At 42.4% G+C, this 127,823-nt stretch overlaps 1 protein-coding gene across 1 annotated transcript; it reads left to right on the top strand.

Annotated features, from left to right (window-relative positions):
• The first annotated feature begins 6,300 nt into the window (after positions 1-6,300).
• LOC124021166 (neurexophilin-2-like) lies at positions 6,301-110,900 on the top strand. The gene is made up of 2 exons (XM_046336518.1): positions 6,301-6,765; positions 109,109-110,900. Exons 1-2 carry the CDS (start codon positions 6,712-6,714, stop codon positions 109,982-109,984), a joined length of 930 nt encoding a protein of 309 aa, XP_046192474.1. The 5' UTR covers positions 6,301-6,711; the 3' UTR covers positions 109,985-110,900.
• The last annotated feature ends 16,923 nt before the right edge of the window (positions 110,901-127,823 follow it).

Here is a 127,823-nt window from a genome sequence, read left to right as displayed (position 1 = left end):
CTGTCATTTGGAATATAACTTTGAAGTCAAATCAGGGTTGATAGAAAAATGTTTCTGTCACTCTGTCTGTCACTACTACATTTTGAGTCTAACTTTAGTATTCCAATAGAGCTTCTCCATAGATATTTGAAGACAAATCAGGATTGATAGAAGAATTCTGTTACATAAGACTGCCACTGAAGTGTCTGTCACCGAATTGTCTGTCACTTCATCACATTATCATGGAGAGCGAAGTTGTGAAGACGTATTAGGATGATGTGAGTGATATAGCCTATTTGAGCAAATGCCTAAATTATGTTAAGTGAAGTTCATCTTCTTTTCCCTTCTTGTGCAACAATAGGCCTCTCTACTGACTGGTATCAGTCACATGGTGTACAGTAATCGCCAAGGAGACCTGACACTGCCATCTCACTTTTATTTTTTAAATATTTTTTTTAAATACTGCCAACATTTTAGGTGCTAAAAAGTTCAAAGCTTGTATTGGTTTGTTGTTTTTCTCACGGTATTGGAGGGTATGCGCTATGCAGCTGTACCGTCATCTACCCTATTACAGTTTTTTACGATTGCTTACACACTAAAATGGAACTTTTCCCACAATAAGCAAAACCTTGCACTCAAGGAGCAAAACACAAGGCTAGATTTGCACAACTGTAAGCACATTGTCAGCTTCACACTATTTGCAAAAAATTACACACAGTGATTTGCAAAACACTAAACACACTTGTATACAACACCCTGTCGTTCTCAACTAACATCAAGGCGGTGGCCCGTTCCTGTAGGTTCATGCTCTACAACATCCGCAGAGTACGACCCTGCCTCACACAGGAAGCGGCGCAGGTCCTAATCCAGGCACTTGTCATCTCCCGTCTGGATTATTGCAACTGGCTGTTGGCTGGGCTCCCTGCCTGTGCCATTAAACCCCTACAACTCATCCAGAACGCCGCAGCCCGTCTAGTGTTCAACCTTCCCAAGTTCTCTCACGTCACCCCGCTCCTCCGCTCTCTCCACTGGCTTCCAGTTGAAGCTCGCATCCGCTACAAGACCATGGTGCTTGCCTACGGAGCTGTGAGGGGAACGGCACCTCAGTACCTCCAGGCTCTGATCAGGCCCTACACCCAAATAAGGGCACTGCGTTCATCCACCTCTGGCCTGCTCGCCTCCCTACCACTGAGGAAGTACAGTTCCCGCTCAGCCCAGTCAAAACTGTTCGCTGCTCTGGCTCCCCAATGGTGGAACAAACTCCCTCACGACGCCAGGACAGCGGAGTCAATCACCACCTTCCGGAGACACCTGAAACCCCACCTCTTTAAGGAATACCTAGGATAGGATAAAGTAATCCTTCTCACCCCCCCTTAAAATATTTAGATGCACTATTGTAAAGTGGCTGTTCCACTGGATGTCATAAGGTGAATGCACCAATTTGTAAGTCGCTCTGGATAAGAGCGTCTGCTAAATGACTTAAATGTAATGTAATGTAATGTACATCAGACACAGACGTATATCATGACGTCACTTCCTTGCAATTCCAAAGCACTGACTGTCAAATTACAACACCTATGAGCCAATCTGTTAAACACAGCTATCAGGTGCACAAACACATGATTGCTAAATTGTAGACTACCAATCAGGTGTGTCTACAATAAAAATGCAGCAGGTAGGTTCACCTGCCTTCAACCACAATGGAAGGAGTCAGAAGAAGAGTGAGGGTGAGAGGAGGAGTACACAGAGGAGGAGAAGGAGGTAGAGAAGGAGGTAGAGGAAGAGGCAGAGGCCGAGCCAGAGGTCGAGGAAGACCTGAAGCAGGAGGAGAACGTGCACAAAGAAGAAGAGGACCAAACTTATCAAATGACATTCGCGCAACACTAGTGGACCATGTTGTGAACCACGGATTGACGCTGAGGGAGGCTGGACTGAGAGTTCAGCCTAATCTTAGCAGATATACAGTGGCATCTGTCATAAGGACTTTTCGACAGGAAAACAGGTTAAAGATCTGTGTACAGTTACAGTAATCAGCCTCTTATTGTCTGCACCATATCAGCACTTGTGATACCCCTTCCTGTGACATTGTACAGTAAGTTACATGTATTATTCTCTACATAGGATTGAGGGTCGGGAACGACAAGGAGGAAGGGGGCACATATGTGTGGTCCTTCTGTAGCTCAGTTGGTAGAGCATGGCGCTTGTAACGCCAGGGTAGTGGGTTCGATCCCCGGGACCACCCATACGTAGAATGTATGCACACATGACTGTAAGTCGCTTTGGATAAAAGCGTCTGCTAAATGGCATATATTACATATTCACGGAAGAACAAGTGCGAGAGATAATAAACATGGTTTTGGCCAATAATGCTATCAGGCTCAGAGAACTACAAGCCAACATTATCGGTGACCATGCCATTTTCAATAATGTCCATCAGGTCTCTCAGTCAACACTGGCACGCATCCTGAAGAGACATCAGGTTCAAATGAAACAACTTTATCGAGTGCCTTTTGAGCGGAATTCAGAGAGGGTCAAACGGCTGCGGCATGAGTATGTGGAGGTTTGTATTGTTCACTTTATAGCACTGATGTTGCATACTGCACTATTTTTTTTGTTACATTTACTGTATACTAGACCTGAACTACACAATCTTGTCTTTCACTGTATTTCAGGGAGTTCTGCAGATGGATGCTGAGGAAATCCTGCATGAATTCATATATATTGATGAGGCAGGGTTCAACCTCACAAAAGCAAGAAGGAGAGGCAGAAATATCATTGGCCACAGGGCTATAATCAATGTCCCAGGGCAACGTGGGGTAACGTGGGGGTTACATCACCCTTTGCGCTGCCATTTCACAGCATGGGGTTGTCCTCCGTCATGCCAAAATGGGCCCTTACAACACACCTCACATTCTTGCATTTTTGGACCGATTGCTCCACATCGTCACAGCAGGTAATGAAATGCACCAGATGCAATACATGGTCATGTGGGACAATGTGTCATTCCACCGCTCTGCTTTGGTCCAGAACTGGTTTCAACGCCATCCACAGTTGACAGTACTATACCTTCCACCATACTCTCCGTTTCTAAACCCTATCGAAGAGTTTTTCTCTGCATGGCGGTGGAAGGTTTACGATCTCCAGCCCCAGGCTTAGGTACCCCTCATTCAGGCCATGGAGGACGCCTGTGACCAAGTCCCGCGTTGTCTTGCTAATGACGATATTGCTTGTTATGTTGATGAAATTCTCTGGCCAGATCCAGCTAGGCGAAGAGATAATTTATAGTATGTTTACTGTAGTATTTTCTGTACAATATTGTCAGTTTTTTTTCAGAATTTTTTGTTATTTACTGTAATTGTAACCTGTACTGGATAGTATTTTACGTTTGTCTGCTTGCTGAGCTAACAGTGTTATGTAGTAGCATGAAAACTGGGACATGTTTTGTCGTGATTTTCCATGTTGACTGATTTGGGTATATAAAGAGAAATAAATTATATGTTCCTGTCTGCAGCATTGGTCTTGTGTAGTGTTTATAGTTGCACTTTCTCTATACTTAATTTACAGTACTCTAATCACTGACAATTAGACTTGCTAGAAGTGTTTTAGGTTAGTAGCGCAGTGTGTAACTGGTTCAAAAAGATTGAAGTCATATGAAATGTGTGTTTCGTATGGTAACAAAATATTATTTTTATGAAGTCGTGTAATAGTTTTGACAAAAGTGTTCCATTTGGCAAATGATCTGAAGTGTTGTGCTACTTTGGTGTAGGGTGGTGCTAATTGTGTGTAGTGTTTTGACAAACCGGGCCCTGTTTTCAAAATTGTGCTTAAACAATTGAAAAAAACTAACAAATAGCATGTTTCCTTCACTAGGTGGCAGTAAAGAGCCACATTGTCAGTATGGGGAGATGCACTGGCCTTTCACGCTCCATAGTCAAGCAAGCAACAGATCCAACAAAATACACTTTTGGCCTACAATTTCACAAATGAAATCATTTATATCAGTCTGTCACTCCCCTCTCCATCTAAGAGTTGCTCTCCATGCACCCCTGCTCCTCCCATGCTAGCTCAAACTCTGGCCCCCACTGTCTCTGACATGGCACTCCAATTCCCTTTCCCAGTGCACTGCTTTTGAAAAGTAGTGCACTGTGTATGTGGTGCACTACGTATGGAAACGAGTGCCACGTCGGACGAGTTGAGTTCATCGACACACTTTGGCCAGAGGTAACCTGGCTGGGGGTTGACACATACTGCATCATGCCGTGCCGTGAGGCTGAGCCATGTTCTCCATCACAGTCACTAAGGAACAGTAGGACATAGGCCATAAGTGCTTTACATACACCAAAGACCCTCCGTGTCAATATTGTAAAATTAGAAAGTGGCTTCAGGTCTGTAAGGGCCTGTGTGTGTATTGGTGTGTGTGTGTGTTTGTGTGTGTGTTAACAGACAGACATGGATGTTAAAACTGCAAATAGCTTGACTGTAAATGAAGAGAGATCTGAGGTCACCATGCCCTATACCCATTGAACATTAATATTTCAAAATTGTTTACAGAGAATGGAGTTTTGAATCATCCTCTCAGGGTGATGTGGAGTTCCTTCCTGTATTTACCACAGCTTTTAAAGCAACACTACCGACTGCAAGCCGAGATACTGCTAATTTTGTATAGCCTACTCTACACATTAGTTCATTGCGAACAAAGATGAATAATCAGTCAAATCTGTCCTAAAATTGAACATTTCTTGATATGTTATAGCTTTTTTTGAAGATTGAGGTGCCAAATTGCATTTCAGAAGGTGGCAAATTTAGTTAGACAAAAAACACTTTGTTCTCCCTCTTTTTCATGAGATAACCGTACATGATCAATAACACTAGAAAGAGAAATTGACAAAGACAGAAAGAATGAAAGGGATGGGCTGTTGTGCATAAGACAGACAGCAGGCCAAGGTGATGGCGAACAAGGAACAAGGAAATAAAGGAACAACAAGGAAATAAAGGAATAACAAGGAAATAAAGGAATAACAAGGAAATAAAGGAATAATAAGGAAATAAAGGAATAACAAGGAAATAAAGGAATAACAAGGAAATAAAGGGATAACAAGGAAATAAAGGAATAACAAGGAAATAAAGGAATAACAAGGAAATAAAGGAATAACAAGGAAATAAAGGAATAACAAGGAAATAAAGGAATAACAAGGAAATAAAGGAATAATAAGGAAATAAAGGAATAACAAGGAAATAAAGGAATAACAAGGAAATAAAGGGATAACAAGGAAATAAAGTAATAACAAGGAAATAAAGGAATAACAAGGAAATAAAGGAATAACAAGGAAATAAAGGAATAACAAGGAAATAAAGGAATAACAAGGAAATAGAGGAATAACAAGGAAATAAAGGAATAACAATGAAATAAATTAATAACAAGGAAATGAAGGAATAACAAGGAAATAAAGGAATAACAAGGAAATAAAGGAATAAAGGTTGTAGGGACAAAAGGGAAAGAAAATTCTCTCACCTCACATTTTCTACTCAAACTAATGATCTCATAGTAGCCTAAAGTATACATGTTTATATAAATGTTAACATTAGCCCTACTGGCTTGCTTGCTTTATTATTTCCATGTGTAATTGTAAGTGTGTCATTTGAATAAAAGCTATAGTTTACAGACATGCAGAGTGGCCTGGTGTCAAGCAGGACTAAGGTCTGAGATAATTCGAATATCGTGGTCTGTTGACTGCAAACATCGAGAAAACGAATGTGCACAGCCTAACAATCATCTCGGCCATAACCTCCCATGATGACTAACTGGTGTGAACCAAGATCCTCTTCCAGTATTTGGGGGGTGCAATTCAAACTAAATAAATGTGTAAATTATATAATAAAACGTTTGAAACATTAAAGGAGAACTGCACACTCTAGGAGCTCAGATGCAATAATTGAATAACTTAACAGCCATCGTTTCGACAAACATATATATATATATATATTTTTTTACCCCGAAGAAAATTCAATTATTGCATCTGAGCTCCGAGAGTGTGCGGCTCTCCTTTAATAGTTCAAGTGTTCTTTCACCTCCAGATTTATGCCAACTTTTACCGACGGTTCTGGGAATATATTTGTAAAAAGCACACACCAGTTCAGTTGGCTACACAAGGCTGGTATTTTGTATTTGCATACAGGTGAGGGAGAAGTAAAACGTTAGGCTACCTGTCGAGTCGAGAGAGAAGGAGAGAGGAGAGAGAGAGAGAGAGAGAGAGAGAGAGAGAGAGAGAGAGAGAGAGAGAGAGAGAGAGAGAGAGAGAGAGAGAGAGAGAGAGAGAAAGAGAGAAAGAGAGAAAGAGAGAGGGAGCAAACAAACCAAGGACATTTTCTCTCTAGCTTTGAGTGGAACAGAAGATGCTCTCGTGATCTTCACTCTCGTAGCCTATGCGTTCTCTTCTTGCGAAGGTGACTTTGCCTCTGCGCGCAAAACTTCCCGACTTCCGTCAGCATCCATCCTTCTAAACTATGGATATGCATTACACTAACGAAACAGACCGGAGAAGCTAAGCCTGCAACTAGTTGTTCGTGTCGAAAACACTGTAAAATAGACTGATAAATACCGAAACTGATCATATCGAAACTTTTTGTGATTTTTTTTGTGTGTGCGCTACCTGCCTGCTGTTGCTGCTGTGTGTATGTTAACCCAAGGAGGCTCGTAGTGTCAGGGTGGTCCGCAACGGAAGGTGTGCTGCGATGAAGGTACTCGGTTGGACCATTGTGATCCTCTCCCAGTGGATTTTACGAAAGGTAAGCGAGTCGGATAACGGCTGGTTAGGCTACTGAACCTTAACGTATTGAATTAACAGAAAGTTGTTGCACCGTTCTTCACTAATGTTCTTGTAAAATGTCAAACATGTTGTCTGTAAATGGTGTTTATCAAAAGACTTTCAGAATGTAATGGACCCCATCATCACGAGAACATTTTCAAATACATTCATAGACGAGTAACGTTTTGCCAATAGAGATGTTAGGTCGGGCTCATCTCTAAAATCTACCAAAGAGGATAACCTACTATTTGACATTCCACCTGTGTGACCTGCCAGTCCAGTCCAGCTACTACGTGAGAAGCGATGAGATGTCCAGATACATAAGCGCGCTTTTCAACCCCACTTTTTTTTCAAGTTTTTTTTTTTTTTAGACAGTTGCTTGTATCACATGACGAAGCAGCATATGTTTCCGAGGATAGTGTTTTTAACAATTCGGGAGAATGGTGAGCTTCTCTGGAATGGAAGAGCGAGCGCATTACTTTTCCGCACACACCGTGCCACGCGCGGAGGCTCGCTTGGCCGATTTTCAACCGTAAAGCAGCATGCAGACAAACAGCTCTAGATCCTTACTGGCTCATAGCCCCGCGCTTCGCTGACTCAATTATTCCGTCTGAGCGTTTCCCTTCCCCCCACTTAAGCATCCCGCCATTATCTATTTATCTATTTGCGCTGGCAGCAACTTCCTTCAAATTTCTTCAGAAGTTAAAAATGCCTTGGGCTTGTTTTATCTTCACATCGTTTTACTAAGCAAATAGTTTGTGTGTTTATTATAGTGTGTGTGCGTGTGTGTGTGTGTGTGTGTGTGTGTGTGTGTGTGTGTGTGTGTGTGTGTGTGTGTGTGTGTGTGTGTGTGTGTGTGTGTGTGTGTGTGTGTGTGTGTGTGTGTGTGTGTGTGTGTGTGTGTGTGTGTGTGTGTGTGTGTGTGTGTGTGTGTGCGCGTGTGTGTATGTGTGAGAGGCAGTATAGAATGTACTGCGTGAAAATTCTTGGAACTTGGGAGGAGTAGTTGTTTTTTATTGTGGACTGAACAAACGTGTTGTTTGCCACCTTGAGCCATAAATACCGTTCAACCCCAGGTCATAGGAATGGTCTACATGTGATCAACCATCAAACCCACTCATTCATGTAGAGGGGCAATGTTTTTGAAGAAAGGTACAATGGAAGGTTTGGTTAGAAGTGCTTGTGGATGAGTAGTAAGGGTCACACCTCAAGTCTCTCAAGTTCCCCATGTGATCTGCATCACAGGAAGGGTCATGACTCATGACGTATGCACCAACCTTACTGTAAAACCTTTTAGGAAAACAAACCCCTCTCAACCAGATAAGACATACAGTGCATCACGCAAACAGGCCTGCATTTCTTTTGGTGTGCAGGTATGAAAAGATGCATTTCGGTGACCTTGTGAATATTGAAATGCCACACCTCAAATTCTCTTATTATTCTAACATTATTTGTAATATTGATGTCAGTATATTTTACATTATATTACCCTAATTCTCATGATTGTGTTTGTTTGTCATCACATGAAAACATGTATCAGAGACAAAAAGAACAGACTCACTCAAACGTTAGTAGCCATGGCGACAGCTCAGTAGCTTTTTAGCTATTTTTAAAACGACTTAAAAGCAGCCATGAAGTGTAAAACAAGTCTTTCTTGTTTTACAGTCTTTTTAGTCTGGAATCCAACAGAATAAATTGTTTCAAAGTGACAAACCTTAGTGTTACTAGGGCTGTGAGAAGAGGCTGAGGCGATCATTTTCAGCAGTTTGTGTGTGTGCGTGTGTGCGCCTGCCCGTCTGTCTGTCTGCCTACGTCCCTGTGTGTATCTGTGTGTGTTTGTTCGTGTGTGTGTGGGTATGTGTGTGCTTACAGACAAGTTTACAGTTGACTTTTCAGACATGTTGGGGATGTTAAAAACACCCTGTCATCTGGCAGATTGAGGTTATGCCAACTACGCCAACTATTGTGACAGATGACACTTAGTTCTTTTGAGGAATTTGAAAACAAACGGAAACATTTTACTGGTCATAAATTATACCTGTATTCTGCTCTCACATCAGCGTAAACTCAACTGCCACTGTATTGGTTTCACTTAATGTTGGAGTTAAAACCATAATGTAATAATATGTCTTGAAACACTATTCCAATACATGTCTTCAGGACATTTATAGTATAGAGAGAACATTAAGTAATTGCTAGGTTGAAATCAAGTTATTATTATAAGCCTATGGGCCTGTAGATTAGGGAGAGAGAGAGAGAGAGAGAGAGAGAGAGAGAGAGAGAGAGAGAGAGAGAGAGAGAGAGAGAGAGAGAGAGAGAGAGAGAGAGAGAGAGAGGAGGGAGGACCAGAAAGAAGCAGAATATGTGTGAAAAAGAGATTGTTTAGACTCCAGGCACTACGCAGCGTTGAAGAGGGATGATCACACATTTTCATGGTGGATGTAAAATGGCCCATCGCCGTTAGCTGATATGGAATTATGTTTTAGTCATATTTTTATGAGTAGTATTAAAATCGGATTATTATTATTACATTTTGATGACCATTTTATGGTACATAGCCTATCTAATATTGTATACACTGACAAAAAATATAAATTCAACATGTAAAGTGTGGGTCCTATGTTTCATGAGTTGAAATAAAAGATCCCAGAAATATTCCGGGATATTCAAATTTGTTTACATCACTTTTAGTGAACATTTCTTCTTTGCCAAGAAAATCCAACCACCTGAAAGGTGTGGCTTATCAAGAAGCTGATTAAATAGCATGATAATTACACAGGTGCACCTTGTGCTGGGTACAATAATATAGGCCACTCTAAAATGTGCAGTCACACAACACAATGCCACAGATGTCTTAAGTTTTGAGGGAGCATGCAATTGGCATGCTGACTGCAGGAATGTCCAATAAAGCTTTTGTCAAAGAAGTGAATGTTTATTTACCATAATCCGCTTCCAACATCGTTTTTAGAGAATTTGGCATTACGTCCGAACCGACCTCACAACAGCACGCCACGTGTAACCACGCCAGCCCAGAACCTCCACATCCAGTTTCTTCACCTGTGGGATCATCTGAGACCAGCCACCAGCCACAGACAGCTGATGGAACTGAATCAAATCAAATCCAATCAAATTGTATTTGTCACATGCGCCTAATACAACCTTACAGTGAAATGCTTACTTACAAACTCTTAACCTATAATGCTTTAAGAAGTTTTACGAATAAATAAGTGTTAAGTAAAATATAGATAAGTCAAAAATGTCAAATAAAAGTAATAAATAATTAAACAGCAGCAGTAAAATAACAATAGCGAGGCTATATACAGGGGGTACCGGTACAGAGTCAATGTGTGCGGGTACTGGTTAGTCGAGGTAATTGAGGTAATATGTACATGTAGGTAGAGTTAAAGTGACTATGCATAGAAAATAAACAGAGAGTAGCAGCAGCATAAAAGAGGGGTCTGGATAGCCCTTTGATTAGCTGTTCATGGGTCTTATGGTATGGGGGTAGAAGCTGAGTATTTCTGTCTGTAAAAAAGCCCTTTTGTGGGGAAAAACTCTGATTGGCTGGGCCTGGCTCCCTAGTGGGTGGGCCCATGCCCTCACAGGCCCACTCATGGCAGTGCCGCTGCCTAGTCATGTAAAATCCATAGATTGTGGCCTAATTCATTTATTTCAATTGACAAATTTCATTATATGAACTGTAACTCAGTAAAATTATTGACATTGTTGCATTTTGTGTTTATATTTTTGTTCAGTATTTATATCTATAAATATACAGTGGGGCAAAAACACGATTTAGTCAGCCACCAATTGTGCAAGTTCTCCCACTTAAAAAGATGAGAGAGGCCTGTAATTTTCATCATAGGTACACTTCAACTATGACAGACAAAATTAGAAAAAATTATATTTTTCTTTACGAAGCCCTCCTGTTCTCCACTCATTACCTGTATTAACTGCACCTGTTTGAACTCGTTACCTGTATAAAAGACACCTGTTCACACACTCAACAGACTTCAACCTCTCCACAATGGCCAAGACCAGAGAGGGTGTAAGGACATCAGGGATAAAATTGTAGACCTGCACAAGGCTGGAATGGGCTACAGGACAATATGCAAGCAGCTTGGTGAGAAGGCAACAATTGTTGGCGCAATTATTAGAAAATGGAAGAAGTTCAAGATGATGGTCAATCACCCTCCGTCTGGGGCTCCATGCAAGATCTCACCTCGTGGGGCATCGATGATCATGAGGAAGGTGAGGGATCAGCCCAGAACTACACGGCAGGACCTGGTCGATGACCTGAAGAGAGCTGGGACCACAGTCTCAAAGAAAACCATTAGTAACACACTACGCCGTCATGGATTAAAATCCTGCAGTGCACGCAAGGTCCCCCTGCTCAAGCCAGCGCATGTCCAGGCCCGTCTGAAGTTTGCCAATGACCATCTGGATGATCCAGAGGAGGAATGGGAGAAGGTCATGTTGTCTGATGAGACAAAAATAGAGCTTTTTGGTCTAAACTCCACTCACCGTGTTTGGAGGAGAAGAAGGATGAGTACAACCCCAAGAACACCATCCTAACCGTGAAGCATGGAGGTGGAAACATCATTCTTTGGGAATGCTTTTCTGCAAAGGAGACAGGACGACTGCACCGTATTGAGGGGAGGATGGATGGGGGCATGTATTGTGATATCTTGGCCAACAACCTCCTTCCCTCAGTAAGAGCATTGAAGATGGGTTGTGGCTGGGTCTTGAAGCATGACAACGACCCGAAACACACAGGCAGGGCAACTAAGGAGTGGCTCCGTAAGAAGCATCTCAAGGTCCTGGAGTGGCCTAGCCAGTCTCCAGACCTGAACCCAATAGAAAATCTTTGGAGGGAGCTGAAAGTCTGTATTGCCCCAAAACCTGAAGGATCTGGATAAGGTCTGTATGGAGGAGTGGGCCAAAATCCCTGCTGCAGTGTGTGCAAACTTGGTCAAGAACTACAGGAAACATATGATCTCTGTAATTGCAAACAAAGGTTTCTATACCAAATATCAAGTTATTCTTTTCTGATGTATCAAATACTTATGTCATGCAATAAAATGGAAATTGATTACTTCAAAATCATACAATGTGATTTTCTGGATTTTTTAAAAGATTCCGTCTCTCATAGTTGAAGTGGACCTATGATAAAAATGACAGACCTCTACATGCTTTGTAAGTAGGAAAACTTGCAAAATCGGCTATGTATCAAATACTTGTTCTCCCCACTGTATATACAGTATATATATATATCTCGTCCCCAAGAACACAGTGGCCTCCAGTTTGGAACCACCAAGTTTGGAACCACCAAGACTCTTCCTAAAGCTGGCCGCCCCACCAAACTGAGCAATTGGGAGAGAAGGGCCTTGGTCAGAGAGGTGAACAAGAACCCTGACAGAGCTCAAGAGTTGCTCTGTAGAGACGGGAGAACCTTCCAAAAGTACAACCATCTCTGCAGCACTCAATCAGGCATGGTACAGTGGCTAGACGGAAGCTACTCCTCAGTAAAAGGCATATGACAGCACGCTTGGAGTTTGCCAAAATGCACCAAAAGGACTCTCAGACCATGAGAAACAAGATTATCTGGTCTGATGAAACAAGATTAAACTCTTTAGCCTGAATGCCAAGTGTCACGTCTGGAGGAAACCTGGCACAATCCCTATAGTGAAGCATGGTGGTGGCAGTACAATGCTGTGGGGAAGTTTTTCAATGTCAGGGACTGGGAGACTAGTCAGGATTGAGGGAAAGATGAACAGAGAAAAGTGCTGCTCCAGAGCGCTCAGGACCTCAGCCTGGGGCCAAGTTTTACTTTCCAACAGGACAACGACCCTAAGCACACAGCCAAGACAATGCAGGAGTGGCTTCGGGAAAAGTCTCTGAAGGTCCTTCAGGGGCCCAGCCAGAGCCCGGACTTGAACCCTGTTCGAACATCTCTGGAGAGACCTGAAAATAGCTGTGCAGCGACACTCCCCATTCAACCTGACAGAGCTTGAGATGATCTGCAGAGAAGAATGGGAGAAACACCCCAATTTCAGGTGTGCCAAGCTTGTAGTGTCATACCCAAGAAAACTTGAGGCTGTAATCCCTGCAAAAGGTGCTTCAACAAAGTCCTGAGTAAAGGGTCTGAATATTTATGTAAATGTGATATTTCAGTTGATTTATTTTTATACATTTATACAAAAGTCAAGGGATCTGAATAATTTTCCAAATGCACTGTATATACTGTATTTAAAAAAATATATATATTTTCCTTTTTAATTTTTCCCAAAACCCTACCACCCCTCCACAAATTGGAATACAGTAACGGAAAACAACACGTAGACTTCTACTTCCAGCTTATGCATACTTTATATTTATGGACACAGTATATTTGACAAGATTTCTCCTTTTTTGTTGTTTTTAGTCCCATCTTTCATCTACCCTCAATCCCTCCCATCTATCTGAAGACCATCCAGTTTTCATTTGTATTTGCCATATATTTTTCAGCTGTGCTGTGATGTTTCACAAAAGTTCTGAACCTATATACATTTTACGGACACATTGTATTTTGTAGTCCCACCATTCAACTCCACTCAACCCATCCCATCTATCTCTGAACACCATCTAGTTTTGATTTCTATTTGCCATGTATTCTTCGGCTGTGCTGTGATGTTTCACAAAAGTTCTGAACCTTTCTATTCTCATAGTTTCTACAGATTGTAAATTAAAGATAAACATGTTTGCTATAAGTATAATTATACTATTGATTGATTGACTATTACTTTTCAAATCACCCAGCAGTGCTATTTGCAGAGTTAGCTCCAGGCAAACGTTGCAATTCTTTAGCCATTCCTGGACCTGTAATCAAAAACAAGCTACATATGGACAGGACCAAAGCAAATTATTTAATGATTCTCTCATCACAGCAACATTTTCAGAGCGGGGATGGTTGTATCCCCCCATATATATTACATTCTATTGGTTGCAATACTTTTTTATATTAATTTGAATAGAAGAACTCTAGGTTTTGAATCCGGCTTCGTTTTGTGTATCAGTTCCATGTGCCATGGAATCGGTAGATCGAAAATCTCTTCCCAACTATTTTGCAGTTGCAAAGCGTAGTCTGGCTTTTTTTATGGCGGTTCTGGAGCAGTGGCTTCTTCCTTGCTGAGCGGCCTTTCAGGTTATGTCGAAATAGGAATAGTTTTACTGTGGATATAGATACTTTTGTACCGATTTCCTCCAGCATCGTCACAAGGTCCTTTGCTGTTGTTCTGGGAATGATTTGCACTTTTCACACCAAAGTACGTTCATCTCTAGGAGACAGAATGCATTTCTTCCTGAGCGGTATGATGGCTGCGTGGTCCCATGGCGTTTATACTTGCGTACTATTGTTTGTACAGATGAACGTGGTACCTTCAGGCGTTTGGAAATTGCTCCCAAGGAGGTCTTGGCTGATTTCTTTTGATTTTCCCATGATGTCAAGCAAAGAGGCACTGAGTTTGAAGGTCGGTCTTGAAATACATCCACAGCTACACCCCCAATTGACTGGAATTATGTCAATTAGCCTATCATAAGCTTCTAAAGCCATGACATCATTTTCTGGAATTTCCCAAGCTGTTTAAAGGCACAGTCTACCTAGTGTATGCAAACTTCTGACCCACTGGAATTGTAATACAGTGAATCATAAGTGAAATAATCTGTCTGTAAACAATTGTTAGAAAAATGACTTGTGTCATGCACAAAGTATATATCCTAACCCACATGTCAAAACTATAGTTTGTTAACAAGAAATTTGTGGAGTGGTTGAAAAACGAGTTTTAATGATTCCAACCAAAGTGTATGTAAACTTCCGACTTCAACTGTCCACCAGTCCTATTAATTATATAGTTTACAAAGATTATCCTTCTTTTTTTTCTCCAAACATCATGTGTTTTCTTAATCAATAATATTTGTTGATGTCCGGCTTCATTTTGTCATGTAAAAGTTGTATTTTTGGTGGATTAAACTGAAATGGCAACCAACTTTCTAATAGCGATATTTTGGAGATAATTTTATTTTCAAATAACCGAAAGTGAGAGGTTGTAATCTGAATAAAGATAAAAAGGCCATTCTTGAACATAGTGTGAGACATCCTTACTAATCTGCTAGAGAAACAGTTCGGATTTAAGTCTAACTTTTTTATGACTGAAGCTTTAGTGAGAGGTCTAATGCTTAAATATTGAATAATTTCTGCCCTCTGATTTCATATTCATTATATAAATAGGACTTAAAAACATTTTTGTCTAGCTTACCGTTCCAAATCAAATTTCATATTTTTTGCAAATAGAATTTAAAAAACAAGGTGTAGGCAAGGCAATAACCAAATAGGTAACAAGGGGTGTGGCTAAAGAGTTAATCAGTGTGATTTTTGCGCAAATAGACAGGTGTTTTCCTCTCCATGGTAGCAAGATTTGATCTATTTTTGCTAACTTTCTATTAAAATGTATTGTAGTGATATAATGTCTTTCTTTTGGGATATGAACACCGATTATGTCCACTTCACTGTCAGACTTTTTTATTGGTAAACTACACGGTAATGTAAAAATACATATTTTAAAATTAATATTTCTATGGCCATATTAAATAGATATGCCAATAGTGGACAACCTTGTTTTACTTCTCTTGACAGTTTAATACTTTCTAAGAAGTAGCCATTATTTACTATTTCACTATACATAACTTTAACCCATTGTATAAGAGATTCTCCAGAATTGAAATTCCAGGCATTTATATATAAATTCTAGTCGTACTTTATCAAAAGCCTTTTCAAAGTCAGCTACAGTATGAATCCCGGGCCTGGTTTCCCAGATTTTTCATAGTGTTCTATTGTTTCCAGTAATTGTTTTATATTATCTCCAATGTATCGTCCATAAAAAAACATGTCTGATTAGGATGAAGTCTGAGGTCCTGAGCACTCTAGAGCAGGTTTTCCTCAAGGATCTCTCTGCACTTTGCTCCGTTCATCTTTCCCTCGACCCTGACTAGTCTCCCAGTCCCTGCCACTGAAAAAATATCCCCACGGTATGATGCTGCCTCCACCATGCTTCACTGTAGGGGTGGTGCCAGGTTGCGTCCAGACGTGATGCTTGGCATTCAGGCCAAAGAGTTTCATCAGACCAGAGAATCTTGTTTCTCATGGTCTTTTGTCAAACTCCAAGCAGGCTATCATGTGCCTTTTACTGAGGACTGATTTCTGTCTGGCCACTGTACTATGAAGGCCTGATTGGTGTAGTGCTGCAGAGATGGTTATCAATCTGAAAGGTTTTTCCATCTCCACAGAGGAACTCTGGAGCTCTGGAGCTCTGGAGCTCTGTCAAAGTGACCATCTGGTTCTTGGTCACCTCCCTGACCAAGGCCCTTCTCCCCCGATTGCTCAGTTAGGCCGGGTGACCAGCTCTTGGAAGAGTCTTGGTAGTTCCAAAATTCTTCCATTTAAGAGGAGGCCACTGTGTTCTTGGGGACCTTCAATGCTGCTGAAATGTTTTGGTACCCTGACCCAGATCTGTCCCTCAACACAATCCTGTCTCGGAGCTCTACCTGTCTCGGAGCTCCTTATATGACAGGTGTGTGCCCTTCCAAATCATGTCCAATCAATAGAATTTACTATAGGCGGACTCCAATCAAGATCATCTCAAGGATGATCAATGGAAACAGGATGCATCTGAGCTCAATTTCGAGTCTCATAGCAAAGGATCTGAATACTTATGTAAATAAGGTATTTCATTTTAAAAATATATATATACATTTGCTCACATTTCGAAAAAACTGTTTTCACTTTATCATTATTGGGTATTGTGTGTAGATTGATGAGGGGAAAAAACATTTAGTCCATTTTAGAATAAGACTGTAACGTAGCCTGTTTATTGGGGAGTTTCTCCCATTCTTCTCATACCTTTCAAATGCATTGAAATTTATGTCGGAAAAAGTAAGTAATAAATTATTTTGTTGTGGTTAAAAACAACAATAGACTTTGATACATTATTTGATGGTCCGACCCCATTCTGTCCCCTATCAATACTTTTTATGACATTACATTTACGTTACATTTAAGTCATTTAGCAGACGCTCTTATCCAGAGCGACTTACAAATTGGTGCATTCACCTTATGACATCCAGTGGGACAGTCACTTAACAATAGTGCATCTAAAACTTAGGGGGGGTGGGGTGAGAGGGATTACTTAACCTATCCTAGGTATTCCTTAAAGAGGTGGGGTTTCAGGTGTCTCCGGAAGGTGGTGATTGACTCCGCTGTCCTGGCGTCGTGAGGGAGTTTGTTCCACCATTGGGGGGCCAGGGCAGCGAACAGTTTTGACTGGGCTGAGCGGGAGCTGTACTTCCTCAGTGGTAGGGAGGCGAGCAGGCCAGAGGTGGATGAACGCAGTGCCCTTGTTTGGGTGTAGGGCCTGATCAGAGCCTGGAGGTACTGAGGTGCCGTTCCCCTCACAGCTCCGTAGGCAAGCACCATGGTCTTGTAGCGGATGCGAGCTTCAACTGGAAGCCAGTGGAGAGAACGGAGGAGCGGGGTGACGTGAGAGAACTTGGGAAGGTTGAACACCAGACGGGCTGCGGCGTTCTGGATGAGTTGAAGGGGTTTAATGGCACAGGCAGGGAGCCCAGCCAACAGCGAGTTGCAGTAATCCAGACGGGAGATGACAAGTGCCTGGATTAGGACCTGCGCCGCTTCCTGTGTGAGGCAGGGTCGTACTCTGCGGATGTTGTAGAGCATGAACCTACAGGAACGGGCCACCGCCTTGATGTTAGTTGAGAACGACAGGGTGTTGTCCAGGATCACGCCAAGGTTCTTGGCGCTCTGGGAGGAGGACACAATGGAGTTGTCAACCGTGATGGCGAGATCATGGAACGGGCAGTCCTTCCCCGGGAGGAAGAGCAGCTCCGTCTTGCCGAGGTTCAGCTTGAGGTGGTGATCCGTCATCCACACTGATATGTCTGCCAGACATGCAGAGATGCGATTCGCCACCTGGTCATCAGAAGGGGAAAGGAGAAGATTAATTGTGTGTCGTCTGCATAGCAATGATAAGAGAGACCATGTGAGGTTATGACAGAGCCAAGTGACTTGGTGTATAGCGAGAATAGGAGAGGGCCAAGAACAGAGCCCTGGGGGACACCAGTGGTGAGAGCGCGTGGTGAGGAGACAGATTCTCGCCACGCCACCTGGTAGGAGCGACCTGTCAGGTAGGACGCAATCCAAGCGTGGGCCGCGCCGGAGATGCCCAACTCGGAGAGGGTGGAGAGGAGGATCTGATGGTTCACAGTATCGAAGGCAGCCGATAGATGTAGAAGGATGAGAGCAGAGGAGAGAGAGTTAGCTTTAGCAGTGCGGAGCGCCTCCGTGATACAGAGGAGAGCAGTCTCAGTTGAATGACTAGTCTTGAAACCTGACTGATTTGGATCAAGAAGGTCATTCAGAGAGAGATAGCGGGAGAGCTGGCCAAGGACGGCACGTTCAAGAGTTTTGGAGAGAAAAAAAAGAAGGGATACTGGTCTGTAATTGTTGACATCGGAGGGATCGAGTGTAGGTTTTTTCAGAAGGGGTGCAACTCTCGCTCTCTTGAAGACGGAAGGGACGTAGCCAACGGTCAGGGATGAGTTGATGAGCGAGGTGAGGTAAGGGAGAAGGTCTCCGGAAATGGTCTGGAGAAGAGAGGAGGGGATAGGGTCAAGCGGGCAGGTTGTTGGGCGGCCGGCCGTCACAAGACGCGAGATTTCATCTGGAGAGAGAGGGGAGAAAGAGGTCAGAGCACAGGGTAGGGCAGTGTGAGCAGAACCAGCGGTGTCGTTTGACTTAGCAAACGAGGATCGGATGTCGTCGACCTTCTTTTCAAAATGGTTGACGAAGTCATCTGCAGAGAGGGAGGAGGGGGGAGGGGGCGGAGGATTCAGGAGGGAGGAGAAGGTGGCAAAGAGCTTCCTAGGGTTAGAGGCAGATGCTTGGAATTTAGCGTGGTAGAAAGTGGCTTTAGCAGCAGAGACAGAGGAGGAAAATGTAGAGAGGAGGGAGTGAAAGGATGCCAGGTCCGCAGGGAGGCGAGTTTTCCTCCATTTCCGCTCGGCTGCCCGGAGCCCTGTTCTGTGAGCTCGCAATGAGTCATCGAGCCACGGAGCGGGAGGGGAGGACCGAGCCGGCCTGGAGGATAGGGGACATAGAGAGTCAAGGGATGCAGAGAGGGAGGAGAGGAGGGTTGAGGAGGCAGAATCAGGAGATAGCTGGGAGAAGGTTTGAGCGGAGGGAAGAGATGATAGGATGGAAGAGGAGAGAGTAGCGGGGGAGAGAGAGCGAAGGTTGGGACGGCGCGATACCATCCAAGTAGGGGCAGTGTGGGAGGTGTTGGATGAGAGCGAGAGAATGTATTCAAGACAATTCGCTTGATTGAGCTTTCGCCATGTATATCTCACTAGGTCAGGATATTTAAGCCTCCATACTTGTTCCAATATATCTATGATATTCGTGATTTCCTTAAGTGCACAGGGGGATAGTTTGTAGGGATTTCCTTTACGGTCCATTGAGGTATTTAAAACCATATTGTAGTCTCCCACCATAGTAACAGAGTCTTGTATTTAATTCTTTCTCGCATCTATCTACGTGCTCCCACCTTTTCCCTTCACTTGTGGACTTCAGTGCATTTTAGCAGTTACACCGGCTGGCCCCGTTGGCAATACATTTTTATAACCAAAAGCTCCCCTTGACTTGGAAGAGTTACAGTTTTGGATAGCCATAGCCAGCTAGCTAACATAACATCCCTCTCTGTTTGAGCCGGGTGTTTGAGTAGGCTAAACTAGCTAGCTGCAGTCAATGCTAGTTAAGTAAGTGAATGTGAAATCTATGAAATCTATGAAATCTCTCTCTCATCTCCTTAATTTTGGAAGAAATGTATTTGTTAAAAACTGTTAAACAATTTTTTTTCTCTCTCTTTGAGTCAACTACTCACCACATTTAAATGGCATATATATTATTATTATTATATATTATTATTATTTTATGCACTGCAGTGCTAGCTAGCTGTAGTTTATGCTTTCAGTACTAGATTCATTCTCAGGTCCTTTGATTGGGTGCAAATGTCAGTTCAATGCGTGTATACAACTACAGCTTGCCCACTCCATAGAAAGCTCCTATATCCGCACTGATTGGTGAAGTAATGTAATGTTGATCTAAATGTAAAACAAATAATAATAATTCAGAGGTTTAAAAAGGAACAGAAAGGAACGATATAAACCGTTACTTGTTTTGAGATTAAACGGTTCAGAACTTTATTTTGCTGGTCAGAACAGTGGAACAGAACGAAAAAAAGAATGCTTCTGTTCAGAACCAAACAATTGGAAAGTCATTTTGGTTCCAACCTCTCCTTCTGGAGCATGTGCTCATTCTATTGTCAGTCAGACACCTGAGCCAGCCACTAGAGTAAAACTGTTCCTCTCCCTGCCAGGTCATATGGCTCTCTCTGAGGGGGAGAGAGGGCAGTGTGTGTGTGTGTGTGTGTGTGTGTGTGTGTGTGTGTGTGTGTGTGTGTGTGTGTGTGTGTGTGTGTGTGTGTGTGTGTGTGTGTGTGTGTGTGTGTGTGTGTGTGTGTGTGTGTGTGTGTGTGTGTGTGTGTGTGTGTGTGTGTGTGATTACATTAGTGTGTGTGTGGTGGTGGTGGTGGTTGGTAGGTAGGTATGAGTGTATGACTGGCAGCCCATTTTCAAGACCCAGAATCATCCACAATAGGTCCCCTAATCTGTCAAATTATATTCTATGTTCACTAACCCATAATCTGTTGTGTAATCTGTTGCATGATGAAAAAAGCAATCACATTACTGGTATACCAGACGAGTAAGTATCTATCTATGCCTAGTGTATATTTATCATGGTTACTGTATTCCCTCTGAAACAGCATTAATTCCCATTGGCCAGATCAAACTATAGCCACCAGGATTTTTATTTTATTTTTTTACATTTGGCCTACCTACAATTATTAATTTCCATCCCAATTAAGTTTTTGACATTTGTATCAACATTTAGGCTATGACAAACTCCTGGTTTTATATTACTCATTGCAGACTACCAAAGACCTTTCTTACAACGAGTACAAAATACCTTGGCCATGGTGCTAAATATTTTCTGTGGTTTTCTTTTGGATTGTCTAGAGATACAACCAGGAGGTTATCAATAATTTCAGACATGCCAGAATGTTCTATTCATTGATCTCAAGGCCTCCTTCAGACCTCTGGCTGGTTGGACACACACAGCCTTAGCATTGTGGATTCATTGTAGTGTAGCAAGCAAATACGTGTGTTGTTGTTTGTACATAAAACATTTTTTTTTACTTAAACCAATTTCCATTAAGATCAAGAACACTGCAAACATATTTCTCATTCAGACTGGAAGTATCTATGGAGTATTACAGTAAATGCGATGGACAGCATACCAAAAAATAATCAGCAATAATTAATTTACTGTCCTGCAGAAAAAGTCCTATGGAATTGTATCACAACCAACTTTTACCAGTGCTCTGGTTCGACCTCTCCTCTCTTCTCTTCTCTTCTCTTCTCTTCTCTTCTCTTCTCTTCTCTTCTCTTCTCTTCTCTTCTCTTCTCTTCTCTTCTCTTCTCTTCTCTTCTCTTCTCTTCTCCTTTCCTCAAACTCAACTCTTCTCTCCACCCACTTATTATCTCTCTCCTGTCTTATCCTTCTCTCCTCTCATTTCTTCCTTTTCTCACCTCTCCTCTGTCTTTTCTTCCCCTCACCTCTTCTCTCCCCCTGCCTCCCCTCCGCTTCTACCTTCCTCCCTAACCCTCATATTTCTTCCTTCCCTTCCCCTTCTACCCTGCCCTCTCTCCCCCACCCCTCCTGCCTCCCCCACCTCCCCTCCCTCTCTGCCAGTGCTGTGGTTCCTCCTGGGGAGTCCTGGTCTACTTCTTCTTCACTTCTTAAAAAAAAACTAGCCCCATCTGTTCAGGCTCTCTGCTGGTGGGCCATGGTTGTTAAATTAGATGGCTTCTGATCCATCCATCTATCTGGCCTGATCTGGACACTCCTCACAACTCTCTCCCCTACGTCCACAGGGGGGCACACCTCAGGTCATTAACTATCAGACACTATGGTTGGACTACGGATCGGATGGTGAGGGAAGGAGGGGCTGCCATCATTACTGGTGGTGTTAACGGTTGCTCTCTGTGATCTTATTCGGTATCTCCTCTCCCCACCCTACTGCCTTCCTGCCTCCCAGTAGGGTGGGGAGAGGAGAGGCAGAACGAGAGCACTGGGCTCCAGATCAGACCTCAGCCTGTTTGGATTGGCCAGGTCTGGGTGTATGGTGTCCTACAGTATATGGTCCCAGCCTGCTCTGGAGCTGACCATAGCCAGCTGCTGCCCTACTCCTCCAGGACGCCCTTCTCTCTCTGCCCAGCCGGAGGCTGGGTCTAGTGGGGAGGGGTCTCCTCTGTACTGGGGCCAGCCTGGTAGTGGTGAAGGTGTGGTGGTGGAGGGGTGCTTGCAGGACTAGTCTCCGCCAGAGAGGCCAACAAATGCTGATGCCAAGATGACGTAAGGATGCCTGAAACCTGCCATGTCTAGCTAGTCTACTCTGGCCCCATGTGTGGTGTAGCTAGCACATGCCTGGCATTTCAATTCACTCACAAAGCCCACACAGGCACACAGGCCTGATAACAGTCCAGATCACCGACGACAACGATGAAACAGCTTTTAGGGAGGAGGTCAGAGACCTGGCAGTGTGGTGTCAGGGCAACAACTTCTCCCTCAATTTGGGCAAGGCAAACAAGCTTAGCGTTGACTACAGGACACGGAGGGCCGAACACATCCCCATTGAAATCGACGCGGCTGTAGTGGAGTAGGTGGAGAGCTTCAAGTTCCTCGGTGTCCACGTCGCTAAGGACCTATCATGGTCCAAACACGCCAACACAGTTGTGAAGAAGGCACAACAAAATTCTACAGCTGCACCAATGAGAGCATGTTGACTGGCTGCATCACCGCAGAGTATGGCAACTGCACGGCATCTGAACGCAAGGCCCTACAGGGGCCCAGGTGGTGTCAGAGGAAGGCCCTAGAAATTGTTAAAGACTCAAGCCACCCGGCAAACGGTACTGGAGCGCCTAGTCTGGGACCAAAGGCACCTAAACAGCTTTTACCCCCAAATGATAAGACCGCAGAACATTTAATCAAATGCCTACCCGGACTATTTACATTGAACCCCTTTACTATTTACATTTTTATTTGCACTGAATGTCTTGCACTGGCTCTATGCACACTCACTAGACTCTAGCCACACACTCACACATACTACACTGACACTCCAACACACACGCATGCATGTACACACACACACACACACACACACACACACACACACACACACACACACACACACACACACACACACACACACACACACACACACACACACACACACACACACACACACACACACACACACACACACACACACACACACACACACACACACACACACACACACACACACACACACACACACACACACACACACACAGTCACTCTTCGACACTCTTCACACACACTGCTTGTACTCTGTTTATTATATGTCCTGATTGCCTAGTCACTTTTACCCCTACCTACATGTACATACTGTATTACCTCAATTACCGTGTACCCCTGCACGTTGATTTAACTTCAAATCATCTAATAAAATCAAAGGTCACATACACATGGTTAGCAGATGTAAATGCGAGTGTAGCAAAATGCTTGTGCTATTATAACCTTGCTATTGTTATTTTATTGTGTTACTATTTCCTTCTTTTATATATATATATATTTCTCACTTTTTAAATCTACATTGTTGGGTGAGTAAGCATTTCACGGTAAAGTCTACGCCTGTTGTATACGGTGCGTGTAACCAATCAAATTTGATTTGATTTGACACACACATTCCTTGCTCAATGGATGGGTGACTGAGCATCACAATGGCATTGTGTTTGTGTAATTATTCAGCATACAACTGCTCCCCGAAAAGAAAAAATGTCAGGAGAAAAAATTCAGACCAGATGATAATGTCTAAAAAGGAATCAATTTCAGAATATCCTTGGCAATACACTCATCCCAAGTAAAAATCTGTGAGACAGATACAGCTATATATCACCACGCAACCAGCAGAGCACACTGGAAATGAATAGGCCAAAAGAGAAATATATTACAGACGCTAAGGCATGGAAAGCCATGGAAAATGAGGAAACGCTCGCATATACTGTGCCTCTGTTGTCAGGGTGCGAGGGGGGTAGACAAAGAGTGTATTTATTACACTGCAATTACCATTGAGGTATCACAGGCGTAATGGCAGTGGAGAAAATGAACACTTTGCGGGAACCGATAAAGGGGACATTATAGCAGGGTTTGTCATGCCCTGTGAGCCTCTCTTCCTGGTGGTCCACTATCCATCACAACCACCACACCACATCTGCCTTTAGAATGCACCTGCAGAGAGAGAGGAGGAGAGAGGGAGGGAGGCAGATGGAGGGAGAGGGGAGAGAGAAATAGATAGGACGAAAAAGAAAGAGGGAGAGTGTCCCCACAATACAGAAGAGAAGAGTGAGGACTATAAGAGGCATCCTCATCATCATCATCACTTATGTTAACTCTGTGTGGTGAGTCTGCCTTCGTCGTAGTGGTGTCTCTTTTAAGTGCCTCTTTGCATGTATCTAATAATGCCGAAAGAGGGGAGTTTATTGTCTTTAGCAGATGAAGTGGTCAGCCCTACTTTAGATTGGGAGTGTAGTGTGTAGGATGTTCAGCAGATGAAGGGGTCAGCCCTACTTTAGATTGGGAGTGTAGGGTGTTCAGCAGATAAAGTGGTCATCCCTACTTTAGATTTGGAGTGTAGGGTGTTCAGCAGATGAAGGGGTCAGCCCTACTTAGATTGGGAGTGTAATGTGTAGGGTGTTCAGCAGATGAAGGGGTCAGCCCTACTTTAGATTGGGAGTGTAGTGTGTAGGGTGTTCAGCAGATGAAGGGGTCAGCCCTACTTTAGATTGCTCTGATGCTCCAGTTAGAGAGGTCCCCAGTCGTGGCTGAGATGTGAAATGTGAGCAGTGAATAAATGTGTTCCCCTCTATAGCTCTGAGGAAGGCTATGAAATAGATCACATCATAAGGGACGGATGGACTGGTTGGCACTGATCGTCTTAGCACCACTCTTGTTGGTTTTTATCTTAGTTACTTGTACAGTGCATTCAGAAAATATTCAACCTTCTTGACTTTTTCAACATTTTGTTGTGTTACAAGATGGGATTCAAATTGATTTAATAGAAATTTTTCATCAAAGATTTACTAAAAATACCGCCTAAGGTCAAAGTGGAAGGAAAATAATATATTTTTTATTGTTTTTATGGAAAATACAACACGAATATATCTTAATTAATAGATAAGTGTTCCTATTCAACCCCCTGAGATCATATATGTTAGAATCACCTTTGGCAGCGATTAGAGCTATGAGCCCTTTTGGGTAAGTCTCTAAGAGCTTTGCAATACCTGGATTGTACAATATTTGCCCGTTATTCTTTTTTAAACTCTTCAACCTCTGTCAATTTGGTAGTTGATCAATGCTAGACAGCCATTTTCATGTTTTGCCCTAGATTTTCGAGCTGATTTGAATGAAAAGTGTAACTAGGCCACTCAGGAACATTTAATGTAATCTTGGTAACTAATTCTTGTAGGGCTGGGCGATACGGCCAAAATATAATTTCACGGTATGTAAAAAAAAATTGATGGTATGACGGTATTATATGGTATTTTATGTTTTCGAATAATAAACGTTCAACATTTGCTTTATGAGTAGTGCATGACTCTACAGTGGCAGCACATACATTCTAAGTGACTTCATTTTGATTGGTTTTATACTGTACAATTCAACTTCAACCCAAAATGTTAGCATTTTCTGCAACCGTTTGAGATCATTCTACACTGCCACGTAGATGAATGAAAATGCCAGGGAGGAGTTACTCTGACATGGTAGGAAACAAAGTGTTTTGTAGGGGACCCTATAATCTATAATGAATGTTTTGACTTAGATACTTTATGTAGCTAACATATTCACGCTTTGTGTATTCCTCTTCGATTTAGAAGATACGGTTGCACAAACAACATGATGATTTAGGTCTACACCATCACTGGTATTATCAAGCCGTATAGCTAATTACGTTTGCTCTGACTCAGTACATTCATTAGCTAGCTAGCTAACTAGCGATTAGCATTAGATACGAACACAAGTTAGGCCCAACTTGCTAAGAAAAGACCAACTATACTGTTTGCAGATGTAAGAAACACAAACTAATAGTGTAATTATACAACACATGTGGTTTTATATTAACCCTTGTGTAGTCTTACCATTCTGTATACTCCCCTTGTCCTAAGGGTAAAAAATGACCCTCCTTCACTAAACCCCTAAAATAAAGCAGCTTAATTGTTTTTTTTACCCTAAATCTATTTTGCATGAAGAAACAACCCGTCATTCATCACAAACTTTGTGAATATCTGCATTTAATCAGTGGACGCCACTCTTTTTTATTACAACACACCTGTCATAATTGTTTTCTTTACTAAAGTAGAGGTTTATTGTTATTATTATTACCAAACATACTGCATAGGTGTAAACACATTTGTATAGCCTTAGAAAGTAGCAGAAATTTACATTACATTTACATTTAAGTCATTTAGCAGACGCTCTTATCCAGAGCGACTTACAAAAAAAAAGAAATGTGCAGAAAGTAGTTTTGAATGCATTTTATTAAAGGGAAACAATAACAGTCTTGAACTTTTTTGTCAACAGTGATATATTCATATATACTGTACAATGAGGAATTCAACTACAAAATATTAGTCTTCTCACATTTTGTTAACCATTGCTCCCACCAACAAGGTGTATAAACTACAACAATAAATAAGAATAAAATAAGATAGTAGATACAAAACAAAATGTGAAGAACATAAATCAATCAACTCTAATTAGCACATGTAGGACAGTAAGCAAGTGTGTGTGCATGGACTTTGCAGATGTATTTCTCACGTGCAGCACATAGCATTTGTTTTACAGTCCTTCTTTGCACCAGCTGCAACCTCAGGTGAATCAGAACAAGATCCAGCCCCCTGAACAGCTTTGACAAGTGCTGCAGTGGCTGCTTCTTTTAATGTATGGGGTTACAAGTATCTTTTCCCAGCTGCTCCAGAAACACCCTCCCCTTGTTACACTTATCAGGCATCCAGGTAGGATTGATCTTGTTCCATATCACTAAGGCATTGTATGAGGACACATCAATGATGTTATGGAAGATGACCAGGGGCCAGCGGGCAGCCATCCTCCTGCAGCTGTAAGTTCCAATCACCTTGTCCAGGTTGTCCATGCTTCCTTTGTTGTGGTTGTAGTCCAGGATGATGGCTGGCTTCCTGTCCTCACGATCACGGATCTCAGCCGTTTTTTGCAGTGGGCTCAGGAGGACCACATTCTTGTTCCACTTTGGGAGGTAAGAAACTAGAGTGGGGGTGAGGGTGGGGGTGAAGGCAAACTTTGATAAGAAGGCCTCTCTCCCCCTTGTTGTGAGGAGTGCAGGGGGGAGCTCAGGCTTGTTCTTTCTAACTGTGCCACCCATGATCTTTCTTTCTAACTGTGCCACCCTCTTCAGGAGCTGCTGGCTGAGTTCAATCAGTAGCACACCATCTCAATATCTCATTGCGTGTGTGTGTGTGTCTTTGTGTGTTTTTTGTGATGTGTAAATGATTTTATAACTGCCGGGTCAAAAATGACCCTAAGACAATATTTGTACCCCGGTGGTGTACAGCTGTCATGGAAATATGAACAAAGGCGATGTTTCACTTTTTCCAATGTTGTTGTCAGTCTAGGAAAAGTCATGCAATTTCAAGATGAAAATAACATCATTTGTGGAGGGTATTCTCTGCCATTAAACAAAGTGGCTGGTCATTTTTATCCTTAAGGCAACACAAGGGTTAGTTAAGTAACAAAGTGAAAACAGCAACATTGTCATGAACATTGTTGCATGTGCTGCATTGACCATTCATACTGAAAGCAGGTGTCTCGTGGTTGAGGAACAACTAATGTGATGGGTGTGGGGCTAAGTCTGTGTGGAAAGCAGCATGGAGAGAGAGCGGAGAGAGATGACTCAAGTAGCGAAGTAAGCTATAACAATGGACATGGCGTATCACATTTAACAAACCAAACATTCAAATACCATTATAGAAGGTAAAGTAAAAACCCAAACTGTGCATAAATACCGGTATAACTTAAAATACCACCCAGAACCTAAACTCTAGTGTATATTTGGCCTTGTGTTTTAGGTTATTGTCCTGCTGAAAGGTGAATTTGTCTCCCTGTGTCTGTTGGAAAGCAGACTGAACCAGGTTGTCCTCTAGGATTTTGCCAGTGCTTAGCTATATTCCGTTTCTTTTTATCCTAAAAAACGCCCATCCTTATTGATGAAAAACATACCTATAACATGATGCAGACACCTCCATGCTTGAAAATATGAGGAGTGGTACTCAGTAATGTGTTGGATTTGCCCCAAGCATAACACTTTGTATCCAGGACAAAAGGTTTGTTTCTTTTCCACTTTTTTTCTATATTACTTTAGTGCCTATAATGCAAACAGGATGCATTATTCGGTACCAGCTTCCTTCTTCACTCTGTCATTTAGGTTAGTATTGTGGATTAACTACAATGCTGTTGATCCTTCTTCAGGTTTTTCCTATCACAGCCATTAAACTCTGTAACTGTTAATTAAATCACCATTGGCGAAATCCCAGAGTGGTTTCTTTCCTCTCCAGCAACTGAGTTAAGAAGGACGCCTGCATCTTTATAGTTACAGGGTCTATTGATATACCATCCAAAGAGTGATTAAATTCATCATGCTCGAAGTGATATTCACTTCGATGTTGTTGCCATTTACCAATAGGTGCCAATAGGTGCTGAAGAATGTGTGTACTATGTGTGTGTACCTAGGTGGTCTGAGTTATTAGACAGCCTTGGGTTTTCACAATGTTGTTGGTGATTAATAGTGACACACCTGGGAGAGATATATAGAGGACGATTTTGTGCATGTAATGAAATATTAAAGTGTAATCCCAGAGACACCAAATATCATAACTCATACTGCACACGGGAGTGCTCAGGGTCAGGCCGAACCATGTGTGTGTGTGTGTGTGTGTGTGTGTGTGTGTGTGTGTGTGTGTGTGTGTGTGTGTGTGTGTGTGTGTGTGTGTGTGTGTGTGTGTGTGTGTGTGTGTGTGTGTGTGTGTGTGTGTGTGTGTGTGTGTGTGTGTGTGTGTGTGTGTGTGTGTGTGTGTGTGTGTGCATGCGAGTGCCCGTGTATGGCTGGCTACAGATGTGACCGGGCTATTCGGATTAGTTTCTATCATTTTTTAATATCTTTACCATCGTGCCTTGTAATGCATTAATTCAGACACGCATTGAATGTATTAGAGAGAGAAAAGTCAGTGGTCCACAGCTGAAATGATGACCCTGCTAAGCCAGACGGAAAGTACTGTACCTTTTGAAATACACACAATAAATAGAGAAGAGATTGGAAATCATTTCTAAAATCCGTATTAGACAGACATATACAAGACTCTAGGTTTTTATTAAGATAGATGCAGTATGTAATAATAATAGATATGGTGTATTGCCCGAAATCAGAGGATAAATAGTAGTGCTGGGAATTGCTAGAGACCTCTCGACACAATATTATCACGATACTAAGGTGCCAATATGATATGTATTATGATTTTCACGGTTCTCCTGATTCTATGTCTGTTGCGATTCAATACTGTGATTTGATGTTCCAAATGTATTTCTCACCATATGTCTGCTGCAGAGGGACAAGAGAGAGCATGACAAAATGAGTTTTGATCTGTCATGGCTCACTATGTAAAAAGAAGATGAAGAACAAGCTATGAAGGAAAAATACTGTAATTTTGGTGCAGGTACAGCTGACTAGCACAAAAATAATATTGCAATATTGTCCAAAATACTATCCCGAAATGTAATTGTATTAATGTTTTTGCACATAACTAATAAATTAGTAGAAAATGTTCAAGAAAAGGGAATACTTTTTGTTATTTTAGAATTATAATGTCCAGGAAAATATTTTGTCCATAAAGCCTTTATGTACATTTTCTGTTGGCAAGACTGTATGGCAAGCATATCATTTACCTGAAGAGAGCACAAGCAGTATTTGAACACCAATATATCTGACTCATCTTCTGCACCTGCCTTTCAATCCTGGCCAAACTGTCACATCCTGCTATCCTTCCTTCTTTCCTGTTGCTCTCTCTTTTCTTTCTCTTTCTTTTGCTTCCTTGTTCTCCACCTATTCCTCGTCCTCCACTAATTCTTCATCCTCCACCTATTTCTCGTCCTCCACCAATTCCTCGTCCTCCACCATCTTCCTTGTCTCCCACCTATTCCTTGTCCTCCACCTATTCCTCGTCCTCCACCAATTCCTCGTCCTCCACCATCTTCCTTGTCCCTCACCTATTCTTTGTCCTCTACCTATTCCTTGTTCTCCCCCTATTCCTCGTCCTCCACAATCTTCCTTGTCCCCCACCTATTCTTCGTCCTCCACCTATTCCTCGTCCTCCACCTATTCCTCGTCCTCCACCATCTTCCTTGTCCCCCACCTATTCCTTGTCCTTTACCTATTCCTTGTCCTCCACCTATTCCTCATCCTCCACCTATTACTCGTCCTCCACCATCTTCCTTGTCCACCACCTATTCCTCGTCCTCCACCATCTTCCTTGTCCCCCACCTATTCCTTGTCCTCTACCTATTCCTTGTCCTCCACCTATTCCTCGTCCTCCACCTATTCCTCGTCCTCCACCATCTTCCTTGTCCCCCACCGATTCCTCGTCCTCCACCTATTCCTCGTCCTCCACCATCTTCCTTGTCCCCCACCTATTCCTCATCCTCTACCTATTCCTCATCCTCCACCTATTCCACGTCCTCCACCTGTTATGCTGGTGAATGAGGACCCAAAAGCGACTTAACGAAAACAGAGTCTTTATTCCAGTATGTGACAAAAGTAATAATCCTGGAAAAATCAAGAAGAAAACAAAACAGGAAAAAACTTAAATCCACTCGTAGTAACGAGGACAGACTGGAGACTCGACCATTGACTGCAGGTTGCTTCGGGAAGGCACCGACCGTAGCAGACTAAGACACCTGCTCACACGCAGCATCTGAAGGAGACAAAACACGACAGGGTGAGACAAGGACACAGAACAGCGAAACATCATACAAGGATCCGACAAGGACAGAAGCGGAAAACAAGGGGAGAAATAGGGACTCTAATCAGAGGGCAAAATAGGGGACAGGTGTGAAAAGAGTAAATGAGTGAGTTAGGAGAATGAGGAACAGCTGGGAGCAGGAACGGAACGATAGAGAGAAGAGAGAGAGGGAGGGGGAGAGAGAGGGATAGAAAAAGGGAACGAACCTAATAAGACCAGCAGGGGGAAACGAACAGAAGGGAAAGCACAAGGACAAGACAATATATGACAAAACATGACACCACCATCTTCCTTGTCCCCCACCTACTCCTCTTCCCCCACCTATTCCTCGTCCTCCACCTATTCCTATTCCTCGTCCTCCACCTAATCCTTTTCCTGTTCCTCTTTTTTTCTCTTCCCCTACCTCTCTTTTTCTTTCTCTTCTACTATAACTCCTAGTACTACTGGTCTCTGATTGTAGCCTGGCTAACCTGATTGAAGCTGATTGAAGCTGATGAACATGTAGGCATTGTAGATATGAAATGTGTTAGGCAAATTTTGTATCTATGGTGCTGTAGTGTGTAGCCTACTGGTGCTATTACTGTGTGCACTGGTGTTTAGTCTGTACTGTAGTGTGTAGTGTTTAGTGGTGTGTGTAGTATTTAGTCTGGTACTCTGTGCTGGAGTTGTGTTGGTTATGTGTACAGTATGTGGTGGTTCTCTGGCTCCTGTATTGTTGTGAGCCTCTCAGGGTGTTAGTGGAACAGACAGCAATGGCAGACACACACACGCACACACCCACACACACACACACACACACACACACACACACACACACACACACACACACACACACACACACACACACACACACACACACACACACACACACACACACACACACACACACACACACACACACACACACACACACACACACACACACACACATACACAGATATGAATCACACAGTATATTCACTGTTGAATAATATAAAATCTCAGCTTGGGTTTTAGTTAATTAGTCGTAAGGAGGGGGGATGAAGGGGGGGATTGGATTCTCTCTCCTTTAACTTGTTCCAAGTTTGCCCAAAGGAGGTTATTTGGGATGGGGGTCAGAGCTGTGCAAGGAGAGGGAGAGGAACAAACAGAAATTGTGATTTAGCAGGAGGAGAGGAAAAGACAACAGGACAAGGAAAGGGAAGGAAAGGAGAAGAGACGAGAGAAGAGGAGAGGAGAAGACATTTTTCACCACCAGGACAGATTTAAAGTGCTCTTCTGCTCAAGCTGCACTTGAACTGTCTGAATGAATTAGAATGACTGTGACAGATCTTTTCGGAGTAATGCTTTTTGGGGGGTTGTTAAATGTTCACACTTCAGACATCTCCTTCTGCGTGGGCCTTGCGTAACTTTGCAGGAGTTTAACTTGACATGTTCTGAAAACAATGTTGAGAACACAGAGAGCTAGAATATTTGGACTACTGCCTTGGCTAAAATGTCATCACGTCATAACAGAGCCATCCCAGACAGAGGAGTTGTCTGAAATGGCAACCTATTCCCTACCTAGTGCACTACTTTTTACTAGAACCCTACCGGCTCCTGGTCAAAACTAGTGTACTATATAGGGACTATATAGGGTTCGATTTCAGACATCCCCAGATTGTGTCTAAAGACGTCTGCCGTCTTGTAGTCCAGGGAACTGTGCAGATGGAACATACAGTAGCTCCCCTGTATTCCCAGATCACTTAACCTACCAGATGTCATCCTTCTGTTGGTTAGCTCCTAGATCACATAGATAGATCCAATAGAGACACAGTCAGTCCTCTGTAGTAACAACAACATGACCACTCAGAGGAGAGGAGAGGAGAGGAAGGGAAGAGGGCAAGGGAGGAGAGGATGGGAGGGCAAGAGAGGAGAGGAGTCCACGAAAGGAAGAGAAAAGGCAATACAGTGCAGTTCACCGTAGAAAAGAGTGAACAATGCAACGCTGCATGAACCAAATGATGTACCGTAAGCAGAGTATCTACCCCCCCCCACGGCACCAGCAGGGGAGTGCTGATGTGCTGTTCTTACTCTCAATGATTGGGGAGAAAAGCTCCAGTTATCCACAATATTATAGTAACAGTTAAAGGAGGTAAATGTAGCGATGTTGTGTTGTAGTCCAGCTGTGTATTTAGTGAGGTGGAATTCAACATTCAGACAGCTGACTCACTTCGCTATTCTATATCTGTTCTACACTGAACATTGTTTTGAACGTGGTTTCACCCTCAGCAGGCCCCAGTTGACAATGACTGTAAAGCTCTTTAGAGAATGTAGCAACAGAGAAAAGGGACTGAAATCTTGTCTTTGGTGCGTGAATTGAAACAAGTACCCCTGATAGACAGTGTGGAAGAGGCTATAGGCGTATTTAAACAAACCCCAGTGGAGCCGAGACTAGTCTGGGGGTCAACCAGATATAGAAGGCCAGGTGATTCTAGAAGGCCTGTCTGACAACATCAATCTCTGGAGAGATGGACAGAAGGATTCGAGGGGGCAGAAAGATCGAGAGAGATTAAAAAATAGATTAATGGCCCTGTAAACCAGAATTGCTACCAAAGAAATCCTTGTAGTTGTTGTACCGTCAACCCCCAGGACCTTGAAGCAGTAAGCAACTAGTGTACCACAAACACACACATGTACACGCACGCATACACCTACTGTACCATAAGAAATGCTGTTGCACTGCCTGCCCGGAATTCATTGCATTTCAATCCTTGATTTTAATTTAAGGAAATCATCTATCAAGATTCGGGCCTACAAAATGTGTTCCAATTTATTTCATGACACATTTTGTTTGTTAGTGTCCTGAAAGCATTATTTTATTGACACATTTACTCAGTAAATTAGACTGCTTTGCCTGTTATTGTTAGTGTCTGTGATTGTTAGTGTCCTGAAAGCATTATTTTATTGACACATTTAGTCAGTAAATTAGACTGCTTTGCCTGTTATTGTTAGTGTCTGTGATTGTTAGTGTCCTGAAAGCATTATTTTATTGACACATGTTGTCTGTAAATTAGACTGCTTTGCCTGTTATTGTTAGTGTCTGTGATTGTTAGTGTCTGTGATTGTTAGTGTCCTGAAAGCATTATTTTATTGACACATGTTGTCAGTAAATTAGAATGCTTTGCCTGTTATTGTTAGTGTCTGTGGTTGTTAGTGTCCTGAAAGCATTATTTTATTGACACATGTTGTCAGTAAATTAGAATGCTTTGCCCGTGATTGTTAGTGTCTGTGGTTGTTAGTGTCCTGAAAGCATTATTTTATTGACACATGTTGTCTGTAAATTAGAATGCTTTGCCTGTGATTGTTAGTGTCTGTGATTGTTAGTGTCTGTGATTGTTAGTGTCCTGAAAGCATTATTTTATTGACACATGTTGTCAGTAAATTAGAATGCTTTGCCTGTGATTGTTAGTGTCCTGAAAGCATTATTTTATTGACACATGTTGTCTGTAAATTAGAATGCTTTGCCTGTGATTGTTAGTGTCTGTGATTGTTAGTGTCCTGAAAGCATTATTTTATTGACACATGTTGTCTGTAAATTAGAATGCTTTGCCTGTGATTGTTAGTGTCTGTGATTGTTAGTGTCCTGAAAGCATTGTAAAATGTAGATGTAGCAGATGCCGAAAGAAATAAGCTAAGAGGTACATGCATGGTACAGTACCTTAGGCCTGTATCAGTGCTGTAATACTGTAGTTGTATGTTCATGAATGGTTTAAACTGTAATTCTCTGGGATTACCTACTAACCCTGGTTCAAGCTGGGTGAACACACTACCCCCTGCCCCCTGACATGCATGGGTATTGCACAATCTCCAAGTAAATATATAATTTAAGAAAATACAAGCATCACATACATACAGTGAGCTCCAAAAGTATTGGGACAGTGACACATAAAAAAATTGGGGCTCTGTACTCCAGCACTTTGGCTCTGTACTCCAGCACTACTTTTGACTAGAGCCCATAGGGATGCCATTTGGGATCCAGTCATAGTCTGAATCAGGGAAACACACAGCCTGGAGAGCAGACAGGCAATGAAGCACATTGATAGACTCACTGAGGCAGGCAGGCAGTGAGCCAGTCAGAAGTATAGTATAAGCCTATAGACTGTACCAGGCAGGCTTGCAGGCAGTCAGTCAGGGGTATAGTTTAACAGGCAGATTGCTCAAGAGTGACTTCAAAATTGAATGTCTATCCATGTCATAAGGACATCGGGAAGTCACTTCAAAACCCGACCACTAGGGGCAACATTGAGCACTATTTCAATCAAGTTGGCTTGGGTTTTTCAAGGGCATTATGGACAGGGGTGGTCAATAAGTTCTGGAAAACTGGATCAGAAGGTTGTGTGTTCAATCCCAGCGGTGAAAAAATGTTAATATTTTTTAAAAACCTTATTTCAAACCTTAACCTTGTCAAATTGTATTTGTCCTATGCTTCGTAACAACAGGTGTAGACTAACAGTGCTTATTTACAGGTCCTATTCCAACAATGCAAAGTTAAAGGTAAACATTTATTTAAAAAAAATAGAAATAGTGAAATTGTTTCGCAACTCCTGTCGGTCTGTACAACGCATCACCGGGGGCAAACTACCTGCCCTCCAGGACACCTACAGCACCTGATGTCACAGGAAGGCCAAAAAGATAATCAAGGACAACAACCACCTGAGCCACTGCCTGTTCACCCCGCTATCATCCAGAAGGCGAGATCAGTACAGGTGCATCAAAGCTGGGACCGAGAGACTGAAAAACAGCTTCTATCTCAAGGCCATCAGACCGTTAAACAGCCATCCCTTACATAGAGAGGCTGCCTATGCCACACGGCCATCGCGCATCCATAATATTTATATGTGCATATTCTTATTCCATCCCCTTACATTGTGTGTATAAGGTAGTCATTGTGAATTTGTTAGATTACTTGTTAGATATTATTGCACTGTCAGAACTAGAAGCACAAGCATTTCGCTACACTTGCATTAACATCTGCTAACCAAGTGTATGTGACCAATAACATTTGATTTGATTTGATATGAAGAGAAACGATAGACAAAACGTATTGGTGCTCATGGGCCATTGAAACTTACGCAACAAGTCAGAAATTGCAACTTTAACATTGAGTGGTTTGGAAGAAATCAGTGGCTAATTGCAAAAGTTACAAAGCAATCACTATTTTGCTTCCCCTACCTGCTATTCGGTGGTGAGGGTGTGTGGTTAGAGATTTAAAACATCTGTCTGAAAGGGTCTATTTTCCAAGCTTAAACAAATAAACTTTGGTTGAATACATTGGCCATGCTGTCAATCCCAGCATGACTTCTGCTGCATTCAAAATAACTGGGAACTTGGAACTCGGAAATCTCCCACTTCCAACTTAAGTGAAAGACAACTTTCGGGAACTCGGGCCTCTTTCTAGAACTCAGACTGAAGATCACTGAAGTCGTGATTCAAAGTAGAGGTTAGAACGTCTACTTTGTGCATGACACAAGTAATTTTTCCAACAATTGTTTACAGACAGGTTATTTCACTTATTATTCATTCACAATTCCAGTATGTCAGAAGTTTACATACACTAACTTAACTGTGCCTTTAAACAGTTTGGAAAATTCCAGAAAATTATGTTTTTTTTAACCTTTATTTTACTAGGCAAGTCAGTTAAGAACAAATTCTTATTTTCAATGACGGTCTAGAAACAGTGGGTTAACTGCCTGCTCAGGGGTAGAACGACAGATTTGTACCTTGTCAGCTCAAGGATTCGAACTTGCAACATTTCAGTTACTAGTCCAACGCTCTAACCACTAGGCTACCCTGCCGCCCCATGTCATGGCTTTAGAAGCTTCTGTTAGGCTAATTGACAACATTTGAGTCAATTGGATGTGCACCTTTGGATGTATTTCAAGGCCTACCTTCAAACTCAGTGCCTCTTTGCTTGACATCATGGGAAAATCAAAAGAAATCAGCCAATACCTCAGAAAAAGAACTGTAGAAGTCCACAAGTCTGGTTCATGCTTGGGAGCAATTTCCAAATGCCTGAAGGTACCACATTCATCTGTACAAACAATAGTACGCAAGTATAAACACCATAGGACCACACAGCCGTCATACCGCTCAGGAAGGAGATGCGTTCTGTCTCCTAGAGATGAACGTACTTTGGTGTGAAAAGGGCAAATCACTCCCAGAACAACAGCAAAGGACCTTGTGAAGATGCTGTAGGAAACAGGTACAAAAATATCTATATCCACTGTAAAACGATTCCTATATCGACATAACCTGAAACACCGCTCAGCAAGGAAGAAGCCACTGCTCCAAAACCGCCATAAAAAATACAGACTATGTTTTGCAACTGCACATGGGGACAAAGATCGTACTTTTTGGAGAAATGTCCTCTGGTCTGATGAAACAAAAATAGAAGACTTTGGCCATAATGACCATCGTTATGTTTGGAGGAAGCAGGGGGAGGCTTGCAAGCCGATGAACACCATCCCAACTGTGAAGTACGGGGGTGGCAGCATCATGTTGTGGGGGTGCTTTGTTGCAGGAGGGACTGGTGCGCTTCACAAAATAGATGGCATCACGAGGTAGGGAAATGATGTGGATATATTGAAGCAACATCTCAAGAAATCAGTTAAAGCTTGGTCGCAAATGTTTCTTCCAAATGGACAATGACTTCAAGCATATTTCCAAAGCTGTGGCAAAATGGCTTAAGGACAACAAAGTCAAGGTATTGGAGTGGCCATCACAAAGCCTTGACCTCAATCCTATAGAAAATGTGTGGGCAGACCTGAAAAAGCGTGTGCAAACAAGGAGGCCTACAAACCTGACTCAGTTACACCAGCTCTGTCATGAGGAATGGGCCAAAATACACCCAACTTATTGTGGGAAGCTTGTGAAAGGCAACCCAAAACTTTTGACCCAAGTTAAAAATGTTAAAGGCTATGCAACCAAATACTAATTGAGTGTATGTAATATTCTGATCTACTGGGAATGTGATGAAAGAAATAAAAGCTGAAGTAAATCATTCTCTCTGACATTTCACATTCTTAAAATAAAGTGGTGATCCTAACTGACCTAAAACAGGGAATTTTTACTAGGATTAAATGTCAGGAATTGTGAAAAACTGAGTTTAAATGTACTTAGCTAAGGTGTATGTTATCTTCCGTCTTCAACTGTATGTCTTCCATTCTGCTGCATAAAGGAAGTAATATGCCATGGAGATATTTATACTGTTGCTAAGAAATTAATACTAAGTGTATGTTGTGTAGTAGCCCATGTGTCTCACCCTAAAAATGTGGTCCCTCCCCCCCTCAGAACCTAGCCTACTGTTCTGACTTGGTGGTGCACATGTAGCCTATAACCTGTTTTTTGAGATTTGTCATCATCAAATATTGTAAATGCTTTCATTGTCTGCTAATATATGCAGAGAATACTGTAAGAACGGCCCATTTTCTGAATTCTGTCGCTGTCCATTTCAAAAGTGCCCAGCAAATAGGCATATCACCACGTTCGTTTTAGCTTGCGCTCATTAATGTCTTCATTGAAGTTACTGCTTGCCTCTTATCCACTTGTCATTCCTCTATGCCAAAGTTTGTACATCTCAATTGTTGTATTGCTTATACTGTAGGTTTATCTCAGTATCTTATTCATCATTTTAGGCAATGTTGGAATGATCAATTTCATTGTTTCGCTTACTTTGAGTATTATAATTAGCTCATGTGCTTCTCTCCACGATGAGGGGATACTATATATTGTTGTTGGGTCCGTAACCATGCTTGCCATTATTTTTTCAACATCAAGTTCAATAATAGGCCGATGTATTTCCAGTTGACATTGCAAGGGTTGTTTTGTTTGCACACTGCTCTGTCTGTGCATCAGTATGTTGTCTATAAAAGTATATGTTTTGTGTACACAATACAAATACAATACTGATTTTAATTTCCCTTCCTTTTTAGACCATATAGGCCTAATTAAATAGTTCAAATGGTATGCTAAATGAATCTCTCTCATCTCTCTCTCTCCCTCTTTCTGTGTGTGGTGACTTAAAGAAAGGTTAAGTTAAGTCCTCATCATCCTTCTGAATTTATCTGAGGTAACATCTTTCTGAATTTCTTTTGGTGTCCATTTTGAAAGTTTTGACCAAAGGCCTGCCTCGTTGTAGCTTATTTGCTTGCACTTGCTTATACTTAGAGCTAAGTGTTAATGATATAAGAACAAGCATTATGGATTTACTGAACGTAAACGTAATAATATTTGTGTAAAAGTCAAAACTCATGTCGGCATTCGTTATTGTTGAAGGAGAATGCGGTTCTTAATGAGTTACGCAAGTCCACAAGAAGTCAGTAGAAACCATATTTATTGAAGCAAGTCAGAAATATTCATAAAAAGCCAGTAAATGAGGCTGAATGAACTGTTTCCACTGCCAGATGATGCTCCAGGTATAGCATTTGTAAGAATTCACTCCATGGTGATGAAAAGAAAGCTCTGTTGTTGGGAAAGCTTTATGTATGGCCTAACAGTTTGAAGGCACTGTTTGTCACCGCAAGAGCATTAGTGAGGTCGGGGACTAATGTTGGACGATTAGGCCTGGCTTGCAGTCGGACTTCCAATTAATCCTAAAGGTGTTTGATGGGATTGAGGTCAGGGCTCTGTGTAGGCCAGTCAAGTTCTTCCACACTGAATAAAAAAAAAAAAACATTTCTGTATGGACCTCGCTTTGTGCACGAGGGCATTGTCATGCTGAAACAGGAAAGGGCCTTCCCCAAACTGTTGCCACAAAGTTGGAAGCACAGAATCGTCTAGAACGTCATTGTATGCTGTAACGTTAAGATTTCACTTTAATGGAACTAAGGGGCCAAGCCCGAACCATGAAAAACAGCCCCACCAAACTTTACAGTTGGCACTGTGCCTTGGGGCAGGCACTATGCCTTAGCAGTCTATTGGCATCCGCCAAACCCAGATTTGTCTGTCGGACTGCCAGATGGTTAAGCTTGAATAATCATGACAGAGAACATATTTCCACTGCAATTAATGTGTGGTTTAGTGTTGTGTTTGGTAGTGTCTTTGCTGGCATGCATCTAAAAAAAATGTTGTCTTCGTTTGCCTCACCAAGATTTACATTCTAAAATCGGCACTGATTACTAGCAAGAAGTAATGTGGTGTATTGTTCCATTTAATTTAATATTTTGTGACTTTAGTTTTTTAACCAAAATATCACAGATGAGACAAAAATGTTCAACTGCCCCTTTAAGGTTAACTTGGTAACGGGCCACTTGAGTCCTCATCATGTGTGCCACTCGAGTGTGTGCCAGTGAGAATCTGACTAGTAGAGGCTGACAACATCTCTTTGCTAGCAGTGGAAGCAAACTCAAACATTGAAAAACAACCTGATTGGGTGAACAAAACAATGGAAATATCCAAGAAACACGAGGATAGAGTCTCACTTAGTTAGACCTACTTCTATGCCTGTGTGCATTGCTTCTAAAAACGTATATTTTAGCACTTCACTCACAGTGCATACAGCAGCCCACCAGCCAGGCAGTGTGGCTGCGTGAGGTGGGATAGCTATAACGTTAGGATTCCTATTTTTATGTGCATTACCAGATATGAAACCAAACGGCATAAATACTTAGAAAACAGCTATTGCATGATTTATTTAGCTATAAATCACTACTGTGCCCAGACTTGACTTTTGACTAAGTTTAGGAAATGCTCACATGTTAGAGCCCTGAGTGTGACCACCTGCAAGTGTGGCTGGTGAATTAGACATTCTTACCTGCCAATGCCAAAATCTTCTGGCATTTGGCAAGTGGCAGGTGTTAATTTTAGGCCCTGCTCTCAATGGTGCAGCTGTATACCTTTTTGAGGATCTGAGGGCCCATCCCAAATCTTTTCAGCCTCCCGAGGGGCTAGCATTCTAAATGTAATGTTCGGAGCAATTTTGAATTTTGATGTAATCCCATGACTCTGGATCAGGTTGCATGTTCGATCCCAGTGGAGGGCAGTTTACATTAGTATTATTTGTTTAACCCCAATCCAAAACCTTAACTGTTAACTTTCTAAATGTGATGTTTTGAGCAACTTCGGAATTTGAGGCTTGGAGAACGGAACAATACTGAGCAGGATTTTGTATATACTGTGTTCTAGTCAAGGCCTATCCTATTGAACTATTGCTGTTCATATACTATTCTTCACATACATTCTATCCATATACTGTCTAAAATGTCTATACATCTTATCACATACAGACAGAGCATCCGGAAAGTATTCAAAGCCATTTATTTTTTCCACATTTTGTTACTTTACCCTTTTTCCCCTCATCAATCTACACACAATATACCAAAAATGACAATGTGAAAACAGGTTTATAGAAATGTTTGCAATTGTATATAAAAAAAAACAGAAATACCTTATTTACAGAAGTATTCAGACCCTTTTCTATGACACTTGAAATTGAGCTAAGGCGCATCCTGTTTCCATTGATCATCCTTGAGATGTTTCTGCCAGTTGATTGGAGTCCACTTGTGGTACATTCAATAGATTGGACATGATTTGGAAAGACACACACCTGTCTATATAAGGTCCCACAGTTGACTGTACATGTCAGAGCAAAAAGCAAGCCATGAGGTTCGAATGAACTACAATCAAATCCATTTTTATTAGTCACATGCGCCGAATACAACAGGTCTTACAGTGAAATGCTTACTAAACCAACATAAATCCCCAAAACAACAAAGCAGTTTAAAAACAAATACAGATGAGATCAGGTCTGGACTTTGACTTGGCCATTCTAACACCTGGATATGCACTCACAAACTTCTACAGATGCACAATCTAGAACATCCTGTCGGGCTGTATCACCGCCTGGTACGGCAACTGCTCCACCCACAACCGTAAGGCTCTCCAGAGGGTAGTGAGGTCTGCACAATGCATCACCGGGGGCAAACTACCTGCCCTCCAGGACACCTACACCACCCGATGTCACAGGAAAGCCATAAAGATCATCAAGGACAACAACCACCCGAGCCACTGCCTGTTCACCCCGCTATCATCCAGAAGGCGAGGTCAGTACAGGTGCATCAAAGCTGGGACCGAGAGACTGAAAAACAGCTTCTATCTCAAGGCCATCAGATTGTTAAACAGCCACCACTAACATTGAGTGGATGCTGCCAACACACTGACTCAACTCCAGCCACTTTAATAATGGGAATTGATGGGAAATGATGTAAAATATATCACTAGCCACTTTAAACAATGCTACCTATTATAATGTTTACATACCCTACATTATTCATCTCATATGTATATGTATATACTGTACTCTATATCATCTACTGCATCTTTATGTAATACATGTATCACTAGCCACTTTAACTATGCCACTTTGTTTACATACTCATCTCATATGTATATACTGCACTCAATACCATCTACTGTATCTTCTGCTAACCATGTGTATGTGACAAATAAAATTTGATTTGATTTGATATACCCCACACATACATGGTTATGGGCTTAAAAAAAGAAGACATTGTACCATGTGAGTTTTGCATTCCAATATTACACATCATATACCTATATCATATCACAGAAGACTGAAATATAGCAAAATAGTTTGACATAGAAACATGCAGTTTTTTTTAATAATGATTTTTCAGTGTGAAATTATGAAAAATATGAATAACATTCCACCAATGAGGCCACTAGAGGGCGTTGTTATGTAAATGCACGCGAAAATGAACCAATGGCTGGACTTGGCCCCAAGTCAGAGCAGGTCCGCCGGAACCAGGCCCAGTGAGACACGGGTGCCGGCCCGCGTAGATGGAAACAGAAAAGTCTGAGCCTTTTTGGTAAAACACCAGGGTAAATCCTCAGAGGAAATGCTCAATTAATGTGTGTTTTACCTATAGCTCATGTGTGTGATGTGCTTGTGTGTATGTGTGTGTTGATGGGCTAAGCTCCCTCCCCAGAGAATAAGAGAGAGACAGGGGCGATAATGAGTGCTCATGATCTTAAAAAGCACCATTGAGTGAAGAAGGGAGGTGCGATAGAGGGGTTAAAATAAGAAAATACAAAATCATAAACAGCATCTCAAAATTAAAAACATTCCAAAATGAAATAAAGATGAGTGCCTGTTTTGAGCCGCCCGTCTTAATCTAAAAGTCAAGTAGATTAAATATATATACAGTGAGGAGCTCCACAGAATGCTAAGCCTGGTCTATGCCTTCTCCCTGCAACATGGACTCTGCTCTTGGATTGTTCAATATCACAGAACATAGTATGGGATCAAAGCCATGCTGCTCTCCTGTGCTCCCTCCCTCTCTCTCTGTCCAAGGAGAAGGGAAATCCCTTCTCCTCCACCACCTCACTCCATCTCCCCTCTCTCTCTCGTACTTTTATCTAATTTTCTCTTTTTCTCTCTCCACTTTTTCTTTCTCTTCCTCTCTCTCTCTCTCTCTCACTCATTCTCATTTCTCTCTCATAGGTGGAGAAAGGGGAGCAGATCTCCCATATTTAATACAATTCGGTGTTATTTCCTACTCAAACGTATAATGCTTTTATTATTGCAGATTTGCTTAGTGCCCAAGTATTGATCAAGAGCCAGATCCCCAGCTGGGTTCAAAGTACAGGAAGAGAGAGGAATAGAGGCAGTGGGTGTTTCTGAATATGCACACTACCGTGCTGTGATTTTGCAAATTGAAGCATGCATCAGTCAGATTGAGGCCAAATCAAATGCTTCAATCAAAGTATACGAAATGGAGCATGGACGGCACTTCGCGGATGCATACTCCTTTTTTACACATTTTGAAGCATGTATTGATGCAAGTTTCAACGGAATGTATGCACAGAAAAACGATGCAACATTTCTTGAAATCAATGGCAGTGTAACGGTTTTCTTGTGTCGAAGGAGAGGAGGACCAAAATGCAGCGTGGTTGAAATTCATGTTTGTTTTTAATAAGAAAACTACACATGACTAAACTGTGGTACCGGATAGACCGGACCGTGCAGGCGCACAGGAGCTCTTGAGCACCAAGCCTGCCCAACCTTACCTGGTTGAATGCTCCCGGTCGCCCTGCCAGTGCGGGGAGGTGGAATAGCCCGCACTGGGCTATGCAGGCGAACCAGGGACACCATGCGCAAGGCTGGTGCCATGTAAGCTGGCCCAAGGAGACGCACTGGAGACCAGATGCGTAGAGCCGGCTTCATGGCACTTGGCTCGATTCCCTACTCTAGCCCGGGCGATACGCGGAGCTGGTATGTACCGCACCGGGCTATGCACCCGCACTGGCGACACCGTGCGCTTCACAGCATAACACGGTGCCTGCCCGGTCTCTGTAGCCCCCCAGTAAGCACATGAAGTTGGCGCAGGTCTCCTACCTGGCTTCGCCACACTTTCTGTGTGCTCCCCCAATACATTTTTGGGGCTGACTCTCGGGCTTCCATCCACACCTCCGTGCTGCCTCCTCATACCAGCGCCTCTCCGCCTTCATCATCTCCAGCTCTTCTTTGAGGCGGCGATATTCTCCAGGCTGTGCCCAAGGTCCTTTTCCATCCAACTCATCCTCCCCTATTCAGTACTCCTTGCGCTGCTCCTGCTACCGCTGCCTGTCACCACGCCGCTTGGTCCTGTTGTGGTGGGTGATTCTGTAACGGTTTTCTCGTGTCGAAGGAGAGGAGGACCAAAATGCAGCGTGGTTGAAATTCATGTTTGTTTTTAATAAGAAAAATATACATGAATAAACGACAAAAACAACAAACGTGTAAACCCGAAACAGTCCCGTGTGGCACAAACACTGACACAGGAGACAATCACCCACAAAACCCAACACCAAACAGGCTACCTAAATATGGTTCCCAATCAGAGTCAATGACTAACACCTGCCTCTGATTGAGAACCATATCAGGCCAAACACAGAAACAGACAAACTAGACACACAACATAGAATGCCCACTCAGATCACAGCCTGACCAAACAAAACATAGAAACATAAAAAGCAAACTATGGTCAGGGTGTGACAGGCAGACATTATTTGGGCTGAAGCGATTATGGGCCCCAAATAGTGCTTGCATACTTCGGATTTTGGTGAATGTAGTACGGCATCCGGGAACTTTTAGTATACTAACTATATCCATAGTATGACCAATAAGCATACTACATACTCGATTTACATCACAAATAGTACGGTTAGTGCAGTTAGTATGAGTATTCGAACACAGCTTTTGTTTATTTGCCTCTTATAGTGAATGGCATTCTGGGATTAGGTTTTCGCTTGTCAAACATAAACAAACATGTGTGCCATCAAGAATGTACCTGCTGTTAGCTTAGCTGACATGCATCTCTTTTTTAAACAATATTACATTTCTCCCTTGTGCTCACCAGAAACGTGGTACATTGTAAACAAGTCTAGGTTTTAGGTTGCTTAGTTATGTTTAGTTTTTTTGTCAGCTCAACCTGTTATTTAGACTGGTTTATGGAATAAGTTTGGCTGTGAATGTGTTCCGTTTGATGTTTGGATGACGAAGTTCGCATTTATCTTTTACAATAAATGGTGAAATTTAGAAATAAACATGTGAAGACTTTTATTTCCAATCAGTACCAAACATTGTTTCGATGGTTTTCAGGCAACATGTCATGGGCGTCGTAAGAAGTGGACCAAAGTGCAGTGTTGTGAGCGTACGTTATTTTAAAATGTCGCCGACAAAACAACAAACGAAAGAAAGACACAACCGTGAAGCTTACAGGGCAAAGTGCCACTAACAAAATTAACTACCCACAATGAAAGGAGGGAAAAAGGGCTACCTAAGTATGATTACCAATCAGAGACAACGATAGACAGTTGTCCCTGATTGAGAACCATACCCGGCCAAAACATAGAAATAAAGAAACATAGAAAACAAAACATAGAATGCCCACCCCACATCACACCCTGACCTAACCAAATAGAGCAATAAAACGGCTCTCGAAGGTCAGGGCGTGACACAACAATCCTGTTTAGACGTGTTTGTCGCGTCATACGTTTCTACTGTTCCAATCACATATTTGCGATGGCACGCTGCAGAGACCACTCAACAATGATCACAAATATGTGATCATACGCATCAAAGGGCCAACAATGTGTTAGTGCGCTCAAAAGGGATAACTTGAAATAACATGATGTAGGTTAATTAAATCATCTAAAGAAAAATACAGTGCCTTCAGAAAGTATTCATACCCTAACCCTACCCTAGCTAAAAAAGTAGCAAGTAGTTTCAAAGTTGCTAATTAGCTCAAATTGTATGTGATGAGATTGGACCACGTTATACCCCCTGACCAACCACCCTCCTTTCGTTTTGCCTTATGTACCCTACTGTGTTTTTTTCATTACAAAACCATATGTAACATATCATACTAATTTGAGTGTCCCGGATTTACTTTACTATGTTACGTCTAGTCTTTGAGACCAAACTGGCATTCATTGATATGCTGTATATATAAACACATTAGCTAGCAGCCAACCTGCTGGAACCAATCCCATGCAATCTCGGTAAAAAAATGCATTGTATTGTTGTTTTACGGTAACTTACAGGCAACTGGATGCATGTAAGTTACAGTAAAAACAGCAGGATGAGTTTTACAGTGTAGTTCAAATATATTTCATTTTGTGTAACATAAGTAACATAATCCAAGACGTAGATAGGAACAACAGGTAGATATTTCAAATGTAAAAATGTGGACATACACATCCCACACACACAGTCCTTATACCCACCCCCCCATTTAGAATGTGGACTGGTGCCAGTATTGGTGTAGAGCAGATGGGAGCCTAGTGGGGGATGGAGGGATGGTGGGATTGGAGAGAGGAGGGGAGGAGGGAGTATATCTATCTGTAATTTCTAACAAGCTGTGAGACTGTGAGCCAGGCAGGGCCAGGTCACTGTCACAGGACAGGAGGACACACACTCTTCACTTTGACACACACACACACACACGCACGGACGTACAGATGAACACACAAACACACTCACACAAATATACTTACACAAACACACACACACACTTCACCCCGACACCTCCCTGCCTGCATTCCTACTGTGGCCGCCAGGCATTCCTGCTAATTATATCACTAGTTAATGATCCAAGGCAAACAAAGACTGGAGAGGCTGAGACACACGCTCCCTCTCTCTCTATCTCTCTCTCTCTCTCTCTCTCTCTCTCTCTCTCTCTCTCTCTCTCTCTCTCTCTCTCTCTCTCTCTCTCTCTCTCCCTCTCACTCTCTTTGTTTTGTGTGCGTGTGTATCTCTCTCTGTATCTTTTACACTCTCTGTCTCTGATTGTCTGTCTCTCTCTCTGAATCTCTGACTCTCCCCGTCTTATTCTCAACCTGCATACTTCCGGTACTTAGTGGTACAAAATGATGGAGGAGTGTCTTGTAGAGTATACGGTTGATGTTGGAGACCCCCGTTCTCAGTTATAGGTAAGAGAGAGAGGAAAGAGGGAAAATGTGTATGAGAGAGAGAGACAGAAAGAGAAAAAAAGAGAGGAAGAGCGAGAGTGCAAAAAACATATACAAAGAGGGAGCGGTGATGAATTTGGAGACAACAAAGTCAAAGAAGACAATCCCATCCACTCTGGCATCCCTCACGTGGCGGAGACACCGTTCCCACAATACACCTCTCTAGGGATTGGTGACCTTCAGGAACAGTTGTTAGCTAGCATAGTTACTCTACTGCACGTGCGTCCGTGCGTTGTGTGTGTGTGTGTGTGTGTGACTGTTTTCAGCCACAGGGGACAAGAATAGGAACTGGGTTCTTCTGAGGCCCCGACACATTCACTCACACAGACAGACAGACATCTGTTTCTGTAAAAGAAAATGTTTCAAAATATGCAACCACGCTTCCACCATCTTGAGGGCGATGATAAACACCTGAGAGGTGGTGAAACATTGTTTTTCTCATTATGCTTTTCAATATTCAGTGTTATTTATTTTATTTCCACTGAGAATGACTATTTGCAAGAAAGGTAAATGAAAAACAGTGTGACAACACAATTTGATAAAGAGCTAGAACAAACCTGGCTATAAATGTCTTAAAATACACAGATGGATGGACACCCCAACGGATATCTAACCACTTAACTACAGAAAGTAGTTTGGTGTAGGTGGTGGACATTATGGCAGTGAGGGTTTGTCTCCTTGGATCTTCCCATTACAGATGTGAAACTGGAGACAACTCCTCTGGTCAATAACGCATTGGAATACAATTTCTTTCTCTGGCTTCTCAGATAACCATTTCCCTCTCTACAGCATGTCAAGATACACCCTCCAACTCTCTCTCTCTCTCTCTCTCTCTCTCTCTCTCTCTCTCTCTCTCTCTCTCTCTCTCTCTCTCTCTCTCTCTCTTTCTCTCTCTCTCTGTCTGTCTCTCTCCTTATTTTCTCTCTTCCGAAAATGGGCATGGCTTCAACGTTTTCAGATTTGAAGAATCTGTTGGAAAATGTTGGAAAATATGCAACCGAAGTCTGACGAGAACGGATACAAATTAATTGCTTTAACTAATTATGTTGAGCAATGTTATAAAGTAATGACCTTTCAAATAAGTTACGTTATACATTATGTTGGCTGACAATTTGTTAGCTATTCTATCCTTACTAGCCCACCTATAATTTTAGCCCAAACAACTACCTCTTTCCCTACTGTATTTATTTTATTTATTTATTTATTTATTTATTTTGCTCCTTTGCACCCCATTATTTTTATTTCTACTTTGCACATTCTTCCACTGCAAATCTACCATTCCAACCAAACCATACCATTCTACTTGCTATATTGTATTTACTTTGCCACCATGGCATAGCATATCATTACAGCAGAATGTTAGCTAGCTACCCAACGTCAGTTGGCTACTAACACATCGGACTTGCCATTATAATAACTATATTTTTATTTATTTATCCGTTATTTTACCAGGTAAGTTGACTGAGACCACGTTCTCATATACAGCAACAACCTGGGGAATAGTTACAGGGGAGAGGAGGGGGGTGAATGAGCCAATTGTAAACTGGGGATTATCAGGTGACCATATGATGGTTTAAGGGCAAGATTGGGAATTTAGCCAGGACACCGGGGTTAACACCGGGGTAAACACCACTACTCTTACGACAAGTGCCATGGGATCTTTAATGACCTACTCTTAGCTTAGTTAAGTGGTATAGTCGTTGTGCATTCTCAATGGATATTGTTAATTCTGGTGCGTTCGTAAATTCGCTCTGGCTATCTAATCTGATTCAGAACACTCCCATCTGAGTGTACCAGAGAGCAGAATAACTGATGAATTTTACGGACGCTCAAACACCCGTTGAATATGGATGGTGTCAGTTAAGTACAGCAAAAAAAGGGCATTTAAATAGTTGCCAGCAGCACAGTTAGTCACCAATGCTCTGGATAACAGCTCCGTTAGGGCGAGTAAAAGGGTCAGAGTGAGGTGTTCTCTCATTTGTGTCTGGAAGTAGCTAGCAAGCTAGCCAACGTTAGCTTTGGTGCTTGACTGCTTTTGTGAGGTCAGAATGCTCAGAATAACCCTACTACTCGGCCAGAGCATCCAGTGTGCCCTCTGATTACTCTGAGCGCATTCTGGCCCTCCATATTGAATTGACAAACACACCCAAAGTCGTAAGATGGCCAGCTAGTCATTTGTTATGCTAACAAGCTAGCAAGAGGTTGCATAGCAACAGCGTCAACTTCCGGTAGACAGGTGTAGCGCTAGTACGCTCAACTGAAAGGGTACCATTCATTTACAGTATACTAAAATGAACTAATAGTACATAGTATGTAGTATATACTCATTAAGTATGTAGTATACAGTATGTTAGTATGGGTATTCGAACACAGCTAAAAGTCAAAGTCAAAGATGTCTGCGCCCATTGCCTGAAAAATATTAACTTAGTTTGGCCACTTTTCAGCACATGACTTGACAAGTTGTTACCCGTTTTTGACAAATCACAAAGCATATAAAATGTTATCACCTCACAGATCATCAACCAAATACAAGCCTACTGCGTAGCCTAACTGTAGCATGAAAGCTAAACAGGGATGAAACCATTTTAGGGGGATTTCTGGGGGGTATAATTACATTTGTGAGGGGGTTTCAAGTCCATATGTCATAGAAATGGGAGAAGGTATCATGGGGGGATATGATGCAGGAAATATTACTATGATGGGGGTTTTATCAATAAATGGAGGGGCAAACACAGAATAAGTTAATACGCTAAATAAAAATAAAACCCTGGGAAAGGGGGGTCTAAACTTACAATCTGATGATGCGTTCAAAACAACTTGGAACTGGAAACACGGAAATCTCAGACTTCCAACCTAAATGCGTTCACGACAACTGGGAACTTGGAAAAAACGAGCTCCGACTTGGAAAAAACTTTTTGAACGGTAATCCAACTCGGAATTCCAACTCGGGAACTTGGGCCTCTAATTATAAATTGACAAGTTTAAACATAAACTATAGATAATTAGCAGGCAGCGTGACTTGGTTTGAGGGCAGCGTGGGTTAACTCTCCTGCTGCGTAACAATCACATTTTGGATCAGTGAGTGCATTCTGATATCACTCACATAAAAAAAAACTAGTGCTGGAGGAAGCATTAGAGATATTTGGAACTGCCTATACAGTGCCTTCAAAAAGTATTCATACAGCCGGAATTCAAAATTAATGAAATATTTTCTTTTCTCTCACCTATCTACACACAATAGCCCATAATGACAAATTAAAAACCTATTTTTAGAAACGTTTAGACATTTATTGAAAATTAAATACAGCAATACATTCAGAAGTTTACATACACCTTAGCCAAATACATTTAAACTCAGTTTTTCAAAATTCCTGACATTTAATCCTAGTAAATATTCCCTGTTTTAGGTCAGTTGCGATCACCACTTTATTTAAAGAATGTGAAATGTCAGAATAATAGAGTAGAGTGTTACAACTTCTAACGATGGTGAGTGGAGGAGACAAGCGCAGAGAGCAGGTAATTCAGTACCTGGATATTTTATTCCATAGACTGTGGAACCACGACATGCAAAACACCAGGGCGCATGAAACAACCCGTCCCAAAATACAACGGACTAAAAACTGTCCGGAAAAATACTGACAACACTCATACATAGATAACAGGAAACAAGCCCGCACAAATACCCAGCGGGCCTAGTGCCCTTAAATAGCCTACAAACAAACACTAACTCAAAACAGGTGTCCCCAATTAAACCCAATAAACAGAAACAAACTGAAAGGGAATCGATGGCAGCTAATAGGCCGGCGACGACGACCGCCAAGCGCCGCCCGAACAGGAAGAGGCACCATCTTCGGCGAGATTTGTGACATAGAGAGAATGATTTATTTCAGCTTTTATTTCTTTCATCACGTTCCCAGTCAGAAGTTTACATACACTCAATTAGTATTTGGTAGCATTGCCTTTAAATTGTTTAACTTGGGTCAAAGTAGGCCTAACCGACTTGCCAAAACTATAAGTAGTCAACAAGACATTTGTGGAGTGGTTGAAAAATTTGTTTTAATGACTGCAACCTCAGTACCCAAAGTGTGGCGTAGGGCAGGCGGGGTCCTGATCCCTAAGGAGAAGGATGCAGTGAACATCAGCCAATTCCGCCCAATCTCCTTACTGAATGTCGAGGGAAAAATCTTCTTTAGGGTCATTGCCCAGAGGATGGCTGAGTACCTACAAAGGAATACGTACGTCGATGCATCTGTACAGAAGGCAGGAATATCAGGGTTCTCTGGCTGCTTGGAACATTCCAGCATGATCTGGCATCAGATCCAAATGGCCAAGGTGGAGAAAAGGGACCTCCATGTAGTCTTCCTCGACCTCGCCAATGCATTTGGCTCTGTGCCCCATGAACTCCTGTGGTCTGCCTTCAGATTTTTCCACATACCGGACACCATCACAAACCTGGTGAAGTCGTACTTCCAGGATCTGCAGTTCTGCTTCACCACCTCAGAGTTCACCACCTCATGGCAGTGCCTGAATGTAGGTATAATGGCGGGATGTACCATTTCTCCGTTGGCATTCACAATGGCAATGGAGGTTATCATCAGATCCTCAAAATGGGTTGCTGGTGGACAGCGAGTCGACTCTGGTTTCCGCCTCCCTCCACTCAGAGCCTACATGGACGACATTACAACATTGACCACCACTGTCCCATGCACCAGGAGACTGCTCAGAAAACTTGAGGAGAACATCAGCTGGGCCCGTATGAAGATTAAACCATCCAAGTCACGCAGCATCTCGATTGTGAAGGGAGTACTCTCTGACCTGAAATTCTTCATCGGAGATGACCAAATCCCAACAGTGTCTGAGCAGCCGGTAAAAAGCCTTGGAAGGTGGTATGATGCAAGCCTGAAGGACAAAGACCAGGTGCAACAGCTGCGCAAAGACATCAGTAGTAGCCTACAGTCCATCGACAACACCCAGCTACCTGGAAAGTTAAAGGCCTGGTGTCTGCAGTTTGGACTCCTACCCCGGGTGTTGTGGCCCTTAGCACTGTATGAGGTTCCAATCTCAACAGTGGAGAAGATGGAAAGAGGAGTCACAGGCTACTTAAAGAAGTGGCTTGGAGTTCCACGATGCCTTACCACCATAGGCCTCTATGGAGATGGTGTCCTCAAGCTGCCCCTCACCAGTCTAACAGAGGAATTCAAGTGTGCAAAAACCAGGCTCCAAATGACACTGAATGAATCTCGAGACCCAGTGGTGAGCAACAACGCGCCGACCTTGGCAACTGGGCGCAAATGGAGGCCAGGAAAAGCAGTCCAGGAGGCAACAGCAGCCCTCAGACATGCTGACATTGTGGGTCATGTTCAGCAAGGGAGAGGAGGCCTTGGGCTAACTAGCCGTGCTGCTTGGAGTAAGGCCACTGCACCAGAGCGGCGGAAGATGGTAGTGCAGGAAGTACGCCATCAGGAGGAGGCTGCAAGGTGGGCCAAGGCAGTCTCTCTTGCCAAACAGGGACAGTGGACTCGATGGGACAGTGTGGAGAAGAGGAAGATCAGCTGGAAGGATCTGTGGGCCATGGAAGCGAGGCGGTTGAGCTTTTCCATCAGAGCAACATATGACGTCCTTCCAACACCAGTTAATCTTCACCAATGGTATGGTGAAGATCCGGACTGTGCCCTCTGTTCCATGCCAGCCAACCTCAGGCACATTCTCACAGGCTGTAAAACAAGCCTCGCCCAAGGACGCTACACTTGGCGTCACAACCAAGTCCTTAAAAACCTTGCGTCCGCCCTGGAGGACAAGCGAGCTGCCACCAACTCCCTACCACCCACAGCAGCATCACACTCCTTACGGACAAACTTTGTCCGCGAAGGGGCTAAACCACCGAAGAGCGGCTCTACACCATTAGAGCGAGACCAGCTGCGCTTGGCCCGCGACTGGAAAATGCTAGCTGACATTGGCCGGCAACTTGTGTTTCCTCCGGAGATCGCAACCACCACCCTAAGACCTGACATGGTGCTCTGGTCCCGTTCACTCAATAAGGTCTTCATCATTGAGCTCACAGTACCCTGGGAAAACTCAGTAGATGAGGCTTATGAGCGAAAACATCTGCGCTATGCTGATCTAGCTGCCGAAGCACGGCATCATGGCTGGAACACAGAAGTCCGACCAGTGGAGGTGGGCTGCAGAGGTTTTGTGGCAACATCTACAACCAGACTGCTTAGAGACCTGGGAATTAAGGGCCAGAGCCAGCGTTCGGCAATCAAAGCTGTATCAGAGGCGGCAGAAGGCAGCAGTCAGTGGCTCTGGATGAAGAGGAAAGACCCCAGCTGGGCCCCGAAGTGAGAGGGCCAGGAGGTATGCGGTCAACAATGATTGACTCAGGGAGGAGGACGCCCCTGCCATGCATAGTCCCATGGGATGTTTGCTATCAACAACAAGGCAACTCCTATGACTAATTGGGAATGGGACGCAAGTGTAGGATTGATCACCCTGTCGCTGGCTGCCTTTGAGGAGGGTGTATAGTGTGAAAGGCCGAAACACCCTAGGAACCAAAGGTACACTACTGACGATGCGCTCCCCAAATTTCACCACGCTCACTGTTCATTAACTCTTGGAAGTGCTTGCACAAAGGATAGTAACATCTCATCCTGTGTTCTTGGAATCTGAATATCTGGACTTGTCCAGTGACTGCTGAGAAAGATCAGCTGACAACAGGGGAAAGTCCTTGTGGCGGCACGGAGAGACGGCTGACAGGAGGGAATAGACCCCACTGGGACAGTCATGGGGTAGCTTCCCATTTCTGTAGTTTCCCATGCTTCGCAGTATGTTGGAAACACCCGCTTTAGCTACAGAAAGTCAAAATACGAGAATACCCCTAGAGTCTGCGAGAGCGGGGGCGGAAGATGACTCATCGGCTGACAACATGGTAACGACTGGACTGGAAACGACTACGAGTAATGAGAGCACAGCACAAGAGAACACCACAGCAACTGTCACAAGTTCTGCTGCAACAGTGGGCCATAAACAGATGCAGGTATGTGTCTGTGGTTGGAGGAAAGTTACATCACACCATGGGTTGAGGATCCACCAGGGGAAGAAGGGGTGTTTGGGTAAAGAGAGACAGAGAACTCGCATTGATTACTTTCTGCGAAAGCGATCAAATCAGTCGAATGAAGCACAGCAACTGGACGCAAACCATAGTTTGCAGTGCATCAGTACCACTGTCATGGAGGACGTAAACTCAAGCACCGAAGTAGCAACTGAGGTGGAACCAACAACAGGAGTGGAACTCACCCAGCCTCCCAGACCTGCAGTCGAGAGGAGACTACCAGGGCACAGACCGTATGTGAAGTGGCCTGGCGCCAGTGACAAGAAGTTGTGGGAAACAGTGAATACTGACCTTACCTTGACCCTCGAGAAACTTCGAGGCACAGTGGAGAAGAAGTTGGAGAGGATGGGGGACATCATCTATGAGTACGGGACAGAAAGATTTGGAGTGGAAAAGGCAAAGGCGGGAGAAAGGTTCCAACCCCACCAGTTTCCAGAAGGCAACAAGAAATCAAGCGCCTCGTTCAAGAAAGGCGGCAGCTTAAGAAACAGTGGAAGAAGGCCTCGGAAGTGGAAAAGGAGGGCATAGAGGCACTTCAAGCTGACATCAAAACCCGGTTGGCATCCCTCCGTAGAGCAGAGAACCTACGGAAACGCAGAAGGAAAAAAGAACAAACTAGAACTCGATTCTATAAAGATCCCTTCAAGTTCCTTAAAAGTCTCTTCACAAAAGAAAAAAGTGGAGCTCTAAAAACAACAAAGAAAGACCTAGAGGAGCACCTGAGAATAACAAACGTTGACTCAAAGCGACATGAACATCTGGCCATCCCATCAGATATCCCACCCATTGAACCCCGGAACATCATATTGAGACCAGCCCTCCGACATGGAAAGAGGTGGAAGACACAGTTCGACGGGCAAGAACAGCATCAGGCCCGGGGCCAAATGGAGTCCCGTACAAAGTGTATAAGAACACACCAGACGTCCTGAGGTTCCTCTGGAGGCTTATGAGAACAGCTTGGCAGAAGAAGATAATACCCAAAGTGTGGCGTAGGGCAGGCGGTCCTGATCCCTAAGGAGAAGGATGCAGTGAACATCAGCCAATTCCGCCCAATCTCCTTACTGAATGTCGAGGGAAAAATCTTCTTTAGGGTCATTGCCCAGAGGATGGCTGAGTACCTACAAAGGAATACGTACGTCGATGCATCTGTACAGAAGGCAGGAATATCAGGGTTCTCTGGCTGCTTGGAACATTCCAGCATGATCTGGCATCAGATCCAAATGGCCAAGGTGGAGAAAAGGGACCTCCATGTAGTCTTCCTCGACCTCGCCAATGCATTTGGCTCTGTGCCCCATGAACTCCTGTGGTCTGCCTTCAGATTTTTCCACATACCGGACACCATCACAAACCTGGTGAAGTCGTACTTCCAGGATCTGCAGTTCTGCTTCACCACCTCAGAGTTCACCACCTCATGGCAGTGCCTGAATGTAGGTATAATGGCGGGATGTACCATTTCTCCGTTGGCATTCACAATGGCAATGGAGGTTATCATCAGATCCTCAAAATGGGTTGCTGGTGGACAGCGAGTCGACTCTGGTTTCCGCCTCCCTCCACTCAGAGCCTACATGGACGACATTACAACATTGACCACCACTGTCCCATGCACCAGGAGACTGCTCAGAAAACTTGAGGAGAACATCAGCTGGGCCCGTATGAAGATTAAACCATCCAAGTCACGCAGCATCTCGATTGTGAAGGGAGTACTCTCTGACCTGAAATTCTTCATCGGAGATGACCAAATCCCAACAGTGTCTGAGCAGCCGGTAAAAAGCCTTGGAAGGTGGTATGATGCAAGCCTGAAGGACAAAGACCAGGTGCAACAGCTGCGCAAAGACATCAGTAGTAGCCTACAGTCCATCGACAACACCCAGCTACCTGGAAAGTTAAAGGCCTGGTGTCTGCAGTTTGGACTCCTACCCCGGGTGTTGTGGCCCTTAGCACTGTATGAGGTTCCAATCTCAACAGTGGAGAAGATGGAAAGAGGAGTCACAGGCTACTTAAAGAAGTGGCTTGGAGTTCCACGATGCCTTACCACCATAGGCCTCTATGGAGATGGTGTCCTCAAGCTGCCCCTCACCAGTCTAACAGAGGAATTCAAGTGTGCAAAAACCAGGCTCCAAATGACACTGAATGAATCTCGAGACCCAGTGGTGAGCAACAACGCGCCGACCTTGGCAACTGGGCGCAAATGGAGGCCAGGAAAAGCAGTCCAGGAGGCAACAGCAGCCCTCAGACATGCTGACATTGTGGGTCATGTTCAGCAAGGGAGAGGAGGCCTTGGGCTAACTAGCCGTGCTGCTTGGAGTAAGGCCACTGCACCAGAGCGGCGGAAGATGGTAGTGCAGGAAGTACGCCATCAGGAGGAGGCTGCAAGGTGGGCCAAGGCAGTCTCTCTTGCCAAACAGGGACAGTGGACTCGATGGGACAGTGTGGAGAAGAGGAAGATCAGCTGGAAGGATCTGTGGGCCATGGAAGCGAGGCGGTTGAGCTTTTCCATCAGAGCAACATATGACGTCCTTCCAACACCAGTTAATCTTCACCAATGGTATGGTGAAGATCCGGACTGTGCCCTCTGTTCCATGCCAGCCAACCTCAGGCACATTCTCACAGGCTGTAAAACAAGCCTCGCCCAAGGACGCTACACTTGGCGTCACAACCAAGTCCTTAAAAACCTTGCGTCCGCCCTGGAGGACAAGCGAGCTGCCACCAACTCCCTACCACCCACAGCAGCATCACACTCCTTACGGACAAACTTTGTCCGCGAAGGGGCTAAACCACCGAAGAGCGGCTCTACACCATTAGAGCGAGACCAGCTGCGCTTGGCCCGCGACTGGAAAATGCTAGCTGACATTGGCCGGCAACTTGTGTTTCCTCCGGAGATCGCAACCACCACCCTAAGACCTGACATGGTGCTCTGGTCCCGTTCACTCAATAAGGTCTTCATCATTGAGCTCACAGTACCCTGGGAAAACTCAGTAGATGAGGCTTATGAGCGAAAACATCTGCGCTATGCTGATCTAGCTGCCGAAGCACGGCATCATGGCTGGAACACAGAAGTCCGACCAGTGGAGGTGGGCTGCAGAGGTTTTGTGGCAACATCTACAACCAGACTGCTTAGAGACCTGGGAATTAAGGGCCAGAGCCAGCGTTCGGCAATCAAAGCTGTATCAGAGGCGGCAGAAGGCAGCAGTCAGTGGCTCTGGATGAAGAGGAAAGACCCCAGCTGGGCCCCGAAGTGAGAGGGCCAGGAGGTATGCGGTCAACAATGATTGACTCAGGGAGGAGGACGCCCCTGCCATGCATAGTCCCATGGGATGTTTGCTATCAACAACAAGGCAACTCCTATGACTAATTGGGAATGGGACGCAAGCGTAGGATTGATCACCCTGTCGCTGGCCGCCTTTGAGGAGGGTGTATAGTGTGAAAGGCCGAAACACCCTAGGAACCAAAGGTACACTACTGACGATGCGCTCCCCAAATTTCACCACGCTCACTGTTCATTAACTCTTGGAAGTGCTTGCACAAAGGATAGTAACATCTCATCCTGTGTTCTTGGAATCAGTGTATGTAAACTTCAGACTTCAACTGTATCTTATTTCATACCCTTTAGTTAATACTTTGTGGAAACACCTTTGGCAGCGATTACAGCTGTGAGTCTTTCTGGGTAAGGCTCTCCACACCTGGATTGTGCAACATTTGCCAATCATTTTTTTTATTCTTCAAGCTCTGTTAAATTGGTTGTTGGTCATTGCTAGACTACCGTTTTCAAGTCTTGGTTTAGGTCAATACTATAACACGGCCACTCAGGAATATTCACTTTCTTCTTGGTAATCAACTCCAGTGTAGATTTGGCCTTGTGTTTTAGGTTATTGTCCTGCTGAAAGGTGAATTCATCTCCCAATGTCTGGTGGAAGCAGACTGAACCAGGTTTTCATTTAGGATTTTGCCTGCACTTAGCTCCTTTCAGTTAATTTTTTCCTGAAAAACTCCTCAGTCCTTCATGATTACAAGCATACCCATAACATGATGCAGCCACCACTGTGCTTGAAAATATGGAGAGTGGTAATAAGTAATATGTTGTGTTGGATTTGCCCCAAATATAACATTTTGTATTCAGGACATGAAGTTAATTTCTTTGCCACATTTTTTGCACTATTACAGGGTTCCTTCTTTTCACTAGGTTAGTATTGTGGAGAAACTACAATATTGTTGATCCATCCTCAGTTTTCTCCTATCACAGCTATTAAACTCTGTGTTTTAAAGTCATCCTTTGGCTTCATGGTGAAATCCCTGAGCGGTGTACTTCCTCTCCGGCAGTTAGGAAGGACGACTGTATCTTTGCAGTGACTGGGTGTATTGATACACCATCCAAAGTGTAATTAATAACTTCACCATACTCAAAAGGATATTAAATGTCTGCTCTTTTATTTTTACCAATCTACCCATAGGAGCCCTTCTTTGCGAGGCATTGGAAAACCTCCCTGGTCTTTGTGGTTTAATCTGTGTTGGGTACAGAGATGAAGTAGTCCTTAAAAAAACATGTTTAACATTATTGCACACAGAGTGAGTCTATGCAACTAATTATGTAACTTGTTCAGCAATTTCTTTTCTCCTCGACTTATTTGTACTTGCCAATGGGGTTGAATACTTGTTGACTCAAGACATTTCAGCATTTAAACATTACATCAATTTAGAGTTGTTAAATGGGAGTGAAGAGTGTGTTGACAAGCACCATCATTTGTAATAAAATAAAATATTATGCATACCAACATATTAGCAAAGAATTAAGAGTGATCAATGTGCTTGTGTCAGGCGAAAATTAAATAAAACGTTTTACCATTGCAACATTTGATGTACAGTCACGTTCATTGGTGGTTGTCTGAAGCTTGCACAAATGTCGATGCCTCAATTGCGATTGGTTATTCCCCATCATTGGCAACAATGTCAATGAGTAATGTCAATAAGCACAATTCATCACAATGGTCAGTACATTTACATTTAATATAAGCCTCAGAGAAATCTGAAAACATATTGATGTCACAAATACATACTTTTTATACAGTTCTTTATTAAACATGTAGTAATTTGTTACATTGACTGTGTAAAACCTAGCAGTAGTACTTATTTCACTGAGTGTGAGGTGGATGTATAGCATTTTTCACAAAAAACATGATTATTTGTCTCTGAAATGAACCCATCAAGTGATAGATTTGTCATTGAACAATGCCATGATTGGATAGTGAAAAAAATAACCAATATCTTTCATAATTTCTTTAAACAATAAAAGCTAATTTACCAACAATTCTGAAAATGGATATATAGCATTTTGAAATGAAATGCTTCAAATGTACAAATGTAACATAGAAATCCTTGAATGAGATGGCCAGTATCTAGGTATTCCACAAACTGCAGCATTTTCCATCAATGGGGAAAATCCTTCAAAGTCTTTAAATGATTACGTATTGTTATTATTACGTATATTTTAACAGGGACAATGTACAGTACAACAAAACAGTCTCAGGATCATGACTCAGGATATGACACAGATACAGACACTGGAGATGGATAGTACAGGGCAGGTCGAGGGCAGGCAGAGGTTTGTAATCAGGTCAGAGTCAGGCAGGTACAGGACGGCAGGCAGGCTCAGGGTCAGGGCAGGCAGAATGGTCAGAACCAGGTAAAACTAGGAATCAGAACTAGAGAAACAGGATGGTGGGAAAGAAAGCATATAAGACCTGACAATACAAGACGAACTGGCAACAGACAAACAGAGAACACAGATTTAAATACACAGGGGATAATGGGAAGATGGGCCACAGTTGGAGGGGGGGTGGAGACAAGAAAAAAGACAGGTAAAACAGATCAGGGTGTGACATGACACTCAGTGCGCTTGAGAACAGATGTGTCAGACCAGATTTAGCAAACAGCTATCTGCAGTACCTGGAAAGGTGAACATATAAACAAGTAAGCATCTAACATTAATAAAACTAGGTGAATCTAGGTGAATATATTGTGGCAAACCTCATCAAGGTTAGGAGCGTTTGTCACAAACTAAGTGGTAAACTGTCACCAAATCACCCAAGAATGAGAGTTCTTTCGAACAGGACAGTACCTGTGTGTTTGTTTCTCCGTCCTGGTCCACCCAGGCCTTAGGCGAGGTCAAGGATAGCAGGGTTCGGTACATGAATCGGGTTCTCGGTAGGTCCAGGTCCAAACGCCAACAGGTAAGTCCAAACAATCCAGGTCATACACAGTAAATCCAGCCAATCTCTATAGTCTCTTTCTCTATTGTTCATAGCTCCTTCCAGCCCTCTCTCTTCCTCTTCCTGGTTTCTCTTGACCCTTTATCTGTGAGTCGGCTCCACCTTCTGAGGGTTCCCCTTGCTTCTGGGACTTGTAGTTTTGGCGGTCGGCCATTTTGTGATCTGTAGTTCTGACAGGGGTGGCCATTTTAGTGATCGGGCAGAGCCCGTTTACTAGCTCTGCTCTCACATATCTGCCACTTATCACTCGACCCCCTTCTTTGCCACAATATATATATCATTGTTGGCCTATTGTTCCCAATCAGAGGCAGCTGTTTATCGTTGTCTCTGATTGGGTATCATATTTAGGCAGCCATTTCCCCATTGTGCTTTGTGGGATGTTGTCTAGGTATAGTTGCCTGTGAGCACTACTTTGAGCTTCACGTTTCGTTTTTGGCTTTATTGTTTTTCTTTGAGTTTCTTTTCCTAATAAAGAGGATGGAAACATACCACGCTGCATCTTGGTCCACTCCTTATAACGATCGTTAACACAGAAACGTTTCCACACAGGAGTAAAGACGTTGTACATAATAATCATCAGACACATTGCTATTGGAAATATAAGTTGTAAAAACAGTTTAAAAAAAACTGTTTCAGTTTTTGTGTAAACGCACTGACAATAGCTATACATTCTACATTTTTCGGGAAGTTGGTTGCAGTGGTGAACAGCTTTTACAGAAAATGCTGATTAGGCAAAAGCTGTTCTACACACTGGAATTCTACTGTTGCCATTCACTATGTGACCCTATAGATAGTAGTCACTTGACTAAACATTTAAAAAACAGCTTTACATTTCAACATTTACAAAGTTGAAATCCAAGTGAAACTGGGTGAAACTGCCACGTCCGTTTGTGATATAACAACAATCAAAGAAGTTACTGCAAACAACAAACATTCATTTTGTTCTCTCTGACATTATTGCACAACGACGGAACAGCAGAATCTATACTGCAATTTTTTTTGACCACACTGCTCGACACACCTCACCTCCATTTTGTCCACAAAACAAAAACAATAGCAAAGGTTTTGGGGCGGACAGTGGTGCTGTTTCCCCTACTGTGGATTCCATCTTTAACAAATTGTGTTTCTTGAGAATTAAACAGTGGCGATGATCATTTGGTTGTTGATCAAAACATGTTCAATGCCGTTCAGCAAACTCCAGGCGCTTACATTTGTTGGATGACATGAAAATAGAGCCCTTTGGATTGCATTTCATTCAAAAACATGACTGCCTACAAAAAGACTAACACAACCATTCTTCTCTCTTGAGTGCAAGCAGACAAAAAAGAAAATGTGCCTGTTCTAAAAGTCAGAATAGATCAATACATTTTCTTTGCAATCACTAAATTATGATCAAAATTGGAAGTACAACTATCCAAAGGTCTAGAATTCTGGGCAATTGCTCTCTTTGTATGCATATTTTACCAAACATTTTCATACAGCTCAAATCCAAAATGATTCCTGAGGAAAAAATATGTATGAAATAATAAGCACATTGTGTGCAGGATTTATTCATCAGTATCATCACAATCCAATTCCATGTATTCAATACAAAGGTTGGTTTATGTATAGTTTTGTAGACTTTCAATTGGTGTACAGTCCACAATAGAAATAAGGAAAGGTGAATACAATGGAGGAACACAACTGATATGAATGTACAGGCCTAAATCCACATCTAAGCAAAGCTCTATATTGGAAGGCCACAATGATGGAGATGATGGCTTAGGAGTAACCCAAAGTCATGTATAAGTAACCTAACTTCATTTTCTGCATCTCTGCATGCAAAAAAAAATCATAACAATATGACAGTCCCCGTTGACTAGATGTTTCCATTTGACAAAGTAATACACTGATGGAGTGATTTCGAATTTAGTGCAGTAGTATTGATTATTAACAAAACATTTAACGGTACATTTTGTATTCAATGACATTTGTATTTAACGTTTTACAAAAGGTGGCCTAAGATATCCAAGTCAGGTACTAAGAAAATGTGTTTGGTAAATGTATTTGAGCATTTGATCATTGCTGTTCTGCTTTCGATACGGTTCGAAACAGATCCAACAATTGCTTGTACGCGAATGAGAAAAACTGTAAATATGAATATGAATGACAAAGTAATAACACTGGACATTCTAGGCATGGAAACCCACATGTTTGAATTAATGAAGCGTGCACTTTTTAGCAGAAAATCTTTGAGGCGTCTGTGAAATGGCATATATTTTACAATAGTGACCAGCTGGGATCATATGTCATTGTTCATTTCCTGTATCTTTTATTACAAAGGTCAAGGTGGATAATTCGTCCGGATATCTCTTCTCTTTAAAGACCAGACATGACAGTGAGGAAAACTCCTTAGGGCTGGAAAACATAAATTAGAGGTAGTAGTACCAATATCCAATCTCGTAAATATGAAGAGTTTATTTTCGAAACGCGATAAACGCAATTTTTTCCACGTTTGCATTTATTCATCTGAAATTAAGGCTCATGGGTCCCTTTCTATGTGTATGAATTATTGCAAACTTTTAAAACATTTACTTCAGGTGTGCTTTTTTTTTCTCACTAAATGCAATATCAAAAATGCGCTATGTCCATTGTTTAGATGAATGGAAAATTCCATACGGTTTTTGCATCTGGCGCAAAAGTGAGTAATTTAGCAAATAATTTCCATTATATTTCTCTATTCAGTTGTAAGTTAGTTTTCTTTAAATATTTTTCCCACACTTAGGAACGTAATCAGAACCTTATCTTAATCATTTAGGCGAACCCCTGACTTAGTCAGCCAGATGTGGTGATAGACCAGCTGCCCGTGTTAAAAAATATTACAGTTTACGAATACTACAGTATAGGCTTGGGTGATTTACCGTTTATACTGTAAACCAGGGTATTTCGAAATACCGACGATATGATATATACTTTTTAAATAGTGCCCCTTGTGTGCACATTTAGTAATACTGTATACCCCGTTATGGTACAGAAACAATATGACAGTATGAAAATCTAGATACTACCCAACACACCTACAATACTTACTATAGAATTGTATTTTATAAGAGAATTCATACTTTCTCGTCTTTTGGTCACTAAAGACACGGCTCAGTCGTTTGGTCGATTAGTTCGATTTTCATGGATGTGACCCAGGTGTTCATTCTTTATGTTCCGTATACCTAATACGTAGTATACGTAAGGGATAAACACAGACATTCTGTACATTACCTTGGCAATAATGGACGCTGAGTCCCTTTGCATAGTAATGTACAGAACAAAGATGTTTATCCTGCTTATACCACAGTTGCGAATCTTAGATTTTTTTATAGTATAATTCAGACTTTCTCATCTTTTTGTTGCTAGAGACGAGACCAAGTAATTTGTTCGATTAGTCAGATACAGTACAATTGGAAAGTATTCATCCCTTGACTTTTTCCACATTTTGTTACGTTGCAACATTATTCAAAAATGTATAAGATCTTCTTTTCCCTCATCAATCTACACACAATACCCCAATGATAAAGTGAAAACAGGTTTTTGTAAATGTATTAAACATACAAAACAAGAGTATCTTATTACATAAGTATTCAGAACCTTTGGTATTAGACTTGAAGTTGAGCTCAGGTGCATCCAGCTTCCATTGATCATCCTTGAGATGTTTCAACAACTTGATTGGAGTCCACCTGTGGTAAATTCAATTGAATGGACATGATTTGGAAAGGCACACACCTGTGTATATAAAGTCAGTTGACAGTGCATGTCAGAGCAAAAACCAAGACATGAGGTCGAAGGAATTGTCCCTAGAGCTCCGAAACAGGATTGTGTCAAGGCACAGATATGGGGAAGGGTACCAAAAAATGTATGCAGCATTGAAGGTCCCCTAGAACACAATGGCTTCCATCAGGAATCCCCCTTTCCTTTCCCTTTCATAAATGGAAGAAGTTTGGAACCACCAAGACTCTTCCTAGAGCTGGCCGCCCGGCAAAAATGAGAATTTTGGGAAAACGGCCTTGGTCACGGACGTGATGGTCACTCTGACAGAGCTCCAGAGTTCCTCTGTGGAGAGGGAGAACCTTCCAGAAGTACAACCATCTCTGCAGTACTGCACCAATTAGGCCAGACGGAAGCCACTCCTCAGTAAAAGGCACTTGACAGCCCACTTGGAGTTTGCCAAAAGATGCCTAAAGGACTCTCAGACCATGAGAAACAATATTCTCTGGTCTGATGAAACCTGGCACCATCCCTACGGTGAAGCATGGTGTTGGCAGCATCATGCTGTGTGGATGTTTTTCAGCGGCAGGGACTTGGAGACTGGTCAGGATTGAGGGCAAGATGAAAGGAGCAAAGTACAGAGATCCTTGATTGAAACCTGCTCCAGAGCGCTTAGGACCTGGGCGAAGGTTCACCTTCTAACAGACAAGACAATGCAGGAGTGACTTCAGAACAAGTCTCTGAATGTCCTTGAGTGGCCCAGCCAGTGCCCGGACTTAAACCCAATTGAACATCTCTGGAGAGACCTGAAAATAGCTGTGCAGCGACTCTCCAACCTGACAGAGCTTGAGAGGATCTGCAGAGAAGAATGGGAGAAACTCCCCAAATACAGGTGTGGCAAGCTTGTAGCGTTATACCCAAGAGGCCTCAAGGCTGTAATCACTGTCAAATGTGCTTCAACAAAGTACTGAGTAAAGGGTCTGAATATTTATGTAAATGTGATCTCATTTTATTTATATTTTTATACATTTACAAATATTTCTGAAAACCTGTTTTTGATTTGCCATTATGGGGTATTGTGTGTAGATTGATGAGTGAAAAACACAATTTCATACATTTCAGAATAAGGCTGTAATGACAAAAATATGTGGAAAATGCACTGTATCTTCTATATGTTCCGTTGCCATGCTTGCTGATTGGTGGTACTGCAGAGATGGCTGTCATTTACATTTACATTTAAGTCATTTAGCAGACGCTCTTATCCAGAGCGACTTACAAATTGGTGCATTCACCTTATGACATCCAGTGGAACAGTCACTTTACAATAGTGCATCTAAAACTTAAGGGGGTGGGGGGTGAGAGGGATTACTTATCCTATCCTAGGTATTCCTTAAAGAGGTGGGGTTTCAGGTGTCTCCGGAAGGTGGTGATTGACTCCGCTGTCCTGGCGTCGTGAGGGAGTTTGTTCCACCATTGGGAGGCCAGGGCAGCGAACAGTTTTGACTGGGCAGAGCGGGAGCTGTACTTCCTCAGTGGTAGGGAGGCGAGCAGGCCAGAGGTGGATGAACGCAGTGCCCTTGTTTGGGTGTAGGGCCTGATCAGAGCCTGGAGGTACTGAGGTGCCGTTCCCCTCACAGCTCCGTAGGCAAGCACCATGGTCTTGTAGCGGATGCGAGCTTCAACTGGAAGCCAGTGGAGAGAACGGAGGAGCGGGGTGACGTGAGAGAACTTGGGAAGGTTGAACACCAGACGGGCTGCGGCGTTCTGGATGAGTTGAAGGGGTTTAACGGCACAGGCAGGGAGCCCAGCCAACAGCGAGTTGCAGTAATCCAGACGGGAGATGACAAGTGCCTGGATTAGGACCTGCGCCGCTTCCTGTGTGAGGCAGGGTCGTACTCTGCGGATGTTGTAGAGCATGACAGCATGACCTACAGGAACGGGCCACCGCCTTGATGTTGGTTGAGAACGACAGGGTGTTGTCCAGGATCACGCCAAGGTTCTTGGCGCTCTGGGAGGAGGACACAATGGAGTTGTCAACCGTGATGGCGAGATCATGGAACGGGCAGTCCTTCCCCGGGAGGAAGAACAGCTCCGTCTTGCCGAGGTTCAGCTTGAGGTGGTGATCCGTCATCCACACTGATATGTCTGCCAGACATGCAGAGATGCGATTCACCACCTGGTCATCAGAAGGGGGAAAGGAGAAGATTAATTGTGTGTCGTCTGCATAGCAATGATAAGAGAGACCATGTGAGGTTATGACAGAGCCAAGTGACTTGGTGTATAGCGAGAATAGTAGAGGGCCAAGAACAGAGCCCTGGGGGACACCAGTGGTGAGAGCGCGTGGTGAGGAGACAGATTCTCGCCACGCCACCTGGTAGGAGCGACCTGTCAGGTAGGACGCAATCCAAGCGTGGGCCGCACCGGAGATGCCCAACTCGGAGAGGGTGGAGAGGAGGATCTGATGGTTCACAGTATCGAAGGCAGCCGATAGATCTAGAAGGATGAGAGCAGAGGAGAGAGAGTTAGCTTTAGCGGTGCGGAGCGCCTCCGTGATACAGAGGAGAGCAGTCTCAGTTGAATGACTAGTCTTGAAACCTGACTGATTTGGATCAAGAAGGTCATTCAGAGAGAGATAGCGGGAGAGCTGGCCAAGGACGGCACGTTCAAGAGTTTTGGAGAGAAAAGAAAGAAGGGATACTGGTCTGTGTAGGTTTTTTCAGAAGGGGTGCAACTCTCGCTCTCTTGAAGACGGAAGGGACGTAGCCAGCGGTCAGGGATGAGTTGATGAGCGAGGTGAGGTAAGGGAGAAGGTCTCCGGAAATGGTCTGGAGAAGAGAGGAGGGGATAGGGTCAAGCGGGCAGGTTGTTGGGCGGCCGGCCGTCACAAGACGCGAGATTTCATCTGGAGAGAGAGGGGAGAAAGAGGTCAGAGCACAGGGTAGGGCAGTGTGAGCAGAACCAGCGGTGTCGTTTGACTTAGCAAACGAGGATCGGATGTCGTCGACCTTCTTTTCAAAATGGTTGACGAAGTCATCTGCAGAGAGGGAGGAGGGGGGAGGGGGAGGAGGATTCAGGAGGGAGGAGAAGGTGGCAAAGAGCTTCCTAGGGTTAGAGGCAGATGCTTGGAATTTAGCGTGGTAGAAAGTGGCTTTAGCAGCAGAGACAGAGGAGGAAAATGTAGAGAGGAGGGAGTGAAAGGATGCCAGGTCCGCAGGGAGGCGAGTTTTCCTCCATTTCCGCTCGGCTGCCCGGAGCCCTGTTCTGTGAGCTCGCAATGAGTCATCGAGCCACGGAGCGGGAGGGGAGGACCGAGCCGGCCTGGAGGATAGGGGACATAGAGAGTCAAGGGATGCAGAGAGGGAGGAGAGGAGGGTTGAGGAGGCAGAATCAGGAGATAGGTGGGAGAAGGTTTGAGCGGAGGGAAGAGATGATAGGATGGAAGAGGAGAGAGTAGCGGGGGAGAGAGCGAAGGTTGGGACGGCGCGATACCATCCGAGTAGGGGCAGTGTGGGAGGTGTTGGATGAGAGCGAGAGGGAAAAGGATACAAGGTAGTGGTCGGAGACTTGGAGGGGAGTTGCAGTGAGGTTAGTGGAAGAACAGCATCTAGTAAAGATGAGGTCGAGCGTATTGCCTACCTTGTGAGTAGGGGGGGAAGGTGAGAGGGTGAGATCAAAAGAGGAGAGGAGTGGACAGAAGGAGGCAGAGAGGAAAGAGTCAAAGGTAGACGTGGGGAGGTTAAAGTCGCCCAGAACTGTGAGAGGTGAGCCGTCCTCAGGAAAGGAGCTTATCAAGGCATCAAGCTCATTGATGAACTCTCCGAGGGAACCTGGAGGGCGATAAATGATAAGGATGTTAAGCTTGAAAGGGCTAGTAACTGTGACAGCATGGAATTCAAAGGAGGCGATAGACAGATGGGTAAGGGAAGAAAGAGAGAATGACCACTTGGGAGAGATGAGGATCCCGGTGCCACCACCCCGCTGACCAGAAGCTCTCGGGGTGTGCGAGAACACGTGGGCGGACGAAGAGAGAGCAGTAGGAGTAGCAGTGTTGTCTGTGGTGATCCATGTTTCCGTCAGTGCCAAGAAGTCGAGGGACTGGAGGGAGGCATAGGCTGAGATGAACTCTGCCTTGTTGACCGCAGATTGACAGTTCCAGAGGCTACCGGAGACCTGGAACTCCACGTGGGTCGTGCGAGCTGGGACCACCAGAGTAGGGTGGCCGCGGCCACGCGGTGTGGAGCGTTTGTATGGTCTGTGCAGAGAGGAGAGAACAGGGATAAACAGACACATAGTTGACAGGCTACAGAAGAGGCTACGCTAATGCAAAGGAGATTGGAATGACAAGTGGACTACACGTCTCGAATGTTCGGAAAGTTAAGCTACGTAGCAAGAATCTTATTGACTAAAATGATTAAAATGATACAGTACTGCTGAAGTAGGCCAGCTGGCAGTGGGTGCGTTGTTGACACTACACTAATCAAGTCGTTCCGTTGAGTGTAATAGTTTCTGCAGTGTTGTTATTCGGGGGCTAGCTGGCTAGCTAGCAGTGTTGTTTACGTTACGTTGCGTTAAAAGAACGACAATAGCTGGCTAGCGAACCTAGAAAATCGCTCTAGACTACACAATTATCTTTGATACAAAGACGGCTATGTAGCTAGCTATGTAGCTAGCTACGATCAAACAAATCAAACCGTTGTACTGTAATGAAGTGAAAATGTGATACTACCTGTGAATGCGACCGGGTTGTTGAGTGCGGATGTTCTATTCAGTAGACGTTGGCTAGCGTTGGCTAGCTAGCAGAGTCACCTACGTTAAGGACGACAAATAGCTGGCTAGCTAACCTCGGTAAATTAAGATAATCACTCTAAGACTACACACTCTAAACCTAAACAACACAATTATCTTGGATATGATGATACGAAGACAGCAAAGACAGCTATGTAGCACGCTAACACTACAAGTCGTTCAGTTGAGTGTAATAGTCGTTCAAGTCGTTCAGTTGAGTGTAATAGTTTCTCCAGTGCAGCTAATCAGTGGACGTTAGCTAGCTGGCTAGTGAAGACTACGTTAGGACGGCGAAATACGATAATTACGCAATTACGCAATTATCTTTGATACAAAGACGGCTATGTAGCTAGCTGAGAAGAAATTGCTAAGATTAGACAAATCAAACCGTTGTGCTATAATGAAATATAATGAAAAAGTTATACAACCCGCGGGAGCGAAGTGCAGATGCGACCACTCGCTCCAACCGGAACCGGAAAGCTGTCCTTCTGGAAAGTTCTCCCATCTCCACAGAGGAACTCTGGAGCTCTGTCAGAGTGACCATTTGATTCTTGGTCACCACCCTGACCAAGGCCCTTCTCCCCCGATTGCTCAGATTGGCTGGGCGGCCAGCTATAGGAAGAATCTTGGTGGTTCCAAACTTCTTCCATTTAAGAATGATGTAGGCCACTGTGTTCTTTGGGACCTATAATGCTTATATGCTTTATAGCCAGTCGAATACCACCCTGCATACCACTGCTAGCTTGCTTATGAAGCTAAGCAGAGTTGGTCCTGATCAGTCCCTGTATGGGATACCAGATGCTGCTGGAAGTGGTTTTGGAGGGCACTCTTTCCTCGGGTCTAAAAAATATCCCAATACCCCAGGCAGTGATTGGGGACACTGCCCTGTGTAGGGTGCCGTCTTTTAGATGGGATGTTAAACGGCGTCCTGACTCTCTGCGGTCATTAAAGATCCCATGGCACTAATTGTAAGAGTAGGGATGTTAACCCTGGTGTTCTGGCTAAATTCCCAATCTGTCCATCAAACCATCACGGTCACCTAATAATCCCCAGTTTACAATATGCTCATTCATCCCCCTCCTCTCCCCGGTAACTATTCCCCAGGTTGTTGCTGCAAATGAGAATGTGTTCTCAGTCAACTTACCTGGTAAAATAACGGATAAAAAAACATTTAAAAAATGCTGCCGAAATGTGTGCCTCGACACAATCCTGACTTGGAACGCTACGGACAATTCCTTCAAACTCATGGCTTTGTTTTTGTTCTGACATGCACAGTCAACTGTGGGTCCATATATAGACAGGTGTGTGCCTTTCCAAGTCATGTCCAATCAATTGAATTTAGCACAGGTTTACTCCAATTAAGTTGTAGAAACATTGCAAGGATGATCAATGAAAACAGATTGCACCTGAGCTCAACTTCGAGTCTCAAGCAATTACTCTGAATACTTATGTAAATAAGGTATTTCTGTTTTTCTTTTTTTCTCTCTATTTGCAAAAAAACTGTTTTTGTCATTATTGTGTTATTATATGTAGATTGATTAGGTGGAAAATGATTTCATACATTCTAGAATAAGGCTGTAAGTTAATATAATGAGGGGTCTGAATACTCTCCGAATGCACTGTATCTGTAAGGTCTCTCAGTCGAGCAATGAATTTCAAACACAGATTAAACCACAAAGACCAGGGAGGTTTTCCAATGCCTCGCATAGATGGGCACCTATTGGTAGGTGGATAAAAAAATAAACAGACATTGAATATCCCTTTGAACATGGTGTAGTTGTTAATTACTTAATGGATACACCCAGTCACTACAACGATACAGGCTTCCTTCCTAACTCAGTTGCCGGTGAGGAAGGAAACCATTCAGGGATTTCATCATAAGGCCAATGGTGACTTTAAAACAGATACAGAGTTTAAAGGCTGTGATAGGAGAAAACAGGATGGATTAACCACATTGTAGTTACTCCACAATGCTAACCTAAATCGCAGAGTGAAAAGAAGGAAGCTTGTACAGAATAAAAATATTCCAATTATGCATTCTGTTTGCAATAAGCACTAAAGTAAAACGGCCCAAAAATTGGTAAAGAAATAACCTTTATGTCCTGAATAGAAAGTGTTATGTTTGGGGCAAATCCAACATAACACATCACTGAGTACCACTTTTCAAATGCTTTAAGTTCCTCAGCGTACACATCACAGACAAACTGAAAAGGTCCACCCACACAGACAGTGTGGCGAAGAAGGCGCAACAGTGCCTCTTCACCTTCAGGAGGCTGAATATATTTCTCGTCGCCAAAAACCCTCAGAAAATTTTACAGATTCACAATTGAGAGCATCCTGTCGGACTGTATCACAGCCTGGTATGGCAACTGCACCGCCCACAACCACAGGGCTCTCCAGAGGGTGGTGCGGTCTGCACAACGCATCACCGGGAACATCCAGATAGCGAGGTCAGTACAGGTGCATCAAAGCTGGGACTGAGAGATCGAAAACAGGTTCTTTCTCAAGTCCATCAGACTGTTAAACAGCCATCACCAGCACAGAGAGGCTGCTACCTTCTTCTTCTTTTACCTTATGCTACCTTCATACAGACTTGAAATCATTTGTCACTTTAATAAATGGAACACTAGTCACTTTAATGATGCCACTTTAATAATGTTTACATATCTTGCATTACTAATCTCATATGTATATACTGTATTCTTTACTATCTATTGCATCTTAGTCTATGCCGTGGTCATTGCTCATCCATATATTTATATAGTCTTATTCCATTCCTTCACTTAGATTTGTGTGCATTAGTTATTTGTTATGGAATTGCTAGAAATTACTTGTTAGATATTTCTGCACTGTCGGAACTAGAAGCACAAGCATTTCGCTACACTCGGAATAACATCTGCTAACCATGTGTATGTGACCAATAAAATTTGATTTGATCATGTTATGGTTATGCTTGTCATCGGCAAGGACTAGGGAGTTTTTTAGGATAAAAAGAAAGGAATTAAGCTATGCACAGGCAAAATCCTAGAGGAAAACCTGCTACAGTCTGCTTTCCAACAGGCACTGGGAGACAAATGAACCTTTCAGCAGGACAATAACCTAAAAGACAATGCCAAATATACAGTGGAGTTGCTTACCAAGACAACATTGAATGTTCCTGAGTGGCCTAGTTACAGTTTTGACCTATATCGGCTTGAAAATCTATGGCAAGACTAGAAAATGACTGTCTAGCAATTATCAGCAACCAACTTGACAAAGCTTGAAGAATTTAAAAATATTGTGCAAATATTGTACAATCCAGGTTTGCAAAGTTCTTAGAGACGTACCCAGAAAGACTCACAGCTGTAATTGCTGCCAAATGTGATTCTAACTTGTATTGACTCAGGGGTGTTAATAGTTATGTACATTTGATATCTGTTTTTCATTTGAAATACATTTGCAAACATTTCAAAAAATATGTTTTACTGTCATTATTGGGTATTGTGTGTAGATGGGTGAGAGAAAAAGCATATTTAATCAATTTTGTATTCAGGCTATAACACAACTAAATGTGGAATAAGTCAAGGGATGTGAATACTTTCTGAAGGTACTGTAAATATACTACAGTATTTCATTTGCAAATACCCTGCACATTCAACTCCTGCGTATTGCAATTTGTGCCACCCATAAGTAACAAACCTACATGCCAAGTATAGACCATGTATTATGTTTCCTACAGATTATAGAAAAGAGCAGAAGCGCAGTCTTACCTGTCTACAGGTTATGGAAATGTGTTGTTTTAATACTTCACCAGTAGGAGAAAGCCTCAATTTCTATGTTGACAATAATTCCAACCTAAACACTACAGTATACTACAGTCTGCAAAAACGCTACAGTAAATACTACAGTATATACTAGTTTTATTTTACCATGTTATTTATTCTATAGTTAACTGTAAATACTACAATATACCACAGTAAATACTACAGTGAATACTTTAGTATTCATACCATAGTATATGATCATATTTTTTCATGCACGTGTCACTCTCAGCTGTTCACGTGCTGACTACCTAGGGTCATACTTTGAGCTCTTGCGTGTCATGGAGTTTTTGGTTATGTATCCCTTCGCCAGTTTGGAGCCTGTGGTATCTGATCCTGTTGGTCAAAATAGGAAACTTTCTAAACAACCTCATGAAAAGGAGAGAGCCAAGATCCAGCAATGGGAAACGATAATAGGCTACTTGCTGCAAACATATGGAGGCTGCAAACATCCTAACAGAAAAACCTGTAAAAACCCCATAAGATTGTTCCAAAAGTTGCTTAAATGTCCAAATAGAAAACACACATTGTATACACTGTTCACCCTCTGAATACAACAAGTGAGTTATGTTATATTGGCACAATATTGTTGAAACAAAGGAATCATTTTTAAATGTATTTATTTACTTAACGATACTTTAATACATGCAACTGTTTAAAACCCAATTTGGATACTTTTTCTATCAGAGTTATGTTCTTACTTAGGAGAATGGGGGGAGGGGACCCTTTGCCTGGTCCAGTCAGTGTTCCCCCTCCGCAAAATACAGCTGGAAGATTTTTTCATTAATAATTCTGATAAAACGTGGGCTTAAAAACAATGTTCAGTAATTCATTTAACGTTTAACATTTTAATAACAAGGGCAAATCTGAGGGGGCACGTGCCCTTTGTTCCCCCTATGTCATGACACCTCTGGGTGAGAGTGTGTGTGCGTGCCTGGATGCATGTGTATGGGCGTGTCTGTGTGTTATTATAAAGGTGTGTGTGTATTTACTAAAGCTATTAGACCTACCCATCTAGTCAACAGGCAGACAGAGGGACACACACAGTAATTGAACCAGCGATACTGCTGCCCTGCAGTATCGAAATGTGAATCCCTTTGTAAGAAATGTGAATCGCTTCGCTAGCTAACTTGCTCAGCTATGCTGATCTTGAACTACTGTTAGTACACTGCTCAAAAAATAAAGGGAACACTTAAACAACACAATGTAACTCCAAGTCAATCACACTTCTGTGAAATCAAACTGTCAACTTAGGAAGCAACACTGATTGACAATAAATTTCACATGCTGTTGTGCAAATGGAATAGACAACACGTGGAAATTATAGGCAATTAGCAAGACACCACCAAAAAAGGAGTGGTTCTGCAAGTGATAACCACAGACCACTTCTCAGTTCCTATGCTTCCTGGCTGATGTTCCTGCAAGAGGAAGGCATTGATGCTATGGACTGGCCCGCCCGTTCCCCAGACCTGAATCCAATTGAGCACATCTGGGACATCATGTCTCGCTCCATCCACCAATGCCCCGTTGCACCACAGACTGTCCAGGAGTTGGCGGATGCTTTAGTCCAGGTCTGGGAGGAGATCCCTCAGGAGACCATCCGCCACCTCATCAGGAGCATACTCAGGCGTTGTAGGGAGGTCATACAGGCACGTGGAGGCCACACACACACTACTGAGCCTCATTTTGACTTGTTTTAAGGACATTACATCAACGTTGGATCAGCCTTTAGTGTGGTTTTCCACTTTTATTTTGAGTGTGACTCCAAATCCAGACCTCCATGGGTTGATACATTTGATTTCCATTGATCATTTTTGTGTGGTTTTGTTGTCAGCACATTCAACTATGTAAACAAAAAAAGTATTTAATAAGAATATTTCATTCATTCAGATATAGGATGTGTTATGTTAGTGTTCCCTTTTTTTGAGCAATGTATATGTCTTTATTTTGTCATTTCACTCTAAGTGTGCCAGAGAGCAGAAAAACTGATTAATTTCCGAAATGCGCAACACCCGCTGAATATGACAAGTGTAAGTAAAAGTCGGCAAAAAAAGTTACATTATTGCCAGTTATTATTATTATTATTATTGCCAGTTAGTCATTAACGCTCTAGATAACATGTGAACAGCCTAACCAGCTCTGCTCGGGTGAGTAAAATGGTCAGAGTAAGATGTTCTCTCATTTGTGTCTGGAAATCGGTAGCAAGCTAGCCAACTTTAGCCAGTTAGCTTGGGTGCTTGACTGCCGTTGTGCGGAACGCTTGAATCTACCCTACTCCTCGGGCCAGATCTTCCAGTTTAAATAGTGCGGTGTGCGCTCAGAATGCTCGGAGAGTGAACCGCTCTGAATTTACAAAAACACAAATCTGACAGGGCTCGTCATTTACGAACCACCCAGAGCACACTCTGACACACTGAAGGCAATTTATGAACTCACACTTAGTTGTCAGTCAAATGTATTTAGCATCGATCAAATGGGCAGGCAGGTTCCCATTCAGTTGTCAAAACGTGGGTTGGGACAAGCATGCATTTGCAGGGAAGCTGCAGAAGGATGAGCAGGCTACTATTCCCCATTGTTTATCAGTGCAATTTTGACGGGCAGCTAGCTGAAAAAGTTTGAGAGGGTTTATCTAATGTTCCCTCGTTAGATTTTAGCTCATCTCACTCTGGCTAGCATTAGTTGTTGATCTTGTTGTTGATGTGAATAACTGAGGGGGAGCGAGCCTACCTTTTCATGGTTGTTTGATCAATAGGACTGTATATTTCACAAAAGAGGAATCCCATGTTTACATATTTGCCGAAATCAATTCAGGTGTATTTTATGGCTGTTGGTGAATGTGTTCTAATGATCTAAATTTGCGGTGTTGCAACTACCTGTAAACACACAGTCCAGTTCAAAGTGAATGGTGGCAGGTCTTTGTGGCCAAAAGCTTATTTGCATAAAGGCCTACTGTAGCTCTGATTGGCTATGGCACACCGGTCTGCATAGACTCTGGTTCTGGACGAGACAGATGGGTTTTATTTACGGCAGTGTCTATTAACTGTCCAAATGCACGGTCGCTTTCCCACTCTATATTGCTATAGAATTTTCACAAATGCCTTAATTCCCAAACATTCTATGAATTTATGAAGATGTGAAAATGACCAAATCCAAGTGCTTGCTTGTCAGAAAATGTTTTTTTTAAATGAAAAAAAGGTGTCATATTCTTCCTGTGGGTGTATATAAACAGATAAGAATAAGAATAAGATTTTGTGTTGCTAAAACGCTGTCAGTTCCACTTTAATTCATTAATCCATTCATTCCGATTACCGTATGTTATTACAGTAGGTCTCCTCTGATATGAAATACAACATGTTACTTGCCACTAGGCTACCTATAAGTTACTGTCACATTCACATTTTCTCTGTTCACATCTGTCACATATTGGACTTGTGAGAATGAAACTAAGTGGAATGGTGATGGAAGAGGCGCTCGGTCAGTCTCGGGAGCGGATGGAGGGATCTCCCCCTCTCTATGTCTCTCACTCTTTCCCTGTCTGGCCAGTTCTGCAGGAGTAAAGACACTGACATACATCACATATCTCCCTCTATACGCCTCTATACGCCCTCACTCCCAATCCAAATCTTCTGTGGATTTACCACTCTCATTCCGGGAGAACTATCTAGCTACACTGGATCGATTAGCCAGTTCTGTAGCTACCCCACATCAGACCTGGGTTCAGATACTGTCTCACATCATTTCTTATTTTATCATTTCATATTTGTTTTCATATTTTATCAGAGCTTTATTTAGATCGTCTGGTTACAATGTAACCAATAGTATAGTCCCAAAATGGCCCCAATCTGGCACTCCGGGCAGGCTAAAGCAAATGTACTGTTTGAAAGTTGTTGAATAGTATCAAATAGTATTTGAACCCAGGTCTGCTCCACATCTCCACATCTAGCAGTTTCTCTCCAGGAGAGAGGAGAGCAGTAGAGGAGAAGAGATGTGGTCAGCACTACTGCCTTTATGTCCAGATGGTGTGGATTGTAGAGAGCCCAGTAAGGGGTCCCTATGCTATGTCCTTGGGCAGACACAGTGATTCAGTACATACAGGACATACAGCCAGACATTCAGTGGTAAAGCAAAAGCATCCAAAATGCGTGAGAGGAAGACCTCACTGTACAGAAAGCACTGCACTGTGTATTCAGCTCTGTATTCCAGACCACAGGAAAGCGGAAAGCGTTGGGATAATAACTGAAAGTGGTAGCTACAGTGATTACTGTTATTTGTGAAGGATATTACACTATTTAGATATCTATAGTAACACATTGTTGGCCCCATCGGAAACCGAGCCTTAGCCAAAGGAATTGTGCTCCTCTGCTGTAGTTTAGTAGGTGATAGTGTAATGGCTGTGTGTTCCCATAGATCGGCCAGACCAGCACAGAGGGGAATCAGGGACATATTCATAAGCACCATCCATTGCCTCAGCTCCAACTAACCACCATCAGCCATCTCTCCATTTCTGAGCCAGCGAAATATAATAAGTCCGAGAGAGAGAGAGAGAGAGAAGGGGGAGAGGGAGGAGAGAGGGGAAAGAGAGAGAGGGGGGAAGAGAGAGAGGGAGGGAGAGAGAGAAGGAAAGGGAGCCAGCTAGCGAGAGAGAACGAGAGAGAGAGAAGGTCAGAGAGGAAAAGAGAAACCCGTCTGAAACACAGAGAGAACAGCTCACAGGAGGAAGAAAGACATGAAACGTTTAGTCTTTTCATCATTTTCTAATCAGCCAATTACATCCCGCCTAGCGCTCCTGCCTGCCTTACAAACCACTCCAATTCCTTTGATACCCACTTTGCTCTGTGAGGAATTGGAAGGCGAAGACCAGATCGCACAGCTCTGGCAATGCATTGGGGGAAGGAATGGAGGGAGATGGAGAAAAATGGGAAAGAACAAGAAAAAGAAGGAAGCCTCGACCGACCACCCAACTTACTGGCAATACAGTAGGGAGAATGAAGGGAGGAAGGGCGACAAAAAGAAAAGTGGGTCTTTATTAGTGCGAGTAACTTTGACACTTTGGGCAGACCGCAGAGCACCCAGCGCCAGTCCATCCGTCATCCAGCTTTCCCACTGATGAGCTGGGGAAACAAATCACAGGCAGACCAGGCTTTGCCTGCAGACCAGGCTTTGCCTGCAGCCCAAACGGCACCCTATTCCCTACCCTGGTCAAAATTAGTGCAATATGTAGGGAATAGAGTCCCATTTGGGACACAGCCTTTATTTTGCCGCCTGGGTGACTTGCTTGTCTGCGTTGTCAGAAGCAAGGCCCATGTGTTCCCGGCATCCCAATCCCAATCCCGCTGATGTCTCCCCCCAACCTGCTACGCGCCATCCCCTCCTCTTCCCCTCACCCGCTGGGACTTCTCTCTTCTTCTCTTCCTTCTCTTCCATTTCTCCCCCTCCTTTTCTCTACCCCTTCTCCCTTTCCTCCCATATCTTCTCCCCCCCTCTCATCTCCCCCTCTGCTCCTCCTCCTCTACTTCTTTCCTCTTTCCCCCCACTACCCCTCTCCCTCTCCCCCATTCCCCTATTTTTCTATTCATTATGTAGATAGGTCTCTCCGTTTTACCCCCATCCCTGGTGTTTATTTTATTCTTTATTCATCACTGATATACAGTATATTTCTGCTATTTATCTCTTCTGGAGTGGCAGCGTCATTGCTTATACTGCTTGATAAGTTGAGAACACAGAGAGCATCAATCACTGTCACTTAGCGCCTCAACGCAACGACGCGTCAACGATTCCCGTCTCTCATTCTGCCACCATACGCTCCCTCTCTCCTATCTGCCTCTCTTTCTCTCACTATATCTCTCTTTCTCTGTCTCTCGCTCTCCTCCCTCCTCTCCTCCTTTATCTGCCATGAACTCAACCAATACATAAATCTGCAAAGGGGGCACGGTTTGGCGTCGGCAATCTGAGTCAAATATATGTTTACACATTTACAAATGAGAAATTCAGCAGCGCGACGTCGGTTCTTATTCCGCTTTGCCTTTTTCGCCCCCTGGGAGGCTGCCTAGCTCTCCCCCCTCCGCCTAGCGCCCGGCTTCTAGCCTCCAACTCCGAGAGTTTCTCTGTGCAACTTATTTAGATGAATGATTAAACTTAAAGCACAGCCAGGAGTCTTGCTACTCTTATTTAAAGAAGAATGGGAAAGCTGTCATCTTTTGATGCATTGCCTGCCATCCGGCATGCAAAAGAGATGCCCCCCCCACCTCTCACTATACCTCCCTCTCTCTGCCTCTCTCTACCTCTCTCTCTTTCTCTCGCTCTATGCCTCTCTCTCTCTCTCTCTCTCTCTCTACCTCCCTTGCTCTACCTTTGCTTCTCCTCCTCCCTCTCTTCCCCTATCTCTGCTCTGAAAACAGTGTGATTGATCAGGGTGGAGCGGCATCAGTGACAACATCGTAGTCCACCCGCCCAACCGCCACCCGAGCAGGGCATGCTGATCTGAGAGATAGATAGAAGATTGCTTACTTCTCGCTGATCTATCAGTCACTGAAGTTACTCCAGAAAGAAAGAAAGAAAGAAAGAAAGAAAGAAAGAAAGAAAGAAAGAAAGAAAGAAAGAAAGAAAGAAAGGTTCCAATGGTCTTGGCTCTTCCACATCAAGCATGCATAGTCACACTCACACTGTAGAAGAAAGCATTCTAGCATCATCATCACCTGTCTCTCTGTTAGAGTTATAATTATGTTGGAAGGAATTCTGAAACCTTGAACACACACACACACACACACACACACACACACACACACACACACACACACACACACACACACACACACACACACACACACACACACACACACACACACACACACGCACACGCACACGCACACACACACAGAGAAATGCTGAATTCCCCCCAAACCGTATCTCTAGATGGAAGAGTTACTGTGTTGATTGATGAGGTAATAAAAAAAAATACTAAAAGTTGACTATAGAGTACTTTACTATAGGACGCTGTAGTAAACTGTAGTATACTGCACATTGTAGTATCCCTTGATCATGGGTACAGAATTGTGTAGTATACTGTAGAATACTATTGTAAATACTAAAGTATTATCCACACAAAAAACACTAGTAAATACCAAATTAATGTCAGAAAAAGCACTACCGTACGCTAAAACACAATTTTTCTTAACTATTGTAAATACTACAGTATTTAATTTGCAAATACCATGCCCATTCCCCTCCCCTGTATCCCAATTTGTGCCACCTGTAAGTTAGAAAGCGACATGCCAAGTATAGACCATTTAGTGTGTTCCCTATGGTTATAAAAAAAGCAGGAGCTCTGAACTCTGTTCAGAACCAAGTCCGACCTGCCTACAGGATATGGGAAATTTGCTCTTTTAGTATTTCTCCAGTAGGTTTCCTAAAGTTAATAAAACAAAAACACTTTAACAAATACTACATTAATGTCACCAAAATCACGACAGTAACTACTACAGTATACCATACTACAATCTACAAAAACACTACAGTAAATACCACTGCAGGGGTACTCAAATACTATTTGAGAAGGTCCGGTCACACACATTTCTTAGGTGGTAAAGGTCCGGATGGATAATGTAATTTATCGGTGTAATAACAAACCCCCACCTTACAAACCGTGCGACCCCAAACTTTTCACACCCCTCTTGTTGGACGAGAGAAAATGTTGCATTTTGCACGGGGCAGAGATTTTCCAATTGAGTATGGAGATACTACATCATAATACAGTCCACAAAAACACTACTGTAATTACTACAGTATAGTATACACTACCGTTCAATAGTTTGGGGTCACTTAGAAATGTCCTTGTAGGGGCCTCCCGAGTGGCGCAGCTTCATTAAATAGTACCCGCAAAACACCAGTCTCAACGTCAACAGTGAAGAGGTGACTCCGGAATGCTGGCCTTCTAGGCAGAGAAAAGATTAAGATGGTCAAAAGAACACAGACACTGGACAGAGTTGAGACTTGTGTTTTGTGGGTACTATTTAATGAAGCTGCCAGTTGAGGACATGTGAGGTGTCTGTTTCTCAAACTAGACACTCTAATGTACTTGTCCTCTTGCTCAGTTGTGCACCGGGGCCTCCCACTCCTCTTTCTATTCTGTTAGAGTCAGTCTGCACTGTTCTGTGAAGGTATAAAGCTTGTTTTAGTTTAGTTTATTAATTCAACCATTTTAAAAAACAAGCACACATAAACTTGAAAAAGCCATACATGCACATTAATACAATCATGGAGGATAACACACAATAAAGTTTGGGACTTTTTCCCATTGTGGTCCTCCTGAGACAAGATGGCTAGACAAGATCGAACACAGTATGGCAGTGAAATAATAAAACAAAAACAGAGAAGAAGAACATCTATATCGTCATTCCAGTTACATCATAGGGGTTATTCATATGGGCACAGAAGACTTCAAACATATTTTTACTTTATTTTTAAAGCTGTCCAGAGAGGACGTTGTTTTTATAGGCAGAGGCAACTCAGTCCATTCTGAGGCTCCCGTATACAAAAAAGTACCTTTCCCAGCATTACTCCTGAACCTGTATAAGCACACATCAGCAACACCTGCTCTGGTGCTGTGATTGTGTGCATCCCTATCACAAGGAAAGTAATCACTTAGATATCTGGGCGCAGGACCATACATACTCCTGTAAACCAAACCTAGTCTAATCCGGGACACCCTAGCCTCAACAGGCAGCCAGTTTAGTTCCTGAAAGCAGCTCCTGCCTATGTGAGTACGTGGACCCACCTTCAATACTACCCTGATCAGCTTATTCTGGGCTATCTGGAGCTTCCCCTTCATAAATTTAGATACGCCCCCAAACTAGGATGTGCTAGCATAGTCAAAATTGCATTGAATGTGGGCAGTAGCAAGCACTTTCATGGAGTACTTATTAAGCAGCTTGGAGTTTCTAGCCAAAAACTTAGTCCTGGCATTAACCTTCCCTAGCACCTTATTGGCCATGCTCACACCTCCCAAGCTTCCATCAAGGATACATCCCAAGTAGCTAACAGAGGTTTTAGAAGTCTGCACCTCACCCCCTAACTCCACTCTGATTTCATACAACCTACACAATTTAGGTCTGGATCCAAAAATAATTGCTTCAGTTTTCTCTAAGTGCAGAGATAGCTTATTATCTCCAAGCCATTTGCTAATGTTAGTAAGCTCTGTGCTAAGTATAGTCTCCAACATAGTTTTACTTTTGTGAGACACCAGAAGTGTAGAGTCATCTGCATAAAGAAAAAGACGGCAAGAACAATCATTTTTCAAATCGTTAATATACAATAAAAACAGCAGAGGCCCAAGCACGCTCCCCTGCGGAACGCCACAACTCATTGGTTTTGCCTGAGACAGTGAACCATTAACCTCTACCACTTGCTCCATTCCTAATACATAGGACTTTACCCAGCCTAGAGGGATAGTGCTTAACCCCAGTGTCTCCAGTTTGAAGATTAGGAGAGAGTGGATAACTGTAGGTAAAAAGGTATAAAGAAGAGGAGAGCTCTAGGAAATTGTCTACTAACCCTCCAACCCTCCAGCCCTATTAGAGAGAGAGACCTTTAGTCTACACTGTATATCTATCTCCTGACTCACTGCCAAAACACAACACAGGCCAAGTCAGCCACAAGAAATACAGTACAGGAGTTATAGCTTTGTCTTCTCTCTCTGAGTTAAGTGTGTGTGTCTTGAATCCCGTTGGCTTTGTAAGGAAGAGAAGACTTGCATCCCAAATGACTATGTACTAAATGGCACCCTATTCCCCTATGGGCCCTGGTAAAAAGTAGTGCACTATAGGGAATAGGGTGCCATTTGGGATGCAGCCAATACCATGTATTCATTCATTTTGAAGGAATTGTTATTCTAACAAACCATACTTTTTTACTTTACCGAGCTCAGTTATTGACATCATCTGTCTATCCATAAACTATTTTGAATTTTTTATAGCTCATACTCGTACCCTAGGTCATGATTTATTTTTCTCTCTTGTTGAAGCCTCAGTGCAACACTCATATTGTACTATGCAACACATGCTGCATATTACAGTAAAACCAGTCTCTTAAGAGAATAGTAGCAATGGAATGGAAGGTTTCAATCTTACTGTACAGGCATGCTTTATTGTTCTCATTCATTAATTCATTCATTTACATGATTATATTTATTATTTGTTTCAAATTCATGTTTATACAGTATATAACTGTGTGAACTGTGTGAAGGCAGGCAAGGAAAGCCATAAACAAACATTCCGGCTCGTCTATACAGATGCAAGCAACAATAAAATATGTAAATAGCAGGCTACTGTTTTTCATTTGTTCCTCATTCTAGTGATGAAAAGTACACGGTGTGTTTCAAATCAACCAGCCATTATACCTAATGATCAAGCAGCTGTTTTTAAAATGATTCTATCATGATTTACAGATAAATTATTGTTGACTACGCCTATCAGTCCTCCAGCCAAAATCACAGTCCCAGAACTACCTTAAAATTGCATTTGACATATTACTGCTGTAGAAGCTACAGTAAGATTATTCATTATTGGGTGAAGAGATCCTCATTTCTCTGTTATTATGCTCTCATAATCTCTCTTTGTGTCATATATTGTTTTTATTTGGCCTGTCTTTCTCTTTTCTTTCTTGCAATCTCCCTTGATATTCTCTTGTATGTCTTATTAGACCTCTCACTCTCCCTTTCTACTCTTTCTTCCTTACACTACTCTCTGCCTCTCCCTCTTCTCCCCCTCTCTCTCCCTCTCTTCCATATATTTCTCTCTCCCCCACTCTCTCTCTCTCTCATTCCCCACACTCCTCTCATTCGTTCTCTCTGTCCCCCGTCCCCCCTTACTATGGTTATGTGTTATCTGCCACGGCTCCATTTCCCTGCTGACTGATACTCCCTGACTCAGTCGCTTTCATTTTCATGATAATCCAGCAACACCACTAGACTGCCAAATCGCGTTTACTGCCTTTTCTTTTTTTTTCTTCTATTTTTTCCCAACTGGTTTATCTCTTTTCCTTGGGGCTTTATTTTGCTCTCTGTAATTAAATGTCATTCCCAGCTCTCCCTTTTTCTCCAGCGAATGAAAAAAAAGTGTATTATTTTGTTATGAGATCATTGTCAAAATAGAATGGATGGATACGTCCTTGCCCTGTATCTGTAGTATGCATCCCAAATTCCATCCCATTCCCTTTATTGTGCACTACTTTTGACCAGAGACCCATGGGAGTACGCACAAAAATAGGAGAACACTTTTTGTTCCAGGTAGGACCTTTTTGAGTTTCATGTAGGCTTCTAACTGGAACTAAAGGTGTTCTTCAAAGGGTTCTCTTATGGGGACAGTCAAATAACCCTTTTAGGTTCTAGATAGCACCTATTTTTTTCCCCCCAAGGGTATAGTTTGCCATTTGGGATGCAGCCTCTGTGACTTGGCAGTACACTGAAGCCCCACCACCAGCTATCTATGGAGTGAAAACAATATAATTCTAAATTTCTGAAAGCCTTTTTATTCATTTGAATGAAAACAGTATCTGTCATCCTGTGTGTGACCCATACAGTGCTGTAACTTCAGTTTCATATTCTACTCAATTCAAGTTCATTTCCATGGTAATAAGATTGTTTTATCTCATATCATAAATCCAGTAAGCTAGCAACCTGTACTATTACACTAATCAAGACTGACAGAACTATGCCATTTCAATTTGTGAGAATCATTTGAGATACTTCTTACTACTCTTGTTTATAGCTACGTTTGTAGCTCAAATGTAATGTAGTGTAGTGTAACATACGATTGTATTAAATGCAGCATGTGCAGCTGTTGTTTGTTGGATTCTCTCTTACAAGATCAAACCTTACTTGCCAGATAGATGTCTTGATTTGAATGGTTGGTTGATTTGAAACACACCGTGTACTTTTCATCACAAGAATGAAGAACAAATGAAAAACGGTAGCCTGCTATTTACAAATTCATTGTGAATTTCAGACATAGGGTTTATAAAAAAAGTGTTCTGTTTTGCTTGAAAAGGAAATCGAACAGTAGAGCGAGCAAAAGGCAGAAATGTTGAGGTATAGCTACCAAATGTAAAAGTATGCTCGCTCAAACGAACACGAGAAGAGTAATACGTGGAGTACTCAAAAAGTAAAAAATCCAAACTCCAGCCGGCCCATTGCTCATCTCTAGTGCATGTGGGGTGGTCGGTGTGGTGGTGGTAGATTCTTAGGGAGGGAAAAAATGTTCCAGAAGGGTTCTTTGTGGAGGATACGGGTTCTACCAAGAACCGTCTTCATCTGAAGAACCCTTTTTGGAAGATGAGGGTTCTTTGTAAGGCAAAGGATTCTACCTAGAACCTTAAACATCCTTTTGTGGGGAAAAAAATATTTGAGGATTCTTTGGAAGGCAAGAAGGTTCTACATAGAAGCCTGAATCTGAACACAGTAAATTAGCCAGTGAGAGAGTAAAACTTTTGCAGATTTTTATTGATTGTCTTTGTTTTTTCCATTGATGTATTTATTAATCTTATGCTACCTCATGATAAATATCATACAAAATCAAATCAGTCACATACAAATGGTTAGCAGATGTTAATGTGAGTGTAGTGAAATGCTTGTGCTTCTAGTTCCAACAGTGCAGTAATATCAGTAACAAGTAATATCTATCAATTCCCAACAACTACCTACTACACGCAAATCTAACAAGTAATCTTACAATTTCTCACCAAATACCTAATGCACACAAATCTAAAGGGGTGAATGAAAATATGTATATATAAATATATGGATGAGCGATGGCCGAGCAGCATAGGCAAGGTGCAGTAGATGTTGTTTCCTACCGTCACCACCTGGGGGTGGCCCGCCAGAAAGTCCAGGACCCAATTGCACAGGGAGGGGTGGAGACCCAGGGCCTCCAACTTGATGATGAGCTTGGAGGGTACTATCGTGTTGAATGCTGAGCTGTAGTCAATGAACAGCATTCTTACATAGGTATTATTTTTGTCCAGATGGGATAGTGAAGTGTACAGTGTTATGGAGGTTGTGTCATCTCTGGACCTGTTGGGGTGGTATGAAAACTGAAGAGTGTCTAGGGTGGCCGGTAAGGTGGCGGTGACATGATCCTTGACTTGCCTCTCAAAGCACTTCATGATGACAGGAGTGAGTGCTCCTGGGCGGTAGTCATTCAGTTCAGTTATCTTTGCCTTTTTGGGTACAGGAACAATGGTAGCCATCTTGAAGCATGTGGGGACGATAGACTGGGATATGGAGCGATTAAATATGTCTGTAAACACACTAGCCAGCTGGTCTGTGCTTGCTCTGAGGACACATTTAACATTACATTTAAGTCATTTAGCAGACGCTCTTATCCAGAGCGACTTACAAATTGGTGCATTCACCTTATGACATCCAGTGGAACAGCCACTTTACAATAGTGCATCTAAATATTTTAAGGGGGGTTGAGAAGGATTACTTTATCCTATCCTAGGTATTCCTTAAAGAGGTGGGGTTTCAGGTGTCTCCGGAAGGTGGTGATTGACTCCGCTGTCCTGGCGCCGTGAGGGAGTTTGTTCCACCATTGGGGAGTCAGAGCAGCGAACAGTTTTGACTGGGCTGAGCGGGAACTGTACTTCCTCAGTGGTAGGGAAGCGAGCAGGCCAGAGGTGGATGAACGCAGTGCCCTTATTTGGGTGTAGGGCCTGATCAGAGCCTGGAGGTACTGAGGTGCCGTTCCCCTCACAGCTCCGTAGGCAAGCACCATGGTCTTGTAGCGGATGCGAGCTTCAACTGGAAGCCAGTGGAGAGAGCGGAGGAGCGGGGTGACGTGAGAGAACTTGGGAAGGTTGAACACTAGACGGGCTGCGGCGTTCTGGATGAGTTGTAGGGGTTTAATGGCACAGGCAGGGAGCCCAGCCAACAGCGAGTTGCAGTAATCCAGACGGGAGATGACAAGTGCCTGGATTAGGACCTGCGCCGCTTCCTGTGTGAGGCAGGGTCGTACTCTGCGGATGTTGTAGAGCATGAACCTACAGGAACGGGCCACCGCCTTGATGTTAGTTGAGAACGACAGGGTGTTGTCCAGGATCACGCCAAGGTTCTTAGCGCTCTGGGAGGAGGACACAATGGAGTTGTCAACCGTGATGGCGAGATCATGGAACGGGCAGTCCTTCCCCGGGAGGAAGAGCAGCTCCATCTTGCCGAAGTTCAGCTTGAGGTGGTGATCCGTCATCCACACTGATATGTCTGCCAGACATGCAGAGATGCAATTTGCCACCTGGTCATCAGAAGGGGGAAAGGAGAAGATTAATTGTGTGTCGTCTGCATAGCAATGATAGGAGAGACCATGTGAGGTTATGACAGAGCCAAGTGACTTGGTGTATAGCGAGAATAGGAGAGGGCCTAGAACAGAGCCCTGGGGGACACCAGTGGTGAGAGCGCGTGGTGAGGAGACAGATTCTCGCCACGCCACCTGGTAGGAGCGACCTGTCAGGTAGGACGCAATCCAAGCGTGGGCCGCGCCGGAGATGCCCAACTCGGAGAGGGTGGAGAGGAGGATCTGATGGTTCACAGTATCGAAGGCAGCCGATAGGTCTAGAAGGATGAGAGCAGAGGAGAGAGAGTTAGCTGTAGCGGTGCGGAGCGCCTCCGTGATACAGAGAAGAGCAGTCTCAGTTGAATGACTAGTCTTGAAACCTGACTGATTTGGATCAAGAAGGTCATTCTGAGAGAGATAGCGGGAGAGCTGACCAAGGACGGCACGTTCAAGAGTTTTGGAGAGAAAAGAAAGAAGGGATACTGGTCTGTAGTTGTTGACATCGGAGGGATCGAGACACGGCTAGGGATGCCGTCTGGGCCAGCAGCCTGCGAGGGTTAACATGTTTAAATCTTTTACTCACGTCAACCACTGAGAAGGAGAGGGAGGGCCACAGACTTGTTAGCGAGCCGAGACGGTGGCACTGTATTATCCTCAAAGCGGCAAAGGCGGTGTTTAGTTTGTCTGGAAGCGTGACGTTGGTATCCATGACGTGGCTGTTTTTGTAGTCTTTGATTTCTTGTAGACCCTTCCACATACGTCTCGTGTCTGAGCCGTTGAATTGAGACTCCACCTTGTCCCTGTACCGGCATTACACTTGTTTGATTGCCTTGCGGAGGGAATAACTACAGTGTTTATATTCAGCCACATCTCCAGACCTCTTTCCATGGTTAAATGCGATGGATTGCGCTTTCAGTTTTACGCGAATGCCGCCATCCATCCACGGTTTCTGGTTAGGGTAGGTTTAATGGTCACAGTGGGTACGACGTCTCCAATGCACTTATTTATAAACACACTCACTGAGTCAGCGTATAGGTCAATATTGTCTTCTGAGGCTGATCGGAACATATTCCAGTCTGCGTGATCAAAACAATCTTAGAGCGTGGCTTCCGATTGGTCAGACCAGTGTTGAAATGGTTCTCGTCACTGGTACATCCTGTTTGAGTTTCTGCCTATAAGCCGGGATGAACAAGATGGCGTCGTGGTCGGATTTTCTGAAGGGAGGGCGGGGGGGGGGGCTTTGTATGCATCACAGAAGTTAGAGTAGCAGTGGTCAAGAGTATTAGCCCTACGTGTCATGCAATCAATATGCTGATTGTCACGAACGTCGTCAGGGAAATGACCGGACCAAGGTGCAGCGTGATGAGCGTACATTCTTCTTTAATGTTATAAATGTCGCCAAGAAAACACCAAAATACGACCGTGAAGCGGACTAGGGCTATACAGGCCACTAAACACAGACAACTACCCACAACTAAGGTGGCAAAACAGGCTGCCTAAGTATGATTCCTAATCAGAGACAATGATAGACAGCTACCTCTAATTGGGAACCACACTCGGCCAAACACCCAGAAATACAAAACATAGAATGCCCACCCCACATCACACCCTGACCTAACCAAATAGAGAAATAAAATGGCTCTCTAAGGTCAGGGCGTGACACTGATAAATTTGAGGTAGCATTGTTCTCAAATTTGCTTTGTTAAATTCCCCAGCTACAATAAATTCAGCCTCCGGATATATAGTTTCCAGTTTACATAGAGTTCAGGGAAGTTCCTTGAGGGCCTTCTTGGTGTTCACTTGAGGCGGGATGTCCACAGCTGCAACTATAACTGACGAGAGTTCTCTTGGTAGGTAGAATGGCCGACATTTGATTGTAAGAAATTCTAGGTCGGGTGAACAGAAGGACTTGAGTTCCTGCATGTTGTTATGATTGCGCCACCTTCCTCTTCCCAGAGAGGTGTTTATCTCTGTCGGCGCGATGCATGGAGAAGCCCGGTGGCTGAACCGATTCCGAAAACATATCCTGAGAGAGCCATGTTTCCGTGAAACAGAGAATGTTACAATCTCTGATGTCTCTCTGGAAGGCAAACCTTGCTCGAATTTCGTCTACCTTGTTGTCGAGTGACTGGATATTGGCGAGTAGTATACCCGGGAGCGGTGAGCGATGTGCCCATTTACGAAGCCTGACCAGAAGACCGCTCCGTCTGCCCCTTGTAGTGTTGGTAAGTTGCTCTTATATCCAATAGTTCTTCTTAAGTCTTATTACATAATCCAACGTTAAAATTGTATTTATTGCACCTGTTACAGTTCGTATGGTTTAGATCAGGAGTACTCAATTCTTACCCTACGTGGTCCTGGTGTCCCAGGTATGAATCAGTCCCTGATTAGAGGGGAACATTGAAAAATGCAGTGGAGCTGGCTCTGAGGTCCAGAGATTACTTTTAGGGGTTTAGGTAGTCTCCTTTACCAATGCTCCTAACCCTGGCAGTCATTCTGAATACTGGTTGTGGGTGGATAAAAATTCCAACTGTTGGATATCATAACTCTGGCTGAATCCCAATAGGAATTATACATCACTTTTCAAGCTAGTATAATAGTACTTGCAGGCCTGATGTGACCTGTAACAAAGGAGTTTTCTACCACCTCTGTGTTAGGGTAAAACTAGGCTATCAAAGTAAGGCCTTGTGATATACTGTATATAATTGTCATAAAGAGTTTAATTTTAAAGGCTAATAAGGCTCTAGGAAGAAACTTTCAAAGATAAAGGGATTCTGGGTAGAACCGTTCGTATAGGGTTCTAGGTAAAACCATATACAGGATTTTTATGAAGAACCATACATAGAGGATTGTAAGTACAACCCTCTGCAAAGGGTTCGTCCTAGCACCAAAAAGGGTTCCCCTGTTGGGAAAAAACGAAGAACCCTACACGGTTCTACTTCACACTTTTTTTTAATGAAAGTGTAGTGTGTGTGTGCAGGGGCAGACTTGGACAACATAGTCCTACTCCTTTTTTAACCAGTTATTTTCAACCAGCTCCTGATTTAAGACAAATACAACATGTAAAAGCACCACTTGAGATACAACTCAACACCAGAACTGTGCCCCTGCTGCCTCCCTGTTGTGCAACCTGTCTCTGCGTCTTCACTGCTGTCACTCTCTGTCGGTCTGTCTATGCTTCTCCTTGTGCTCCTCTGTTGACACTGTCTGTCTGACTGTCTGACTGTCTGTCTGTCACTCTGTCTGTCTGTCACTCCTAAGTGTTAATTGCTATAACATATAGAGCCAACAAATTAGGGACTAGTAGTACATCTGTGTCTCTCTGTTTTACTCTAATCTCCACTGCACTCACCCCTGAGCTGTCTCTGCTAGCATCCTTTTACACAGCACTGGTACCAGAAGGCCAAGGGACAACGTTGCCGGTGCTGTGCGCAGCAACATCCTAGGGTAAAACTGTATTTTAAGGGTCCATAATAAACCATTTATAAGGCATTTACAAACCGTTCGCTCACCATTTATTAATAATTACTCCCACATTTGTAAATGTTAGTAAGCTAGTTATTATTATTCACATGAACCTTGCAAAAGTCTTCATACCCCTTCTTGGGTAAGAGCTTTACACTCCTGGATTGTGCAATATTAGTCCATCATTCTTTTTATAATTCTACAAGCTCTGTCAAGATGCTGGGGATCATGGCTAGACAGCAGTTTTCAAGTCTTGCCATAGATTTTCATGCATGGCTAAAACTGTATCTTGACCACTCAGGAACATTCACTGTCTTCTTGGTAAGCAACTCCAATGTATATTTGGCTTTGATTTGCTCTAAACATTTTTCCGGGTGTACGCCAGGTTATGTTTTTGATTTGTTATTGTTACCCAACTTTAAGAAGCGTTTGAAAAGATCCCTGGTCTTTGTAGTTGAATCTGTGTTTGAAATGTAATACTTGACTTAGGGACCTTACAGATGTTGTATGTATGGGGGACAAAGGAAGGGTTAGTGTTGCTACTTGCATTTTGTATTTATATTTTGATGTGTGTATTTTCTGTAATATATGTAATTCAGGGCTCATCTGTAAAAGAGACCTTGATCTCAGTAAGACTCCCTGATAAAATAAAAGTTTAATCAAATTTTAACATTTAAAAAATGCAATGTATTGTGAAAGTGAAAGACAATTTATATATTTTTTAAAGATTAATACACATTTGATAACAAAAATATTATTATAAAATACAGTGCATTCAGAAAGTATTCAGACCCCTCCCCTTTTGACATTTTGTTACATTACAGCCTTATTCTAAAATTGATTAAGTGAAAACATTTCCTCATCAATCGATGCACAAAACCCCATAATGACAAAGCGAAGACAGGCTTTTAGACATTTTTGCAAATGTATAAAAAAAACAGAAATAACTTATTAACATAACTATTCTGATTCTGGGCCTCCTGAGTGGCACAGTGGTCTAAAGGCACTGCATTGCAGTGGAATATCAAGGACAAATAAAAGTCTGCCTCTCTTAGTAGTGGAAGGTAATGGCCCTAGCTTACTAGGGAGAGGGTGGTTGGGGGAAATTAAATTAAATCAAACATGTCACCACAGAGACATTGACACTGCAGCAGGAGCTTTCAAAGCATGAGTGTGTGTTTAAAGAAGAGCTAGGGACATTAAAAGGGGTCCAAGCTACCATTGATGTTGCTACTGATGCTACTCCCAGATTCTATATGCCTTGATCAGTTCCATGTGCCATGAAGCCTAAAGTGGATGTGGAAATTGGCCGACTCTTAACAGAGGATATAATTATACCGGTCAAGTTCTCTGAGTGGGCAGCACCAGTTGTTCCCATACTCTAACCAGATGGTTCAGTCAGATTATTCGGTGACTATAAACTGACTGTAAATAGAGTTTCCTCTCTGGAGCAGTACCCCATACCCAAAGTGTAGGATTTGCTTTCAACGTTAACCGGAGGGCAACAGTTCACAAAACTGGACATGAGTGACGCATATCAGCAAGTGCTAATGATAAAGCTTCACAGAAGTACCTGACCATAAACACCCACAGAGGGATGTTTACCTACAAATGCTGTCTTCTGCACCAGCTATCTTCCAAAGAACCATGGATGGAGTTCTGCAGGGGATAGCGGTTTACCTCAACAACATTCTTGTCACGGGAGTCACGAAGGAGGGACATCTCAGAAACTTGGGTGAAGTGTTGAGGAGGATAGAGGAGGCCGGTCTCCGGCTGAAGAGGAACAAGTGTACATTGTTAGCTGATGAAGTGCAGTACCTGGGTCACAAGGTGGATGCCAAGGGGTTACACACTGTCAAAGCTAAAGTGAGGGCTGTTGTGGAAGCTTCAGCTCCGACAAACGTTACAGAATTGAAAGCCTATCTAGGCTTACTGAAGTATTATAATCGCTTCCTCCCTAACCTCTCTACCCTCTTGGCTCCTCTGCATCAACTGTTAAGGAAGGATGTGGCCTGGAAATTGTCAGAAAGACAGGAAGAATATTTTGCAAAGTCAAAGGTGTTACTGCAATCAGCAGAAGTGCTCGTGCACTACTCAGCAGACAGAGACCTCATCTTATCGTGTGATGCCTCATCGTATGGTGTGGGGGCCGGTGCTATCACACAGGATGGAGAATAGTGCAGAGAAACGTATCAGGTTCATGTCAAGAACGTTGTCGCCAGAGGAGAAAAAGTACTCTCAGCTGGACAAGGAAGGATTGGCTGTCATATTCGGAATACAGAGATTCCACAAGTACTTATACGAGAGAACATTCACTATTGTGACTGACCATAAGCCTCTGATCTCTCTGTTCCATGAACAAAAGCCAGTACCACAAATGGTCTCTCCAAGAGTTCAATATTGGGCTGTGTGGCTCAGGGCCTACGAGTACAGAATAATTTACAAACCAGGTAGATACCATGGGAATACGGATGCTCTGAGTAGGCTGCCTGTTCCAGAAATCATCATTCAGGAAGAAGAAAATGACCAGGTCTTGATGATCAATGAGTTGGATGATGTACCGTTGAGCACCGCACAAATCAGGCAATGAACTTCAAAGGATGTGACATTATCACAAGTGCATGAATTTATCCTGAAATGATGGCCTACAGTGACAGAGCCTCACATGTTGACCCCATGAACATGTCCACATCGTAAGCTACGATTGAGAAGCTGAAACAAAGCTTCAGTGTTATGGGATTGCCTCAAATGTTGGTTAGCGACAATGCTACTTGTTTTACAAGCACTGAATTCACATGTTTCATGAAACAAAATGGAATTCAGCACTTAACGTCGGCCCCTTTTCACCCATCTTCAAATGGATTAGCAGAACGGCAGTTCAGACCTTGAAGGTGGGGATGAGGAAGATGCAAGGGCCCAGCACTGAAACAAGTTGTCAAGATTATTGTTTAGCTACAGGATTACTCCTCAAGCAACAACAGGGTTGTCAACTGCAGAAATGTTGATGTCATGGAGGTTAAGGTCAACCTTGGAACTCATCAGTCCAGACTTGAAAGTGAAAATACACCAACACTGAGACGTTCTATTAGAGAGAGAGACGTTTGATCAGATGTAAATATGAAAATAGAATAGCTCAGAAAGGAATTAAGTTGGGTTATTAGCTTTAAAGTGGGGTATGTAGTAACCTGGTATATTTATGTTTATCAGTAGATGGCAGTATTGACTCAAGATGGTGGTTTGCTTTCTGCTGTCTTCCGTTCCTTAGCCGTTTCCTATGTCTGCCTATATAACCGTGATTTAAGAAAGCTTCAGGTAGCTTAAGCCAGGTGCATTAGAGAATGTTATTCTAAGTTACAATTAAATACTAAACCATACTTACGTGTCATGAGTCATCAATCTAAGAAGCCTCTAAGGATACTACAGGTACCAAAACATTTCTGCAGCATTGAAGGTCCCCAAGAACACAGTGGCCTCCATTATTCTTAAATGGAAGAAGTTTGGAACCACCAACAAGACTCTCACTTAAAACACTCTACCCAAGTACAAACTGGTACATAGGGACAGCGAAAATCCCAACAATAAACAGGAACACCTCTTGACATAACAGCAAACAAGCCCACACAAACACAGGTGGGCTAATAGAACTTAAATAACCCCAACCCAAAAACCCCAACAAGGAACAGGTGAAACCAGACGAAAACAAACGAAAAGTGGAAAAAGGGATCGGTGGCAGCTAGTAGACCGGCGACGACGACGGCCAAGCGCCACTCGAACGGGAAGGGGAGCCACCTTCGTGATATTCGTGACACCTATACCCTTCATTTCTATTGGACACAAAATAATCTGAACACAACCAAAACAAACAGAAAATGCTTCCAACAAATGTGTAGTCAGAAGCTTGATGTAGTCATTGCGGGTAATGAATATGGGACCAAATACTTTATACTACTTTAATACACATAAGTGAATTTGTCCCAATACTTTTGGTCCCCTTAAATTACTATGTATTAAAGGTGCTGTAATGTCTAAACTGTTCACCCGATATGGATGAAAATACCCTCAAATTTAAGCTAACAGTCTTCCCTTTAACCTCATAGTCATGGTATCATTTCAATGCCTCATCATAGTCATGGTATCATTTCAAACCTCATAGTCATGATATCATATCATGCCAAGAAGTGATGGGTTTTCAGTGTACGAAATAAGCGGGATATAGGCTGGACTTTTCAGCATTCAGTGGTGGTGGTTATGTAATGTAATCCGCCCCTAGTCTCTGGTCTAGAACCTGATGTCATGAACTCTGCTGGTTGGCTACTGCGTAGCAACCTAACGGCGCCAAAAGCCTGGGCCTACCCTAGAAAGCTTATGTAAATTACGATCGCAAGAAAGGCCAAACAAAAATATTTTAGATTGCCGTTTTGGCCGTTAAATTGAATTTATTACGAGTTTATTTATCAAGTTCAATCCCCACAGTGAATTATTTTCAATTTAGCTACAAATCAAGATATTTAATTAAATAGTGATCCATTCTGACTACCACATTTATCGTCACACAGGACCACATGCTGACACAGATCAATCACAGGCTAGCAGGAGGCTCGCACCCTCATGGGATATTTTATTTCACCTCATGGAACATGTGACCAACACTTCACATGTTGCGTTTATATTTTTGTTCGGTATTTTTCATAGAATATACTGCCAAAATATTAGCCCAAACTGGCAGCATTAGGCTACATACATGAGCATCAAAGCATCTGATCTGTCATTTCTCAGAGACATAGACACAGCATTGGACCAGCAGAAGCTGAACTTTAAGCAAATAAGTCGGTTAATTTCACACATTTAGCAGCGTTGGCCTCAATCCTTTTTTTGGTCTCTCTACCTTTCTGTGTTTCTGTTCTAACTGAGTGACTGACAAAGAGTCAGAGTGGGTCTCACTCCCTTTGATGAAGCGTGTTTGACTTTGAATGTGAGTTTGCGCCACCTCAGTTCAGCCCACTTATCCCTGAAGCCAGCCACACCAATGTGTCAGAGGAAACACAGTACACCTGGCGACCGTGTCAGCATGCATGCGCCAGGCCCACCACAGGAGTCGCTAGAGCGCGATGGGACAAGGACATCCCTGCCCGGCCAAACCCTCCCCTAAACTGGATGACGCTGGGCCGATTGTGCATGAGTCTCCCGGTCGCGGCCGGTTGCGACAGAGCCTGGACTCAAACCAGGATCTCTAGTGGCACAACTAGTGCCTTAGACCACTGTGCCACTCGGGAGGCCGTGTGTGTGTGTGTGTGTGTGTGTGTGTGTGTGTGTGTGTGTGTGTGTGTGTGTGTGTGTGTGTGTGTGTGTGTGTGTGTGTGTGTGTGTGTGTGTGTGTGTGTGTGTGTGTGTGTGTGTGTGTGTGTGTGTGTGTGTGTGAGAGCGAGAGAGAGAGGATGGGGAGGTCAATTTGACTCTTCTCAGTGACAGCAGATCAATGGTAGATGAGAGGGCAGTGGGAGAGATAGAAATGAATTGATTGTCACAAATAAAACTCCAATTAAGCAAACGAACAGCCTGGTGGGTCAAGTGATCCAAGATGGGCTGCACTCATCCTCCTACTATCAATCCTATGGGGGGGAGATAGAGAGAGAGTCACGTATCCTCATATTCCTCTTCTGGGAGAGAGAGCAAAGTCAGCCATGGGATGGTGGGCAGGCAGGGCAGGCCACATCCCCTTGACACACAGTCACTTACTCACTCAATCTATCTCTCTCTAGGAGGAGGATAGGTTTTAAAGGATAAATGTAAGTATGAGTGAACTGTAGATCAAGGATCAGACCATTGCAGCTGCCAGCTCATTGATCCAAAGCTTCATAATGATGAAAATAGATCTTAATTGTAACAGTCATTGACACATCAGAAGTCAATTTCACCTGACACCCTAACCCTCTGGCATTTGATAAGTGAGTGTGAACCTACTTTCTTCCTGCTGCATCGAACATGCTCTGGCTTTCCAATCACTGCAAGTGCTTCCCAAATGGCACCCTCTTCCATATATAGTGCATTGTTCACGACCAGAGCTCGATAGGCCCTGGTCAAAAGACCCTGGAATAGTAGTGCAAAACACAGAGAGTAGGGTACCATTTGGGACAGAGCCTGCTTCTCTCTGTATGCACTTACAGTTGATCGGCGAGCTCTGCACTCCTCTTACCTAAACAGTGTACTAAGATGCTTTTTGCTCGTAGACCCACCAAATGAAGTTAAAGTGTTATTAATGTTTCAACATCCCCTAGAGAAAGTGTATGTTCTTGCTCTTCTCTCTCATCTCACCTCTTCAGTAATAACATTTTCCTTAGCTTATTCTCTCTCCTGTAATGTCTCGTAATTCAATTCTCTTCCTTGCAAATTTCTTGCCTGTATCATACAAATGTATACAAGATTTTACCAGACAAAAATCACTCCATCTTTATCTGTTCCCCTCCCAAACCATAAGCTTGACAAATAAATGGGGGGGGGGGCTGAGAGAGAATCTTGTGTAAAATTATCTTAGCTGTGAAACGTTGCTGACATATATCATGCTGGCATGCCAAATAACACAGATGCATTACTTCAATTGACCACCTGTCCCTTAGAGGTGAACTGAGTTTGGTGAATGAGATTATTGGGTTGATTCGAAGTGCTTGTACAGTGTGAAGAAACCTATTTATGTCAGAGAAGAGGGAAAGATTGCTTCACTCCGTTTTATGATTATTATCTGAGGCAGTCAGAGGGACGGCTATATTTGTCAGGTTTACAGGTGTAGGCCTACAGTACTTAAGTATTTTTTTAATGGTACTGCGGAATTACTTTGTGTATTTACGGTACCTTAAGAAAGTATTCATACCCCTTGACCTATTCCATATTTTGTTGTGTTACAGCCTGAATTCAAAAGTGATTGAATATATATTGTTTCTCACCCATCTACTCACACAATACCCCATAGTGACATAAGTATTTACACCCCTGAGTCAATACTTTGTAGAAGCACCGTTGGCAGCGATTACAGCTGTGAGTCTTTCTAGTTAAGTCTCGAAGATCTTTCCAAACCTGGACTGTGCAACATTTGCGCATTATTCTTTTCAAAATTGTAATTGGTTGTTGATCATTGCTAGACAACCATTTTCAGGTCTTGCCATAGATTTTCAAGTAGATTTAAGACAAAACTGTTACTCGGCCACTCCGGAACATTCACTGTCTACTTGGTAAGCAACTCCAGTGTAGATCTGGCCTTGTGTTCCTCTAGGGTTTTGACACGGCTTAGCTCCATTCCACTTCTTTTTATCCTGTTATGCAGGTGAATGAGGACCCAAAAGCGACTTAACAGAAACAGAGTTTATTCCAGTCCAAACAGAAAACAACTAATCCTGAATTCTTAACAGGAAATGTCCAAACGGGGAATAACAGAAATCCTCTAGTCTGTAGAGGGGAATAACAGGAGAAGCGGCCACAGACTGCAGGTCGCTTCGGGTAGGCGCAGGCCATAGCTGATAGAGACACCTGCTCACACGCAGCATCTGATGAAGGCAAAAACGCGACAGGACGGAACAAGAACACAGTACAGCAAACAAGGATCCGACAAGGACAGAAGCGGAAACAGAGAGAGAAATAGGGACTTAATAAGACCAGCAGGGGGAAACAAATAGAAGAGGAAGCACAGGGACAAGACATGACAATCTATGACAAAACATGACATATCCTGACAATCTCCCCAGTCCTTAAGGATTAAAAGCATACCCATAACATGATGTTGCCACCACTACGCTTGAATATCTGGAGAGTGGTACTCAGTAATGTGTTGTGTTGGATTTGCCCCAAACATAATGCTTTGTATTCAAGACAAAAAGCTGATTTGTTTGCCATGTTTTTTTGCAGTATTACTTTAGTGCCTTGTTGCAAACAGGATGCAGGTTTTGGAATAGTTCTATTCTGTACAGGATACCTTCTTTTACTCCATAGGCCAATTGTGTTAGTTATGTGGAGTACTTTAACTACAATGGTATTGATCCATCCTCAGTTTTCTCCTATCACAGTCATTAAACTCTGCAACTGTTTTAAAGTCACCATTGGCCTCATGGTGAAATCCCTGAGTGGTTTCCTTCCTCTCCGGCAACTGGCAACTGAGTTAGGAAGGATGCCTGTATCTCTGTAGTGACTTTGTGTATTGTATCAATGTAATCCATTTTAAATTCATGCTGTAACACAACAACATTTGGAAAAGGTCAAGAGGTGTGAATACTTTCCGAAGGCTCTGCATGTAGCTAATGCGGATTTATGCACCTCCACTGGTCTGGATTTTCCAGTCTGTGAAAAGTGTAATATACTGTATATGTGTTTAATTTAGATTTCAACAAATAGCTGTAGGCCTACTGTGTATATACATTTCTGGACATATACATTTTTATTTATTTTATTTATTCCGCATAGTCCTTTCAGCAACAACCAGCATTGATTTTAAAAGGATCGTATAGGTATACCCTCCCTTTCCTGCCGTGTTTGAAGCAACATTGCTGACTCCATACTTTCAACCCTAATCTTTGACCTCACTGTGTGATCTCCTGGCGTGTGGCTAATTTGCTGAAACATTATCTGCTCCCCATGTGAGAGAAGCCATTTCACCCTTTACCAACCTCTACCCAGTGTGTCTTTGATTTAAAATATGAACCATATCGTTAGCTTACCAACCTCGGCGCAGTGTCCTTACTAGGGCTGTGGCGGTCACGAAATTTCATCAGCCGGTGATTGTCAAGCAAATAACTTGTAATTGACCGATAATTAACATAAACACATTTAGCATCTCCTGACTTCCACACATAGCCTTACAATCAACTGATGCAGAGCTTTGGAATGTCTACATTTTAAAATGTCTAATAAATCCATGTAATATAACCTACACCCTCACAATAAATCCATTATTTATTTTAGACAGATCTAAAGAAACATGATATGAAGAAAATGTAGTCTCTTTCAGAAGAACAGAATAGTGTTGTCCTTATGTTAGGTCCTGATCTGGCTCTGTGATATGGCTGTGGGCTACACTCATTTAACAGCCAAGATTTGCTTAGAATTTGGTGGCATTATTTCATATTATTTTATAGTATGAAGAATACAATTGAACAAAGCTGAAAAAATAGAAAGGATATTTTCTCCGCACATGCGGCTATTCTGTGTCGAGAGGTTAACAAAGAAACAGGCACTTCATGCTTCATTTAGAGTTACTAATGTAACTTTAGTTGTGATATCCATGCCTTTTGCGGCCAGTGGCCATTTTGCCCTTGGGCTGAATATAATAATTTGTATTCCATTCTCCCTGTGTGCTGCATGCTCTGAAGCACCTCTCACTCACATGGCTCTCTGATCGAGTCTTTCTCACAGGCTACAAGTGAAGACAGACACATCAGGGACTCAACTGCGCACATCCTTATCCAATTCCGAGGCGCATATTGAAGATATTGGAAGAACTGTCCACATTTACTTTTCGTCAGCCAACAAGATGAGTAGGCTGTCACGCTCGCTATCCTCAAACTCCCTGTCATAAATCAAGGCGCAGCGTGCATGTAGTTCCACATCTTTTAATGAAAGTGAAACCAAAATAACCAAAAAAACAAACAGGTAAACAGCAAAGCACATGATGCAACCGAGGTGCACACAAACAAATAATTACACACAAAACACAGGTGGGAAAAGGCTACCTAAGTATGGTTCTCAATCAGAGACAACGATTGACAGCTGCCTCTGATTGGGAACCATACCAGGCCAAACACATAAAAATAGAAAACATAGAAAAAACACAGAATTGCCCACCCCAACTCACGCCCTGACCAAACCAAAATAGAGACGTAAAAAGGAAACTAAGGTCAGGACGTGACATAGGCCTAACGAACAGCTAAAGCACTAGCCTATGTTAATCTACTATCCCCCCGTAGTACAAAAGTTGACCTCTTCTGTGTGAGAAATAAATATTCCAACAAACATAGTCTGGGACCGATGTGGGATGCGATAGATCCCAAAATAATACAACCACTAGCATCAAATACACTTTTTTTTACTAAATGAGGCTGACGCAACAGATTAGCTTAAAATGTTGATAAACTATTAGGCTATTTTCTTCACATTATAAGCGCAACAATGCACACACGGTAGTAGGCCGTGCAAATGTTCCATTAGCGGGAAAACACCATTATCAAAAGTGACCGCAAATGTGATTATGTATGTAATACTTTTATTATAAAGGTGCATTTTTATGGTGATTTTTCTTCCCAAACTTGAAACTCACACACTGCTTATATATGCCAGTTAGGCTCTACACCCATTGTAAAGTGGATTAATGTGCTTAATTTTAAGAAGTTATTTGGCCACTTTAGTTGAAATACAAACCTTATCAAAACATATAGGCCTATGGGCTAGGCGACATGAGGTGTGGGACTATGATTTGAAAAAGAAAGGTATGCATTGTTTCTTGCCTTATGCTGGGAATTATTCGCAAGTGGTAATATATCATTTAAAAGTGCAAGGCTAAAAATGTCACCCATCAGACTATTCTTGTCTTTAAATATACTAAATAATGTGTGAAATTTGTTTTAATTTAGAATAGGCCATTATCATGCATCTGTATCGAAACAGGGGCAGGGGGAAAATAATACATGTCATTTATGCACTTAAATAGCATTTACATGCCAGCCAGGTAGACTATACTCCTGTTGTAAAGACAACCAATGTGCTTAATACTAGGAAAGTTGAGGTATAAATATAGTAGGCCTAGCTTATAGAAAGCTGATGGGATCCCACTCTTTTTAAAAGGTCTTCACTCTGTTTTCTCACGCAATTGCATAGCCTATAGAAATGTTGCACAACATGAGCTCATGGGCACTCATGAAGTGTTTGATTGGATTTTCGATGACATTTGCATTGATGTCAGAGTGATTAGAGGGACAATAGCGTACTGAGTACCAGGCGGTTAGCAAGTTTTGTAGGCTACTCATGACCACCATCAGCATCAGGGCTTGGAGTAGCCCAATTATTGTGAATAAACGCTCACATGGAATTTGACTTTCTTCATGACTCAGTGACCGCCGGTGTAGTTGTAATATGGTCACCGTAACAGCCCTAGTCCTTACCAACCTCTATCTTGCGTGTGTCTTTGACTCTTGAGGATTGCAGTATCTTATCATTTTTATATACAATTAATATTTTCATTAGCATAAATACAGTCATTCTTGTGTTTTTATTCACTTTTGATGGACAGATGTATCTTAAATCTCTCTGTAAGGATGAATATCTTGGACTCCACATATAAAATAGGAGTATTTAGGACTCCTCCTCACTGACACATTCAAAGGGTGTACTCTGTCTGTTTTATACTTCAACCGTTTTCTGTTTCGGGATCCAGCTTCGGCTGCTGAAATGGGAATGACAAGTCCAGGTTATCACGTGGATATTGTATCTGCTGTGAGGTGTATGCAAGGATGAAAGTAAGGCGGTACGGTCCGGTACGACATCCCAGCAAGATAATTATTTACCATGCCGGTTAAATATGAGCCGATAACAATAACTGAAACAAAATGTTAAGAAGGCTTTAGGCTATTTCATCACATTTTGTCATTACCTCACAGGATTGGGGAGTAACTGATTACATGTAATCCGTTACATGTAAGGGATTACAAAAAAAATGTAACTGTAATCCATTACGTTACCAGCACAAATATTGTGATCAGATTACAGATATTTTTGAAAAACTAGATGATTACTTCATGGATTACTTTTAAATTCAGAAAGGATGTTAGTGATAAAAAAATATTTGACACTTCTCTGTTTTCTCAATGACATTCAAGTCATAATTGGAAAAGGCGCAAGTTTAAGTTCGTTTCACTTGAGCGACTCTAACCACAAGTTAGAGACCGCTATGTGTTTGATGGATCGCGGGAAAAGAACAGGAGAAGGAATTTTGTCTTCCAATGGTGCGACTGCTGTCGGCATCCAAAGATTATCCAACTTGAATAAACACTTGGAGGTAAGGATGACAGCAGTGGTGTAGTCTACGGCGATATGGATATAAATTATTATTATTATTGTCTACATAGCACATTGATGTGAATCACAATGCTACTCTCTCATTTAGATATTTGCGCCTTACGTATTGTGGTTGTTGTGGATGGCTATTCACAAATCTAAATGGGTATTTGAACCCAATAATAGTTGAATTCAAGAAGTTTTGGCTGCCTATCAATCACTGTTTTTGAAACCAGTGGACAGCCAATGAAAATGTGCTCATTGAACAGCTGCATAGTGCGGATCCCAGCCTATGGACTAAAAATAGGGTTTTTATTACTCAAATTCATGCTGACAAAAATACACCCTGAGGCCTAATGGACACATGCTCAAAGACGCACACTTTTGATAGACTTAAAGGGGCAATCTGTAGTGGCTACATCAATTTTTGGACATATAAGTTATATATATTAATGCAAAGATATAATTTAATCCTATTATTATATGTAGTAGAAAGCGATGGGTTAGAATAAGTCTACATAACCAAACCATGAAGTAAAATTTGACATCGATATGGCCAGCTATGTAAACTTTAACATTGATTTATCCTGCAATAGATGTCGTTCAATTGGTAACATACATTTTGTCTTCTTCGAATGCCTCTTAAGGGGGAAGTAATCTAAAAGTAACTGAATGTAATCAGATTAAGTTTGGGTAATCCAAAAGTTACGTTACTGATGACAATTTTGGACAGGTAACTAGTAACTGTAGCGGATTACATTTAGAAAGTAACCTACCCAACCCTGTCACCGCATGTCAGAAGCATAAAAAATGTGTGAATGGACTCCAGAATGTGGTTCGATGAGTTCACTAAGCTTACCCTAAAGTAAATTGAATTAAATTGCCGAAATGATGTAACCTAATTAGCCTATACATGTCTATACATAAATTAATATGAATCATTCAAAATAGTCTACTACACCAAAAATCATGATTCGGCCACAGAGGATCGATCATTAGCTTATTTCTTTTTAAATAACTGTGGATTGTTTTTAATCAAATTGTACGTATCATAAAATAATTCTGAAATATTGTGCTATAAACATATATACAGTGAACATACATCATTGAAGTAATTGGATATTATGATTGGAGTGCAGTGAATCAAAAACTATTCATACCCGACCACATTTTGTTGTGTTACAAAGTGGGATTTTGCTCCCTAGTGGCACAGTGGTTTAAGGCACTGTATCTCAGTGCTAGAGGCATCACTACAGACCCTGGTTTGATCCCGGGCTGTATCACGGGCTGTATCAGTCCCATAGGGCGGCGCATAATTGGCCCAGTGTCGTCCGGTTAAGGGAGGGTTTGGCCGGGGTAGGCCGTCATTGTAAAATGAGAATTTGTCCTGAACTGACTTAATTGTATGTTTTGTCAGTGATCTACTCAGCATACAGTGTAATGTCAAAGTGGAATAAAAATTTATCAACAAAAAAGTATTAATTGAAAATAAAACACAAATATATTTTGATTAGATAAGTATTCAACCCCCTGAGTCAATTCATGTTAGAATCACCTTTGGCAGCCATTAAAGCCGTGAGTCTCTTTAAGAGTGCTGCAAATCTGGATTGTACAATATTTGCCCATTATTCTTCTTTAAATTCTTCAAGCTCTGTCAAGTTTGTTGTTGATCATTGCTAGACAGCCATTTTAAAGTGTTGTTTTAGATTTCCAAACCAATTTAACTACGCCACTCAGGAACAATCAATGTCGTCTTGGTGAGTAACGTTATCGTCCTGCTGAAAGGTAGATTTTTCTCCCCGTGTCTGTTGGAAAGCCTGTGCTTATCTCTACTCCTCTTCTTTTTATCCTAAAAAACTCCCCAGTTCTTGCCGATGACAAGCATACCCATTAGATGATGCAGCCACCACAATGCTTGAAAATATGAAGAGTGGTACTGAGTGATGTGTTGGATATGCCCCAAACATAATGCTTTGTATTTAGGGCAAAAAGTTCATTTCTTTGCTATATTTTTTGCAGTATTACTTAAGTGCCTTATTGCAAACAGGATGCATGTTTTGGAATATTTTTATTCTGTACAGGCTTCCTTCTTTTCACTCCATCATTTAGGTCAGTATTGTTAAGGTGAGACAATGTTGTTGATCCATCCTTAGTTTTTGTCCTATCACAGATAATTGTATGTTTGGGGTATAGAGATGGGGTAATCATTCAAAAATAATGTTAAACACCATTATTGCAGAAAGAGTTAATCCATGCAATTTATTATCTGACTTGTTGAGCAAATTCTTCAGTTTTTTTCAGGTTGACATGTTTTATTAATTTGTAAACATTTCTAAAAACATAATTCCACTTTGACATTATTCGGTATTGTGTGTAGATCAGTGACACAACATCTAAATGTAATACATTTTAAATTCAGGCTGTAACACATTTGTAAAAAGTCCAGGGGTCTGAATACTTTCTGAAGGCACCGTACATCCTATGTAGGCTGGATATTGTAGTGAGGTGTATAATTTAGCTGATCTCTTAAGCTCCAACATTGAGTTCAGGCTCCTTGCTGGTGTGATGATCATGGAGCCATAATAACATAATAACCACTATGTTCATCACACACACACACAAGACCAAGCCTCTGCATAACACCATGCTAACAGAGCTGTGATGATTAGGTCTAATAATGAATTAGTCTGAGAGATTGCCACACATGGCGATACCTGACAGCACTGCTGACATGGCTGTCAGAGAAGGTTAAACTCTGCATGCATGTGTTACATGTACATTCATTACAGAGCATACATGTATAATGTATTATTGTAATTATGCTAAAACCTACATGTCATGTAACAAAATACACTGGAAATACACTACACCTACGTATAGTTGAAGTCGGAGGTTTACGTACACCTTAGCCAAATACATTTAAACTCAGTTTTTCACAATTCCTGGCATTTAATCCTAGTAAAACGACCCTGTCTTAGGTCAGTTAGGATCACCACTTTATTTGAAGGATGTGAAATGTCAGAATAATAGTAGAGACAATGATTTATTTCAGCATTTATTTATTTAATCACATTCCCAGTGCGTCAGAGGTTTACATACACTCAGTTAGTATTTGGTAGCATTGCCTTTAAATTGTTTAACTTGGGTCAAACAGGTTCCACAAGTTTCCCACAATAAGTTCGGTGAATTTTGGCCCATTCCTTCTGACAGGTTTGTAGGCCTCCTTGCTTGCACACACTTCAGTTCTGGCCACAAATGTTCAATAAGATTGAAGTCAGGGCTTTGTGTTTACTTTGTTGTCCTTAAGCCATTTTGCCACAACTTGGGGTCATTGAAGAATGTTTTGGGTCATTGTCCATTTGGAAGACCCATTTGCGACCAAGCTTTAACTTCCTGACTGATGTCTTGAGATGTTGCTTCAATATATCCACATAACTGTCCTACCTCAGGATGCCATCTATTTTGTGAAGTGTACCAGTCCCTCCAGCAGCAAAGCACCCTCAGAACATGATAATGCCACCCCCGTGCTTCATGGTTGGGATGGTGTTCTTTGGCTTGCAAGCTTCCCCCTTTTTCCTCCAAACATAACAATGGTCATTATGGCCAAGCAGTTCTATTTTTGTTTCATCAGACCAGAAGACATTTCTCCAAAAAGTATGATCTTTGTCCACATGTGCAGTTGCAAACCGTAAACCGGCTTTTTTATGGCGGTTTTGGAGCAGTGACTTCTTCCTTGATGAGCAGTCTTTCGGGTTATGACGAAATATGACTCGTTTTACGGTGGATACAGATACTGTTGTACCTGTTTCCTCCAGCATCTTCACAAGGTCCTTTGCTGTTGTTCTGGGATTAATTTGCACTTTTCTCACCAAAGTACGCTCATCTCTAAGAGACAGAACGCGTCTCCTTCCTGAGTGGTATGACGGTTGCCTGGTCCCATGGTGTTTATACTTGTGTAATTGTAACGGCTTTCTTTAGGTGAAGTAGAGGCGGACCAAATTGCAGCGTAATGGTTATTCATGTTCTTTAATTTATAAAGAAACTACACATGAGATAACTAACAAAAACGTGAGAAAACCTAAAACAGTCCCATCTGGTGCAAACACAAAGACAGGAACAATCACCCACAAAAACACAGTGAAACCCAGGCTACCTAAATATGGTTCCCAATCAGAGACAATGACTAACACCTGCCTCTGATTGAGAACCATATCAGGCCAGACATAGAAATAGGCAAACAAGACATCCAACATAGAATGCCCACTCAGATCACACCCTGACCAACCAAAACATAGAAACATACAAAGCAAACTATGGTCAGGGTGTGACAGTAATATTGTTTGTACAGATGAACGTGGTACCTTCAGGCGTTTGGAAATTGCTCCCAAGGATTAACCAGACTTGTGGAGGTCTACAATTTTTTTTCTGCGGTCTTGACTGATTTCTTTTGATTTTCCCATGATGTCAAGCAAAGAGGCACAGAATTTGAAGGTAGGTCTTGAAATACATCCACGGGTACACCTCCAATTGACTGAAATTATGTAAATTAGCCTATCAGAAGCTTCTAAAGCCGTGACATCATTTTCTGGAATTTTCAAAGCTATTTAAAGGCACAGTCAACTTAGTGGAATTGTGATACAGTGAATTATAAGTGAAATAATTTGTCTGTAAACAATTGTTGGAAAAATTACTTGTGTCATGCGCAAAGTTCAGACTTAAACTTTTACTGTGTCTTTCTATGCAAATTATGTTTAAATAGGTTTTTAGACACTTACTGACTTTCTCGGTCATCTCGCAGTCAAGTCCATGTTACCTATCTTTGATTTAGATTCTGTGAGTTCACTGCCCCTCCCCCCTTCCTCAGACACACACACATAGCAACCCACCCAGGGGACTCCAGCGACTGTTAAAAATCCACCAGCAACTCGTTATCAGATCAATAGCCATTCATCAACATCTGTCTTTTAATTAATTCAGCCAGCGCTCAATATACTTCCAGTCATTTCACCCCGATCAATTCACCTTAAAACCAGACTGCTGAGGCCCGCTTGGCCCCATGTTAATGAATGAGCAGGAGAAATGCATACATTCATTGAATGAGTGTCTACGTCCCACATGGTACCCTATATCCCCTATACAGTGCACTACTTTTGACCAGAGCCCTATGGCCAAACCCTATGGGCCCTGGTCAAAAGTAATGCACCATATAGTGCCAGTTAGAACGCAGACATAGATACATTAATGTGTGTATTGAGTACTGTATTAGGAGTCTGAGACAAATGGCAACATGAGGTTATTATTGGGATTAATGATTGATAGCAAATGAGCAGAATTTTGGCACAAACCTGTCTGTTCTACTTCGCTGGTTTGAACAGACAGAATTAGGAGACAAAAATCATTCTTGCATGACTATTTACGCCGACGTCTGACTGTGGGGGGTGTTGCTCTCTTTTTTGAGTTTTGGTTTAGCTTGTTTGATGGTTTGTTTATCTATTAGGATAATTTTTCTACTGTAGCTGGATTGCGATGTGTCTCTGTTGTTGGGGAGCTTGTGTTGGTGTTATAACCTTTAAAAAAAAGCTGTAATTTTAAACGTCAAACCGTCCTCTTCTGGGGTGTGTGGCAGAATGTGTGTATGTGACAGTGCTTCATAGTCTATGTGTTTGGCAGTGACATGATTGATGAGACATGAAGGGAGAACAAGAGAAGATGTCTAGTCAATCACCTCTGTGAATAACCACTTACTAGACTGTGGATTAAAGCTGTGTCGCCTGTCTGAACAAACCCGTCCATTATCTTCACATGTAAAATCTGCTTTACTGTGTAAAACAACATCCACAACAAATTATGTTATTATAAAAATAGATGCTTTGTGTCTGGTTGGAATCGGGGATGAAGAAAAGCCATCCAAGTCATCTAACGACCTGCATAGTGTATGAGATGAATGATAATCAATATTCCTTGACACTAACTCTCTCCCCCCTCTCTCTTTCTCTCTCCCTCTCTCTCTCCTCAGGTGCAGGGACTGGAGAAGCAGGTGGCCAAGGGCTACCCTGGACTAGACCTGGGTCCAGCAGGCTCAGTGATGAAGACCCTACCGTATGGCATGGGAGAGGGAGCCGTCGCCACCGGCGGAGGGGCCACAGGGGGAGTCAAACCCCCATACCAAACCACCTCCCGCATCTTCTCCACCGGCATGGACGGGGTCGGCAACCCGCCCATGAAGCCTCCTCTGAAAACCCCCACCTACAGCTTCTTTAACCCCTACGACTGGGCTCGTAATCAGTCGCTCCTACTCGACCAGACAGGCTACCGCAACAAACGCAAACCCTCACTTAAGACGGCCCAGAAGACCAAGAAGATCTTCGGCTGGGGGGATTTCTACTTCAACGTGAAGACCATGAAGTTCAGCCTCTTGGTCACGGGGAAGATCGTGGACCACATCAACGGCACGTTCACCGTCTACTTCCGCCACAACTCGTCCAGTCTTGGTAACGTCTCTGTCAGTATTGTCCCTCCCACCAAGGTGGTGGAGTTTGAGGTGTTGCAGCACCACCAACCAGGCCTCCACGCTCAGCTCCACCCAGAGCTCACCCAGATCACCCAACAACAGACCCCGCACCAGTCCACCATCGACCCCAAAGAGATAAAGACCTTCAACTGCCGGGTGGAGTACGAGAAGACCAACCGTTCCAAGAAGCCCAAGCCCTGCCTCTATGACCCCTCCCAGACCTGCTTCTCAGAGCACACTCAGTCCCATGCGGCCTGGCTCTGCGCCAAACCATTTAAAGTCATCTGCATCTTCATCTCCTTCTTCAGTATCGATTATAAGCTCGTGCAGAAAGTGTGTCCAGACTACAACTTCCAGAGTGATCATCCTTACCTTGGATAAGAGAGGAGGGATGAGGAGAGGAGAGGGGAGGGGAGAGAATCTTAAGCGCGTTTGAGGGGATCAGTTTGAGAAAGGCTCCAGATGCAGAATCGCTAATATTGATCAGAGAATGTGTAGTTATTTGGGATGCAAGGTGATTTGTAGATCAGTGATCCGGTGAAGTCCGACTCCAATGTATTGTAGTCGATCTCAAACACTCACAATGACAGGACTGATGACCACAGGGATGGTATTTTTCTGCTCTCAACCTCCTGTTGGATTGTGGATATTATAAATGAGAAGTACGGCTAGTCGGCGTCATGGATGAAATACATTATATGGCGGATTTTTCAAAATGACCTAAAAACCCTTGTATTAGTTAACTTTAATTTCTATGTAAATAATGTTTTAAAAAATCTATACAGCTCTGCTCTTTAGACATTGGTTATCAATTTTAAATAATTTCTGTCTGTTCGATTTAAACTTTCAAAACAAGCTAGGAAGTATGGACGTTTGATTATGATGATGTCACATTCTATCTGATGATCTGAATGTGTCATGCTGTCCCTATTATACTATCATGCAGTCCAGAGTCTTGGAACCCGGAACCAAATCGTGCGTGTGCAACAGTCTGCCGCAAGAGACTAGACCTTGTATGGATTTATAGGTTCTAGAAGACTGTTATGTTTTCATTCAAACTTTTCAAATCCTGGATTCAAGAGAATATATAGTCCCGGAGTTATATGTATGAGAAATGATACGCTGGATATGCATACAATATATGAGCAAAGCACATTAAAATGATCTGTTTCAAGTCATTGAATAATGGTCAACGTACTGGGATTTATTTTCACATTATATTATATTTTACGTTCACTGAACACATTTATTAGGCATTGTATGAGTCAAGAGCATTGTACGAGGCATTATCTAAAAAATAAAGGAATCTTAAATTAATCTTCAGTTGGACATCATGATTTGTATTTATTTGCTTGAAAATAATCTTCATTCAGATGTTTGTGTCTTTCTTACTCACCTTCCTTATACCGGTCTTCTTATACTATGTATCACTGTGAGCTCTCTCTCTGTCTTGCTACACTTTCAGGGATAGACCAGGGTTTTTTGCCCTAGCACGACACAGCTGATTCAAATAACCAACTGATAATCAAGCTTTGAAATTTTGAATCAGCTGTGTAATGCTAGGGCAAACAACTAAACGTGCACCCAGGGGTAAGATTGGAATCTGCTGCAGGTTTTCATTAAATAACCCATTGCTAGTGCTTAATTGAATTGTGCTCGATATCCTATTATGTTCTTGATCAATGATGTTCAGGTGGAATGGAAGACCCCGGAGCTCTACTACCCATGTATCTTCTGGATCTGCTCAGGACACACACACACACACACAAATGTACTGTTTCTTCTGGAGCTGTTTAGGACACACAGGACACAGAGATTTATGTAGTTCTACGTCCCAGGAGAGCACCTCTTTATCACGTCTCACTGTTGTGGTTGGGAAGCGTCTCCATGTTATGCTCCATCTCCTTGACACTGACTCTGACACTCTCTCCCAGAAGAGTAATATGAGGATACATGTGTGTATGTCTCTCTAGCTTTCTGTGTCACGATCTCTCGCTCTCTCTCTGTGTGCATGCACGTGTATGTGCATCTGTGTGTGTGTGTGTTTAATCAATAATAAATCTGCCATGTTAGAAGTAACTACACAGGTCATGCAACAATATGTTCTGCAGCGAGGACATTGCTTTGATATTGCATTCTCTTAATCCTACTTGTCCACATTGACAGTGAGCAGCCTGTGTCAAGGCCCTGAGGACTGGGGATGAACCCGACCAGACAGACTGCATCGCCAGCCCCGTAGTCTATATTGCCAATTGTTGTATTTACAGAGCACATGTATTTTTAAGAATCTTTAGAGAAGTAAACATATAGTCTACAATGAATGAAGGAGCCCTGCATGTTGAATGATTATGATATGTAGAAAGTAAGTATAAGTTAAATATTTTACAGCTTCAAAATGTAAAGTAAGTGTCCATCAGTCTGGTTTCAGGCCAAGTCATTTGGCCTGCAGTACTATTTCTGCTGCTTCTTTGGTGCAAAATTACACTGTAAATTGCATGGACAAAAGGCAGCATTGTACTGCCCATTTTTATAGACCTGTTAAAGCATTCAACTCTATTGATCATTCATTATTAATTTGTAGACTATTTGCAATTGGCCTGCATTTGGTTTGAAAACAACCTGAAAGATAGGACACTGGCTGTAACGGCGTTCTTCGTTTGTAGAAAGAGAGTCGGACCGAAATGCAGCGTGGTGGTTACTCATGTCTTTAATGAATGAATCGCGGTACATGAAAAAACTGATACAAATACAAAACAACAAAACGGAACGTGAAACCTAATTACAGCCTATCTGGTGAAACTACACAGAGACAGGAACAATCACCCACGAAATACAAAGTGAAACCCAGGCTACCTAAATACGTTTCCCCATCAGAGACAACAAGAATCACCTGACTCTGATTGAGAACCGCCTCAGGCAGCCAAGCCTATACTAGACACACCCCTAATCAACCACAATCCCAATGCCTACAAAAACCCCAATACGACAATACAATAAACCCATGTCACACCCTGGCCTGAACAAATAATTAAAGAAAACACAAAATATTAAGACCAAGGCGTGACAGAACCCCCCCCCCCAAGGTGCGGACTCCCGGACGCACCTCAAAACCATAGGGAGGGTCCGGGTGGGCGTCTAGAATATGCATATGATTGTCGGATTAGGATAGAAAACACTCTAAAGTTTCCAAAACGGTCAAAATATTGTCTGTGGGTTTAACAGAACTGATATTGCAGGCGAAAACCTGAGGAAAACCCAACCAGGAAGTGTTATTTTTCCTGAAAGATCTCTGTTCCATTGCATGCCTTCACTCCATTTAAAGGGATATCAACCAGATTCCTTTTCCTATGGCTTCGACATGGTGTGAACAGTCTTTAGACATCGTTTCAGGATTTTATTCTGAAAAAATGAGCGAGAAACATCCCATCGCGTCAGTGGATGGCTGGGTGTCAGCAGCGTTTTTCATGCGCCAACAGAGTGGAGCAGACATTTTCTCTCTCTCTCTTATTGAAGAAGCTACTGTCCGGTTGAAATATTATCGATTATATATTGTAAAAACAACCTGAGGATTGATTATAAAAAACGTTTGACATGTTTCTACGAACTTTACGGATACTATTTAGAATTTTTGTCTTCCCCGTCGTGACCACTCGAGGCTGTGGATTTCTGAACATACCTTCAAATGGAGGTATTTTGGATATAAAAATAATCTTTATGGAACAAAAAGGAACATTTATTGTGTAACTGGGAGTCTCGTGAGTGCAAACATTTGCTTTTCTGACTTTCGTGACCAATCTACTTTGCTGCTAGCTGTTTGTAATGTTGTCTGCTGAGAGAGATGTCCTTACATAAACGCTTGGTATGCTTTCGCCGAAAAGCTTTTTTGAAATCTGACACGCCAGGTGGATTAACATTTGTTTATTATTATTTAACCCTCTGTTCCCCATGTTTTGTTTGTGAGTGATTGTTCTTTGTACATTGGTCTGTTTTTATGGGCTCGCTCTGTTACTTTGTATTTTTTGTAATTTTGAGTAAAGTTGATTGCTCATATCTGCTGTCCTGCGCTTGACTCTCTACACCAGCTACACACAGGACCATTACACAAATCCTATTGCTTCTAACTTCAATATGCTTTTTAAATATATAAGACCTACACCACTTTTAACAGCATATCACTCAACACTAGTGAGACTCAAGTTGCCTATCTTAGAATAAAAAACTTAGTGTAAAAACAGGTTTAGTAAGTAATACTGATGAGTAGTAACAAAAAAACAAGTGTTTTTTTCTGGGTGTTCGAGTGCAGGACAGAGGAATAGCAGTTCTTACACTATTGTTCTAAACTCAATCGCCTTCTTCATCCTCATCATTCAGTTAATAGAAATTCAATTTTGAAGTCGCACACAATTATCAGTTTGTATTTGGTTTATGTCGCCCATTCATTTTCAGTCAGAGACACAGTAGCGCCTTGGGACCCAAAAGCATAATAAGTGCTCTAACTCCTCTTGCGCTGGTCTGGAGCAATGAAGTAGTGATGCAGGGTACTGTACTAAACCACAAATTCCCTCTAAATCCCGCAGCATAATCACAAAACTTTTTGTTGAGCAACCACTGTAGTCAGCTGGAATGCATTTCAATTAACAGGTGTGTCTAATTAAAAGTTAATATGTGGAATTTCTTCCCATCTAAATGTGTTTGAGCCCATTAGTTGTGTTGTGACAAGGTAGGGGTGGTATACAGAAGATAGTCCTATTTGGTAAGACCAAGACAATATTATGGCAAGAACAGCTCAAATAAGCAAAGAGAAATGACAGCCATTACTTTAAGACATGAAGGTCAGTCAATCCGGAAAATTTCCAGCTTTGTTAGGTTACAATCGCTAACCGTTAGCTAGCTAGCTAACTAACTATCGCATAGGCTAATGTGACTATGTGTTCTATTTAGAGTCCGATCCCATCAACTGCTGCAGATGCATCAACATCAAGCTCAGCTCCAGGAAGTGGTGCAAGTCACCTTCTAAAACCAACTCAATATTTACATGACGAGCAAATAAATATACTGGAGCTAGGCATGAACATGGTTCGTGGCTTGTTGTCATAGTTGGTGTTTTTACAGGTAGGCTACAACTTCTATTGTAGTTCTTTCTGTATTATGCAGGTTCAGTTGATTATTCTAGTAGGTATTAATAAGGAAGGGAGTGTGTGGGTGACTGACTGGTGTCTGTTGTGGGGGGGGGGGGGGTATTGTGTGTAAAACTTAGTCTGCAAAATGTATTGGCATGAAGGGGGTGGGTGGATATAGCACCTTGTTTGAGTGTGTATTGATGGGGGCAAAGTAGCAAAATGTTGGCTAGTCACTGACTACTGTGTGTCCTACAGACTCATCCTGCTGCTAATGACAACAATGACCTTGACACCAGCATTAGTAGTACACCGCCTGTAGACCCATTGGATGAAAGCTTTCAGCCTGGAATAAAGCACAAGCTCAACATCCTCTGACTTTGAAACAAGCCAGGACAGCCAAAGGTATTTATGAAAGCAAAACACCCTCTTGAGAATAAAATATCACCAATACACTAAACTGTCTAGAGCTCCTCAAACATTTCACACCCTTGCAGTCAGTTTTTGGCATGGGGGAGAGTTACTGTTAGTACTCTTCTAGCCTATTCATTCTAAAGTTGGCAGTGTTTGTCTATTCAACAGCACAACAGTAGGTGCTTATACACAACAGCACACGACTAGACTGTCTACAAATCAAGCCCCCTTCAATCTTTGCTAACAGCCTATCTCAATGCCCCATTATTGACTGAGTGTAGCAAAACATACCAGTCTACTGCACCCTTTTTTGTTTACAGATGAACATGGTATATTGTATGGGTATCCTGTTTGGGATAGGGGGCAGCATTTTCACTTTTGGATGAAATGTGTGCACAGAGTAAACTGCCTCCTAGAAAACACTCTGAAGTTTCTAAAACTGTTTGAATGATATCTGTGAGTATAACAGAACTCATATGGCAGGCGAAAACCTGAGAAAAATCCAACCAGGAAGTGGGAAATCTGAAGTTTGTAGTTTTTCAAAGCTTGGCCTAGTCAATTATGGTCCTTCTGTAGCTCAGTTGGTAGTGCATGGCGCTTGTAACGCCAGGGTAGTGGGTTCGATCCCCGGGACCACCCATACGTAGAATGTATGCACACATGACTGTAAGTCGCTTTGGATAAAAGCGTCTGCTAAATGGCATATATTATTATTATTATTACAGTGTCTATGTCGTCAAATTGCACTTCCTAAGGCTTCCACTAGATGTCAACCGTCTTTAAAAACATGTTTCAGGCTTCTGCTATAAAGGATGGGGGAATGGGAGCTGAATGAGTCAGGCGTCTGGCAGAGTGTCTCAGGCTCGTGACGCGCGTCCCGGCAGAGTTAGCTCTCGTTCCAGGGCTTTTCTACAGACAATGGAATTGTCTGGTTGGAAGTTTTATGTTAAAAACATCCTAAAGATTGATTCCATACATCGTTTGACATGTTTCTACGACCTGTAATGGACTGTTTTGAGGTTTACTGGGCTGAACAAGCTAACAACAAGTGACTATTTGGACATAAATTAAGGACTTCATGGAACTTTATGGAACAAATCAGTCATTTATTGTCGAACTGGGATTCCTGGGAGTGCATTCTGATGAAGATCAAAGGTAAGTGAATATTTATAATGTTATTTCTAACTTCTGTTGACTCCAACATGGCGTATATTTCTTTAGCTGGATTGGGCTCTGAGCGCCGTACTCAGGTGAGGCTTTTTCCGTAAAGTTTTTTAAAAATCTGACACAGCGGTTGCATTAAGGAGAAGTCTATCTTTAATTAAATGAAAAACACTTGTATCTTTTATCAATGTTTATTATAATTATTTCTGGGATTTGATGTGGCTATCTGCAAAATCACCGGATGTTTTGGAATCAAAACATTACTGCACATTTCGTGAACTCAGATTTTTTGAAATAAATATGGACATTATCGAACAAAACATACATGTATTGTGTAACATGATGTCCTATGAGTGTCATCTGATAAAGATCACCAAAGGTTAGTGATTAATTTTATCTATACTTCTGCTTTTTGTGACTCACATCTTTGGCTGGAAATATGGCTGTGTGTTTTTGTGACTTGAGTCTGACCTAACATAATCATATGTTGTGCTTTCGCTGTAAATTGAAATTGGACACGATGGGTAGATTAACCTCTTCAACCTATGGGGGGCGCTATGTCATTATTGGATAAAAAACGTGCCCGTTTTAAGCCCAATATTTTGTCACGAAAAGATGCTCGACTATGCATATAATTGCCAGCTTTGGAAAGAAAACACTCTGACGTTTTCAAAACTGCAAAGATATTATCTGTGAGTGCCCCAGAACTGATTTTACAGGCGAAACCAAGATGAAACTTCAAACAGGAAATTAGCAGGATTTTTGACGTTCTGTTTTACTCTGGTCTCCTTATATGGCTGTGAATATGCTGTGAACGAGCTTATGCGCTCTGCCGTTCGTCCAAGATGTCTGCAGCATTGTGACGTATTTGTAGGCATATCATTGGAAGATTGGCCATAAGAGACTACATTTGCCAGGGGGCCGTCCGGTGTCCTTTGTCTAATTTGGTGCGTAATTCCCAGTGGCAATTATTTTACCATGCGATACAGAAGGAGACTCATACTTCCAGGAACGATACATCATTGAAGAGATATGTGAAAAACACCTTGAGGATAGGTTCTAAACAACGTTTGCCATGTTTCAGTCGATATTATGGAGTTAATTTGGAAAAAGTTTGGCGTTTGGATAACTGAATTTTCGTTTTTTTTGGTAGCCAAACGTGAAGCACCAAACGGACCGATTTCTCCAGCCCAAAAAATATTTCAGGAAAAACTGAACATTTGCTATCTAACTGAGAGTCTCCTCATTGAAAACATCCGAAGTTCTTCAAAGGTAAATGATTTATTGAATGTTTTTGCTGGTTTTTGTGAAAATGTTGTATGCTAATGCTAAATGCTAACGTTAAATGCTAAATGCTAGTTTGCTATGGTAGAGAAGCAAATTTTTTTAAATCTGAGATGACAGTGTTGTTAACAAAAGGCTAAGCATGAGAGCTAGCATATTGATTTAATTTCATTTGCGATTTTCATGAATTAGTTGAATTAGTTCATGAATGAGTTAACGTTGCGTTATGGTAATGGCCTTGAGGCTGTAGTCATGATACCGGATCCGGTTTGGCTCGACGCAAGAAGTTAACAAGAAGTTTCTTTCATTTGCTGTATTGGATTTGTTAATGTGTGAAAGTTACATATTTAAAAAATATATTTTTTGGAATTTCACGAGCTGCCTTTTCAGCGGAATGTTGTCGAGGGGTTCCGCTAGCGGAACGCCTGCGCTAGAAAGGTTATACATCTTCATGATCAGTCGTCATGTCTTTCCAGGAGACTTGAAGTACAAATCAAAGCAGTGGGAAGTGAAGAAAGTGTACGAGAGGCTTGTCCACCTGGCTGTGGAGTGCAGAAAAGGACCAGACAGTTATCTACGGAGCCTGAGTCACAGCTTCCCAAACCCAACATCCCTTCCAACATCGTCATAGCACCAAAGCCTGCTAAAACAGCTTCCATTACGCTGCACAAGAAGAAGGTCACCAGTTGATGAACATTCTGGAATGCAACAATAAGTCAACTACTTGATTGATGAAGGCATGTCATCCAGCAAAGGCAGCAGCGCAGTTATCAACTACATGCACAATTTCTTCATGCACAATACGCGTGGACCTGAATTGTGATAACTGCAGTATCCAAAACAAGAACAAGCTTGTGCTCTGGTATTTTGCCTGGCGGACCATGCAAACTCCACCAGTCTGGACCTTCACTTCCTGATCAGTCCACACCAAGTTTGCCCCCCACTGGTGTCGGCCTCAAAAAAGCAGAGATTCAGAAAGACCAGAGTGAACACCGTCTGACATTATTGGTGTTGTGAAGGACAGCACTAACAGGGGTCAACATCCCACAGCTGGTTGGACTGGAGGATGGTTCGATGCTGGTGGAAAGCTATGGCTGGCAACAACACCTGACTCCGTACTCCAGGCCAGTGCCACAGATCAAGCAGTACCAGTACCACTTCTGGTGAATGTAATTTTCATTGCATGAGGTTATTCTTCTTATCTAAACTTGGGAGGTGACTTGATGTTGTCTTTTTGTCATTTATTATTTTACAGCTTTGATGCTCTGGAGCCTGGTGTAGTCGCCAAGGAGCGTTCGGACTCAGTCGGGACCAGGTTTCAGCTGCTGCGAAACGCTGCCATCCTTCCTCCCATAGTTGGTCTGCTTGTACAAGCACCACCTGGACAGGACACAGCTAGACAAACGTATCATTTGAGAAGACCTCTTTGTCGCAAAGGACATCACATGCCCGGCACCAAAGTCAAGGGAAGTACAGAAACAGGCTCTCCGAATATACAGTTGAAGTTAGAAGTTTACATAGCCAAATACATTTCAACTCAGTTTTTCACAATTACTGACATTTAATTCCAGTAAAAATTCCCTGTCTTAGGTCAGTTAGGATCACCACTTTATTTTAAGAATGAGAAATGTCAGAATAATAGTAGAGATAATTATTTATTTCAGCTTTTATTTCTTTCATCACATTCCCAGTGGGTCAGAAGTTTATATACACTCAATTCATATTTGGTAGCATTGCCTTTAAATTGTTTAACTTGGTTCAAACGTTTCGGGTAGCCTTCCACAAGCTTCCCACAATAAGTTGGGTGAATTTTGACCCATTCCTCCTGACAGAGCTGGTTTAATCTTTAACTTCCTGACTGATGTCTTGAGATGTTGCTTCAATATATCCACATAATGTTCCTCCCTCATGATGCCATCTATTTTGTGAAGTGCACCAGTCCTTCCTGCAGCAAAGCACCCCCACAGCATGATGCTGCCACCCCCGTGCTTCACGGTTGGGATATTGTTCTTCGGCTTGCAAGCGTCCCCCTTTTTCCTCCAAACATTTTATGGCTGAACAGTTCCATTTGTTTCATCAGACCAGAGGACATTTCTCCAAAAAGTACAATATTTGACCCCGTGTGCAGTTGCAAACCTTAGTCTGGCTTTTTCATGGTGGTTTTGGAGCAGTGGCTTCTTCCTTGCTGATTGATATTGGACTCGTTTTACTGTGGATATAGATACTTTTGTACTTTCGTTTCCTCCAGCACCTTCACAAGGTCCTTTGCTGTTGTTCTGGGAATGATTTGCACGTTTCGCACCAAAGTACGTACATCTCTAGGAGACAGAACACGTCATATCACTCAGGAAAGAGACGACTGCCTGGTCCCGTGGTGTTTATACTTGCGTACTTGTCACGTTCGTTGAAATGAGCGCAGCGTGCATAGAGTTCCATGCTTATTAAAATGAAACTCACCAACAAAAACAATAAACAGCAAACGAGACGTAACGACTGGAGTGCTCACAGGCACAACACAAAACCAAGATCCAACAAACTAAGTGTAAAAAAGGCTGCCTAAGTATGATCCCCAATCAAAGACAATGATAGACAGCTGCCTCTGATTGGGAACCATACCCGGCCAACAAAGCAATAGAAAAACTAGAATTCCCACCCAAAACACACCCGACCTAACCAAATAGAGAAATAAAAAGGCACTCTAAAAGGTCAGGGCGTGACAGTACTATTGTTTGTACAGATAAACGTGGTACCTTCAGGCGTTTGGTAATTGCTCCCAAGGATGAACAAGACTTGTGGAGGTCTAAAAAAAAAAATCTGAGGTCTTGGCTGATTTATTTTGATTTTCCCATGATGACAAGCAAAGAGGCACTGAGTTTGAAGGTAGGCCTTGAAATACATCCACAGGTACAGCTCCAATTTACTCAAATGATGTCAATTAGCATATCAGAAGCTTCTAAAGCCATGACATCATTTTCTGGAATTTTCCAAGCTGTTTAAAGGCACAGTCAACTTAGTGTATGTAAACTTCTGACCCACTGGAATTGTGATACAGTCAATTAGAAGTGAGATAATGTGTCTATAAAAAAATTGTTGGAAAAATGACTTGTGTCATGCACAAAGTAGATGTCCTTAACGACTTGCCAAAACTATAGTTTGTTAACAAGAAATTTGTGGAGTGGTTGAAAAATGAGTCTTAATGACTCCAACCTAAGTGTATGTAAACTTCCGACTTCAATTGTATAGTTAAATACAGTAGCGGTGAAATTAACGGTAGGCTCCTTTAAGGGTAGGTAGCATAAACTTAACCACATGTAACAAATGGATTTGCATTAGTATACACATCAAAAGTCCCAATGCAAAGTTACACCTAACTTTTCAATTTGTTCAGTTATTACGTAAAGCTGATCTGAATTCCGAAGTCGATGAAGTCATGTTTTTTCGTGGTGTGATGTAATATGGAGGACTCGCTAAGCTGGCCTATTACCTATATTGTAAACTCCAACAGAAATCAGTTCGAAATGTATAGCTTCAAATTAAACCATATCGTTTGCACTCATGATTACTGCTTTCAATTTAAATGTCAGCCAAATTACAAGCAAATACTCAATGAATTTATTGTTACTAATCAACTTGCAAGGTTGCTAGCCATCGAGCCTGCTAACATTAGCCCCACTAGTCTGCTTACATTAAATAAGCAGTGAATGAGTCAGCCAGTTGCTATCAGCACCTAACTTACAGCTACATTAAAGGGAATGGAAATGGGGATAACTAGTCAGTTGTACAACTGAAATGTGTCTTCCACATTTAACACAACCCCTCTGAATCGGCGCCCGGGGAACAGTGGGTTAACTGGTTTGCTCAATGGCACAAACAGATTTTTAAACTTGATTAAAGTAGTTTAAAGTTTTGGAAATACATAACGCCATCTAACAAAATATCAAAGAACGTTAGCTATATTAATAGCTCAAAAAAGCAAAAAGAAATGACAAGCCATCATTACTTGTAAGACATGAAGGTTAGTTAATCCGGATCATTTCAAGAACTTTTAAAGTTTCTCCAAGTTCAGTCGCAAAAACCATCAAGCATTGATGAAGAAACTGGCTCTCACGAGGACCGCCATAGGAAAGGAAGACCCAGAGTTACCTCTGCTGCAGAGGAGATGTTCATTCGAGTTACCAGCCTCAGACAATGCAGCCCAAATAAATGCTTTGAAGTTCAAGTAACAGACATCTCAATATCAACTGTTCAGAGGAGACTGTGTGAATCAGGCCTTCATGGTAAAATTGCAGCAAAGAAACCACTACTAAAGGGCAACAATAAAAAAAGTGGTAATTTATAAACAATGACAAGTGTTGAAGTCTCCACACGGTTCTTGTTTTGAGGCTTGGGCATCTGGGTGCTGCAGTTCATCTGTCTAATCCCCTGCAAGGAAAGAGAAAGCCATTACTATTATTACAATGGTGTATTAATTTAACATAATATATTCCTGTTTGATATGCATGCATATCATTAAATTGGACATGTCCTCCTTTATAATATGTCAGTGTTTGTTTTGTATCCAAATGCATTTAGCTTAGGATGAAGTAGCCTAGGCCTTCTAATCTAGTTACATTGCATATCAAGCCATCTTGAACATCAGGTTAATTTAATAATATGCACGGGTGATATCGTTGTATGAATATCTCACAATTGCAAGCCTGTTCATTGGAAATACATCACCAGCAGTCCTAATGCAATGCAATATTAGTGTCACCAGAAACACCACCATTCTGGCTCGATCATTCATTAAACAGTAAGCAAAATAGCTTAGCTATTACATTTAACAAATTAAAAAAATGTTGCTTCAGCCTCTCTACCATGCATCCAAGCTTACCAGTCATACGTCCAAAGATGTAGCAGCAGACCAAGCAATGTGCGGGAGGAGGACCCAACAAAATAATGATTCTAGTTGGTGTTAGCTTAATTCAGTAACAGGTACTGAGGAGATCAATTCTGTTACTTGTTATTTGCGTTAAATATTTCCATTCTGGAATAGTTGTCCACTGAATTACTAGCACTAGTTGCTCACGCTGCTACATTGGCTACAATGTAAACTGACACAGATGGCTAGCATAACAATCAAGTGCCTGGAGCTAGTTTTGTTGACGCTGGCTGCGTGATGTGGTTTCCTGTTTAGGTTAGAGGTCACGTTGAAGACAGTTAAAATGTAACAGATGTACACATTCTGCGTTCTCCCATACTAGACAGTATGCTCTCTCAGGTGTTCTTAGCAAATCACCCCTGAAAGAATGGGAGAACAGAACGCAAGTGCATATTTTGAAACACAGCCAATGTGTTTCTTCTGATGATGTTAAGTAAGCTTTCCTTGATATTACTAAAGGTGTCTCCCAAGGGCCGATTTTGGGCCCTGTACTTTTTAATATTGGTTTGTCTGTAAGAAATTGTAACCACTTGTACGCGGACCATACTTTTGCGTCACAGAAAGACTTTGTAGAACTGAAATTGGTACTTAACGCAGGTAAAACTGGCTCCCGAGTGGCGCAGCGGTCTAAGGCACTACATCTCAGTGCTAGAGATGTCACTACAGTCCCTGGTTCAATCCTGGGCTGTATCACAACCAGCCATGAATGGGAGTCCCATAGGGCGGAGGAAAATTGGCCCAGCATCGTCTGGGTTAAGGGATGGTTGGGCCGGGGTAGGCTGTCATTGTAAAATAATGATGTTCTTATCTGACGTGCCTAGTTAAATAAAAGTATGTGTTTTCTTCCAAAAAGCTTTAAGATTTGTCTGATAATTTATTCAAGTGTACATTGGATTGACCGTGTCCCTGCTTATGAATATCTGGGTATATGGATTGACGGAAAGCTGTGTTTCAAAAAGCATAATGTTGTTTGTTAGTTAGTTAGTTACAGTGCCAGAAAGAAGAAAGTATTCATACCCCTTGACTTATTCCACATTTTGTTTTGCTACAGCCTGAAATCAAAATAGATTTTTTTAAACACTTAATGACAAAGTGAAAACATGTTTTTAGAAATGTTTGCTAATGTATTGGAAATGAATAGAGAAATCTCATCTACATAAGTATTCACACCCCTGAGTCAATACATGTTAGAATCGTCTTTGTTTTGGAGATGACATAGCATAATGCAGACAGAATCTGTTCTACAAAATATATTCCCAAACATGTTATGTTCTCTGTTACTCTGTGTGCACAGAACTATTATCCACAGCAGCTTTCAACTCAGAAGCGATACATACTGTAGCCTACAGCTGTACATGCTGGCAAAGTAATTCAAAGCCTACACTTTATCTCAGGATGTAACTTTCCAGTGCTACTATTTTGCCATGTAATGTTCTTAAGAAAACTAAAATCAGACAACCCATAGTAGAATAGTTTACCTATTTACCTGGTCGGCTTGTTGTGTGTACTATGCGAGATAGATATCCCCCCCGAGGCGCATTCAAATTATGAGAGCCATGAAGTCCATTCTTAACCTGTTGCGACGAGCAATCCCGTATCCGGGAGCATAATTATAGCCTCAAGCTCATTACCATAACGCAACGTTAACTATTCATGAAAATCGCAAATGAAATGAAATAAATATATTGGCTCACAAGCTTAGCCTTTTGTTAACAACACTGTCATCTCAGATTTTCAAAAAAGGATTTTCAACCATAGCTACACAAGCATTTGTGTAAGAGTATTGATAGCTAGCATAGCATTAAGCCTAGCATTCAGCAGGCAACATTTTCACAAAAACAAGAAAAGCATTCAAATAAAATGATTTACCTTTGAAGAACTTCGGATGTTTTCAATGAGGAGACTCTCAGTTAGATAGCAAATGTTCAGTTTTTCCAAAAAGATTATTTGTGAAGGAGAAATCGCTCCGTTTTGTTCATCACGTTTGGCAAAGAAAAAATAATAATTAAGTCATTACAACGGCAAACTTTTTTCCAAATTAACTCCATAATATCGACAGAAACATGGCAAAAGTTGTTTAGAATCAATCCTCAAGGTGTATTTCACATATCTATTCAATGATAAATCACTCTTGGCAGTTTGGTTTCTCCTCTGAACGAAACGGAAAAATGCACGCACCTGGAGATTACGCAATAGTTTCGACGGAGGACACCGAGCAGACACCTGGTAAATGTAGTCTCTTATGGTCAATTTTCCAATGATATGCCTCCAAATACGTCACAATGCTGCAGACACCTTGGGGAAAAGACGGAAAGTGTAGGCTCATTCCTTGTGCATTCACAGCCATATAATGAGACATTGGAACACAGCGCATTCAAAATCTGGCTCACTTCCTGTATGAAATGTCATCTTGGTTTCGCCTGTAGCATTAGTTCTGTAGCACTCACAGACAATATCTTTGCAGTTTTGGAAACGTCAGAGTGTTTTCTTTCCAAAGCTGTTAATTATATGCATAGTCAAGCATCTTTTCGTGACAAAATACTTGTTTAAAACGGGAACGTTTTTCATCCAAAAATGAAATACTGCCCCCAGAGGTTCAAGAGGTTAACGCAATCGCGGAAAAACACTTCTGAAAGCAGTTTTGCCAAATGTATTTTGAAAGCAGTTTTGGCCTTTGTTATAAAACAGAGGGGATCCCAGTTTTACATTGTTACCATGTTTATGTCTCTACTCCCTCAATTGCACGTGTGGCATCGTTTAAACAAAATGCAGTTTTACAACATTTAGGTACAAGCATGGCACAACTTTGCAACAGAGATCTTAAAGAGGCAATGTCTCTTAAAAAGGGCAATGACATACTTTGTAATTGAAAACAAAAATAAACATTGAGAGATATTCATATGTATAATAAAATTATGAAAATACGGATGTTGTGTCCAAAAAACATAATTATTCTTTAAACAGTGCATTCGGAAAGTATTCAGACCCCTTGACTTTTTCCACATTTTGTTACGTTATAGCCATATTCTAAAATGTATCAAATTAAATGTTTTCCTCGTCAATCCACACACAACACCACATAATGACAAAGCAAAAACAGATGTTTTGTATTAAAAATGAATAAATATAAAACTGTAATATCACATTTACATAAGCATTCAGATCCTTTACTCAGTACTTTGCTGAAGCACCTTTTGCAGCGATTATAGCCTTGAGTCTTCTTGGGTATGACACTACAAGCTTGGCACACCTGTATTTGGAGGGTTTCTCCCATTCTTCTCTGCAGATCCTCAAGCTCAGTCAGGTTAGATGGGGAGCGTCGCTGCACAGCTATTTTCAGGTCTCTCCAGAGATGTTTGATCGGGTTCAAGTCCAAAACCCACAGGCCCAAAGCCACTCCTGCGTTGTCTTGGCTGTGTGCTTAGGGTCATTGTCCTGTTGGAAGGTAAACCTTCACCCCATTCTGAGGTCCTGAGCACTCTGGAGCAGATTTTCATCAAGGATTTCTATATTTTGCTCCGTTCATCTTTCCCTCCATCCTGACTAGTTTCCCAGCCCCTGCCGCTGAAAAACATCCCCACAGCATGATGCTGCCACCATCATGCTTCACCGTAGGTACGGTGCCAGGTTTCCTCCAGACGTGATGCTTGGCATTCAGGCCAAAGAGTTCAATCTTGGTTTCATCAGACCAGAGAATCTTGATTCTCATGTTCGGGAGAGTCCTTTAGGTGCCTTCCGTCACTCTACCATTAAGGCCTGCTTGGTGATGTGCTGCAGAGATGGGAAAACCTTCCAGAAGGACAACCATCTCCACAGAGGAACTCTAAAGCTCTATCAGTGAGACCATCATGTTCTTGGTCACCTCCCTAACCAAGGCTTTTCTCCCCTGGTTGCTCAATTTGGCCAGGCGGTCAGCTCTAGGAAGTGTATTGGTGATTCCAAACTTTTTCTATTTAAGAATGGAGGCCACTGTGTTCTTGGGGACCTTCAATGCTGCAGACATTTTTTGGTACCCTTCCCCAGATCTGTGCCTCGATACAATCCTGTCTCGGAGTGCTACAGACAATTCCTTTGACCACTTGGCTTGGTTTTTGCTCTGACGTGCACTGTTAACTGTGGGACCTTATATAGACAGGTGTGTGCCTTTACAAATCATATTCAATCAATTTAATTTCCACAGGTGGATTCCAAACATCTCAAGCATCTCAAGGAGGATCAATGAAAACAGGATGCACCGGAGCTCAATTTCGGGTCTCATGGCAAAAGGTGTCAATACTTATGTAAATCTGTTTTTTCTTGTCATACATTTTTCAAAAAATCAAATCTAAAAACCTGTTTTTGCTTTATCCTTATGGGATATTTTGTGTAGAATGATGAGGAAAACATTTTAGGTAATCCATTTTAGAATAAGGCTGTCAAGTAACAAAATGTGGAAAAAGTCAAGGGGTCTGAATAATTCCCTAATGCACTGTAATTCCAATTTTACATTATGGGCTATTGTGTGTAGGCCAGGTACACAATCTCAATTTAATCCATTTTAAATTAAGGCTGTAACACAACATGTGGAAAAAGTCAAGGGCTGTGAATAACTTCTTACAGTGCCTTCAGAAAGTAAGAATTAATATGGGCTTCCTTTATAGGAATAGGGCCTTCATTATTAAATAGCACAAAACAAGTGATTCAGGAGACATTCATTCTGGCCTTAGACAATGACATTATCATCAATATGAATGCAGTCGCCACTAATGAATTCATTAGACAGTTTATCAAAGCGTACTGCACTTTATTACGGGCGATAGGGTCAGTACACATCACTGAATTCTGTATCAAAAAGTAGACTGGCCCTCTCTTAAGTTTCATGAATCAATGCTCTGCTCTCTTTTTTTTCATTAAGCCCCCTTGTGCAAACCTCCGCCATACCTTACTTCATTGTTAAATTACAGACATTCGAGTCACAAGACCTGATTACAGGGATGTCTAACTCCAGAGAGCCCTTCGCTCTCCACTGAGCTAGTCACTAGATCTACATTTAGTTTTTTTGCACCTTGTGGAATGATCTTCAGAACTCTAAAGTTGGATGAATTTTACTGAGAAGTATTTATTTATCATGGTCATGTTTTGTACATTTTTATCAAATGTGTATTGCATGTTTTTATTGCGTTAGAAATGTTAAATATTGTCAATTTGTACGACTGTGTGCAGATACCCTTGTAAAACAGGCCTATTGCCACATTCACATGCTAGTCGTAACAAGGAAGCTCCGAATTTTCAGTAGTGGCTGTTGTTTTACACGTGCCATGTTCAACCAGTTAGCAAGTTG

This window comes from Oncorhynchus gorbuscha, linkage group LG03 (assembly GCF_021184085.1).
Source record: "Oncorhynchus gorbuscha isolate QuinsamMale2020 ecotype Even-year linkage group LG03, OgorEven_v1.0, whole genome shotgun sequence".
In the NCBI taxonomy this organism is placed as follows: domain Eukaryota; kingdom Metazoa; phylum Chordata; class Actinopteri; order Salmoniformes; family Salmonidae; genus Oncorhynchus; species Oncorhynchus gorbuscha.
Note: the sequence above shows the minus strand (reverse complement) of the source record. Positions and strands in the feature narration are given on the sequence as shown.

Coding starts and splice junctions, on each gene's coding strand:
- LOC124021166 (XM_046336518.1), top strand. CDS start 6,712: ATGAAGGTACTCGGTTGGACCATTGTGATCCTCTCCCAGTGGATTTTA. Junction 6,766..109,108: donor CCCAGTGGATTTTACGAAAG/GTAAGCGAGTCG, acceptor CTCTCTCCTCAG/GTGCAGGGACTGGAGAAGCA.